Consider the following 141,412-nt stretch of genomic DNA (forward strand, 5'->3'; position numbering starts at 1 on the left):
CAATGTAAACCCAAAGCAAATGTCTTTGGACATATCCTTGTTGAAGGTTGTATGAAGTTCGTATTAAAAAAATTATTTTTTTTTTTAGGTAAAATTATTATTTTTTTGTCTTGCAACAGGTTTCCTTTTTGTGTTTTCGCATTAAAAATAAATAATAACACCGTAAACCAATTCATAAATGAAATACTTTTAGGTGTAGTTAAATGTATCCCTGCGTAGAGGCAAAAGCTTTTAATTTGAAGAGCTGATCTATAAACATCCGGTGCAATTGATTTCCATTGACGTTTGTGGACAGCACGTACCTTCGAAAACGTCGACTCAACCGCACTTGGTGCAGGCTTGTGGATTCACAGCCGCGATTGGCTCCAAGAGAGGAGCGACAAATTCGACAATGTTATTGGTCAGAGGCTTGTCAGTCAACGTCATTAACGTCTACATACCTGTTTATCTGTTCATGCGCAGTCAGCGGGCAGTGGATGTTAGAATTGGGGGGTACAGAACGTTAGATTGTGGGTGAAGAACAGGCTTGGGCACCATTTTTAACACGATGTAAACAGAGTGTGGTTCTTTTGAAACGAAAAACAAGGCCCTTACTGTTTTTGTTGTTTTTACTGCCCCCTAGCGAGGCAATATCTTAAAAATCTACAGTGGCCAGAGCAATGACTGTATTGGACCAGAGAGCAAACACCACAGCGGAGAACTGTTAGAACATTACCTTTTTAAAATAACCACATGTGAATAGTTAAAGTAGGCCAACATATCATACATTCATGCATACATATGTGCATTATATGCATTTAATAATACTCTATTTGGGCACCTATAGTTTTCCAAAAAACCCCAAAACAAAACAAAAAACAATCACCTTTTTTAAATTTAATGCTAATTCAACTTTTTAGAAAGACTTTAAAATTGGCCTGCTAGTTATTTCCAATTCTCTTTGTAACCCAGGGAGTCGGAGGATTGCAGGTACGCTGATGTTAAACTGTAAAATGTCAGCATGTAATGGACAAATTTTTTTTAATAATAAATGAATATTAAAATACAGTACTGCACAAACGTCTAAAGCCACTCCTCATTTCTTTGTATTTTGTTACTAAAGTGATTAATAGGTTCAACGTGTACACTGAAATATAAGCAAATGTACTGGAAGTACAGCTGTAACAAGCTTTACTGTTAGTGCTTGGTATGACCACCTATATTCTTCAATACAGCTTAAATTCCGTTAGCCAAGCTTTCTTGTCATTACTTTTGAAGCAGTCTTCAGTTCTCTCAAATAGCATTTAAAGCTCATTGTAAACTTGGTGCCAGTGGCAGAGTGTTTGGGATCATTGTCATGCTGAAAAAGAAAGTTATTGCCAATCATGGTACTCACGGTTGTGGTATAATGAATCAAAATATGACCTTTTATGCACGTGTAATCCATCCGTTTTGAGAAGATCCGCAACACCGCATCTCCAAATCATGACAGAGATAGCTGAAGACATTCAATGTTGACCATCTCGCCAGACTTCTTCCACATTTATTGACGACGATTCAAGAAAAAAATATTACATTTATTTACTGTCATAAAACCTGCCATCACTAATTTTAAGTCCATTTTTGATAATCTGAAATATTTAAGTACAGCTTTTTCAGAGCCAAACATCCACTGAGACCATTTCTGTCAACAGCAGATGGCTCAGAAGATGCACGTGTCAGGTCTTTGATTTTTTTCTTCCTGTTTCTTAAGAACACGACTTTTAAATACTGTTCATTTGCTGTACATAGTCGAAGACTTGGCGTATCTATGGGCAGTATGTCCTAAAAATAGAGAAAACTAGACAAGTGGAGGAAGAAAATACCGTTTTATGCCTGTCACACTTTAAGTTTAACATTTTTTATCGAATCACCTAAAGAAATGCAAACAAATGATATGTTTTGGGAACTGTCTGCTAGTAACAAAAGCCTCTTTTTAAGTTTGTTATGTGTAGATCGAATATTGCTTCATGTCTTGAGTTAGTGAGGCTAACTCAAGACTTTTGCACAGTACTTGATACTTCACTCATCTGAACTTTGGTGATTTTTTTAAAACATTTGCTTTGCTTTATTTTTCTGTAGTGTTGTCTTCTTGTAACTGAGCACCATTGCAATGACCTCAAGTAGATGAGAACCAGCATCCATCAGTGAGGATTTATGATGCTGTTCCAGCTTTTTTCCTTTATCTGTTTCGCAAGCGTAAGGAAATCATGCATTGAAATCTCCACAGACAAAGGCTTTCTTTCACTTGTGTACTTTACAAGCCATTACTCAAATGGTATCAAATTAGCCTACATATTTCTTTCAGCAACATCTCTGGTAAATTATGGGGAAATCCCATATTTGTAAAATAAAACATCTCCTAAAACAACCCCCCCGATACCACTTAATTAAGAACATGTTTTCTGGCAGTCAGATGTGGTTCTGTGTCTCAATGCAGATTATGTTTTGGAGGAAAACTAAAGGGTTCTTCTGGGGGGGGAAAGGGTGTATACAAGTGTTATTACACAAAAAATGACCTCGTAAATGTGAGAATGTGGTGTCAAATGTAGCACTAAGAGCTCTAGGACAAAACAAGTCCAATGTCGGAGTCTTTAGTAAAGCTGTATTTGAACTCTTCAAGCTATTGCCTGTACCTGTTTTTGTGTACAGTACAGTGAACTGTATTCACAGACAGTGATTTCTGGAAGTGTTCCTGAGCCTGTGCAGATATTTCCATGATAGAATGACACCTGTTTTTAATGCAGTGTCGTTTTACAACCTGAATATCGCATGCATCCATATCGATTTTTGGTCTTGTCACTTGTGCACGGAGATTTCTCCAGGTTCTCTGAATCGTTGGATGACATCAGGCACCGTAGATGCTGAGATAGTCAAAGTCTTTGCAATTTTACATTGAGGAACATCATTCTGATTTTTGATTTTTTTGCAGATTGGTGAACCTCTGCCAATTTTTTACTTCTGAGAAACTCTGCCTCTCTAAGATGCTCTTTTTATTTGCAGTAATTTTGCTGCTCTGTTGCCAGATAACCAGATACTCTGCAAAATGTTCTTTCAACTGTTTTGTTTTTTAGTCCCACTTACTGTGTATGAAAAAAAAATGCAGGTTTTCAAAGAGAGTCAGTCCATTTCCACGGGATGTTCTTATTAATTTCACATGCCTGTACATGACCTGAGTATCCTGTCAATCAACACTTTGTAGCGGACTCGCAGCCCGGTAACCTTAGTGAGTAGCTACACGACCCATTTACATATAATTCATATTTGTTATTTTGAATATATGCAATGTCTTAATCAAATACTAGAAAGAAAATATGAATCAAACACACACACACACACACACACACACACACACACACACACACACACACACACACACACACACACACACACACACACACACACACACATTAACACAATTTAGTTCTCATGGAGACTGTGTTAAGTCAGTCATCCTGGTGTTTTCATTGGCATCCTGCTCTTCAGGTAAAGGATCGTACTGTCGTCTATAGAGCAGCCGTGTCACCATCGTCATGATGAACATCTCCATGATCAGCAGCTGCTGGCTCATCACTGCGAAAGCAGAATAAGGGCACAACGAAGCTCAGCTGTCACAGGGTTACTGGTAAAAAATAAGGATACTGATGCATGCTAAATATGATACAGTTAGATTGGGACTGCTTTTTTTCTCTTATTTTGGTTCTGTAAATTACCCACAGTGACTTTAGATGAAACAACTCAGATGCAGTTGAGGTGCAGAATTTCAGCTTTAATTCAGTGGGGGAAAAAAAGATTGCCTAAAAATGTGAGGAACTAGAGTATTTTTTAACACAATACCTTCATACCAGGGGCTCTAAAGTAATTGTACAAATTAAATAAGTGAAAATAAAATGTTTATTTTTAATGGTTTTGCTGACAATGACAGCCTGAAGTCTTGAGCTCATGGACATCACCAGATGCTGGGTTTCCTCCTTTTTATGCTCTACTAGGCCTTTACTGCAGTGGCTTTCAGTTGCTGTGTGTTTGTGAGCCTTTCTGTCCAAAGTTTAGTCTTCGACAAGTGAAATGGATGCTCAACCGAGTTAAGATCAGCTGACTGACTTGGCCATTCAAGAATACTCTACTTATTTGCTTTAATAAAACTCCTGAGTTCCTTTGGCGAGTTTTGGGTTATTCTCCATCTGTATTTTGAAATGCCGCCCAATCAATTTTACTGCATTGAGCTGGATTTGAGCAGACAGTATGCCTCTGAACACTTCAGAACTTATGCTGCTTCTGTCCTGTGTCACGTCATCAATAAACACTAGTGTCTCAGTGCCACTGGCAGCCATGCACGACCAAGCCATCACACTTGCCTCCGCCGTGTGTTATAGATATTGTTTGCTTTGGATTCAGAGACATGAGGCGTTTTACGCTTCTCCTTGCTTTTTTCTTGCCATCATTCTGGTAGAGGTTGATTGTGGTTTCATCTGTCTAAAGAATGTTTTTCCAGAACTGTGCTGGCTTTTTGAGATGTTTTTTTTATTTTATTTTATTTTTTAGCAAAACCCAAATCTAGCCTTTCTATTCTTGAGGCTTATGAGTGGCTTGCAGCTCGCAGTGAACCCTCTGTATTTACTTTCATGCAGTCTTCTCTTTATAGTACACTTGGATATCGATGCGCCTACATCCTGGAGAGTGTTGTTCACTTGGTTGGCTGTTGTGAAGAGATTTCTCTTCACCATGGAAATGACTCTGATCATCCACCACTGTTGTCTTCTTTGGACATCCAGGTCCATTTTGCATTGTTGAGTTCACCAGTGCGTTCTTTCTTTCTCAGGATGCACCAAACTGTATGTACATTTTGCAACTCCAAATATTGCAGCAATTTCTCAGATGTTTTTTTTTCTTCTGTTTTTGCAGCTTAAGGATGGCTTATTTCACCTGCATGGAGAGCTCCTTTGACCACATTTTGTCTGTTCACAGCAAAATCTTTCAAATGCAAGAACCACACCTTAAATCAACTCAAGTTCTTTTATCTGCTTAACTGATAATGACATATTCAAGAATTGCCCACACCTGCCCCAATAAATAGCCTTTGAATTAATAGTCCAATTACATTTGGTCGCTTTAAAAAGAAGATGGCATATGCTAAGGAGCTGGAATACCTAAACCCTACCTCCAGTTTGAATGTGGATACCCGCAAATGAAAGGAGTTTACACATTATGTCCAAGTATATTATTTAACTATGATCGAAATGTGTTTCAGTAAACACATACAAAAATAAAACTTGTGTCAGTGTCCAAATATATATGGAACTGTAAATATGTGGATGATTGGTCTGACTGGATAGATGGATGTAAACTCACTGTATCCTCTGATAGATGAGGGGAAAGGTGGAGAGCAGGCGATGATGCCATTCATGCCCAAGATGTTGATAATAGCTGTCTGCAGCTGGGTAAGAATCAGGAGCAGCTAACGACACAAATGAAAACATATAAGGACTAATTGTAGTTGCAGCTTGTGTTATCCTGGTAAAACAGTCTTTCAAATCTGTTATTAGTCTTTATCCAAAAAGTGTGCACATGTGCTTGATCAGTGTCTTACCTGATACATGGCGTATTTCGGGACGATCTTTATTGTTCGCAGGGTGTTCTTCAGGTGTATAAACGTGATGCCAACAGGCCACAAACCTGTGATTGTCAAGACGCCTACAAAACAGTTGATCCATATTGCATCTCCTGTAGCACTTGCCTGCAACAACAACACACACACACACACACACACACACACACACACACACACACACACACACACACACACACACACACACACACACACATTTTATATAAAAATGGTCAAAACAGAGCTTGGCCATTGTCTTTAACATATGAATATGGTGATTTATCTTTTTCATACAAAATTGGAGTTATAATATTGGTTTAACAGTACTATAAGCAGAGCTTTGTCAGCTGACATGAGAAATGTCATGTAATTAATATATCCTTAGTATCCTTATTTTCTTATTATATTGTTTTATGTACTTTAATAATGAAAGTTTGTAGAGCAAGACCACTTTTGACTCATAAACTAAGTGCTCAGCCAGACTGAAAACAGGAAGTGTAGAGCTGTACAGTATATTAATAAAAACAGGAAACCAGACAGAAAAGAGGAACTTTGCCATATAAGCAATGGTTGTATTGAAACTGTGAAGTGTAAAGTACCATAATAATACCTATATGAGACACAGTTTATGATTCTAATGTGAGAGATCCTGCAACTGGCGTTTGGGCTGCGCAGGGGTCTCTCTCTTCCGGAAGATGATTGAATAAAAAGAAATATAAATGTTTTAACACACTATGAATCGGTTTTCTCTGTTCTATCATGGGGACAAAAGAATCAGGGTTTAATAGAAACTAACAACAAAAATACAGAAATGAAAACGGCTTTATCAGGATTTCAGGGTAGTTTCAATTACATTTTACTGTCACTGGGCACTTTATTAGGAATACCAGTTCAACTGGTTACGTTGGGAGAGTTTAAATCCATCTTAACGGAACGAGAGAATAATTCTTTTAGTTAGTGTGATTGTTTTTAATGTCGCTCTTACTTCATTTGTTATTGTATATTTTTCACATGTCTGTACAGGATATTATGGTAAATGGTCTGCATTTGTATAGCGCTTTACTCAGTCCCTAAGGACCCCAAAGCGCTTTACACTACATTCAGTCATTCACCCATTCACACAAACATTCACACACTGGTGATGGCAAGCTACGTTGTAGCCACAGCTGCCCTGGGGCGCACTGACCGGGCCCTCTGACCACCACCAGTAGGCAAACATGGGGTTAGTATCTTGCCCAAGGATATTTGGCATGCAGCGAGGAGGCAGCCTGGGATCGAACCACCGATCTTCTGATTAGTGGCTGACCTGCTCTGCCACCTGAGCTACAGCCATAATGAGCTATAATATACATATTATATTGTATAAGGACTAATAATAATTATGGGGATGTTCCTAAACACAAATGTTTAATTGGCCAATTACATCGCAGCAACTCAACTGCTATTGCACCTAGGCATGTAGACATGGACCAGATGACCTACTGAAGTTCGAGCATCAGAGTGAGGAAAAAAGACGATTTGCATAACTTTGAATGTGGCATGGTTGTTGGTGCCAGACGCCCTGATCTGAAACTGCTGATCTTCTGGGATTTTCTCACACTAGGGTTTATAAAGAATAATATCTTGTCTGTTCCCTGGGTTAAAATGCCTGGTTGATGCCTAGGTTTGGTAGTGAATTGCTTTGAATGGAAAGAAAGGCATCAGTAATTCAAAAGTGATACTTTTGTAATTCACACAGGCTCACCAAAATTGGACAATAGAAGATTGGAAATATGCTCTTTGGTCTGATAAGTCTCAATTCTGCTCTGAGATTTGGACAGTAGGGTCAGAATTTGGTATGAAAGACTGGATTCACCCAGTTCAGGCTGCTGGTGTAATGGTGTGGGAGATGTTTTCATGGCTGTCTTTGGGCCTCTTTGTACTAAATTCTACTAAATTGAGTATTGTTTAAACACCACAGCCTATCTGAGTATTGTTGCTGACTGTGTCCATCCCTTTATGACCAGTGTACCCATCCTGTAACGGCTGCTTTCAGCAAGATAACACACCATGCCACAAAGCTCAAATCATCTGAAACTGCTTTTTTGGACACAACAATGAGTTTGCTGTCCTCAAACACCCTCCACAATCACCAGATCTTAATGCAACAGAGCATCTTTGAGATGCAGTGGAACGGTAGATTGATATCATGGACATGCAGCCAACAAATCTGCAGATGCTAACTGTGATAGAATCATGTGGATATGGGCAAAAATCTCACAGGAATGTTTCCAGGAGCGTGTTGAGGGCTGTGCATGAGTATAAATGGACATGAGTAACTTGAGTTTACACACGGCTTAAAAGAATTAAATGAACTATTTTTAATCAGAGGATAGCATTAAGTCAGTTAAAATACTGGGACACTGATCTGATCGTTTATGTAGCAGTTTTGGCTGCTTTGGTGTTCATGAAATGACAGTAACAGCAGGTGCACAAGAGATGAAACAATGAGACAACCACCAAGACAGGACTGCTTTTACAGATGGCGACCACTGAAAGATTTTCACTAGATTTTGCATTTGGCTAGGGTCAGTATGAGGGTATACCTGGACACTGCATAGGTTGCACAGGTAGTCCAAGTCCTCCAGGAGAGCACATCAGCATGTAGCAGAAGGTTTGCTATGTTTCAACAGCGTGCTCCTGGAATTTACATGTACATCTCTCCTTAAGTAATTTTGCAGGGTCAAAGAAAGTCCTTAACCCATCAGCAGGACTGGTATGTGCTCCTTTCTGCAAAGAGGAGCAAGATGAGCACTGCCAGAGCCCTACAAGATGACCTCCGTCAGGCCATTGTCGTAATTGTCTATGACCAAAAAATCAGTAGCAGACTTCATGAGGGTGGCCCGTGGACAGGATGTCCTTTGGGCCCTGTGCTCACTGCCCAGCGCCATTGAGCCTGATTGAGTTTGCAATAGAATAAGAGAATTGGCAGGTCCATCTCTGTTGCCCTGTGCTTTTCACAGATGAGAGCAGGGTTACCCTGAGCACATGTGACAGATGTGAAAGAGTTTGGAGAAGTTATGGAGAACGTTATGGTGCCTGTAACATCGTTCAGCATGATCGGTTTGGCAGTGGGTCAGTGATGGTCTGCAAAAGCATATCCATGGAGGGACGCACAGATCTCTACAGGTTAGACAACGGCCCCCTAACGTCCATTATCGGAGTGAAATCCTTGGACCCACTGTCAGACCCTAAGCTGGTGCAGTGGGTCCTGGATTCCTCCTGGTGTACGACAATGCCTGGCCTTATGTAGCAATAGTACATTATGTTTCGGTCTAAACGACGCCTCCAGGTCCCAGCTGAAGCTGTGCAGGAGCTCAGTGATACTCTGGTCCAGATTTAGGAAGTAGATTCTCCAGAGCACCATCTTTCATCTCATTAGGAGCATGCCCCAATTAAAACAAAAATCCAAAAATCTAAACTAGATGTTCAGGCATGTATACAAACTCGTGGGGGCCATTCAGACAACGGAGTACCATATTAAGTTGTTGCTTTAAAATTTGTGGGAAATCTGATGCATAATTTTTTTAATGGTGTCTTTGAATTATGTCCCTGATGGGGTAATAATTTGATTGCTTCTATTTCTGTTTCAGAAGCCAAATTTTAATGAACCGTTAACGCAGCCCTGCTCTACACCATATAGGATTCTAGTTGCCCAACAGTCCTTCTTTCCTATTTTCTATTTCATGATGTGCTGTTACAGGAAAAATGTTTCTATGTTTCTTTACCTTCTTTTAAATGTACAAAGATGCCCTTTGCCTATGGTTAGATTAGTTTAGAATTATCTTTTTAGACTTTCTCAGCAAAGACATACTGTTTTGGGACATATTGTTTTAGATTGTTTTATCTCTCACAGCCTTCTCCCAGCTCTCTGCTGACGAGACTAGCGCCACATATGGAGTTGTTTATTTTATTTGTTTTGTATTTTCTTATCCTGTTCTCACTGTCTTTCCTATAAAAATTACCAAGCCACTGTGCATGGTGTGAGTTGTTCTTAGCAGCTCACCCGTGTACACGTTTGATAAAGAAAGTAACTTTGTCTCATTGTGTCTTTATTTCTCCTGGGTCTTTTACAGAGTTTTCCCCCAACATTTCTTGGTCCTTCGAGCCGGATCGCCTCCATCGTGTCCCATCTCCGTGACCAGTCCACGTTGTTCGTCTGTCGACAGCCCACACACTAGGTGTGTGGTCAAAGACCAAGGGCGTTAAATTCGAGTCTTGGCCAACGTTCTTAGAAAGCGACCCACGGTGGTGGGGCCCGATCGAGGTGGACCAGACCCGGCGACACCGACCAGGTAGATACAGACACACTGACACAATCTTGCGTAAAAGCGTATTTTAAATTCAGGGAATTTAAAATAGCGAAAGTAGCTCGTCGCGACTGGAAGCTCCCCACCTCTGTGGGTTTAAAGTAGCTCGTCGGCTGGTAGCTTGGAGCTCGTCGACTGGAAGCTCCCCACTTCTGTGGGTTAGGTTTGGAGCTCTGGGTAGCTCCCCCAGCTGGGTCTAGACAGGGTCTAGGGAATAAGTAGCTCGTCTACAGAAAGACTGGCAGCTCCCCTTATGATAAGGGTTCCGATCGCGCGAATAGGTGTGAATGTGAATGTGTGTGTGTATTGTTTTAATTAACGGAGCAAGCTGAATTTTCACGGTCCAATAAGAGACTGAGCTGCTCCTACTGTGTTTTTCTTTTACTGCTGTTCACTGACGTGCTGGTGAGTTGAGAGAACGGTCGAGTTCCGTCTCGTAAAGTTCACACCGCTTTTGGAAATAGTCTGAAAGTAGAAGGGCGTGTGAGCAACCACTCTCGTCTCTAATACCAGCGAAGGTGATAGCAGCTGTATCGTGTATATATTACTTAAACAAAAATAAGTAAATACATAAATAAGATGGGTAATCACGCAAGTGAAATTAAAACTCATTCCTGCTGACGAGCAGTGGTGAGAAAAGAAAAGTCCAGACGCCGGACAAAAACAGTGTCTGTAAACTGAGAGATTTAAGAAAACAAAATATAAACAGTCAGAAGAACAGAACTCAACTGCCAGTTTAGTAAAACCAGAAGACAAGACACTGTGCAGTTCCCACAATCTTTTTAGTAAACCATCACTCACTCCTGCAGCCGCATCTGCAGCAACACCCATATCAGGAAGAACTTAATAATCCCTTATTAAGTGAAAACTAGAGATCACAGTAGTTTTGTAGTAGTTTAAAAGGGTTGAAAACAGACCCCACTGAGTAGATATAAATATAAAAAGTACGAAATAAAGATGAACAAAGGGAAAGTTACAGTAGAAATTATCTTTAGAGTATTTGAAATTAATAATAGCAAGGATAACAACCTGTAAAGTGATATTAACAATGAAACACAGTTGGCATGATGACCATGCCCAGCATGTATAAAATGAATATAAAGCAAATAATTCACACGAAAATATTTTACTAAAATACATAAGGTATATTAAGGCTGTGTCACTGTTCAGCCAAGGACAGTGTGTGAAAAGGTAACTGTCTCCACCTTGGGAAAAGGATGATTCTGCAGGTCATCTGAAGCCCTTGATGGATACAAAATAAAATATAAATAATATATTATAATAGAACTGCCTGGTCCGCCATGCAACAGAGAGAACAAATGTGACCGCAGATTGGATGAATTCTAAATTATCTGTTTGCTGAATAAGATGATCCTAACTAACAAATTGGCTCAGGAGTAGTATAGTGGTACACACTGATAAAATATTATAATATGCTATTGCTGTTATATAAGACAAAGAGGATAATATTAACAATGACATAATATTAATATGAAGAGGCACCTTAATCGGTTATGATGTGAGGTGGATAATTGTTAAGCAGTAGTCTGCATCAAGCTTAAGGTTTGCTGAAACTCAGTGTAATGACATGTGAGATGAAGACAATACAGAGAATAACTAAACTAATGAAGTGCATAGAGGCACTTGACCAGCTTGAAACTTATCATCCTAGAATGACACATTGCTGAGATAGAGCACACCTATAATAACAACCAATAAGCAAAACCCTGTAGACAACAGCTAAAACTACAGGATTGAGAAGCTGAATTAAATATGTAGACACTGCTAAGCTGATGAACATGTTCCACATTTTCTTTTCTTTTTCTTTTTTGTTTCTTTTAGAGCAGAAGCTGCTGTAACACACCCAAAGAAAGACTCTAGGTCTGACCAACCGTCTCAGTCGTGGGAAAAAGATGTCAGTCAATAAAATTCTAAAAGATAATTTATTGACGAAAAATATATCAAGAGATAAAAGATAAAACAGTCCAGTGTCCCACTTATGAATTGTATAAAAACACACAGTCCCAAGGCCAGAGCCAGCTAGGCCACACGGCCAAGTTACACTCCACATGTTGCCTTTAACAGGGTTAGAAGTTGTCCTTGGAGACCCACCACCCTGCAAGCATATAGTCAGTGGTCACTCAAGCCTCTGGAACTCTGCTGCCTTTAGGCTGTGGCATATAATAGGCCCTGGACTGCACAGAGAGACAAAACAACACAGCAGTGTTTGTAGTGTGGGCTATATGTAGACCGGTGTATCAGTGCAATCAAGTACACCTGCCTCTAATTAGTCCAACCCCATTCCAGCCATTGGCTCACCAAAAATGTGACAACCACAAAACCACTCCCAACCCAGTGCAACTTCACACAATAATATGGAGCTGAATTAACACAGGCACATTAGTCTACCATGTTACAAGCTGCATGCTATTAAAAGCCAACATATGCAGACTTCTGCCTTGTTCGGGTGGCAGCATTTTTCTTTTTCTTTTGTGTCCTGACACGTTTATGTTTCTTGTTTTTGTTTGATTATTTTGTTGGTTTTGGAAACGAATTTAAACGAACTTGTGTCAATACTTGAGAGTCACAGTGACACATAGTGATTAGGCATATGATTGAAAAATGCCTAGGTTTAGAGCTGTGAGCTATGCAAAGTTAAATATATATATATACATATATATATATATGTATAAATGGGAAACAACCCTAACTTGAAAGTTTGAAATGTGTGAGATCCATGAATTGTTTGAAAAACTAGAAATTATTTAAAACTGCCTTAAGTGAAAATGTAGAGTTGCATCTATTCTCCCAAACCAAGGCAAACAAAAAAGAAGAAGCTTTCTGTAACTTCAAAATAAGGCTGACTGTTGACAATAGACTAAAACACTAATCCGCAGGTGGCTATCAGGAACAGAGAGGCGAGCAAAGTCATAAACACCAAGGCTGCAGACAGCCACGCAGAAACAGCAGATAACATAGAGACAACGCCTGCTAGAACCGTGGAGAGGAAGGTCACTTCCCACGAGATTGTAGGAGTAGAGGACAAATTAGTTGTAAAGTCAGCTTCAGGCCACACAACTGTACAACAATTAACTGCCCTTTTAGAACTAGTACACACAGCAAGTGGCCGCAGGTGCTTTATTAAATGCATATGACCCGTCGTGTCCAGTAAATTTGCTAGGTAGAGACGCTCTGACAAAACTTAAGATAGCAGTCATGCCATTCTTTTCTGGTATTAAACCTGAGTGCATGCTAAATGACACCCGCCACATCCACTTTCCAGAAACCGACCGAGTATCACAACATTCTGAGATTTAAACAAACTCCAGGCCCAGATCCACCTTATGATCAGCAAGTGTGGAAGCTAGGAGAACAGCATTTGACCTTACAGCACAGGCCGAAATTGTGTAGGTTACGCAGTAACCACAGATAGTAAAATAATAGAAGCAAAACCACTCTCTTCTTCATGTTCTGCACAGAGCGCTGAGCTGATAGCTGTGATACGCGAAAGTGAAATACACAAAGACAAACTAATAAATATACATACAGACAGCCAGTATGTTTTCTCTGCTGTACAATATTTTGCAAAAAATTTGGCATAACAGAGGAATGATTACACCAACTGGAAAACCGGTTCAGCATGCCAACCTCTTACAAAGCCTACTGACTCTTTCATTACTACAGGCAACAATTTTGCTGACAGAGCAGCAAAATAGGCGGCACAAAAGACAAACATCACATTGATGGCAGTAAACACACATCAGATTCCACTGGATGTGTTGAAAAATGAACAAAAGCAGCAAGCACAGCAGAGCAGGCAAAATGGCTAAAACACGGTGCAGTTCTGACAAACGACTTAATGATGTGTTATGGCAAGCCAGTGTTGCCAAAATTCCTCCACAAAATGGCGGCATTAGTGACTCATGGCTGTACGCATTTGTCAACGGGGGGACTGACCAGTATTGTCAACTCTCATTTCTACACTGTAAATTCTACACTGTAAATTTTGAAACCTCAGCAAAACAATTTGTCAGAACGTGCATGACGTGTCAAAAATATAATGCTCAGGGAAACCTGAGACCACACAATCCATATGGACTTTATTGAGCTAAATGAATGCCAAGGGTAAAAATACACCCTAGTGGTTATAGATGTATTCTCAAAGTGGCCAGAAATCTACCCAGTGAAAAAGGCAGATACAATTTCAGTAGCAAAATGTATGTCTAAGTTGTAGGAAAATAAAGAGATGATTGTAAATGACGAAGAATGTAATGATGTCTATCAAGTGTCTTGCAGATCACAGCCCGGTGACTGGGTTCTGATCAAAGTGCTCCAAAGGAAAAACTGGAGCTTGCAAAATAGCGGAACGACCATCTTGCATCCATCAGAGCCAGTAAGTGAAGCCATCTAAACACAGCTGACAGCAGGCTTGCCCACTTGTTGTGATCTCGCCCGGTGGAGGGGTCAGCTTTCCTGGCCGGGGGGTCTACTCGCGACAGGAGGGTGTGTCCCGTCGTCATGAGGTGGTGGCTCTTAATAACTGCAGTGGCCCTGACCATGGCCGGGCTCCTCATCTTTGCTTCCGTGAGGGACAATAAGTCACGCTATATGAAGAAAAGGCAGACACTGTATGACAAAGGAAAGTACACCAAGTTTCCCCATGGCTACGCCACTAACTTTTGGTGGCAGTTTATGAACACTACAGCTTACTTGAATAATAAAACTGACTGCTATGCAAATACATATACACTTTCTGCCCACCGAGGAACGAGAGGAAGTGTATGGACTGTTCACTCAACGAAACCTGTGCCAGTAACACGACGCTGATGAGCCTCAACTGTCGCTCAAACTACAGCTACCGAATGCCACTACAAACAAAGACTCAGTACCAGACAGGATGTGCACGGACGGCACCCAGCAGTAGAGGAACCAGAGTTTTGGCTGACTGGTACTTCCTATGTGGCAACAAGGCTTATCTGTCACTCCCTGAAGGTTGGGGAGGTCTGTGCGCCCTGGTGGAATTATCAGATCACGTTTTCTTCATGCAACGTGTTGCACATCACCCAAGCCGCCGACAGAGACGTGAAGTGGACTTCACCTCACCCAATTCTTTCGGCATTACTGTGGACACTGGAGTGCCGGGAGAGTTTCGCATCTGGGGAGGAGGAGTGAAATTCTTACAGAGCTTGGAGTTGCCGAGGTGCGGGATCATGTGGAAATCAACCGATATGCTCTGCTACGACACATCAACTTGACTAAGACCCTGGGAACCGCCTTAGCAGGAGAACAGCAGGCCATCAGAACGATGGTGCTGCAGAACAGACTGACACTAGACCTGCTAACAGCATCACAAGGAGGAGTTTGCAAGCTGATCGGGGAAACATGTTGCACTTTTATCCCTGATGGATACGAAACTGGAGGAGACATTTATGAAGCTTTGCAGAATTTGACCGCTCTGCAAAAATATGTCACTGACCACACATCTGGAGCAGCTACACCGCCATGTCTAAGAGTAATGATTTCAAAGATGATAACAACTACAATGACTGCTTATATTGCCGTGCCTGAAGAAGAACAACATCCCGTTGCAATTCTGTTAGAGGAGAACTTGTACTAGCTGCTAATAAATGATGTGGTGATTAAAAATGACTTGTCAAGTGATCATGCACTGATTAAAACATTAGTAGGTTATGCAAGTTTTCATGCTTTTATTTTTTTTGAAGTCTTGAGTTTTAAACATAAGTTTTTCATTTTAAATATAACGTTTTCATGCTTTTATTTTTTGAAGTTCTCATCCTTTATTTTTTTGATGTTTTCATTATGAAGTTTTCATTATTTTACATATAAAGTTTTCAATTTAAGGTTTGCATCATTTTAAATATAAGGTTTTCATCCTTGTATTTTTTGAAGTTTTCATTTTACATATTAGGTTTTCATCATTTTTAAATATAAAGTTTTCATTTTACTTTTCACCCTTTTATTTTTTGTAAGTTTTCGTTTTAAAATATAAGGTTTTTATCCTTTATTTTTTGTAGTTTTAGTTTTATTATTTTTTCTTGTTTATTCCACTTGTTATTTCATTTACTATGACTTTCATTTACTATGTTTTTCTTTGTATTATTTTCTTTTGTTTTATTCTTTAGACCAAATGACTTCCATTTCTGCTATGCTGACATTTTGAAAATTTAAAAATTGCTTAAGATACTTAATAAATAACCTTCACAGACAATTGTTGTATACGTTTAAAATAAGTTAAAACAGGAGGGAATGTTACAGGAAAAATGTTTCTATGTTTCTTTACCTTCTTTTAAATGTACAAAGATGCCCTTTTGTCTATGGTTAGATTAGTTTAGAATTATCCTTTTAGACTTTCTCAGCAAAGACATACTGTTTTGGGACATATTGTTTTAGATTGTTTTATCTCTCACAGCCTTCTCCCAGCTCTCTGCTGACGAGACTAGCGCCACATATGGAGTTGTTTATTTTATTTGTTTTGTATTTTCTTATCCTGTTCTCACTGTCTTTCCTATAAAAATTACCAAGCCACTGTGCATGGTGTGAGTTGTTCTTAGCAGCTCACCCGTGTACACGTTTGATAAAGAAAGTAACTTTGTCTCATTGTGTCTTTATTTCTCCTGGGTCTTTTACAGAGTTTTCCCCCAACATGTGCCAGATGTTTTCCGTTAGTGAAAGGTTTGGGCCTGCAGACAGGCCAGTTCAACACCTGGACTTTTTTATTATAAAGCCATCTGTTGTAATAGCTGCAGTATGCAGTATCTTGCTGAAATATTCAAAGCCTTCCCTGAAAAATACATCTGGATGAGAGTATATGTGTCTTAAAAACCTTTATATGTTTTTCAGCACTGCTGGCGCCTTACCAGATGTGCAAGTTGCCAATTCTACAGGCACTAATGTAACCCCATCCTATCAGAGATGAAGGAATTTGAACTGAACACTGATAACAAGCTGGATGGTTCCTCTCCTCTTTAGTCCAGAGAATGTGGCGTCTATATTCCCCCCCCCCCCCCCCCCCCAAAAAAAAAAAACACTTGAATTTTCCAGCCTTTTGTTGCCTCTGTCCCAAATTGTTGGAGACGTGTTGCTGCCACCACATTCAAAATGAGATGATTTTTTTTTTCTAAAATGGTACGGTTAAGAAATTTGATGTCTTTTAAAAATATTCTATTGTGAATATTAAATTTGTTTGTGAGATTTTAAAATCTTTACACAGCACCCCAACTGTTTCAGAATTGGGTTTGTATTTGGAGAGATAGTTGTTTACATTTCTGTGCTTTCAACTCACATCCTTCACATGGTAGTTGTCGTTGGTGTAGAGAACAATGGAAAAGATGGTGAAGGCAGTCTTCAGGACGGCAAACTGGATGGAGCCAAGTTTGAGCAGGAAGAGAGAGCGTCTGGAGACGAAACAGAGGAAACCATTTCATTATCTGCTGATGACCCGGAATAATCTAACCTCTGATTTACAGTAAAAAACACAAAAAGTTCATTGTGCAGTTCCACTGTACCTGCCCTCGAACATTACTTCAGGATGTCTGGAGCAATAAAGAGTGGATCTGGACACATCTCTGTGTGCTGCTGGCATGTCAAGATTTGACTGCGGTTACGCAACCAAAACAACATTGTGCTTCTGAGGTGCATTAGTGGGGGTTTTTTAAACATAAAAACGGGGCACAGTATAAGTAGCTGAGCATGCCCTGGCTTGATTGTCATCATCTTGCAATGCAGAATGAAGGCTTTAAAAGGATTTTTTGTTAACTTTGCACATTTGCCTGTCACTGCCTGGCAACAGTGTGGCCTCATTCCAAGAAACTACGTGGGAAGAAGATAATGCTTGTGTGGCCAAATATGTGGCATGTTCACCCTTTTTCTTATTTGTTTAGACCCCTTGGTCTTTTTGATCTTTGGCCTGGAATCTATCCTTTCTATACACTGAAACTACAATCAAGTTCATATTAGCAGAACTGGGAGCGAACATTTCTATCGCCATTAACTGTGAACTTTAATTGCAGCGGCTGTTCTGTCTGGTCATCATCTTTAGGCTTCAAAAGTAATGCGTTCATAGATCGGCACTTCTCTAAGGGATGAAACTGAACTGGGACGCCAGGTCAGCTCTGTTCAGATAATGCATTCTGCAGACAGACAGACAAACCAGTGTGCGACTCCTGTATCTGATTAAAATGGCCAGATCAGAAAGTCCATTGCAACACATGGTGCCACTTGGCTTTTTTCTGCAAAACAGGGGGGTGATATGTCTGTTCTGTAAATGCTGCCCCACCCCGAACAAGTTGAATGACCAGTAGTGCAACCTGGATTCTGAGAACCAGACTGAAGCTCTAGTGTGAATTCAATGCTCTATGCAAAGAGGCTCTGTGTTTGTGTAATGTTTGAACGGGGGTGCAAACTACTTCAAAGCCACCCGCCATGGTCTGTGCTTCATTAGCATTCCAGGTTGTTGCCATCTGCCTGTTTTCGAGCAATTGCCCAATATCAAAGCATCGGTGGAAACATATTTGGAAACTGACCACCCTTCGCTGGAACTATTAAATGTGGACAGTAAATAAATAGAAACTACGGCGCAGGTGAATGCGCCATTTCAAGGCTATTCTTCCTTATACGTAAAACTTCAATAAAATAAGCCTGGACTACAAGCAAACACGAGAGCTCATGCTTGATTGCACTGGCAAAATTGCTTTCAGATCTCTCTGACTGCTTTCAGAGAACTTTTGCGGATGTTGACATGCTCCTTTAAAAGCCAAACTTAGCCATGAGGTTTAATCTAGTTTATTTAATCTGGTGTTTATAGCCTTAAAGCCCCCTCCGCCCCTACCTACCAAGGAGGAAAAAAATCTACCAAAGAAAAAGGCTCTTTTGCCAAGAATAACAAAAAACCAAGATCGGAAGACGTCCATCATCATCATCATCAGCTTTAGTGACTATTCTGAAGATATGCATCTGCTGAGTGCTCTCCAGAAGTTAGTCATTTGCGTTTTAAAAAACAAGTAGATTTGCTTTCAGCTTACACGACAGAAAACTAAAGCAGAAAAGTGACGGTGTCACTTGTGGATTTACCGTGTGATGGCCACCTCTGGCAGGCAACAGCAGCAACAGCAACAAGGCCCCGTGCTGATCTTCAGTTTATATTTTCCTGCACGCTTCAGAAACGCCTCGTCGCCACCCAACTCTTCCACCATCAGGATCAGGAACTTGAACACCACGATGGCAAAGTAACTACGGTGAAAGAGAGGCAGGTAAATGGAAGAGTAGTAGAAAAGTAAATGACACGTCACACAGTACTTAACAGCACTCCTGTTTTCAGTTTTTCTGTAGGTTCTGAGGTTCAGGTTTCACTATTATCTTTCACAGCAGGACTCTGCTGGTCAGAGAGACACACAGCACAGTGGGAAACGGAGGGTGAGTAAAAGAGAAGGGACGAGTGGGGAAAAGAAATAAAAACCCACCAGCCAGAGAACATATCAGTAAACAGGGTAGCTCTGGGGAACCACATCCCCAGACATGACATGGTGCCAATCGCCTGAAAAAATGAGACAAGCGTCAATTAAAGATCCAGGTATACGTTTGTGTCATCTGTTTCTTTTCTGCAAACTGTTCTCACCGGTGCTGCTCCATTCACCCAGATGATGAGACTCTTCTTATTGGCAGGTACTTTCCTATAGATGTAGATACATTCCTCTAAGAAGACCAGCAAAGAAACTGTTGCCATGAAGGTCAAGATGCCATACAGGATGTAGTCAAAGACACCAAACCCTGAAATTAACAAAGGAAAAGGAAAATAAATTTGCTTTCATTAAATCTGAGATGGTCGATGTGATCTTCGTCAGCTGAACTATGGACACGCACACACTGATAAGCACTCACTTATATCCCCGTGTGATGTCTGTGTTGTGTGCGTAAGGTCGGGGGACGGGTTCGTTCCACTGCAGGGCAACCTGTCACTGCATGTGGCGAATAAAATGTAAACTTGATTCTCCTCATGGGTATTGTTGCTGATATATTTTTACCATTTGCTCAAAATACTACCTGCAGCTGAAAATGTTATGTCAAAGTGCAGAGCCAGCAAAGTGTTACCCTGATATGGCAACATGAGAAGCTAAGTGCTCGCATGCTGTTTAGAGGAAAAAGTCCAATTAGGTTTGATCCTGTAAACCACAAGAGCCCTCTGATGTCAAAGAGATCAGTCAAGTGTGACTGCTGCCCAAAGTCTCCTCCAGGATGTCCCGAAGGTTCTCAGTGGGCCGAAGAGAAACGTGATATTTCATGTTCCCTGAATCACTCTTGCACAATTTGAGCCCAGTGAACTCTGGCTTTGTCTGAATCTAAATATGCCTGTGCCTGTTTGATTCAGTATATTCATATTGTCAACTGAGCTCAGTTTTTTGGCCTTATTACACCGATGAACCAAGACCCGACCAGCTGACGCAGCCCCAGATCACAGCATCACCCACTGCACTGCTCAGGCTTGTTCGGTAGACACCAGGCATGACAGCTGAGTATTGCTTCATCAGCTCTCCTCTGACACTGATGCTCCCATCACTTTAATCTTTATCAGACTACATGATCTTCTCACATCACTCCAGATGCCAACCTTTATGCTCAGTAAGGCTTTTTTTTTCAAGCCTCACTGATAAGTACTTTTCTTAAGGCTCACAGCTGTTTAATCCCAGTTTGTTGAGTTTTCTTCATATTGTATATTGAAATGCTCTCATTTTCATAAATGTGAGCTCAAATGTGAGCTCTACAGTTGATTTCTAGATGTTTGGTCACCGCTATTTTTCCTAGTTTTAATAGTGTGTCAGAGAGTTAACCCAGTTTTAGTAGTTTCAGCAATCTTGGGCGTTTTCTTTGCTTGACACAGGCCAACATTTTGACTCTTCTGAAAATGATAAACATCTTTTACCGCGACCACAGGATATGCCTACTGACACAGATGTTGAAGAAATGAGAACTCAGTGCTGAATTCAGCTGTTGTGAGGTGAATCATTGCTGCAGTAACTGTCCAGTGGAAGGCTCTTATCTGTTTGCTTAGTTAAATCCTGGCAATGGGGGGTTTAATGGGGGAGTGTATTACTAGGTTAATATATTTGTGGGCTTCTGTTAAAATGATTCAACAACCATTCAAATAAACTAAAGCCAAATACTGCCAGACCAAACCAAGCTCCTGTGGCTTTGCCCACTGTTAGGCTGTTGATATTCATCTTTGTGCTAGCAGAACTTACTTTGTAGTCAATAAACATAAGTGCCATCACAGACGTAAAATGAAACAGCAGTAGGCAAGCTTCTTGTAAGTTGGTTAATGATTCTGAAACAAGGTGCCATGCATGTGGGCAGGATTACGCACAGTGGAAAGTAGCAATGCGGGGCAAAGTGTAAGTTGCAGAAACATCCACAGCAGCTGGAAACCAGCAGCTAGAAAGTGTAATTACGGCTGAATTGTTCAAACTGTTTTTTCACAGAAAGAACAGTGTGTGATAAGAAATCTGCAATCCGGTTTGTGTCTGAACAAGAATGGGAGGAAGGGCTGAGTAAAAGTTCCGGCATGCTGATATAATTAAGACGATTCTCGTAATATGTGTCATTTCTTCTCTGTTCATGGTTTTGAGCGCACAGGATAGACAAGAGACATTCGTTCGTTTATTTGTTTGCGATGAGGCAGACAGTGACTGAAATCTGGAGCCTATAAATCACAAATTCTAGCGGTATTTTAAGTGTTCTCTTTGACCACTCAAGCTACCATACGATGAGCCAGATATGCATGTGGCACCGTCTGGGTAATTCAGCAAAGTGGTGACGAGGCCACACGGTTTTACGCTCTCCTGCAGTGGATAATCAATCCTTGATTTTTGGGGCTGATTTTTGAGAATTAATTTAAACAACAACAACAACAACAACAACAACAACAACAACAACAACAACAACAACAACAACATTACCCACTGGCCAATCATCTGGTTTCATTTTCTAACGTAATATTACACATCTTTGTAGCACATTTGCTGACTGAGACATGCAGTCTGAAGGACATTTATCTCAGCGCTACAAAAAATAAAAATTTGAAGTTTCAACAAAAAGGATGCAGCAATAATTTAGCGTAGAATCGAAGGTTAATTCATAAAAATAATTAAGGAAAATGCGCTTAGTATAAACTGAATATATATCAGGTAAATTTAAATGTAACTAGATCCCATTAAATGTAATAGTTAACACTGTTCTTATGTAAGCAAACCACAAAGAAGATTTACACGTAAATATTTAGTTAAAGTCAGAAATTTGGGCAAAATATTGTTTATTTTAGTGTGTCTCGTTGCTGATCATGTGTAGCAGTGCGCATGATCCAAAACAGACATTAAACACATTAAAATAATAAACACGTTTTTCAAAAAAGAAATTTTTTTTTTAAAAATCAAGAAAAAGAAAAGAAAAGAAAAAAAACGCCCTCGGGCCAAATGGAAGCCATCCACAGAATAAAACTGAAAGTGTAAACATGGCTCACACTTTCACGCTCTTATTATTGGGATATTGTTATTACAATAACAATATTAACTCCACATCTGTAGAAAGTTTTAGGGGGAATACAGTTTACCTTTGCTGTGCGGTTTGTCTAATTGTTCGCAGATGGGTTACAGTAATGTAAAGCGAATGAGGGGGAGTCTGTAACTGAACTAAAAGATCTTGCTGTACACTTCAGTGGTAGGGAAAAAACCGAGCAGATGTTGGCACACGCCTGGCTCTGAGACAGCGTCAAACTGAGCTTAAATAGTTTGCTGGGAGGGGGGCACGAGCAAGATACCATAAAACACGTATATGTTATCGTCTGTGTATTCCAACACAGTATTAATATGTAATTCTCGCCAAATCTATATATTATATTATATTATATTATATTATATTATATTATATTATATTATATTATATTATATTATATTATATTATATTATATTATATTATATTATATTATATTTTGTTTTATTTCATATGTCTGAAAAATCCTCACTTCAAAGTAGTGACCATCGTGCTGCAAAGGGGCAGCAACATAGCACAACTTCAGTCTTTCGTTCCCCAGTGTGGTTCAAAGACTTCCAGGAATCCCATTAAGTCCTAATGAAGTACAACCAGCAGTTTAGTTTCTCTGCTCCGCCACCGTTGCCAGGGCACTGCGACCCAGTGGTGCACAAAAACCCTCCCACCAATTAAAATTCCCGTGGATCTACTCTTGCTGCTCGTAGGGAGCTCTTGGGGGGGAACCGTGAAAACGGGCAAATCTGCCGTGCGGAACCCGCTTTACTCACTGCGGATGACATCCATGGCGAAAGGAGCGTCCTCCGTTTGACATATCGGGTCAGAGATAGGGAAGGATCTATTGCTCATGTTGGCTCCTGTCGGTGCCTTCTCGGTCCCCTTTCCATCCATGGACGCTCGATGCGTAAAAGTCCGAAGTGGCTTCTCCTGAGAGTCTCCTCAAACTTTTTAAAAGGGCATATCTGCTTCTCAGATACCCTGCAACACTCAGTCAGTGCAACTGGACCCCGCCTCCTTTGAATAACCGACAAGGGTGAGCTGTCTGCATCTGACGGGGAACTTACGCACAAAGGATGACTTTAAAGTAGTCCCTCATTAAGAGACTCTTGCTTCCTTTGAATTGGTGCAATATTGATTTGCTCACCGTTTAGATAACACTGAGCTGATATGTGATTCCTGTTTGTGCCACTCGTTAGAATCAGGTGGCAATCTGGTTAACATATTCTGATTTGGATAGTGGTAGTTTGTGACCCCTTTTGTAAATGCTGCTCACTTTAAACTTGTCCTGCGTCGTTGAACGCAAAAGCAGCCGTTCTCCTCTCCTGTTCATTATGACACACTCACATATATAAGGTGGAATCTGATAGAGGGTTAGCTATACTCACTTCACTGTTACTGTCAACTCTTCACAGATGAGGATTTGAGCTAAGTGGGAACATCTTTTATAATTTACTACAAAACAGTACCAAGGCAGTGGAGTTTAGGACGGAGGAGGAGGGGCAGTTTGACAACATCAGGGCTGCATGTGTATGTGGTGTCGGTGGTGGATTTCTTTGGGATTTCTTTGGACTGAGGCGCCTACAAAGCACACACATCTTTCTGCTTTCACTTTTTTTGCAATACTTTTGAGCAGCACTCAAAAGGCTGTTAAATATTTGAGACCACCCAGGTGGGTTTACAGCATCTGAACAGCACCAAATACAACTACAATGATAGGACGCCTCACTGGATATCTGGTTTGTTTGTTTTTTGGTTCAGGTAAACCTTGTCTTTTCGCGAGGTTGGATCCTTTCTTTTTGTTTACACCAAGACTAAACCCCTTTATCCTTGAGTTTCATGTACAGACCCGTCACAGGAATGATTAACAGAGATGGCTGAGGGGCACAAAAACAGGGACACATCTCACATCAGATGATTTACACAAGTACACATCTTTCACTGTACAAAAAAAGGATGATATAACACATCATTTTCTGACCTCATATTAACTCATTCACTGCCATTGACGGCTATAGACGTCAATGGCAGTGAATGAGTTAATGGGTTTAACTCATTCACTGCCAATGGCTGGCAGTGAATGAGTTAACACTGAGTCATTTTAACCAAGCCTGTGCAACTCTCTTGGCTCTCAAGGCTCACCTTGTTTGCTACAGACTGACTCTTTAGAACTGATTTGCCCTGACTAGCCCACATTTGGGTAATTGATCGAAAACGTCAACACTCTACAGCCTTCAACCCTGACACAGTTTTACAGGTTTGAACAGATTTCTCTTCACACCTGCAATCTTGTTACAGCCAGTGATTCACAAAATAGGCGAAAAATCACTGATTTGAGCAATTTCGCATCTAGAAGCCAGAAATTTAGGTTAAAGTTCATTTGGGTTCAACCTTAAATTTAGCTGATAAATTTCAAATAAAACTGTCAATTGGTTGCATCTAATTTCCTGCTGGCTGGCTTTGTTTGTAGAGCCTGATGTCACCATCCAGTCAACACCATCACTGTTTAATGCCTTTCCCATGAATGGATAAGCCACACAGTGGTCTTTAGTGAAACTGTGGCTGCCTTTGCTTTTCATACTTTCCCCCCCCTCTTTTACAAGCAAATACTGTTTTCTTTCCCTGGAAAAGTGACTCAGACTTTACACTCACATTACAGATGAGAGTAGAAAACGGGCGAAAACCAAAAGTTCTTCTGTTTTTATTGTGTTGAAATTCTTTCTTTTCCTCTTTTTTGAACTGTTTGGATTTTGTTTACGTTTTTTTCTTTTTTACTACATTTTGCTCCAGTAGCTGCTTAAACTGACCCGTGAAATAGACACACACTCTTCTGTCTTCGTGTGCCAACGCTTTGATTTGCGGACAAGCGCAGCAAGCAATTTTACAGAGAAAGTGTCCGTGAAAGACACGAGAATGAGCAAACAACAACCTCATCACCAGAGGTGAAGGGCCTGGGTGTCACAGAGATAGCAAAGGTCAATGCTCAACAGGGTTTCTGAATCTAAGTCCACAACGAGTGTTTACTCTTTCTAATCACTTCTGACAGCACATGGCTAAACACAGATACCCATTCAATGTGCACACTGTAGCTTTGATAGAAAAACTTAGAACTTTTTTTGTCATTGTACAGTTGCTTGCACAGCGATATTAGCAAGACCACAAAAGTGCAAAAGTACAGAAATCAATATACACAGAGGAAAAGCAACATAAGTACAACACTATATAATGCATAGTGCATGTTTAATATATAAGCAGTATATTAAATGCCCGACCAGAGAGGAGAGGACATTAGACCACTGTTACAGCACGATCAGCGGGGCCTATCGTGCGGTGCTCCGCGCTTCACTCGGACTTTCTGACCACGTCATGATCCACCTAATCCCCGCGTACAGACAGAGGCTGAAGCTCTCCAAACCTGTCGTGAGGACTAAAAAACTGTGGAGCAACGAGGCTGTGGAGGAGCTTCGCACGTGTTTGGAGACCACAGACTGGGACACATTGACGGCTGCTTCTAACAGCTTGGACGAGTTTACGGACACTGTCACCTCCTATATCCACTTCTGTGAGGACAGCATTGTGCCATCACGCACCAGGGTGAGTTATAACAATGACAAACCCTGGTTTACTCCTAAACTCAAAAAGCTGTGGCTGGAAAAGAGAAAGGCGTTCAGAAGCGGAGACAGGGACTGCTACAGAGAGGCCAAGTACAGGTTCACTAAAGAAGTGGACATTGCTAAACATCAGCACTCTGAGAAGATGCAGCAGCAGATCTCAGAGAATGACTCGGCCTCTGTGTGGAAAGGTTTTAGGAATATCACAAACTACAAGCCTAAAACCCCCCACTCCACTGATGACTTGCTCTTAGCCAACACCCTTAACGACTTCTACTGCCGTTTTGACGAGCCATCAGGCAGCCTTCACACCTCCAACGGCCCCAACAATAGAGGCACTTTGGACACTAATTCCCCCACCTCTCCCCCCTCCATAGAGCCATCACCACCTTCAAACTGTTCACCTACAACACCCCCCTCCTCACCCCACACAAAAGAGGATTTCACACCACCTCCTCCCACCACAACTCTTCATATTCATGAAGCAGATGTGAGGAAGCAGTTTAAGAACCTGAATGCTCGGAAAGCTCCCGGCCCAGACGGCGTGTCTCCTGCCACCCTCAGACACTGTGCAAACGAGCTGGCCCCAGTGTTTTCTGGCATTTTCAACTCCTCACTGCAGGCATGTCATGTGCCTGCCTGCTTCAAGTCCTCCACCATAATCCCTGTCCCCAAGAAACCTAGGATCACTGGACTAAATGACTACAGACCCGTGGCTCTGACATCTGTGGTCATGAAGTCTTTTGAGCGCCTAGTTCTCTCCCATCTCAGGACCCTCACGGCCCCCCTCCTGGACCCCCTGCAGTTTGCATATAGAGCCAACAGGTCTGTAGACGACGCCATCAACATGGCCCTACACTTCATCCTGCAGCATCTGGACTCCCAAGGAACCTACGCCAGGATCCTGTTTGTGGACTTCAGCTCTGTCTTCAACACCATCCTTCCAGACCATCTCCGAGACAAGCTTTCCCAGATGAATGTGCCTGATCCCATCTGCCGGTGGATCACTGACTTCCTGACGGACAGGAAGCAGCATGTGAGGCTGGGAAAGAATGTCTCGGACTCCCGGACCATCAGCACCGGCTCCCCTCAGGGCTGTGTTCTTTCTCCTCTGCTCTTCTCCCTGTACACCAACTGCTGCACCTCCACCCACCAGTCTGTCAAGCTAATCAAGTTTGCAGATGACACCACCGTTATTGGACTCATCTCGGACGGGGACGAGTCTGCCTACAGGAGGGAGGTTGAACGTCTGGTGTCCTGGTGCAGCCACAACAACCTGGTGCTGAATGCCCAGAAGACAGTGGAGATTATTGTGGACTTCAGGAAGCACACAGCCCCACTCCCCCCCATCATCCTGACTGACACCCCCATCACCTCTGTGGACTCATTCCGCTTCCTGGGTACCACCATCACCCACGACCTGAAGTGGGAGCCCACCATCACCTCCGTCATCAAGAAAGCCCAGCAGAGGATGTACTTCCTGAGGCAGCTGAAGAAATTCAACCTGCCAACACGGACGATGATGCAGTTCTACACTGCAATCATCGAGTCCATCCTCACCTCCTCCATCACCGTGTGGTACGCTGGAGCCACTATCAGGGACAAACAGAGACTGCAGCGTGTTGTGCGCTCTGCTGAGAAGGTGATTGGCTGCAGACTCCCATCTCTGCAGGACCTGTACACCTCCAGGACACTGCGGCGTGCAGCTCGGATCTCAGCTGACCCTTCTCACCCTGGACACAGTCTGTTTGACCTGCTCCCCTCAGGCAGGAGGCTCCGGTCCATTCGCACCAGAACCTCTCGCCATAAGAACAGTTTCTTCCCCTCTGCTGTTGGACACATGAACAATAACCATATGACTGTTCCCACCACTAACACATGACCCTACGCTGTGTCACTGCATCATTCCATGTTTGGCACTGATCACCACCTGCACTCATGTATATATCTTTCAACGTAGCACTCTTAATTCTTATTCTCATGTATATATCTCATGTATATCTCATGCACATATCTTTCCACGTAGCACTTTTAATTCTTATCCCTACTTTTATTTTTTCCATGTCTATTTAAGTGCTATTTATGACACTATGTTTGCACTGAAGCACCGCAGCAATTTCCTAATGTTGTAAACCTGCTCAACATTTGGCAATAAACCCCATTCTGATTCTGATTCTGATTCTTTGCAGATGCTGGAGTGTGTTTCCAGAAAAGATGTTTTGCAAGCACTGCTTACCTGATGATCACAGCTGGTGCGACAAGACATTCGATTTCACAACTAATTTTCACCATCAAAGTGTCAAAACTACTATGAGGAGATGATACTGAGTATAGAAACTGTAACATCTATGTTTGCTTTATCGTCTATGTACTTTACGCCAGTCTGCCTGTGTTTGTATGTTGTACCTGAATACCTGTTTTGCTTTAGCTTCACTGGAGATCAGTTCCAGTGGTTCTAATGCAGCATTCTTTTGTAATCTAAAGCTAAAGCTGCTGTTTGGAATCCGGCCCATTTTGAGTAACACTGCAAATAAAAATGTCACGTTTAATAATCTCCTCATTTGAATTTGTTAAAGGGCAACTCTGCTGGGTTTTACACACTAGTGCATACACTTGCGGTCAGATGTTTACTAGGGGTACAACGATCAATATTGAACCGTTCGATACAGTGCTTTCGGTTCGGTACGCATATGTATGAACAATACAAAATTTTTAATTTATTTTATCAACTTTTCTTCTGACGATGCTGTCTGTGTTGAGTGCTCAGTGGATCTGCGTTCGACTACTCCGCCTAGGCTGCACTGTCGAGCGCAGATCCACTGAGCGCAGTTCAAGCTAGCAAGACAGAAGCTAAGCTCCTTGCAACATGGCAAATTGAACCTCCCCCACCCTCATTCAGATCTGGCATTTGGAACTACTTTGGTCTTCATGTGAAGTAGGACCCTGAAGGTAAGCGCGTCATGGACAAAAGTAAAACAGTATGTCGGATGTGCCACGCAATGCTCAATTACACGGGTGGGAACTAGTGCGTTAGCACAGTTTGCTTGTTAACGTGTTGGCTGTCCAGCCCCACGCACGGGCGATCCGCGGTAGCTCGTTAACGGAGATTTGCCGTGTTGTGGCGTTAACGTCATTTCAGATTAACGCTGACAGCACTAGTGGGAACAAAATGAATATGACTGCACATTTACGCCGACATCATCCTAGTGCAGAGACAAGTGGAAACAGACAAAAACAACAAGCATGCATGCTACAAACTTTAGCCGAGTCATTTAGACAGCCGTTAGCACATGATTCTCCTTATGGGGACCTGATATGTTTAACATGCTGCTGAGAATATAGCCCAGAAGAAGCGTATAGTATAGCCTGTGAAGGTTCTCAGTCATCCAGGTCATCGTAGTCAAAGGAGCTTGCAAAGAAAAGCGTCTGGACTTCTTTAAGTTACTTGAAGACGTTTCACCTCTCATCCGAGAAGCTTCTTCAGATAAGGTCAAATGGTGGAGAGTCCCAGATATAAACCTAGTGGGAGTAACCCCCCACAGAGGGACAGGCGATTAGAGGATCATCAGGGGGTCCGACGATCCTCTAATCGCCTGAGCCAAGGTGTGAAACTGGGTGTGGGTCCCAATCAGCCAGAGTTTCGGGTGAGTTCATTGTGAAACCTGGCCCCACCTTATCATGCGAATTCCTGAGATCAGATGGCCCAGGATGTGAGTGGGCATTAAGGCATCTGGGAAGGGATCTCAAAACTGGATTATAGATGGCAGAGAGTTGGTGTCGTAAACCCCCGCCTCTGTTCAAAGATGGTCGCTCACAGTGGACATAGATGGCTTCTTTCACTCCTCTTTCAAACCATCTGTCCTCTCTGTCCAAAATGTGAACATTGGCATCCTGGAAAGAGTGTCCTTTATCCTTAAGATGCAGATGGACTGCTGAGTCTTGTCCTGTGGAGGTGGCTCTTCTGTGTTGTGCCATGCGCTTGTGAAGTGGCTGTTTGGTCTCTCCAATGTAGAGGTCTGGGCATTCCTCGCTGCACTGTACAGCATACACCACATTGTTAAGTCTGTGTTTTGGCGTTTTGTCTTTGGGGTGAACCAGTTTTTGTCTGAGCGTGTTGCTGGGTCTGAAATACACTGGGATGTCATGCTTGGAGAAAACTCTCCTGAGTTTTTCTGATACACGTTTTGAGTGCTTCCTTTACATGTGTGTGTTCCTTCTTTTTTCCTTCAGGCTTAGAGGGAACATGTTCTGCCCGGTGGTGTAGGGTCCTAATTACTCCAAGTTTGTGTTCCAGAGGGTGATGGGAGTCGAACAGGAGGTACTGGTCCGTGTGTGTGGGCTTCCGGTAAACTTCGATGTTGAGGTTGCCGTTCTCTTCAATGTGCACAGCGCAGTCCAGGAAAGGCAAACAGTTGTCCTTTGTGTCTTCCCTGGTGAACTTGATGTTTTTATCCACAGAGTTAATGTGTGCAGTGAAGGATTCCACTTCTTGTGTCTTGATTTTGACAGTATAGCTTTTATTTTGGAAAGAGCCATTTCTCTGTAATAAACTCTCTTTTCCAAAGATGAGTGATTTCTCAATCAGATATTTATTTTTTTATTACTTTGTTGTTTCAGCAACATTCAATTTAAAAACTGTACTTTTGAGTTAAAATATATATTTATAATTTTAATAAATGACAAATTAAAAAAGCATGAACATTTTTTTGTATTGAAAAAATATCGAACCGTGACACCAAAGTATCGAACCGAACCGAACCGTGAATTTTGTGTATCGTTGCACCCCTAATGCATACATGCACTTGTTATGGGCATTGATGTCATGCTAATTTTGTGCTCTTAATGCTTTCTTTGAACTGACCTTTTTCCAGGGTGGGATGGTTTTACAGCACACATCTCTATAGACTGTGTGCAAGAGTTTGAATTTATTTTGGATTTTCTCCAACGGGGGTCAGTTGTATGCATACAGACTCATAACTTAACTTTTTCAACAGGGTTGAGGTCAGGGCATTGGGGAGACCATTCTAGGAGCTTAATGTTAGCCAGCATTACCCATTCCAGTTTTGATGAGTGTTTGGGATCATTGTCCTGCCCAACTCAAAGTTTCATCCGCGTAGCTGTTGATTTGAGTCAAAGCTAAGGAATTTAGAAGAATTTAGAAACTTTTGTCAAGAAGACATTCGGCTTGTCCATGTGGGCAGCTGCAAATTTCAGTCGAGCTTGAAGGAGTTGATTTTGGAGCAGGGGCATCTTTTTTGGTTAGCACCCTCTCACCCTCTCCAAGGTGATGTAAAAGTCTCGTCGCTATGAACTGTGACGCTGGCATTCCAGGAGTTTCCAGTTCATGGCAGGCTTGAGCCTTTGTGGTTTCTGAACATCCTTACCAATTTCCTCTCATCTGAGGGTAACAGTTTGGGTCTTCTTCCTGACCATGGCAAAGTGGTGACACATCAGAATAACTTGTAATTACATGGAATTGTTTGATAATATTGGAATCTGCAGTTTTTTGGAAAAGGCTCTAAGAGATCTTCCCAGCGTGTTTCTTCACTAAGATCTATTATTTTTGGACTATCGCATTGTTCAGAGTTTCTGTCAACCCAACAAATGCGAGGGAACAACAGTTAGTTGTGATCACTAATTTGGAAGTGCAGGTATGTCAATGACAACACAGTGAAATTTAAAACCTAAGAAGCACAGGGTTTCATCAAACACATCATCTCAGTGCACAGAAACATCTTGCTCTCCATGGAGTATACCTTTCCTGGCCTACACAGACACGCCTCTTCTTTGACTCCCCTACTTACTGAAACACAAATAACGTTATCAGGGCCTTACACCACTAGGCATAGAAGGTTCCCTCCTAAACGCGTGCGCACGCGCGCGCACACACACACACACACACACACACACACACACACACACACACACACACAATGAAAGCCTTTAAAATGTGGCTATCTACTATCCAAACTTCGTTAAGTCAGTGAATAAAATAGAATAGAAAGGAACCTATGACATTGAAGAGACTTTTCTCCAACCATAATATCCTGATGCACTTTAGACCCAGCAACAACATCAGAAAAATTGGATAATCTCAGGGACAAAAGACCCAAACATGAGCTAAGCAATGCTGCACAGTCCAGTGAGGAGTATCCAGTGGCCAGCTGAGGAGACGAGTGAAACACTTGAACAGCAACACCAAAGCAAGGCTGCAGGACCCGATCGCATTAGTCTTAGAGTCCTGCAGCATTGGTTGTCACTATTTCCAATGTCTCCTGGATTGCTGACTATCTGTCAGAGTGGCCTCAGTTTGTACAGCAGGGGGAGTGAGGAAGTTATTCAGGAAATGAATCATACCTGTCTCTATCAAACTGTACAATAACTCGCATGAGCACCCCTGTGAGGCATTAGATTCCACACGCACGGTCTGTTATTAAACCATCTTGCAGCTGGTTCCTAGATTGAATGCGCATTTAAAATGTATTAATCCGATTTGCACCCGTCTCTTGCACAATCTGTTTTGTTTTTACTCTTCTTTAACTTAATTTTTTTTTTTATCACTGTTGATTATATATTTATATCTTGCACAGTATAATGCCATCACTAAGAGCCTGTGGCATTTTTATTTCAACTATGATGATAGTGTAGTGTAACACAAATAATTTCCCTCGTAGGATCAATAAATTACCTACTTACCTCACAAATAAGCCAAGCTTGGGACCATGTGACCCTTGCAAGTCATGTGCTGATAGGGTGGGTCAACAACTCAGGACCCCCCAACAAGGTGACAACCCTACTAGATGTTTCACACCTGGGATTCCATTTTAGATCAGAGGCTGAACATCTTTAAGAATCAAATATAGAAGTCTATCTGCCTTCAACTCAAGCTCATAAGACGACCATGACCTGGATGACTGAGAACCTACATAAACATGCTCCATATGAAAAATGAAAAACAGATGCACAAAGTAATAAATTCTTTTCAAGTGATATCACTTGAGACCTTATGTTGGAAAACGAAACACAGGCTTAGTATGATGCGAATTCCCTGGAACTCTGCAGCTTTCCTTTTAACACCCAAGCAGACGTGAGGAGGTGACTTCCAGCATTCCTGATTATGCTGAACAGATTTCCAGGATTTTCAATCCTACATTGATGGGAAACTTCAACGTAGAACTTGTCATCTACCAATCGGAAGGTCTGTGGGCAAGCTACTGAGTCCAGAGTTGCTCCCAATGCATCCATCAGAGTGTGAGTGTGTGAACGAGTGTTAGATTGCAGTGATGTGGGCATGACTGGGTGAATGAACCACGTAGTAAAAAGTGCTTTAAGTTCTCAGAAAAAAAAAAGTATAATGCTTTGAGCTTTTTAGAAAAACATTTATTGTTATTTTCACGTTAATTGTGTAGAGGCATGTACTTCATTCACAAAATAGGAACAGTAAAATTAATCAGACAAGAAAAATATATGCTGTCTTCTGTTTTCTTACATTATCAATATATATATATATATACATACATTGTAAAATAGGACATTGTAACAAAAAAGAATCCAGAATGTAGCAAAAAGCAAGTTATGATGGCTACATCTGCACTGCACCATGAACACAGATGTAACGTGTTGTCAGTCTAAAAACAAAAAAGAAAAGAAAAGCTGATATTAGACTGAGGTTTTCAGATCCTTCTTTCATTGTCAAAGGAGTTTTTATGGCTTTATTTATAGAGTTGAAATGACACAGCTAGCTATAGTTAAAAAACAAACAAAAACAGTGACTTTTATAACACCATAAACCCCGTTATCATGGTAAAACATCTTTACAGAAGTTAGGCGCCATGCTTTTGAGCATTAATCAGGTATCATCTCATCGCTGCACAGAAGCTTCTGTCCGAGACCACAATATTACAAAAGAACACTCACTTAAGCATTACAAAACACACACACAGGCGCACTTTAGTCTCAAGGACAAACAGCCCAGAGAGAATACAGGCATTTTTAAAACAATAGGACAAGTCCACACTTTTAGAATCAGTGGCTGTAAATGATAAGTGGAATTAGCAGAGCTCCTTATACACGATACAAAAATGTCTTCTTATTTCTAAAGTTTAATTTCTTGAAATTTTTGAGTGCAATTTTTAGAAAAGATCTACATATAATCAGAACATAACCTTGGCTTGGATCATGATCTTAGAAATTAATTTAACCTGCTACCTTTTTTTGTTTGTTTTGATTCAACCACAGTGTCATTATACAATAGTGAATATTCTCCAATAACTGCTCTGCAAAAAGTTATTATAAATATACTTGGGCTCAAAAGGTCAAAGATGATTGGAGGATTCAAGAAGTAAACAAGAAGTTTAAAGATCAGGCTGTTTTGTTGTTTTTTTTAAAACACTCATACCTTTACTGTCCCGTCTGTGATACATTCAGCACATGTTACGATAACACTAACACGCTGTACATGATAGAAACAGCTGTAAACTTGTACACCACCAGTGTCTGGTTGGATATATTCAGCAGGAGGCTTTTCCAGCAACACTCCGGGATGTGATCAGAGGTGTGAGGAATGGCAGACATCAGGAATTTGCTGCATCGCCTTACAATGCTGCACTTAAACAATAACATTTCTTGGAAAAGGAACTCACTCCTGAACAATTGTTATTTGGTCATGCTGACAAATGTGAGCAACACTGTCTTCTGGGTATTAAATACACTTTCCTTACAGATTTCCGCAGACCCCGTGAGTAAATTCCCAGATGTTACACACTGACACGGCACAGGAATTAAACAAGCTCACGCTCAAGATCACAACAATGAGCCGATTCCAAAATACAGACATCCACACATGTCTACAGCAACAAGGTGAGCAGAGGCTGTAGCTCTATCAGAGGGGTTCAATTCACTTTCAAATTAAATCCAGATGAGTTATTACAGGAATTTAATGCATATTAAAGGATATTAAGAAAGCGATTTAACCTGAAAGTGAAGTGAGCCCCGAGGAAGTGATGTAGTGATATCAAAAAGACACACACACACACACACACAAAAGAAAAGACATTTAGCTGAATGAGTGGACAAACAGGACTCTTGTCTCCACCTGCTGGCCAGCACTGGTATTGCACGGACATCATGACCCTCAGCAGGTCGGAGCGACAAATGTACAAAATATTGCGCCACGACTACTGTTGAACTCAATTTGGTTATGAAGAGATTGACCAGTGAGGTTAGGATAAAGCTAATATGCTGTAAACACTTCAGGTTCGGAGGTCAGAGCTCCTGACAGGCCAGCCCTTATTTGGCAGAGTGTTGGTGTTCTTTGTAAAGGTTGAAGCACTGAGTTGTAGAAAAACAGGCTGTGCACATTGCGGGCTAAAAATCATGGATCAGCCTCTTAAAGAACAAATAGTGAGCAAGCTTCATCTCCAAAGTTAAACCGTCCAGTCGAAGCAGCAGGTTTTGTTTTTTTTCCTTTGACACAAGTGGGCCATAAAAAAACACATATAAAGCTGATTCTTTTAGTCTGTTAGTAGGAAAGAAGAAAACTTACTGCCACTTCAACTGTTACACACAATCTCTCTCTTTCTCACACGGACACACACACACACAATACATTATATAAAAAAAAAAGGAGAAAAAAAATCAAATGATCGAGCAACATCCATAACACCTTTTTTTTTAAACTTTTTTTTGTTTAAATTAAAAAATAAAAAATAAAAAAAAGCAGCACTTTTTTCTTTGATGGATAATCTACAAAGTGCAAATGCGCCATCTTGTGCTCTGATGGATTAAAAAAAAAACAAAAAAACCCAAAAAGTCTACCCAAAACCTGGTTAGAGTTTCCTTGTGCACGGATTCACCGTGTGGTGGAGTCTTCTGTAAGATAGTCCAGGTTTGTTGGGAAGCATCCATCTCAAGAGGTGTCGATCATTGTTACGCGTATACTCGTTAAAAAAATGAGACAACATGAGACTCAAGGGTAAATCGATGCATCTCCACATCGTGTACTGCCTCTCTAAAAAACCAAAAACAAACCAAAAAAAGCTGTTCCAGGCTCTCCTCACTGCAGCTTTGTATCTCCAAGTCTTGGTGGACCTGGGAGGCTTTCAGCAGTAGCACTGATTCACTTTAATGCGGTCCTCGTCAATAAATACTTCAATTGTGAGAGGTTAAAAAAAAAAAAAAAAAAGCAACAGAAATATGAATACAGTATACTGTTAGTATGTGTGTGTATGTTTATGCGCATAACTGCAAACAACCTTGTCTCATGTCTTACGAAGAGAGGTGTGAGATGCGTTCATGACACTGCATGTGGAAATGCTAATGCCACGGAATACATGACTGTGATAATGACTGCATTTCCATAGTTACTGTGAATGGATTTAAATGGGCATCTGCTGGCAGACTGCTGAGAAACTGAACTCTAGCTTTGCTTAAGGCATCGAAGTAGATGACTGAGGTGCTTCTCCTGTGGCAGGAAAGAACAAAAAGAAAAAGAATTATATATACATACATATATTTATTACTTACATAAAGCAGTTCTATCTGGAAAAGTCAGACTGACCATTAAGCCAGAGCTACAGACTCGCTGAGAGGTGGCTGACTGCAATTACCTGGTTAGGACTCGCTCTCCATTGAGATTGTAATGGTTTCGCTTTCAGCTGTGAAGACAAGCAGAACAGAATACGTGATAGAATTTACATCAACAGCTCAGCCTTTCTATGTAATAATAACACCCCTGCTGGGACTCACCTGATTTGAGGGTGTCATTTGCCAGATGGTCTCCGATGTTATTAGCATGCTGCTCGTTGCTCAGGAGGCGATTCTGAGACTCGCTGAGTGGACTCACGGTGATGTCAGCAGCGCTGGAAAAATTAGCTGCCATTAGCACCATTTTTCTCAAAATAAAAGCCCTATCAGAAGCTTCTACTATTGCACCGGGATTTAGCACCTTTTACTGGGCTCTGACTGCAGTGTCACTGTGGCCTGCTCCACGTCGGTGTTGACCAGTCGGGTGGGGAACGTCAGACCATCTCCCTGGCTGCAGTAAGCAAGCAGAGAATCTAAAGATTAAGAGCTGTCAACTGATTAGAAAAACCCCCAAAAACCGTGAAGCTGAACTTCCTCAGGAGCTGCTGCAGCCACAGACTGTATATAAAAGATGGACACACCATAATGTTACAAACTGTTCTGCAGACTGCTGTTTTAAAGGCTCGACTTTAGCATCTGGCACTTGTACTTTATAAACCCGATGCAACAAGTGATAGGTGGAGCCTGCTTTATTTTATTTTCGTACTCTAATGTGAAAGTATTTAATACAAAAAAGCATTATTTTATATTAAATATGGCTTGAAATTAGCACGTGTAGCCATAATTTAATCTGGAAAACACTTAGACATTTTGTTACAGACTTCTATTAAAAAACAAAAAAAAGTTGTTGCTGCCCCTTGCTGCCCATTACAAAGAATGCAGGTTTAAGACACTCTAGATTCACTTTTCGAATCCATATAGTCTATGCTGCAACAAAGTTAGGCTTATATTTAAAAGAATAACATCACAGCTTTAGCTTTTACTTCAGTATTTAAACAATTATACCAGATTCTTCAGGTTTTGTTTATTTAACACAGAAATCCTGGTCTTCCTGGTTCTGTTGTGCATCTTTTCCGTTAGTACCTACTCAGATCGACTCACCACGACTCAGACTGGCTTTTCCATTACAATCAAGTACCACTAAATGTGTGTGGTTGTTGTCATAGCAACGTGGCCAAGGGTCCTGTGACTTAATTAGTATGCAACAACTTTGCCAGGTTTCAAAAATGTCGGTTTCAGTTTTTGGTAACAATACACTCATGACTCATCTTTTGACGCCATTGACCAGCCAATCGGTGGCATCCAGTCTGACAACGTCACATTTTAGTACCTGCTCTTTTTGTTTAGAACCTCGGCTGAGCAGGTACTATTTTAGTACCTGGTACTATGACCTAATGGAAAACTCTGAAAATCGGGGCACACTGTGGTGAGTCGATCTGATTAAGTACTAATGGAAAAGGGGCTTTAGATCTCCTCTGTCTGAAAGGTACTCCTGGATATTTCCCTTATTTCTCAAGCGGTCGGCACGGCAGATGGAAGTACACATGATTTGGCACACACTTTACACTGGATACCCTTTCTGATGCAACTCATTTATCTGGGCTTGGGATCTGCGCTAGGAATCCACTAGCTTGTTACCTTCAGAGGCTTGGGTTTTGTCTCCTCCCGGGAATCTTTTCTGTGTACGGCAAACCACAACACTCCCTTTAATGTCTGTCTCTCTCTCTGTGAAAGTTTTTCTCTCTCTCTCTTTTTTTTTTTTACCTTGTGAAGACGGGCAGCAGCCAGTACTTCTTCTGGTCACCAAAGACCTGAGCAATATTCTTTCGGAAACCCAGAGAGAAACCATTTTTATCAGAGCCTGTCCTAAAGACTGGTGCTCTGAATGCCTCTGCAGGGTAAGAGGAAAATGAAAAGAGAAGAGGCAGACAGAAGGGAAAGAGAACTGTTAGACAAACACTAAAGGAGGGGAACAAAACTCCGTCCCTAGCAACAAAGTTATTCCAGTGATAATGATGACAAAAAAATGACATTCAACTTGACAAACTGTTAGAATATTTGAAATCACTGCTAGATATTAAATACAAGGAAAACGATACCTATTGTCGACCTGTTCTTCCCTACAAGCCAAAGGTGGTAGCTGAAGAGGGACAAAATACTGATGCAGAACATGGCGGCCACAAAAAAAAGAAACAAGACGTGGAATTTGGCAGGCGTGTCTGTCAGCTCATTCTAGGGGGAGAGACGGGAGAAGAGGAGAGTCAGGCAGCCATCAATAACAAATTCACATCGGAGATATTTCTGGAAATGCAAGAGCAATGACAGAGAGCTGATATAAACAAAAAGAAAAAAAAAGGCAGAGAAATGACTTTTAAAAAAGTCTCATGTGAGCCACTTCACTTGCATGCACATCACGAAAACAACAACGGTGAGGACGGTGGGGGAGGGGGGAGGCATCGGAGGATGGCTGTGTTACCTTTGGGCAGTTTTCTGCCGATTTCCTGCGGCAAAGCTTTAGTACAAACAGAAACAAGAGTGGTTAGCAACACCAGGAGAGAACAGACGGGAGGGGGGAGCACTTAGAAATCAGGAGGCAAATAGAAGTCAAGGCCAAGTTGGGTGGAAAAGTGGGGAGCTGCGGGGGAGGCGAATGAAAGAGAGTGGGTTGAAAGAAAACTGTGCCCGGACTGGCAAGAAACAAAGGGATAAAAGAGGAAGAGATGAGAGAAAATTGAAGTGAAACAGCTACGAGAGAGAGAGAAAGGAGGTGTTTGCGGGCACATGAGTGGTGTGACTGATGGCTCCAATAGTGGAAAGGGAGGCAGAAAAAGAGAAAAGATCCGAGAACAATGAGCCAGTGTGCGAGAACTGGGGATAAAAGAAAGGGGAAACAGAGGGGTAGGGCGGGGGCCGGTCAGAGGGTGAAGGGTGAGAGAGGACAGAGAAAACAGAGGAGCGGCACAGCGGAGCACAGGAGAGGTCAGCGCCATGCACAGCCAACTCAAGAGATGCTCATCCTGGCTACGACGTGCCACCCGATTCTGCATCTGTGTCACACATTCACTCCATGCTGTGGGGCGAGTGGGCATAGCGTGTCGGTGCGTCGTTACTCACTGTCCAGAATTTAATGAAATACTGCAGGACGGTGGCTGCAATGAACAAACAGTACACCAGCGAGTAGGCCAGGAAGAGGATGAAAAACTTGTAGTTGGAGAATCCCACACAGTTGTTCACCCTGCAGACACACAAACACCACATTTGGATGCAGTTTCTTTTCCAGTGCAGAAACCTTATCAAAGTTTGCAAAAGGTGGAGGCTACTGGTGAGGTAGCACCAAACAAATGGCATTATCAAGCAGTTTCTGAAAAGGTGTAGCAACGTGTCGTAATTTAAGGTATGTTAGTTATAAAGCGTGAGAACAAAGTAAAATGAACTTCTGTCTAGAAAGCACTTTATTCTTGGTTAACTAACTCAATGCACCAACAGGATGTGGCTCTTACATACCAGGGACAGTGATGATCCATCTTTAGCACACACCTGCCAAAAAATAATAATAAAAACAAAAGATTAACTTTAAAAAACTGAAGAGTAAGAGAAAAATTTTAAGGAAAGAAGAAAATTCCCTTACATGTCACATGCTGAGCAGTGATGACATCTGTCTGGCTTGATAACTTGACAGCGGTCACAGTAGCGGATCGCTGCAATAAATTAGCACAACAATCATCATGATAACTCAATTCCAAACAGAACAGATTCATTCTCATTTACATTCAGTGACACAGACGTACCGCCAGCGCCTGTGCGGGTGTACAGAGGGAGGCTGCTGGCAGCTCTCCACAGGATCTCTTGCTGGGACTCTGGCCTCTCCTCCTTCTCATAGCGTTCCTTTTCAGCCTTGGGGAGGCAAAACTGGAGGGAAGGGAGCAAAATACCTTTTTTAAGCTGCCATTTACTGCAGCAGGGGATTACACACAGGCAGACAGAGCAGGCTTGTTTTGTTTTGGAGGATTGGATTAGTGTTATACCTCTTTGGAAGGGTTAGCAGGCTTGGTGAAGATGGTCTTCCAGTAAGACCACACAAACATGACGAATGAGAGGTGGAAGAAGATCAGGTAGACAACTGGAGGGGGGAAACTGAGCATCAGGATCAAGGACATACGCACTGATATGTGGGTTATATAAGGAAATGCCACTGTAACGCAAAACATGGCCTAAGAGCAAAAAAAAAAAACCTACGCTGTTAATTAATTAGAGAGGAAAGCTAATAGTTTATGCTGGATGAGGAGGAGCTGCTGGGCTATAAGCAGGCCAACCTCAGCACTTTGAGAGGAAACACAATTTCTGTGCCAGCCTTTTCTTTAAAAAGCCAAGTCTACAGAGTACTTTTCCAGAAACTTAAGTAAGATTATGCCAATAAAAAACTCTTAGCTCAGTAAAATTCCATTTACGATTTATTAAACAAACATTGTTTGATGTCCTGGGACACTTACTCTGCTCTCCTATGCTGGGGATGGTGACTGCAAAGAGAAAACATAGACAATATATGTCAGATATTATATATACTGATAAACTTTTATACATTATGGTGGAAACAACCATATCATTTATCCACACTGTATTCACTTCTACAAAAATTTTCAAAATACTGATACTGTACATGAGTAACGAATTAATTAAAGGGTTGGCATGTTTTACAGTTATCCATATCAGAAATTAATTAACTACAGCCCCCTGCCCCCTTAATTAAGAAAAAAAGTTTTCCCCTATGCATGTAACCAGGTCCCATATTTACGCCAACATATCTGATAAAAACCAAAAGAAAACCAGTAGAAACTTTCACCTAGTGGTTTATCTAATAATAAATAAATAAAGCCTAAAAATGGGGCGGGAAGAAAAATAAATAAATACATAGTCACACCTCAGGAGCACAGCAGCCATGCAATCTTTTCTATTGCCCCATTAATCTCCTACACAATGTCAAGACAATTTAATTAGTCCACCTTGCTGTTGTTAAGTGTACATTTTTTCCACTTCCAAATAGTTAACAAAGATTAAGTATTAGGAGCTGACTAATAAAAATACACATGTTGAATTTTTCACAGCTGAATTACAGCACTTAGACATAACCTTACATGAATTTATGTATTTATTTATTTTTTTTTAGGGGGGGGGAGACAATCCGCAACTATTGCCTTAAGCCAGTTTAACTAAAAGAGACATGTTGTGTGGTATTTATATGTCAGCCAGTCAAATACCGTTTATTTCTCCATCCACACTCATTTAATTTCACATAAAACCACAGAGACGAGACGGGTAGCTTTAACATAAAAAAGACAGCACAGTGCTAGTTTTTCTTTGACTAAAACCGTCCTCTTTTGAATATATGGCAACCCAGGCGATGGCAACCAACAGAAAATTAGCTGGATCTAGATTTGGACGGGTTTGCCAACACCTTTGTTGGGCTGCAGTTCATTTACTTCCTGCTGGCCAGCAGCCGCCGCTGTGTTTGTGTGTGTTGTCAGGAAATATGGTTAGCACCGGCTTTTAAAGGCCTTGAAAGAAGCGACAGACGACGGCGAGGTCTCTACTTACATATACAAAGCTCCACCACGTAAGCGTAGTACGACCAGCAGACGACGAGCGCGATAAAAATCACAGGTATCCATGCTAAGCCCCGTTGACAGCATCTCAGTACGTGTGTGGGCGCCATCTTTCCCCCTCTACTGTGGAGAAGGGAGTGTCGACGGGTGACGTCACGATAATAAAAAATGTGAAACAGGGAGGTGAGCCGAGCGATGATATACGACCAGGAAACCAAGTATAGTGCTTCAGTATAAAACATAAAATACAACAAAGGCACCAAGCCCAGCTAGGTTATCACAGTTGTATAACATGTAGCACGGCAAACCCTAGTAATGTAGACTAAATTGATATATTTCCTGCTGTCTACGTGTCCAAATGTATCTCTGTATAAAGAATTATGGATTTTAAATAATATAGAAAAATAAACCTTAAGATGAATATGTTGGCAATAATAAATCGGTTTAATTGTAATTATACTATTTATTTACCCGTAATTCTTAAAAAAAAAAATACTAAATACTCGACATACTTTTTAAAAAACATTAAATCTTTTAATCGTTTAATCGCACTTTGCTTCATAACACTAACACATTTCTGATCCATTGGTGTGGGGTTTTTTTTCAAATGCATTTTGAAATAAAAAGCAGTGAGTTTTATTTAGGTTGGATTTTACTAAGTTTTTCGTAAGTTTTTTTTTTTTAAAGTAGGCATTGTACTTTGAACTTCCTTGAATACGCCATATTGCTCACAGCCGGACAGAAACACAAAGTGAAACACGGGAATAAACCTGCTTTAAGTATATAGAAACGCCATAACCAGAAGCGAAAATGACTTCCGTGGAAATGGACTTGGGGAAATATTTAGCTCGCATCGGGTTTACGGGCCCCGCGGAGCCCAGCCTGGAGGTGATGCGGACGTTGCACACCTGCCACCTCCTGTCGGTGCCGTTTGAGGACCTCACGGTGCACAGCGGGGGTCGAGTCCAGCTCGACCTCCCCCTTCTGTACGACAAGATCGTGAACCATCGCCGAGGAGGCTTCTGCTATGAGAACAACAGCCTCTTTCGCTGGCTGCTGACTGAACTGGGCTTCCAGGTGACTATACTCTCAGGCCAGGTGAAGAACAGGTTCACGGGTTGCTACGGGCCACCTTTCGACCATTTCATCCTACTGGTTGAACTTGAGGGCCGGCGATGGCTGTGTGACGTCGGGTTCGGGGTTCCCGGTTTCAGTGTCCCGCTGTCACTGGACACTGAAGACCCCCAGGAGCAGAGCCACCGAGTGTACCGGATCAGGAAGGACCTGGAGATGCACTTTGTGGAGTGGCAAGAGGAAGAAAACAGAGGAGTAGATGGAGACTGGAAGGAGATCTACAAGTTCACCCTTAAACGTCGGAGTAAGGAGGACTTCACTGAGATGTGCCAATACCACCAGACCTCCCCCAGCTCCATCTTCTTCTGCAAGTCCCTCTGCACTGTTCTGAGACCTGGCGGGAGGCTCACCTATATAGGCCACAGATTGATCACCACCACATTCCCAACAGAAGAGAACAGGCATGTGGTGGAAACCATCACAGAACTTAAAGATGAAGAGATTCCTGGTGTTCTAAAGGAAAAATTTGGAATTGCACTTAATTCCACGCTCATAGCAAAGGATGAGAAAATCACACCACCTCTAATCACATATTAAACATACGCACAGTTATATGGGATAAATTCATACCTCTTATGGCTCCATAACAACAAAATGTATGAATACTCTAAGATTAGGGCCAATGGCTTTTGTTTTTAAATCCATCTAATCACTGAGGTCTGAGCAAAGCAATTTATACATTATTTTAACCTTTAAGTTAGAAAAGTCTCTACCTCTGTTAAAACCCAGATGTACTTGTTAATCAATCGCAGACACTGATCTGCCGTGAGAAAAGATGCAACAGAAAATAAACTGTCATTCTGATTTAATAAATTATACATACACTTTTAAGATGTACAATGGTCATTGCATTAATCCACATCGGTCCTTTAAGACAAAGTCCCCTTCCAAAGTATTTACACATGTACATTTAAATCAGGCAGCACTTTATAAAGCAAGGCATGAATTTCAATACAGATGTTGGGCTTCAAATGAAAACTTTAATGCTCCTGCCTATTCTGTTTGTTTGAGGGGATTACTCAGCTGTCCAGTTATTACACTAAGTTTTCCCATCCTGACTTTGATGAAATGAATTTGAATAACACCCATAAAGTCCAGCAATAATCACAGGTGATTTCAAGGATTACAGTCTGAGGGTTGAGCTGAACCCCCCACCCCCCAAAAAAAAACAAAACAAAAAAAAAATAGACAGGCCATGGGCTGGACGAGATGTGCGCAGGGTCATGGGTTCAAAAAAACCAAACATGGCATCATGTGACACAAATATTTATTCTACGACAGGGTTGGAGGGTGGGATTGAGCTTCCTCTGCCAGCTTTGCGTTCGTAGTTGACAAGCCTCTGGCCGACCAGGTATCTGCAAAGACAGATTATTACAGCATTATTACTATTCATTTTTATGCACTTAACTGAAGGCTACACACACAATATGAAACAATAATCCAAAAATATCCAACTAGAGCAAAAGGTCTGAACAATGTGTTTAACCTTCTATATTAAAGCTGCAGTTTGTTTTTATAATGATGCACCGAATGATACATTTGAAAAAGAAAAAGGGGGGGAGGTTGTCATTATAAGACAAACTTAATTAAAAAAAAACAAACAAACAAAACAAAAAAAACATGCTGCTTTCTCCAGACTGATGAGTGCTGAAAGTTTCGTACTTGTCGTTCTTGATGTGTTCATAAAGACGTTTAAACTGTCGGATCTGAAAGGAGAGGATGCCGATAAGTGAGACGACCATCAAGAGGAAGGGGTAGATTCTCCTCTGCATTAGAATCTCCATCTCTGGGGTAACGCCTGCAAAAACAAAGCATAATTGTACTCAGTTATATGATTTTTCAAGAGTTCCCATTATTCCTATCATTAACTCCATCAAGATGAGAAGAAATGTGATATTTTGGGGACACCAGTTATGTTAAATTAGGTGATAACTATATTAGAATTATTACCTAGTGACGGTACATCTCCAATAACAAGTCCAAGTGGCAGATTTATCACCAGTTCAGTGCCCAAACAAATCAGAAGGTAGGTCACAATCTGCCACTTTTTTGGGGGAGGCTTTTATTACAAAAGCAGTGTATTTATTAGTTTCATTATCTAATTAATAGCATCCATGTGTAAAAATGTGTAAAGTGTTCCCTGATTGGATGATTGAATTCTACTTGATGAATGGGAGAGAACATATTATTGTGTGTGAGTGATTGTGTACAGTCGTGGCCATACGTTTTGAGAATGACACAAGTAATGGGTTTCACAAAGTTTGCTCCTTCCGTTTTTATGACAGAAGTTTCCATATACTCTGAATGTTATGAAAAGTTCTTCTTTGCCATGAAAACAAACTTAACCCCCAAAAACATTTCCACTGCATTTCATTGCTACCATAAAAGGCCCTGCAGAGATCATTTCAATCTTCTAGTTAACTCAGGTGAGAATGTTGATGAGCACAGAACTTGAGATCTTTATGTCTTGACTATTAAGTTAGAATAGCAGACTGGATGTGTTAAGAGGAGGGTGATGCTTGAAATCATTGTTCTTCCTGTTAACCTTGGTTACCTGCAAAAAAGAAAACAGAAACAAAACAAAAAACCCCATGCAGCCATCATTGTGTTGCATATAAAGGGCTTCACAGGCAAGGATGTTGTTGCTATTAAGGCTTCAGTCTGTCCCTAATGGGGGACAGACTGATATTCTGCAAAAAAGCCTGGAGAAGAAAAAAGTGAGGCTACCATGTCCTGAGACCATTCATCTGTGGGGCTGCTTCTCATTCAAGAGAGTGGGGTCACTCACAATTTCGCCAAACCAAAACATCCTCCGACAGCAATTTCTTCCAACTATCCAAGGACAGTTTGGTGAAGAACAAAGTGAGGCCAAAGTGATAACTAAATGGTGCTGGGAACAAAACACTGAAATTTTGGGTCCATTGCCAGGAAACTCCCCAGACCTTAATCCAATTGAGAATTTGTGGTCAATCCTCAAGAGGCGAGTGGACAAACGAACTCCAAGCATTGATTATGAAAGAATGGGTTTCCATCGTCGGCCTTGGCCCAGAAGTTGATTGACAACACGCCAGGACAAATTGCAGAGGTCTTGAAAAAGAAGGGCCAATACTACAAATATTGACTCTTTGCATAAACGTGATGTAATTGTCAATAAAAGCCTTTGAAACTTATGAAGTGCTTGCAATTATACTTCAATACGTCACAAAAACACTGAAGCAGCAAACTTTGCAAAAACTAATATTTGTGTCATTGACAAAACCTTTTGGCCACGACTGTACACATCGTTTTTTGTAACTGATGATGGTCGGTTGGACCGAAATATTGTGATTTTAGAAAATAATGGGAAGTGAGACAGAGTGTGGAGGTTATAATTTCATCCTTTAAAACATTTTTCCCCCTCTGGTTTATTGCTGAACTCACAAAAAGCTTAAATCTAGAGGAAACCGTTAGTAATTTCCATTTCTTTTGCCACTAAGACTGCAATGTGCTGTATATTGTCAATGAGAAAGTCCTACTTTGGTTAGGAAACTCTTCAAGTGACGCCTTAAGATCCATATGCAGAGAGATACTCACCTACAGCCGGTACCACCCCGGCAGCAATCACATATGGCACACATAAAGACAACAGCAGGACTGAAATGACAGGAGCTGCCAGTTTACGGATGATGAACTGGAGATCAATGTTGCGAATTCCATTTGCATAAACCTAGAGAAAGAGTTTACACTTTATAATGTACTAAACAGTTAATTTAATTCATCTCCAAGAAACAGACATGACAGAGATAGGGAAGACAGACTAGCAAACTACACACTGTGAGTCAACAGAATAAAACCCTTTCAAAGTTATGTAGTCAAGAGTCTGATAGTTTGTAAAAATGTTTACAGTGTATCAGTTGGATATTTGGTGTGTCCAGTACCAACCTGCTCAATAACAGTCTTCAGCCACCACTGAGGGCCCATGAGAGTGATGGCAGCAATAATTTTGGCATGAAGAACCCCGAGAGCCCAATCCTGCAGACAAGTTCAATGGATGAACATAAGTGTGAGAACTCCTTAAGCTCTATTTAGTAACCTCCAAGATCCCATTAGGGAAAAGAAACACAAATGCATACAATCCTTACCTGCCAGGGATAGAAAAGGGGTGTTTGGTCTAAGGGTACCCTGAGCGGAGCCACGATGACTAATTCAAACAGCAGGCCCAGTAGCAAAGGAATGACTCCAGCGACCAGCAGAGCCACAACAAGGGTCTTCAGGATCTACAGAAGCAAATTAGGGTATTGAAAAAAAAAATCATTAGGAGATGCCACTTGCAGATAAGGAAACATATACGGCACTATAAAGGTTAATCTGCTGGGAATGCTACTTCAATGAACAAGTTGGTAATTTAGGATAACAGCTAATGAGAGCTCATTCTCAGTTATATCCATTTAACAAAAACACAGTGTCAAAGCTGGAAAGGGAGCAACCAATTAGCACAACCCTCTGCTGCCCAACTTCGAAGTTTGCCAACAACCCAGTCAGCTCACTGATGCTCACCATGAGTGTCCACTCCTGGACTTTGTGTACAATAACAGTGCGTCCCTGTGGCATCCACGCCAGCAGAACAGTGACCCCGCGGATAGAAAGCCAGCAGACATACAGACCACATGCTGCTGTGTACAGCTCGTGGATTTTGGAATTTCCTGTCCAGAAAGACATCAGCCAGCGGCCAGTGAATACTGTAAAAAACAAACAAACAAAACAAAACAGTGAGGAAACAAAGTTGACCACAGCAACTCTATGTTTGCCCGTAAAAAGAACTGTACTTTTTAAATGATGTGTTTGTGTATATGAAAAGTACCACATCTCACCTGGTAGGGTTAAGCACACCAAACTAGCCACCAGCAGAGTGATGCACATGAAAGCTATAAGCAGCACAATCTGGGGGAAAAGGGGACACATTTCAGTTTAAAAGCTACAAGATGGGACATGCTGCAAAGTCAAAGCTCTATTTTACAGACTCCGGTTGCATAAGCTAAGGCTAGTATAAACAGGATCTCAGAGATTAGGGTGTTTAACATGAAAGATGAAGATCATAATGACAGAGTTGTGCAGGCTCAGATGGGCAGTAAATGGTTGCTAGGGCGTTGGCTGATTTCAAAATTTGACTCAGAAACCACAAATTACAGGAGACACATCTTTATTTTAAGACTTGTTTTATCTGTAAAAACAGCCTCTATCTTTGTTCTAAAGCGTGGAGGACTATGACCCTTAATTAAATAATATAAATCATATGTAAAACTACATCTTGCATGTTTAGGGGTTTGCTTTGTCAAATCTTACTTGTAATTTGAATAAAAACTAACAACCTCTCAGGGTTCCAGTGTTAAAGACAACCTTTTTTCTTTATTTCAAATGAACATGTCTGTGTGTGCGATACAAATAAGAGCAAGGGAAAAAAACACAGATGCTTTGGCAGCTGGCAATAGTTCTGCATTATTGTGGTCACTAAAACGGCGCAAACATCAGAAATCTGGGGGGGGGGGAACCCACTGGAAAGTCACAAAGAGCCCTTCAATTATTATATCACATTCATGCATGAGAAGAAACCTGGACGTCAGTCAACTTTGTCAGTGAAACTAAAAGACATGCTAGAGCACTACAGACTACACTCAAAGACATGGTCAAAGATGGCTGTCCATTCATATCTCTAAAAGCTGTTTAGTTTCAGAACCACAGTATCCTGGTCTTCCCTACACATCTATCTGTAAAGTGCACTCCTTAAAGACATATATGAAAAAAGCCTTTCTCACCCTTAAAGGGAAGCGAAGAGGTCGGTGGTAGGGCTGGAAACCCACTGGTCCCCCTTGCTGCAGGATGGCCTGATGGGCTGCATGTAACCCTTCACCAACAGCTGGTGCCGGGTTGTTATTGTTGTTGTGATGAACATGCGGAGGGTTGTTATTGTTGTTGTTGTTCACGGGCTGGTTGGCTTCATTGTCCTCTTGTTCGCCAAGGAGGTAGGAGTGGAGGTCTCTGGAGACAACACAAAGTGGTGACACAGTTACAGACGGTCAGGAAATATCATTGCCTTGGGTGTGTATTCAAACTTGGCTTACAGTAAATATCCTGCGCTGACTGTCCAGGCTCTGACCAGGCCTTTGAGCCACTGGCGAGTGTGTCCCTGCTCCAGTAGAGCTGGAAGCACAACCTGAAGCAGTAACAGCTCCAAAGACAGCTCACTGACAGGAGCGTCACTGAGAGGAAAGAAGTGACAAAGACACAGACATTTATCTAACAAACACCAGACTAAACATTTTCTATTACTTTAAGTGTCAAACAGCATAAACTCAAGTGGATTTGTAACTGCAAATCTTGCTTTTTCACATGTGGTGATACTTCCACTTTGGTATGAACAGGAAGTGGTTTCTCAGATCATTTCAGGCCAGCAGGTTTCACACAGTTTATTAATAAGTAAACTATATCTTTGTTATGTATGCTGCTTACCTATAGAGCATGACATTGTAGGGAAGGAAGGTGGGCAGCAATAGTTTAATGAGCTTGATGGGAAGCCACAGCATGAGCAAGACAATTGAGCCGAACACAACCACAGACAGGATGAACCTCCGCAGGTGTCTGTAGATGGGCAAGTGAATCATCTCCTGCACTGGGTTAAAATCTGGATCATTGAGGTTCCTCAGAAACCAGAGCACTCCAGGTCTCAGCACCTAATGGAGGCAGAAGGTGGAATGATTTAGAGCGCCGAAGACTTTTTTCCTCTTTACTATCATCTGAAAAATTAACCTGAAGCACTCACAGTCCTTGTTTCCCTAACTGAATGCATTTGAGAGTCTGTTTTTCTTACCTCTCTCAGCAGGAGGATGAAAGATGCAAAGTAGAAGACATAGACCATTCCCACCAGCCAGTGCAGGAACATGGTAGTACCAGGTGCTGATTTGAAGCTCATTTCTCTGTCTTTCAGCGAGGCATCAAACATCTCCTGCAGGATGAATCAAATAAAAGCAGGGTCTAAGATGATGCTTTGATCACCTGTTTTTGCTCAAAAGCTGCTCTAAACTTCATGTTTTTCTAAATGTAAATACTTTAAAGGATTCACCCTCTGCTATATAAAGCTAAGAAAGATTTTTTTGCATGTTTGCACTGAACCATAATGTTTACGTTTTAGGCTAACATAGGACAAATAGTTTAGATGTAGATATATACACTGCAGATAAACTGCATTGAAACGGAAACCAAATTCGCTTGTAAATACAAAATGTGAAACTTTCTGCTTTTGACTGCAAAGCGATAAGAGCTGCTTACACCACACTGGCCATTTTCAGGGTCAATTAATTTGTTTCACAGGCGAACAGCTGCAGAGCAGATGAGACACGGTTCCCTTCTGCTGTGTAAGCTGCACCACCTGTTGTGAGGAAGGTTGTTTGGCTTTGGAAAACAGGATCAGGAAAAAAAAAAAATATATATATATATTAACTGCCGTGTTATGATTTGGATAAGTACTATGCAAGCCAATGTTGTGGTAGAGAGAGACTTTGTTCTAGTAAGTGTTAGCACAAACAAACTCTCTGACAAACAAAGAGAGTGACAGCCACAGCATAGAGGCGTTTGGTACTCTCTCACTCCCCAGTCCTCCAAACCAGTCTGTTCTCTGTTTTTGTGTGCACTGATGAATGTATGAACTGGGTGAGCTAAAGCATCTGGCTTTGTCTGTGTGCTGAGCAGGCCTGCTGAAAGCCACTTTAAAGGTGTTGTGACAGAGCCTCTGCGGGGTATTAGCCATCCCTCTCATTTGGCAAAATGTATGAAAATGGAATAAAATAGGAGTATTCACTGAAATTTCACAGGGAACAAGAGATATTCAGTCACTGGTGCTCGGAAAACGCTTTTAGATAGAAGAAAACTTACGCATTTATCCCTATAAAACATCAGACTTAACGATCACATCTGCCAAGTACGTTAATTAGAGTATGGACCCCCAGGCTAAAATACTCAATCAGTTTAATTAAAACAAAAAGTCCAAGAGCAACAGAGATGTAGTGAAAACGTGATGAAAAGAATTTGTCTCTTACTAAAGAGCAGATGTCAAGCCACCATCCGCAGATCAATGGAAAAACACCTATCTCCACAACAACCAGCAGAGAGACCTGTGAGGATAGAAAAGGCTGCTGTCAGTATCAGTTAACATTAAATGTAAACACAAAAAAGACTAAAAACCTCTGTGACAAGTAGTGATACATGAAATACTTAACACAGAAGTTCTGTACTTGTATATTATAACAATCCAGGGACCTATTCAATGGCTAGAGCTATCTTTATTGTATGATTGCAAACAAAATCTTAGATACTAAGAGAGTGAAAACGCCAGTATCAACATGACTAACACAAAGAAAAAAAAAATGCAGTCAATGTTACCTTGACAACAATGTAGCAGACTCCAAGGAGACGCCGGGAGCGCTGGAAACTGACCAGAGCAGCCAGTCCCTAAAACGGCCATTAAGGATCAATACTGCACATATATTCTTATTTGCACAGACCTGAATTACCTCATGTTCCCTTTCTCATACTTTTATTTTTTTTTATTTTACAGCCTGCATGCACCAGACTGATAGATTAGGTTTGGATTAGGCATCATCAGGGCTTTTAATGAACTTCGATGGAAGGATACATGACACAGGATGAGAGTCATTGCTAGCAGTATGTAGCCAACGATTGTTGTGATTAAGCCCTCAAAATGAGAAGCCTGGACCTAAAAAAAAACCCCAAAACAAAGTTGTAATCAGAAAATTAAAGATATTATCAAGGGACATGCAATTGTATTATAAAGTGACTGAAGCATTTTCTCACATATTCTTCGAAGCCAAGACCAACAACAGAGAAGTGGCCGATGTGATACGGACAAAATGCTAAATGAAAGGGAAAAAAGAAGACATCTTTATTACTGTATTAGTTATACGGTGGATTCATTTTGATGTCAGAAAAAGGACTATTATGATCATGGTTATGCTGCATCATTGTTTCAGTTTACTCACCAAAGACCAGGATGAACAGTGTGTTGAGAGACACCACCCAAAACACGTGCTCCTACAAGACAAAGACACCGATCTTTACTTGAGTTTCAGAAGGTAAGATTTATTTAGAGAAATCTATTTAGATTAGGACTTACCAAAAATACCAGTGAACCATCCAGGCCAAGCATCTGTTTGGAAAATTGAAATAGTTTGTGTATAAATATGAAAAGAGAGAAGACAACAGCTACATACTAATAAATAGGTGCCTGGAGATTGTGAATGTTATGCAGCAGTTACCCTTTCCCAGGTGAGCTCCTCTGCTGCTCTGTCCCACTCCAAAGCATTCCAATTCATGTCATCTACACAGACAGATAAAGACAAAAAACGCCTTGTAGACTAATAAAAAACAGTCACCAACTTGAAACATAATCGATATAAAAACAATCAGTTTATCTCCCTACATGTCAGACATAGTCACAGAATAACAAAATCATGTGTTAACTCAGGCAAATCATTCTGCGGTGGTACATTTTTTCTTGTTGTCCTGCTTTTGTTGCAAATAGTAAACGAAAAGCAATGTTTTCCCCGCTCTGCTGAAACAGTTATTGTTACATTATTGATGTTGCTCTGGGAAAATCTGTTAGTTTGACATGAACATTGTGCAACTGTCAGGCTTTTTCTGTGCAATTTATTTAGCTGTAGTGACAGCCAACAGCTAGAGTAATGTATAATACAATAGCAATTTATTTTCAGCATTTCTTCTTAGCTTGATGCAAAAATCAGTCCATTAACAAAGCTGAACAAATGAGTGTGATTTCAAGGCTATGGGGCAAAAATTTGACATAGTGTTATATTGTTCCCAAATCAACTGTGATGCTTTGGCAAACCGGCAAACAAATGAGGCCACTTTGGGACCCATTTGTATGCTGTAATGGCAGTGCTCCTGCTCTTGGGTTTGTTTCGTGGCATTTCCATAAACCTGCTGTTTGAAAAATGCAAAAACCTCTTACTCCATTACTAAACATGCTTTTGGCTGTCGGGCTGTCGGAGAGGATTTCTATTTTCATTTTTGAAATTATTTGTATTTTGCATTCATGAAACTTTACAACTTAAGAACTGATGTATCTGACAGTGAAATCTACCTTAACAAAGAATCACTTTTTGCAATATATAATTTTAATTAGCTGAAAAAAATGCATACATCTTAAGTTAAGTAAAGAAATAATAAAGTCCCACCTTGTGCACCATTGTTGGGGTCTGCATCTTCAGCAGCTGCTGCCTCCTCTTCCAGCTCTGGATCATCGCCTTGCTCTTGGGGGACGTCAGGAGGCTCGGGCTCTGCCTCATTCTGGGCTAGAGGATCAGCAGGTGCTGGCTGGGCCGCAGGGGGATCACCAGCTGCTGCCTGACCTGCAGCTTGTGCCTGGGGGAGAGGGAACAAGGGGCATAACTTCAAAAAACAGAGTAACTTATCATGTAATGAAATCACGATATGTTGTCTAGTATATTAATTATCTATAACACAATCAACCACAATGTGTGTAACTGAAGGAAAATAAAAATACTAGCAGCTGCCAGTGCCACCCCTCCACCTACTAGTAAATGTACCCATCATATAAATTTGACAATTCTAGGTGATTCTCAACCTCTGACCTTGAGTTCAAGGTCACCGGACTTGAACTTTTTTTGAGATGTTGATATTTGCACCTATGGTTTGAATTTCAAAATCCTACGTCTCCTTGTTCTCAACCTGCTGCATTACCAGGATATTCAGATAACTTGACCTTGACACCTGGGCCCTATTTCAGGAAGCCGGTTTAGAAAACTCAGAGTGAAAAACGATACTCAGGGTTGAGTAACCCCGAACTGTCCAACTCGGAATATTCGGTTTCAGAAAGGCTGATAACAATTAGTTCAGTCAACGCGGAGTTGCTTTAACCCCAAGTTAAGCGTGCGCACGAGGATACATAAAGCCCTGATTAGTGGAGCACAGATTAAGCGAGTCACCATGGAGACGGAGGGAAAGAAGGCGCGGTCAATGTATTTTACAGCGCTTGAGGCCGAAATTCTGATGGCAGCATATGCCCATAACATGCAAATTCTGCGGGAAAAAAGTAACACAGCCTCAGCTGCAAAAGAAAGGGAGCATGCATGGCAAAACATAGCCGACAGAGTCAATGCGTGAGTGTTAATTTAAACATTGATCTAGGGATTTCCACCCATTTAACACGTTATTTTATTATATTTTATTTTATTTTGTATTTTATACATTTTATTTTGTGATGTGAGCGCAGGTGCAACCCAACAGGCCCCAAACGTTCCTGGCAGCAAGTAAAAATGAAATATAAAAATATAGTCCAAACAGGTAAGGTGTAATTGTATTATGAGCCATAGTGCTCGGTCTGTTTGTCCGATGTAAATCAATTGCAGTTAGAGGCTACATTAATTTTCTTTCTGTAAGCACTTATTGAAATTATCTGAGCACATTACAAGTACATATTTGCTTACTCTGTATGCTCAAATGTGACCCGTTATAGCCAACAGAAAAAAAAGCGGAGGCCTGAAAAACAGGTGGAGGTCCTCCACCACCACCACTCACAGAGCCTGGCCACTTGGCTTCCACATTTGTGATAATGTTGGCAGCATCACATATGATCTTCACAGTGCAGAGAACACAAATTAGCATCCATTACTATAATGAAATAATTTGTTAGTTTGAAATGCTACAGGGAACCATGTACCTGTACATTAATGCTGTGGAAAGACTTCCTGTTCACATAGTCTCCTTCATTTACTGAAGGAGCAATGATTGGAATGTGAGTGCCATCTATACAGCCAATCACGCCTGGGAACCGTGAAAATAAATGTAAAATTTAAGTAGTAGTTCAAGTATCACCACATCATGAATTAAGTTTCGTTCATCCTGATACCTGCAATTTTGTGGAATCCCTCTTTGATAAATCTTGTGGGTCTGTGACCGGGGAACACCACAAACGAGTACAGGAGACGTTTCAGTGCAACTGTAACATTCCTGACTGCCCGACAGACGGTAGCCTTGGAAACGTGCTCAGCGTCACCAATATTATACAGAAAGCTCCCGTTTGCAAAAAACCGAAGTGCAATACAAATAATATGTACAGAACTGAGAGGATGTCCGCGATGTGTCACATGAGCAATATTAGGCCTGAGGATGTTATTCAAATAAATTATAGATTGTGCTGAAAAACGGTAACGTTCACACAGAAAATCATCAGGAAATGATAAAATGTCCAAACGCGCTCTAATCACTCTCTCCCAGCGGAGAGCTCTGCGGAGAATTTGGGCTTCAACATCTACTGGCTCTTCAAGGAAGGGACACGCCATGTCTGACACTTCCTACAGTCAGGTTTCCGACAAAGAGGCGGAGAACGTCAGGGTTAGTTGAAGTAAACCTGCTAGGGGGCAGGTTAGCTTCACGGAGTGTGTCGTCATAGTAACTCACTCAGAATTAATCTAAACTCGCTTTGTGAAACCGAAAACCCAGAGTTTTCGTTAACTCAGGGTATACTTACTCAGAGTTTGCACTAAACCGGCTTCCTGAAATAGGGCCCAGGAGTCAAATTCATCCTGAGGTTTTTAGTGGATGCATCTAAGATAGGGTATTTGAAAATGCTAGTTCACTTTCTTGTCCAGTTATTGGATTCACAAATGTTTTTTAAAACTTGACCCCTGATGTTGAGGTTGAGATTTTTAGTAGCTGCACTTATGATATGAATTTCCAAATCCTATGTCATCTAGTACTCAACTTATTGTAATCACAAACTTGGGTTTCCAAAACACTCACCCACATGTGACAACAGGGTGACGACAATATCCCATCAACCTTTTACAGCTGGGGGTTTAAAAAAACCCATCCAAACACAGTAAAAACATTTACTCATTTGCTTCTATTTACTTTCAATGAACTGTCCCACCACTATAATTTAAGTTGATTATGAGTTGGATAATTAGCAGAAGATTCAGTTGCTACAGCAGGATGTGGTATGGTAATTACACACATTGTCATAAATGTGTAAGGTGCATGCAGCATGTTATTCTGGTTAGCATTTAAATAGCTCATGTTTTTAATTTGCAGTTAAGTGAATTACATAAATCAGATTTTTTTACTGTGTCATTTTAAACCTCAATGAAACACAATTATACCATCCAGTTAAGAATCTAATTTAGTAATCAGTCCAGCAAAGTACCTCATTGGCTTGTCCGGCAGCATTGGGCTGTGGTGGCTGGTGCTGTTCTAACCACTGGGGGGCTCCACCGTGGACTATCTGTTCTCTGAGCCATACCAGACTAATAAATGCACATAGGGTGCAGGTAACCACAAAGCAACCCTGTAGACAATCTGCAAGCAGGTTCTCCCTGTAGGAATAAAAACAATAGCACATATTCAATAAAAATGATCCTCTGTTACTCATCTGCTGTCCAGTAAAGAAAATAAACAAGCTAACAATCTTGATCTCTATCAGGTTTTGCATATTTTGTGCTACAGTTGATGATAAAAAAAAGCATTATCACTCACGTAGAGAGCATGTCCAGCGGCAGTGTCAAAAGAGAGCTCACAGAGCCGGTAAAAAGACACTTATAGATGCGACCTGGGGGAAAAAAACATATTTAAAATCTACCCGTTTCTATTGTATGAAAATTTGTATAGTTCAGGCTTACATTTTTACATTAAGTACTGAGAGGGATTTACATGTTTTGGAACAAAGAACACACTTTCTTGTTATGTATGTAGTGACACTAAACCTATAATGCTCTTTAACATTAGCTAACATGAACACCTTATATGTTACTTTGACTGTATTTAACACCCCAGAAAGGGGAAATTTGTAAATGCGTGTAAGTGCACAGACATTTCCACATACAGCAGATGAGGAAAAACATTTAGAGGGTCACCCTATAAAGAATATTTGCTCCCAAATCTATTAAATAAGTTGGTCATCAACACTAAAATAACAGTACTTCTAAAAGCTAAAACAAAAATATGATTTCATAAATAACTTATACATGTTAGACAATTTTTTTCTTTTTAAAGGGGTTTTAAAGATAATTTCTCCTTGTATTCATGTCTGTGGATACTTACATGCAGTGAGAGGAACAACACCAAGCCATGCAAAGGCCACCAGTGTGTAATGGAACCAGTAGCGAATGGCAGTGCCCACACTGGTAAGAAGGCCGGCACAAATGTCCTGGATGGGCAGACGTGAGGGCATGTCTGGGGAGTAGACTGAAGAGGACAGATGGGAAAGAGTGAACCAGAGTCAAATTATCTTTTGTGCTTGGTCATTTTCTTTTTTTCGCTGATAGCAGCTATTTAGATTATTCTGTAACACTAAATGAAAACAGCACCAACTAATGAATAATCACATGCAGAAAAACAAACAAACAATTTATATGGCCCCCTCCGTAAGGCTAAATTGGAGGCTTGCGGCTACAAAATGCATTTTAATGGATTATCTGTTAATGTCACAAGGACTTACTTGGTGTGAAAGCAAATCTGTGCTTGCATAATTCACAGTACTCCTTCCTGCTGTGCTTCAGCCACTGGACCAAACTGTAAAATGACATTTAAAGAATGAAGAAAACTGATGAAAACTATGTAATATTTGTGCTCTATTTTCACATTTTGAGCACATGAATAATGACTGGATTGAAAAACAGCTTCATACACATATTCATGTGTTACATCCAATGTATTATGTGTGTCCCAATATAAGACATTTTTCCCACTGTGAGAATGTGTATTATTTAACCTTCAGGGCCTGAAATGCCTAGTGTAAATCATGCCACTTTTTGGAACCAAAAATTGGCATGATTTTTTAGGAAGTCCTTTCAAATCCCATTTAAGACATTTTAAGCCTGAAATAATCCATTTAAAAAAATCATTTTTTTAATTGGTGTCTTCAGATTTGGTCAGTTTGAGATATTTGGATTAAGTTAGATAAATTCAATTGCCAATAGAAAGGATTGCAACGGTGCAGATTTAAAGAACAGTCCAAGTCCAGACACTTCCAAAGGTCTGAAGTGTTGACCCAACATAACCTTTTCATGATACCACTGCCATGGCTACAATAGTAGTAACACTGCCACCAATATGATGCAATGAAAATGTAAGCGCAGCTGGGACTACTGAATCCGTCACTGTGAGACTTGTTACCTCTCAGACTCCTTATAGACACACCTGGTATAAATTTCAAAACCCTACATTGCTTTGGTCTCAAGTTATGACATGCACAAGATTTTCAGAAAACTTACTCTCAGCTTGAGATCATGGTCAACTAGATTTAAACTCAACCAGGATTTTTAGTAGATGCAAATATAAAATCACTTTGAATGTCACTTTGTTCTTGAGTTATTGCATTCACAAGATTTTCAGAAAAATTTGACCTTAGACTTTAGGGCTGTTCGACATAATGATATATATGGGATGACGATATAAAACCATCTATCGTTTCATTTTACGCTATCGTTTGTTTCGTGGTGTCGTAAAATAAACTGTTTACGGCAATATTTTTTCATCGTTTTGATGGTCACTGTAGTGGCTATATTAATGTCTTAAAGCTCTCTCTTTCTCTTATATTTAATATAACCACACGATGGACGGACAAGCGACTGTTTTTATGCGTTGTCGTTAGCAACAACGACAGTAAAACATCAATGTGTCCGCTTGTTTATTTTCCATATAAACGTTTTACAATAAAGCTCAAGATCCCGTTGAGACTTTTCAAAATAAACTGAATCACGTGAAAGAGTATGCAGAGTATTTACGGATGAAAAGCAACAAAGAGCCGCCAGGTGCTAAAAAATAAACCTTAAGACTCAAACGTTAGAACAGGCTTTTCCCCGCAGCACGTCGTGTAATAAATACTCACAAAGAAAACGGCGACCGTTACAACTTATGTCTACAAATGTATAGTTTCATGCATCGGTTAAAACACTCGACTCCAGATACACGACGCCCAGCTGGAAACACTTCGAGCTGTGGAGCTCCCCGAAATTCACAGAATTTAGAGAAAATGGTAAATTTTTGTGATTTATATCGTTATCGGGGCGATAGATGTCTTATATCGGGATATGAGATTTTGGTCATTTCGCACAGCCCTATTAGACCTTGTGGCTGAAATCTTCCATTTTTTTTAGTAAATAAATCCAAGGTATCAATTTCAAGCGCTTTTACAGTAGCAATACCCAGTATTAATATACTTCAGTATCAGACTGACAATATCAGTCTTTTACAGCTGTGGGGTAATAAAAATATTTCATTGTAAAATCCACACTAATTAACAACAATCTGTGTTTGTATAGTATAGTATGTTGTCTATAATAACACCATTCCAGCTTACTGGGACACTGAAATGTAGCATTATTATTAATATGCATATGGGTCATGAAAGGGAGTTACCATCAGTCGATTCCTACAGTACAACAACATTAAGAATAACATTATCTAAGCAAACCTTTCAAAAAACGCAAAACAATCCAGGTCTGGTCTTTGCTTTGCTCTTCTACACACTCACAAACTTCAAAATACCTTCATCTTTAATTTTCACAATGCAAATTTCTCACCTAAGACCTGTAATATGGTATACTGCCATACAATATTGTTACCACTACAGAGAGGGCCTAACCTGTGCTTCAGGAAGTTCTCAAGAAACACAACCTAAACTAAGGAAGGAAATTTCATTTTCTAGATTACTTTGATTTTCAAATCAAGGGCAAATGTGCGCACCATATTGGAATGATCTGATTACAAAACTGCCTTTTGAAAACTATTTAATATTGACACAAGAACAAAATGATGAAAGAACAATGCTATATCATGTGCAATACATCGATTTAGCAACATGGGTTGAATGAAGCTTTCACAACCGCTTGTTTACGTTGTGAGTCAGCAGACTTCCTAGCTTAAAACCAAGATGTCAAAATCATTTTACACCATGGGCCACATACAGTGCACTTTAATCTTAAGTGGGCCAGACCAGCGAAACTCCCCTTTCTATTAATGTGAAATATTTAGGTACACGTTCAAACCCTGAGAAGTCTTTATATGAAGAAAAGAAGGGCAATCCAACAGTAATTCCTAGTTATGCACTCAATCACAGTTTCCAAAGCCTTTTAGTGGGCCGGATTAGAGTCTTTGCCAGGTCAATTCTGGGGCCCGGGCCTTATGTTTGACATCCTTGGCTAGGGAAGTTATGGGAAAAGTAAGAATAAATGACTGTCTTGCAGTAACTAAGGCAGCATCTGTGAACATTCTGAATCTAATTAGTTACACCATGGTTACCGTGCTGTTTGTATGATTTTTTTTTCTTTTAAATGTTTAACATAAAAAAAGAGAAAGTTTTCCTTGGGAGGATCTGAGAACTACTTCTTCACAAGGTCACAATGAAAGCTGACAGAAAGAGGAAGAGACAGCCTAACACACTTACCATTCCTGGTGGATGAACTTGATACTGCCAGTGCAGACACAAGGGTGGTACAGGGGTTTGTCTGGGGTCCCCTCAGAGCGGCACACGCGACAAATATCCGCTACACACAAACAAAAACACACAACAATTTCAATGAATGTCTGATCCTCTTCGCAAAGGGTTAGCAAAACAGACGCGAGAGCAAGTGTCACAGGGTGTGTATGTGGTGTCATATATACAAATATATGCACAGTAATAGAGGATATTTAGAAAAAGCAACATTTAGAAAAATATTTGCACCAGCAGCGTGGCTTATGTAAACAGAGCACACAGCAGGAAACTGATGACATCACTGGTAAATTCTGGTCCTTTCTACGCTCCCCGCTACTTATTGCACTATCCCCACATGCTAACATCGTGTGCTTTAAAACACCGTTTTCTCCCGTCTTAGCTGGCTACATCCAGCCAGCTAAGTTTAACCATTAGCAGGCCAGCTCAGCGGTCGGCGAGGCGATGCACTTGTGAAGCTAATGCTAGCTATTGATGAGAAAGAAGCTACTAGAGGCATTTTTTTAAATTTACCTTCTTCAGCAGTATCCATGTTGCTCGCTAAGCACCGGTCACCGTCTGTTATTCGACTAATTTGTACCGTGAACCCATCCACGACACGGACAGTATCGTTTAGCTAGCTCAGTTAAGCTAGCGAGACGACAATATCCTTATGGGTCAATTGCATTGACAATCATAAAATGGTTTCCCCACAGATTAAAACGTAAATCTTCGCTCCGCTGTGTTTTCTCGCGTCCAGTATATGTTCGCCAGTACACAAAGGTTTCTAATTCACTGTGTATGTCTAATGTAACACAAGAAACCAGGGGGGAACGCTACATCTCAGGGTGTTGATCATACGACAGTTTAAACCTGGGAGACAAATGGCTAGCTTAACCTGCTAACGCATGCGCCAACGACACTTCTGGCTCCTGTCATAACAGTTTTACTTCCCTACAGAGGTTCGAGTTTTACGGCAGGGAAACGACCATAACAACCGTCACGTGATTGTATTTCGTGTAATATTTTACTCAAATAAAACTAAATAATAAAAATGCAATGAAATAAAAAAAGATAGACGCAAAATTTAAAGTTACATACAATGAGAGAGAAAGAGCACCTGCAATATTTCGAAAATAAGAACTAAAAGTGTCAAGTAGACGTCACTATTAAATATTAAATTCTGCAGGAACAACAGGAACAAACATTTTTATTGGGAGGTTTTTCCGAACAGATAAGAGCTGTACTTAAGTATAAATATGTGGTCAAACTTGTCATCACAATACTTGTACACTGATACTTGTACACTCAAAAATGAGCTTCAGCATTTATCTTGGAACTTTATTTCGCTCTCTTTATATGTTTCTGTACTTATAAACCAATATTCTGTATTAGAAAAGTACACGTATCAAATAAAGAGCAAGAATAACAATAACAAAATTAAAATGTTAAGTCTCGACACCAGTCAATGAGCCACTACAGCAATACGCGCTCTGCCACGCACCGGCGCCGTGGCTTAGATGGTTAAAGCGCCTGTCTAGTAAACAGGAGATCCTGGGTTCGAATCCCAGCGGTGCCTTTTTGCAAAGGGTCGTCAAATTAATTTGACTTCTTGGTCCACTTTAATCTTAAACGGCCGAACTACTACACGTTTAATCTTATTAACATAAGATAAAGATCAATATGTCTATGTTTTTCAATGTGATGAGCACATCCTGCTGCTAAAAATAATGAAATGAAAGAAATTTTCCAGAATTAATAAATAAATCTGTAAAAATACAGACGTTAGAGTAGATCATTAACTCATATTACAAAAGTGAACATTTTCATCATTTTACATCAAAAAAATTCATTCGTTCATTTATTTTTGTGTTAATGTGGGTCTCTTGTTAAAAAACAACAACAAAAAAACCCCAAACAAAAAAACAAGGAAAAAAGTCCCAAATCTATGCAAAACCAGCCCGATTGGAGTCGTTTCCGGGGTTATTCTGGGCTCATGTTTCTATCCTATGCCATTCTATGCTATTCTTATGTTTGACACTCCCTGCATACATACGTTATCAATTAATAACACTAAACAACAAAACCCTATCCCATTTAAGCAAGCCAGAGATAGGAAAGAAAAAATATCAGCATGACTTGCAGTTACAGACACACAATATGAAAACAATACCAGGTTTGTCCTCAGATAGTCACTTCTCACCTGTTTAAAGATTAAATACAGTTTAAATTCAACTGATTTCATTCAAAAATAGGACGCGTACAGTTTGCAGCATAAAAATATTCCCTGTAACCATGCATGAAAGAAAGAAAGAAAGAAAGAAAGGATGGAGAAAGTCATAAAAGTGTTATCACTTTAATTTTGAAAGTGGGAGTGGAAAGGAATTTCAACTTTGTCCAACTGCTAGCTCTCTCCCCTCTTTATAAGCAGATCAAGATTTTGACTTTCAGCCAGGCAGCTACGCAGAAACTCGCAAACCAGCAAGGTATGTTTCTCACGTCGTCTTTGCAAACGGATTTTTCTGTCCAGTGTTGGATTTCATTAGTTTACATGGAAAAAATATAGAAGGGGTGGAATCGTTTAACTGAAAAGAGTTGTGCAGCAAAGCATGTCGAAGTATTTTGCTTTGTCATGCTTTGTTGCGCAAATGTCACAAGTGAGTCCAGGTGTGCACACGGGACATTATTCTTTTTTTTAAATTTTAATACATCCCAGTTTTGCTGTCTCCTTTTTTTACCAATACTTTCTGTGCTTCTGTTTTCATCTCTGCCAGCAGATGGCAAACGAAGCCAAGCCGTGTCCCTGCGATATTGGTGATCGCATGGAGTATGGAGCGCTCGGCCAGGAGGTCCAGATGGAGCACTTTAAAGCTTATGTAGTAAAACCATCCACTGCATCCGACAAGGCTATTGTTGTCATTCAAGACATATTCGGTTGGCAGCTTCCCAACACCAGATACATGGCTGACATGCTTGCTGCTAATGGATACATGTGCGTGTAACCGAGGACAAGGGATGAGTAAACGGGGCAAAGAAATAATTGATCATTTATTTATTACATAAGTTAAACATACAAATTCCCAGTCGTTTCCAGACAGGACTTACAACACATCCTGCCGATATCCCAGCTGCGCATGAGACTTACCACACAAACTGTGCGAAATAACACTACAACCCGTCACACCCCGCTTAGTGACACTGCAATCGTGGCACACACTGCAAACAATTCGGGTCTCAGCGCAGCTGGGAATCAGTGCTATGTATGGCCTGTGATCTGAGAGATAAAGGGAAGTGGCACAAACAATTAAAATAAAAAAAACAAAAGAGAGGTTAGTCCGCCCTTACAACACTTGCTCTCAATCAATAACCGCCTCTACGGCTGGACGGACTAACCAAAACAAAATTACAAATCAATCAAAAGAACAAAAAAAAGGACAGCAGAGACAGCACAGCTGAAAAACAAACAACATTATCAATTAAAATATTACCCAATAAAATAGCAATTTTATAAAACCATTCAAAATCATGAAACTAAAACAAACACTCAATATACCTACAATATTGATCAGTTTCCCTGCGCGCAGTCGATCTAGGGCTTGATCAATTCTTCTATTAAAATTCGTGGTCACACTAAAAAAGTCCAATGACACATTAAAAAATAGGCACATGCAATAGCAAAAGATCCAAACAAAAAATGGCAAAAGTCTCTTACCGACAGTATACCCACTCGCACCTGAGTGAATTAATTGCCTCTGGTTTTTTCCACAGAAGAGCGCTGACTTCACCCCACACACCCACTACCTTTTCACAGCTCTTCAGCCAATCACCTGGCAGCGAGCAACAAACTGCCAGGTGACACTTGTTACATGCGTTTATGTGACTGACTCATTGATAGACTGGATTGAGATTCCTGAGGCGAATGTAGGATTTCTAGAATCAGTGATTTTGTGAGATTTTGATTCCTCCTTTTTCTGTTGTTTTATTGTGAGCAGAGCCATTTGTCCAGACTTCTTTGTTGGAAAGGAACCTTGGAGTCCAACAAAAGACTGGTCCAACTTTCAAGAGTGGCTTCAGGACAAGAAGCCGACAGCTATTAACAAGTAAACAAACGCGTGAACTACGTAATGCAGCAGCTACTCATAGCTTTGATAGCTTTCTGACCTTGTGTGATAGCGCACACTCATTGAACTTTTCCTTCTCAGAGAGGTGGATGCAGTGCTGAAGTTCCTGAAGAATCAATGCGGAGCCAAACATATCGGAGTAGTAGGCTTTTGCTGGGGAGGGGTTGCCACACATTACCTGGCCTTACTGTATCCAGAGATTAAAGCTGGAGTGTCTGTTTATGGTATGGCATTGTTACAGCAGAACACGAGGCATGGTATACGGAAAATGTTTTTGTTATGGTTTTATGTGATCCTGTGCAGGAATAGTTAGAGAGAGAGAGGACAGGTATGAGCTGAAGAGTCCAACACTGTTCGTCTTTGCAGAGAATGACAGCGTTATCCCTTTGGACCAGGTTAGTGTGAGTTGTGGACCGATTAGTTTTAGCAGCAACTTTTGTATGCAGACAATGTTAACTTAAAAATCTCAGAATTTCTGCCATGACATGTGCGCTGACATCATTTTTGCCCATCAGGTGAGTGCTCTTGAAGCCAACTTGAAGGAGAAATGCAAAGTGGACTACCAGGTGAAGATATTTCCTGGTCAGACTCACGGATTTGTCCACCGCAAGCGAGAGGACATCAACCCCGCTGACAAACCCTACATCCAGGAGGCCAGAAAAGACCTGCTCAACTGGCTCAACACGTACATGTAAATATGAATGCCAGGAAACACCTTAAAACTCTGCTTTATATAATCATATCCACAATAATTAATCAGAACATTATAAGACGATCTGTAAGAGGTGCTCGTAATGAGTCTTTCTGTTGGTTTTGTCTGAATATTGATGCCTGTGTCTTATGGAAGCTTGTATCAGCAACTGTTTTTTGCCATCCGTAAATCAAAATTTCAGGTTATTGTATATCTGACTGCAAATTTGGTTTGAAACTTACTAACTCCATATTGACAATAAAGACCTTCAAAGGTATTAACTAAAAATGTTGATATATTGAACCAAAATTTTGACTTATATAGGCAAAAAGCCCCCCTCCCCCAAGCCATAGCAGAAAAAAGCTTCCATGTTATCTTAGGAGTTTAGGAAATTATGATATTATTGTTAGTGAAATAAGAATTTATATCAAAACTATATGTATACTGTTTTGTTAATCTCAGATCATAAACAATAAATATGAACTATTTCAAGAGTGCATGGATTCATTACATAATTATATCTTCTTGAATAAAAAAATAAAGAAAGAACTTGAAAGCAAAAGTGTGGAAATTTCAACAGACCAACATTTTAATGGTGACTCTAGTACTACAACAGCTTGAACATGTTGTATCCAACTATAAATAGCGATTCGTGTTGCAGCTTGGACACGATGCTCGGGGAAGTGCTGAAAACCTCTAGAACGGCATTTGTTTAAGAGGGCGCCCGAGCCTTTCTCGTGTTCAGGAGGGCTTCAGTCCTCGGTCTCCCCGGGGCTTCGGATGTCGTCTATCTTCAGGATCATCTTGACTACCTGAGTAGCGAGCAGGATCTGCTGCTTCTTGCCAATCAGGGTCTCGATCACATGCTGTTGCTTCATGTCTACAGGGGGAAAGAAGGGAGGGGAAAAAAAAAAAAAGAATTCAATAAATCATTGTGCTTTAACATTGAAGTGCAGTGATGTCATCTCCAAAGGTGGTAATCCAGACTGAAGCCATGTTTAGTTCAGTATCTACTGCAGTGTATTATGTGCAGAGCAGGTGGTTGCTTACCATTGGTGTTTTTGTGTAAACAGTCAATGCCCAGGAATGGGTTGTTCTCTCTGACTTGTTTGGCTCTGACCTCTGTCATGGTCTGGATGGGGTTCAGCCCGCTGTTCTCAGCCAGGGCCATTGGGATTACCTCTAAAGCATCAGCAAAAGCCCTCATGGCATACTGTTCCAATGACGGGCACTGAAAAGGAAATTGACAGATGTCAATGAGAGTCGAGCAGGAACACAATCATGTTTATCGTAAATGCTAAGGTCAGAAAGTCTCTGATGCAATTTCTCTTACTTTGTCTGCAGCCTGGTTGACAGCTAGGGCACATGCGATCTCTGAAGCACCACCTCCGTACACGACTCTGTTGTCCTTGACCAAATTGCGGATTACGCACAGAGCATCATGGAGAGCACGCTTAGCCTCCTCGATGATCTATCAAGAAAGATGACACTTAATCAAAACTGGAATAATAATTGGAAAAAAACAAAACAAAAAACATGTAATTATGAATTTGCTTTTGGGCTCACCATCTTGTTGCCTCCACGGATGAAAATGGTCACAGCTCTGGTGTTTTTGCACTCCATGATAACCAACATGTGATCCTTGGTAGTGCCGAAGGAGATCTCCTTCACCAAACCAGCTGTGCCGAGCTTCTCCGGTGTCAGCTCACAGAACCTCGGGACAATGCGGCCTCCTGTAGCTATTGCTATCAACTGCAGACAAACAATTGATATCGACACTTCAACATAAACTCCACTTTATATTTTGTACTTGATGTAACATATGGCAAAAAGTTGCAAATACCTGACTGATCAAAGTGACAAAGGACAAAAAAAGTGTTTGATTAAAGAGTAATTTTGCATCTCGTCTTACCTCAATCTCAGGCCCTCCAACCCAACGCACAGCAGGCAGGTCATTTTGCAGCAGAAGATGGTTGGCTTCATCATCAAAGCCCCACTGGCAGATGGCCAAGTTAGCCCCATTACTTTTGACCTAAAATAAACGTGTCCATAAGCATGTGTGCCGATATGTGTATACTTATTTGCGGCTGCGATTTCTATGTTAATCAGTCAATAAATGAAATGGTTAAACATCAGTTGTTAACAGACTCTGAGGGTACCAACCTGTTGGATCATCTCCTCAAATTTCTCTTTTTCATATTTCTGGAGAGCTTTGTAGTCTTCCACAGAAGTCACATCCAGCTTATGCTTGGTCTTGGGCTTAGGAGGCTCAAACGGGCAGGTAAGAATGGCAATTTTAACATCTTTCAGAACCTGTGAAATAACAAAGGACAAGCTGTTAATCAAATTTTACAGATGGAGGTCAGAACAGAAACATTTATTTTGCCCCAGAAACTTTCAACTGATTTGATTCTTTTTGATCAAACACCAGACAGCCAATGACATCGTGTTACAAATTCCCATCGATCATACCTTGGGCATCTGGGGGTGGCTGAACTCTTTGTCAACTATGACTCCCTTGATGAGCTGTGTGTCCTCCAGCTTTCCTCCGACCTTGCCTTCCATCTTGATGAGCTCGAAGTCGACATCCTTCCTCTCCATATCAGCCACAGTGAGGATGGCATTCACTGCAATCTCTGCCATCTGTCTGTGGCACCGGTTGATGCTGAAAGACAAACAGAACTTTAGATAAAGCGTGGTAACAATGCTATTGCAAAATCACTGAAAAAAGGTTTTGCATTTGTTGCATGATGATAAGTCTGTGTCAGTTCTGACAGAAACACAAGTGCAGGTTCATTTAAAATGAACAAAAATATTTCTGCATCCATGCTGGAAGAACTTTAGAGATTTTGTTAAACAAAATGTATTGAAACATCTTTTCCCTTCCTTAACTCAAAAACAGAATAATAATCAGGAAATTTCTCTACTGACAGTTGTTATTATCTGCTCTATGACAATGTAGAAAAAGACGTGCCAGCTAGGTCAAAAGAGCATTTGGAAATGTAGACAAGCAGAGGAAACTAGTCCAAAAATAATTACTGTTAATTGTATTACTTGTAACATAATAGTAAAAATAACACTAATAAACAAAAAGAAATAACCCAACAATATTTTGTATGGGGGACTTACACTTTGGATCCCAGTGTTGTCATGGCTGTTTGAACAAGAGGTTCTGTATTGTTGGGATCGTAGGGGAAGGTTTCAGCAATTTTGTCCAACTGCTCGGTGGCGATACGTGCGGCCTGGTCGTAACCGTCAGAGATCCTGATGGGATGGATTCCACGGTCCAGCAGCTGCTCAGCCTGTTCCAGCAGAGCTCCGGCCAGAACTGAGGGCAACAGAGAAGATGCAAATGCAAAAGCTAATTAATCTACAACCATAGTTTAGATAAAAGTTCCCTCATACGATGGAACAGTCTATATTGAGAGCATCAGAATTTCTCCCAAGTAGTCCCAAGTCTGTATTTCTTTTTTTATTTAAAAAAAACAAAAAAAACAAAAACATCCTCATCTTCCTTTTCCATACCTACAACTCCAGTGGTTCCATCACCAATCTCATCATCTTGGGACTTTGACAGCTCCACCATAAGCTTGGCAATCTGGTGGTCCACATCCATCATGCTGAGAATGGTGGCGCCATCGTTGGTGACAGTTACCTCTCCATCTCTGTCAACCATCATTTTATCAAGACCTGCATGGAAAAAGTAAAAAGAAAAAAAAAAGGCACAGGAGAAATAAGTGTTAAAAATCGGTATTCTAACGGCCAACTCTAATTCACGAAAAGCAATAATGACATATAGTTTCAAACACAAATGCTTCACTTTCAAAATAACAAACCGTTTGGACAGTTTGGTATGACAACACTACACTGGTTCAGACTTACCATTTGGTCCCAAAGACGTTTTAAGCGTTGACGCGACTGCCTTGGCTGCCATAATATGAGACTGCAAAATAGAAACATTTCCGAGTCATGCACACGTTTTTATTTTATTCCAAAGATAGGTATAACTTCCCTTTGCCTGAAAAACCCCAAACCTAAAATTCTGTGCATCACCGATGAGAGAAGTGGGCACAGCCCTGTCAGCAGCTCCTACCGGCTAAACGCATTACAGAAAGCACATGGGCCCCACCATTAGCATGACTGGCTAGTTATTTGGCTAATGCTATAGAGATGCTCTTGCACAAACAACTTAAGATTACATGATGAACCTGTGCTTAGTAATCGCAATCCACCTGTCATACGAGATCTGTGTACCCAACTCATTAAATTAACTGTAAAACAGCAGCTTTCTAACGAAAAGCTGTGTAGCGCTTGCTAGCCCATTGTACCTTCAATGCGTCAATTCCCGTTAACCGTGTCTTCTTATCCTGGTCTTTAATGATGATAAAAGGCCTTCCATACTCATCGAAAGCCAGTGTCCCCAAAGTGGACATGTTGACGGAGGGATTGGGTCACGTATTAAGTATATAAAGAATGAAATAATGAGTTTTAATAATAGAAATCTGGAGTGTGACTAAGCTGTGAGCCGCACGGGTCCGCCGGCGACTTCTGGAAGGCTCCGCGGGCGGAGAGGGCGGAACCAAGTACTGCTCAGTGTATCCTATAACATAGTTGTAATCTCTTTCTTTATAAGATAGCATTAAGAAATTTAAAAAGTTTATACATATTCTTAAAAAAAAATTATCGCCTCATCGCACTTAGAATATTGTAAGAATTAAAGTAAAAAGACACTTTTTTACAATATGGTTTCGCCCGATCTCGTTCAATCTCAGTCTGTGACCTGGTCTCGCGTGAATTGCAGTGACAATATTATAAAATTCCATGGGAAGGGCAGGACATATTACTGTATGATTTTCACCGCACTTTTGTAAAGGTAAACACCCACAGAGAACTGAATACACTAGATATATCTGATTTTAATTCCATATAAGCATATTTCACAAAGATTCGTGTTTTAAAGACGGGACTTATACTTTGACAACGTGACCTAAATGCGATGTGTCAGAATTAAGTTGTTAGCTGTCGCCTCTAACTAACTTTTAGCGAAACTTGTAACTTTGCTATCAATGTAAATCCGCTGCTTTTCACGGAAATGCATGAAACGTATGAAACAGCACGCTAATACCCACGTGCACTATTATGGTAACTTCTCTAAACGTCAAGAAATGACGTAACGTCCGGTTACTTGATGGTGGTGTCCAGGGCTGCGAAAGCTACGAAGGTTGTTCTGTGGCAGTCTGTCTGTCACCTGTCAAATGTTCACGGATGTTGGTAAGCCAAAACACCTGTAAAGACTACCTGTTTTTCTTTCCTTACCTTTAGAAAAAATAAAATATTACGGTCACTGTCATGTCCACTAAGTCCATCTATGTGTTGATGTATCTTTGAAATTACTGTATGCGCCTCTGTATGTTTACCACAGATTACAAGCACAAATGTTTGTGATCAGAACTACATTAATACGCTAGATATGCAGTTAGAGCCGGTCTACAAACACTTCCTTTGATTTCCTTTGTACGCTGTGGTAACATAGGTAAGCATAGGTAGCAAATCGACTTCTTAGTACTAGGTATGAGTAATGATATATTTGCATCTGTTGCTTGATCTTTGTTTTACATAATTTTGGCATCATGCTTGCGCTGACAACCCTTCACACCCGAGTGGACATAGCAAGTTTGTAAACATAAAAATGAATCAGCATTAGCCTCCTGGTTGTGTGCACTAAGTCCTTGCTGAGACACACGATCAGAGCAGCCATGGTCTACTGTGAAAATTGTTAATTATAAAATGTCATGTAGTTATAAACACACTGCACAAATGACCTCGTTTCTGTATGGATTTTCTAGCATGCCCTGTGAAGTGAAGCCTCGGTTTGTGGTCCTGTATGGGTCTCAGAAGGGCCAAGCCCAGTCCATAGCAGAAGGGATAGCCGAGGAGGCGGAGGAGCACGGGCTGGTTGCTGATCTCAGTTGCTTGAATGAGAACGAGAAGGTACATTCTAGTTTTCATTTATGTAGCGATCTTAGTCGTGTGTTGTGATGTACTTTTCCCAAATAATGAAGATATTGTCCCTTTCTTCTTTGCTTTATTAGCATCTGTATAAAGGGAATTTTTACCATAAAGGCACCAGTTTGGGAATGGTAGAAAAAGATTAACACATGAAGGCTCTAACACCATAAAAGCATAAATATCAACAACAATTAACAACATAAATATGTCAATAAAACAAATACAATCACTTTAGGTGAAGTACATATCTGTATAAAGTAAAATATTTACCAAGTCGCCCTCAGTTCAGCGATAGTTTAAAAAAGTTTAATATAAGAAAAATGATACCAAACAACACATCAACAACATTTTAATAAATATGATGCTGACTGATGGTTGTGTTTCTCTCGTCATTCACATAACTGGTTCCAGTACAATTTGGAGAAGGAGAGTGCCCCAGTGGTCTTTGTTGTTTCTACTACTGGAGATGGGGAACCGCCGGATAATGCCTTAAAATTTGTAAAGCGCATCAAGAGGAAGACCCTCTCCACTGACCACTATAAGCACCTTTCTTATGCACTTTTAGGTAAATTCTTTTATAAGGGTCTGTGGTAGCGCTCCTTGTAGCTCATCTGTCCGTATGGGAGTTTAATTTGAAAAACATGTTTGTATATATCATCACGATGCAGAGCATTGCACTGTTTACTTTCTGAACAGTTGCTGGAGAGTCTCAATCTGTTTCCCTCTGTCTGCTCCAGCTTTAGGAGACACAAATTATGCAAATTTCTGCAACTGTGGCAAGACCATTGAGCGCCGTCTACAAGAACTCGGAGCCAAGCAATTCTATGCTACGGGTTATGCAGATGATGGTATAGGGTAAGTTTTGCAGAGAAAGAGAATGTAAACATCCATCTTTAAGAGCACATGCAGACACATTAAACCCATATTTGTTTTCTTTTGTTTATGCTGCTGTCATTTGTGAACTTTGTTCTCTCTAGGCTGGAGTTGGTTGTGGATCCCTGGCTTGGGGGACTGTGGAAAGCTATCAAAGAATCCTTATCAAAAATGGCTTCTGTTGGGACAGCTCACTTGAAAGAGAGCCCAGAGGATTCAACCAAAGAAACTCCAGATTCATCAGTTCCAGATGTCCAACTGAACCTCTTAAGCATCGCTGACCAGCAGAACTGCGAGTCAGTCAGAGCATCTGTACCCGCGGACTCCAAATTTGCATCTGTTGCTTCATCTTCAGTTTCTGCCGCTTCTGATCTCAAGCCAGCTTCTCCTGCGGGGAGCCCTGGGTTGGCATCCCAGTCTGGTGACGCTGCCAGTGTTTCCACATCAGCATCAAAAACACACACAGAGGAAACTGGAGTTCCCCACGTTGCACTGGCACATTCACTGTCATGCTCCATGCCACCCCTGTCTGAGTCCTCGCTCAATGTTCCTGCTCTGCCTCCTACCTATCTAGATGTTTCTCTTCAGGAGGTGGACACTATGGAAGAGGTGATGGATGTTCTTGCTGCTAGAACTTGGATTTAGCCCATGTTTCCTCCTTCACTGGCCACTAATTTTTTATTTATATATATTTTTAGATTGTGGGGCCATTAAACAAAGAGGCTCTTCATCAGGTGCCTATATCCAAGGCAGTTCAACTGACCAGTGGAGATGCAGTCAAGACAGCACTTCTCCTGGAACTGGAGATCTCTGTAAGCATGAGAAAAGATGCTCATTTAAATGAAGCTTTAATTAATCCCCAGTAAAGATTTAGATTGCAAGTTCAGTGTTGTAAGTTTCTTTTTTTCCATTCTCAGGCTTACCCAGTGTTGGCTTATCAACCAGGGGATTCCTTTGATGTGTTCTGCCCAAACAGGGCCGCAGACGTGGACCACATGCTCCACAGGCTGGGCCTTCACAGCCAAAGGAACCACCATGTCAATATTTCTCTGCAAAAAGACACTAAGAAAAAAGGTAATACTACAACTGGTACATTCTTGAAAATAACACACAATATGGACCCCATTAAGCTCATCCTTTTAATTTTCCTTCTTCCCCTCTTAAAGGTGCCCAGGTGCCACCCTACATCCCACAGAATGTTTCTCTCCTGTTTTTGCTCACATGGTGTCTGGAGATCAGAAGTGTTCCTAAGAAGGTACCATTTTCCCTATATTGCTTTGCAGCTACTTGCTGCATAAACAAAGTCACTTTTTCATGTGACAATCTGCTTGTTATTTTACTGTCTTAGCATAATAAAGGGAATGTGTCTTTCTGACACCGCTACCTGCACGTTGTTTTTATTTGTTGTGTCAAAGCTGGGAGAAAAATGTGTCGAGTAGTGTGAGTCAGCAGCGGGTCTGGACCCAGAAGATTTGCAGGTGTTTGTATAGTTTGGTTTAATACGCTCAGGCAAGGCTGGATTTACTAAGTCCTGGTCCAAAGCTGAAATAATCATTTAACCTCCGTGATCCCTCTGTTGAAACGTTAAAATTAAGTTCACATTTGGTGCGTATTGTCACCTCACAGCAAGAAGGTCTTGGGTCTGAGTTTGCATGCTCGCTCTCCAGGTACTCCAGCTTCCTCCCACAGTCTAAAGGCATCTAAAGAGATTTTAGGTTATCTGATGATTCTAAACTGACTGTAGGTGTTATGTGTTAGCCCTGCAACAGACTGGCAACTAGCAGCCCCGCCTCTTCCTTTTGATATCTGGCATAGGCTCCACTGCTCCATCTTGCAACCCAGAATAGGATAAGTGGAAGAAAAAAGACGGATGGGTTCCTTTTTCTCGTTAAGCATTTCAAAATATCTGACACGCTTATAAAACCCTGTGCAATAAAAAGTTGCTTTGTCATAATCATGAATTAAGTTAGCGAGCCATTATATATTGAATTCTGCTTGGATTTTATTTAAAGACTCTTTTTGAACTGCACCCAAAAAATTGATAAAGTGTCAGAAAGATGTAGAACATTTAAACGTTAACGGCTTCACTCAGTTCAGTTCCCTCAGAAGTCTTTATAGACGTTTTGTTCACAGCTTCCTCTATTAAATTCCTGCACAGAAATAGATTTTTTTCCCCTGCCACTGTGTTGTTTAAAGACTTACAAGACAGTAAATGTTTTATTTTACAACACCTGCCTGTGTAATGCACTTCAGCTGTTTCACTAAAGCCAGCAATTTTTAAGCTTCACTTTTTTTTTTAGGATCAGGAAAGATAATAACCTCTGGTTCTTTGGCAATGAGACTTCCCAGTCTTATGTGTAGCAGCATCAAACACAGGGAGATATAGCTGTACATCCCGATTCTCCAATTCTGCTGAGAAAAATGTTACACTCGATCCAGTGCAGTGAAGAACGTGCCACAAATCTTTGCATACATGCAGTCAAAGCTGTAATGAATCACTGAGATTATACAGAGCACTTCTTGACAAATACTTAAAGTTCAGATTACAGCATCTGATTGATTCATGGTTGCAGACTAAATTTTAAGCAGAAGCGTTTTAATGTTTCTTTGTGATCCCTTTAATCTTTTTATTTTAATTGCTGCCTACAATAAAAATAACAAGCAGTTGCTAATGAAACGAATGAAATGCCGATTAAACCGCAGCATGGCCTCTGCAAATGTAACTGGGTAATTGATTGCATTAATCGATTTTTAGGACTTTGTTTGAGAATTAAAAGATTGCTTCTTCGCCTCTGCTAGTTTCTCAGTCGTCTTAAAGGCCTTTTTTTCTCTTTTTTATATAAAAAAGAAAATTATAATTTTGTAGTGGAAGAAATGGCTTTGTGCATATTAAAATAGCTGTACTACATAATGGGGTTGGAGTCAGGGTCTACCTGTTTAGATTTCAGACTTTGTGTACAGTGTGGCTGGCTCTCCTTTTTGTAAAAGTCACGACAATTGTGGCTGACGGAGGTGCAGAACAGCTTCGGGTGACAGCGCATCTGATTTCTGTGTCTCTGTCAGGCGTTTCTGCGAGCTCTGGTGGAGCATACAGGGGACAGCGTGCAGAGGAGGAGACTGCAGGAGCTCTGCAGTAAACAAGGTGCTGCAGACTACAACCTGTATGTGAGAGACCCGAGCCTCAGCGTTTTGGAGCTTCTTACAGCCTTCCCATCCTGCTCACCTCCTCTCAGCCTCCTTATAGGTCAGACTCCCACCTCTTAGCTCATTCAGACAGAAAATTTCTGTTTTTTTCCACCGACTAACAGAGCGTATAATCATCATTGATAAAGTGATCTTTTCCAGGTTTTAATGGGGATTCTGAAAGTCTCTCTAAAATACACAGTGTGATAAAAATCAGTTTTAGTCATAATTTTGACCTATTATCATAGATAAGTGTATTTTATGTTTTGGATTTTTCCAGTGTCTTCAAAAAAATCATTGCATTTTTTTTCAAACTTGCATGTTTAATTAAAACAAGTTTTCAATTTGCTTTAAAGAGAAGGAGAATTACAGTGATTGACGTGAGAGTGGGATTTTGACTGCACCCGCACTAAGTGTCAGTGGAATTATTTGTTTGAGAACTATTTATTTCACTTTTAATAACACCTCGTGTTATTGTCGCGCCTGCCTTCTGTCTTTTGTGATTCAGTTTGTCTGACTGGATCATTTTCATCCAGTAGGGGTCACTGTAGCCTTAGTAAAGCCCTGTTCTGTGAGCACAGGCTCATGGTTGATTTGGTCAGAGCATTTAATTATACCTAACAGTCAGAGAGAGGGCATCAAGAGGCTCCCCAAAGGGTCAACGCTCACTTCCTCGTCTCATTTTAAAATCTGCAGCTCCAATATTGTTTTGTTTCCAGTTTTTTGTAAATATAACGATATATATCAAGTCAAGATATATATTTTGAAGTTTATCCATGATCTCGCATTGTGCTAATAATATTGATGATTTTTTTCCCCCTGCTGTCTGCCACCTATCGTCTCCTTTTTTTTGACCCTTGGTGTGAACTGTTGGTAAGAAACTAACATTTTCCTTTCAGCTCATTAAGATAGTTGGCTGGTCATTCATTCAGTATAGATCTAATAAGCTTTGACTGAAACTTAGCAGACAGTGAAATTAGTTGGCTACAGCTTCATATACAAGTTGAGCTGTCCTCTAAAACAGCTGTGTCACAGCTCCTGGCCTACCCCAATGTCAGCTATTTTAGGCCTACTTGCCAACCACAGCACCTTTTACTCTGGTGAACTGATGCAGAAATTGGCAACGGGGACAACCGTGCCCTCGTGAAGAATGCGGCGTTGCAGACCCCTCAGGGCAGCAGCTGTTATTTGGTATACTGGTAAACCACTGAGCTTTGCAAGGACACGAATGCACAGGGTCAGTTTGGATCATAGGTTAATGGTAAACTCTGACTCAGGGTGTCGCTGTTAAAGTACACTGCTGTATTTTTGCAGTGTTCTTGGTTCATTACCTCAACTGAAGGGGAGGCATTTGCTGATTAGGGTTTAGGCTGATTTACACTAAGTGTAAATAATGAGGAGAGATGTCTCTGGACCCACATGTCTTTGGCCAAGTGCAGGCTGGTTACAAAAGTAGATGCTGGGTCTAAATTGAGAAAGATGCCCACTTTTCAGAGCCAGATGTCGTGTTGATAGTTCATTGATTCGTACAGAGTGTTAGATAAAAACTTTGGGGTCAAAGCCCCTGGGAACTGAATGCTGTCCATGAGCATCTTTTTCAATTACTTTACAGCAGACCTCAAATGAAATCGTACCAAGGTGCAGTTTTCTTTTCTATTCTTTTACTTTTTTGCTGGACTTAAACTTGCAGAACAAAATAATCCTCACTAAAGTAAAGTAAAGGGAATATGTCTGTATCCCAAGAGGTTATTGGCCCTTCTGTTTTGAGGAAAAGCATTAAATTTAAAATGAAATTTCTTGGCCACAGAGAACTGATTGCTTATCACTTCTATTCCCACTTTATTCACTTAAGTCGCAATAAAAACGCCACAGAAAATGTTTAAATGGTTTCGGAAAACCATGAGCTAGCAGGTCCTTCGTTCAGAAATAACTTGAAATTAGCATTTGCAGGCTATTAAAAGCTGCAAAAACCTTCCTGAGGAGAATTTCACTTAACGCCTTAATGCTAACAACTTCTCTAATTCCATGCACAGCCAAAGAAACTCTCCATAAATCTCGAGAAGTATATACTTTTATGTGCAACCACATTTCTATCTCATTTATTCTACTAAAATGGTACCTCTGCATATAAATTGCAGCACAGAGACTTTTGAGATGAAATAGATTATATTGTTGTGCACTATGATCGATGATACCGCTGAAAACATAGTGGGGATCTTGGGACTGTGCTTTTTTTTTTTTTTCTTTTCTTAAGCCTTTTTTGGATTACATATTTAAAAATGTATCTTCAAGCCACTGACTGCGACAAAAAAGCTTTGCATTCAGAGGGTTTTAAAAGTGATCCATCCTCTGTATCTACCACCAGTATCATTGCAGCGCAGTGATGCGAGATGATGGATTGATTGTCCTCTGATTCAGACATGTGCTGTCACTCTGTGATAGAAAGGCAGCAACTCAAGCTCTGCACAGCTGTGGAGGATAGCGCTAACATACACGATACACCCTCTGATGGAGAGGTGTACACTTGCACCGACTGAAAGGATCCTCAGATATTTTGTATGTGAGGATTTGTCCCATTAAGCAGCAACTCACTGTTGGTTTTTGAGAAACTTTAAAAACAGGAACGATTTATTTATCCATTCTGGTGCAGCGCTACGCTGAATAAAGAAATAAATAATAAATAATTAGAGCTACTCTAATTATCTCTAAAGATTTATTTACAGATGATTCACTGAGGGTTGTATCTCCAGTACATGCACATTGATTACAACTAAACAAGGCCGTCCTGTAATCTTGGCTCACCTTGTGATACGTTAATACATTTTAAGCCTCTAAGTCTGAAACATTTGGACTTCTTTCAGAATATAAGTCCTCTTTGCTCCGGCTAGTTTTAATATTATGAGTCGTGCTGGATATTGGAGGCATCTCAAAGAGAAATACAAGACACTGCTATTTCTCCGACTTCAAATATATAACAAGGAATCTCTTTATTGAGTATATTTATGCAGCTTTTCAAATACTGACATGCAAAACTGCCATTTCAGTTAAATTTACATCAAAGAAAAGAATATGTTTTCCCCATAAAATACTCTTTTTAACCTAATCTTCCAGGTTTTCTTTACACATCTGATTTTCTGTGATAGTGGAAATAATTCAATGCTTCACTAAGATGGCAGGTCATGAAACAGTTACAATACAGATGGGCTATAGCGGCAGAAGACCACACTGGCTGCCACTTCTGGGAGCTAAGAACAAGAAACTGAGGGTGCGGTTTTCAGGCTCCCCAAAATTGGAAAAAACATTGCCTGGTTTGATGAATCTTAATTTCTGCTGCAGCATTCGGATTTAATTTAGTGTAAACGACATGAAAGTATAGATCCATCTTGCCTTTGGGGTGCTGGTTACCCTACTGGAGGTGTTGTAGTGGTGTGGGGGATATTTTCTTGGCACACTTTGGACCCCTAAGCACCAACTGAGCATTGTTTGAACAGCACAGCCTACCTGAGTATTGTTGCTGAACATGTCTGTCCCTTTATGAACACAGTGTACCCATCTTCTTATTGTTGCTCCAGCAGGATAACACAATGTTACAAACTCAAATCATCCCAAACTGGGCTCCCAAACATGACAACGACTTCACTGTACTCACTGTACTTAAAGTGGTTAAAAACCCAATCGCAACCAAGTATTAAATATCTTTATTTTCTTAGGAAATGTATTAAAAAACATGTGCATTGCTTTTATTTAGTTTATTTTATTAGCCGACTGTTCTTTACTGTCTAAAACTGATGTTAGCCCCTGGCCCTGTTTTTATTTTTCAGTTTTGTTGGTCTTTTCAGTGTCTGAGGGTATGTGGATAAATTATTAGTAGCTAACTGCTGTTTCAGCAAAGCCTTTGCGTTTGTTTGAAATATCTCAGCGCAAAGAGATGAAATGGACGTCAAAGTGCGGAGCTGTCTCTCTGAAACCTCTGAGCTGTTTAGATGTCAGAGAAATCCAGAAAGAGAGGAGAGAGCAGATTTAGACCAGCTGTTTGTTTCTCTGGCAATTTAGCAGAAAAATGTGTTATTGTACAGCCTCAGCTGGTACATATGGTGGTGCTTTACTTGTCCGGCTTCATCTATCACCGAGATACAAATAAAATGTAGCGAGTGCACAGCAAGCACGTCGCACAACTCTCAATCTCTCTCTTTGCCAGCGTCTAATCAGTGGTGCTGGGCACTGGATAGAGAATGGCATATCTTGTTGCTGTCAGGTAAAAAAGTTATCTCAAACTCTTAAAAAAAAGTTTTCTCGATGTAACTGACACCTCCTCGCATATACAATGTGTGCGACATATTACCCAAAAGAGGGCACCTTCATGGCTGGCATTGAAATAAGGTCTGCATAAGCAATCTGTTTCCTACTGGCGCCACATCTGGACACTTGGGATTCTATAACCCTGAGTTTGTAATTTCATAAATATAGAAGTGTGTCCTAGAAACAAGACTGTAACCTGGGTGGGGGGTTACTGAGGATAGATTGGTAGGTAGGACGTTTCAATGGACCGAAATGACTTTCACATAATTCGTCTCCTCTCTGTGGTGATTGACTGCGTAACCAAATCTTAGCAAGACAGCGCAGTGATTGACATTTGTGCTTGCCTTTCAGAGCATTTGCCAAAACTGCAACCCCGGCCTTATTCAGCAGCCAGGTAAGGTGACAGAAAATTACACTGAAGAATACGCTTTGTACTGTAGAGCTGCACAAGTGTGCTTTATCACCCAAGTATGTCTGTTTTATTCTCAGTGGTCTTGGAAGACTAAATCTTTAAACGCTAGCTGGTGTTTTCTTTCTGCACAACAGAACTATCCTGTTTGGTTTGGGGCTGGATTAATGCTGAACAGTTTCGTTGGGGCGTGGGGTGTGTGTGGTGGTGGTGGTGCGTAAAGTAAATATGGTATCCTGATTTCATATACATTTTACATGGCTGTGCATGAATACTGCGTTACACAAGTATAATAGAAATCCATTTGTGTGTGTGTGTTGTTTGGTCTCATAGCTGCCTAACTTTGTTTTGAAAGTCTTGTTGCTGTTTTATTCCTACGCATGCATCATGATATATCACTGAATGCCCAGGTTTGTTTATTAGGCACCGCTGGACAAGAGAGTTTGGGTTTGCATGATAAAATATTGATTTTGCTCTGTTGGCAGCTGGGAAATGCAACAGCATCCACTGGAGATCTGCTATTTTGCCAATCCCTTCACGGGGTGGATTGAGCTTTCAAATTATCGGACATTAAGAGCGTTAAGGAGAGGGAGTGGGAGTTAATAACATGAGAGAGAAGCTCTGTTAACTTAATAAAATCTGGCATTAATATAAAATCTGATTTGTTGAGGTACTTAGAAAGAACTTTAAAAAGTAATAGTCATTTGAATTGTGTAGGGTGACAAATTAAAGGAAAAACCTGAACATTTATACCTACAGCAAGGGCGTCCAGGGGCGTGCTATGTTGTGTGCAGGGCATTGTGTTGGCTATGAGTGACCACCTCTAGTGAAGAAATATTTCTTACCTGGTATGGGTTGTTTCTTGCAGCATGACAGTCTCTCCTCCTTGGGGCACAAGGGGACATAGAGCATGAAAATTATATGAATCATATGGTGTGGCCTTTGTAGCTGCAATATTTCAAGCCAGATATACACCTTTTGGAAGATTTTGGGTTCAGCGTGTTAGATGCAGTCTCCATCACCAAATGTGGGAGTATCTTTGGAAGAAGTGTGTTTCATCTCTCCAGTAGAGTTTCAGAGAATTCGTGCCATGGCACAGCGAAGCTCTTCTGGTGGCAATTGGCAGCGTGACACTTTAGTAAGACACTTTATGTAAGTTTTTCGTATCTGTGTGAAGCTTGTTTTGGACTCCTTTTGCCAGACGTGCACATTATGTGGTATACATTCGTTTGAATGGCTGTTTGTAGATTTCATTGATAGGAAGAAATTGCATAAATGAACGGACTTTAAATATTGCATAGACTTTAGCTAGCTGTGCTTAGTTTAAATAGGCCAAGTGTTCCTTCTTTTTTCCTCACTTAGCTAGTCATTGATTTGCGCTCCCTTTTAAGCTATTGCCCATTAGGTTTGCTTTGAGACTCATGTTGAACAGCAACATCTAACGCAATGTCAAAACGTCTCCGCTCCTCTCATTAGTCTCTCCCTTAGCTGCTTGTGTGTGTGTGTGTGTGTGTGTGCACGCGCGAAGAGAGATGGGAAATGGACAGGAGAGAGTGGCTGTAGTTTATCAGATGGTGCAGAGACATTAGAGACCTGCATTATTGATGCTGTGGTCAATAGAGGTCTCCAGTGGCCCACAGGAACCGGAGAGCGAAGGATAAGAGTGTGCGAGAGTGCTCTAGCCGACAGTGAATAGAGAGGCATCTTTATCGAGGCAAATAAGACAGAAGCTTTTATTCTTTGAGAAGCAGAAATCACATTCTGGTTTGATTTTAAGAAAATATGTACACATACGTGTTTATTAGGAGGCTAATACACAGTATGATGTCAATCTCAAGCGTAGGATCCAAAAAAACACTACTAGATACAGTGGGTGAAAGCTCTGTGAGGCTTCCTCCAAACTGAGTCATTTTACCACTTGTTGTGCCTGAGATATCACTAAACAGCTGAAATTGTTCGAAATGGGTAGCTGTAAGTAACGGCCATGCTGAAGTAATTGGCCTAAAATAATCTTTCCCAATTTTCTGCTCTCCCTGTGCCTCTCTGTGTTTCACTCTGTTTTCACTTCCTCCCTGCTTGTCACTGTCTGTATACCTTGCACACACACTCTCACATGCTGATGTTTCCCCCCTGTCTCTGCCTTTTTCCATCTCAAACCATCTGTGGTGCCATCTCTGTAGCTCTCGTCTTAGACACCCAGGAAAGCTTCATTTTGTCTTCAACGTGGTAGAGATCCCAGCATGCTCCGGCCGGCCCGCGGGGAGGCGAGGCTTGTGTACTGGCTGGCTGTTTGACCTCATCAATCCTGGCCTGGTTTTCCCTGGGAAGGCTGATTCGTCCAGCAGCCCAGCACTGCCAAAGGTAATGAGTAGACTGGGGTAAAAAAAGCTGAAAGTAGATTGTGCACATTTGTGGTCTTGGCTGATAAATTTCTAAGTGCTCATATTTGCTGGTACAAGCGCTGTAGGAGTTGCAAGAAAACGCTCATAGGGTGAGAAAAAATAGATGTACCCTTCTGGCTAGGTTGAAATCTTGCTACACTTTACTGGGCCTTACTTTGTCTTTGTTTCGATTTTTCCAGTAAAATAGCAAAAGAGGTTGACTGCCCCATTCTCCTTCTAGTATTACAGTTCAAGAGGTACTAGAAGGGGTGGGAAGCAAGAGTTGAAACGGCTTGAAATTGTGCTGTGCTGGGCGTTAGGGATTCAGACAGCTTCCACTACGTGTTTTATGTTTCTCTGAAAACTCGGCTTTACTAGCTCAGACATGTAAAGAGAGTGAGCTTTGAGCCAGTTGTGTGTGGTTAATTAAAGTAAAGTAGTTTAACTTAGAGGAAGCAGTCTTCCCTACCACATACCCTATGGATTTCAATTGCAGCGCATGAGTTTTCTCATTAGTATATCTTAGAGTAAGAAGTACATCAATGAATCGATTGGCAAGCCCACAGCGGCTCCTTGGCATTGTTGTAATTACTCTAATTATTGTAAATGCGCTCTAATGTCCTTTGATGCTAGATCCATGTGAGTTTGAAACCCAACGCGTCTTTTCGGCTTCCCCCTGATCCATCAGTGCCCTTCATCATGGTTGGCCCAGGCACCGGAGTCGCTCCATTCATTGGCTTCCTCCAGCAAAGGTACGCTTATGTGTTTTTTTTTTTTAAGCGCACAATAGAATATCAGCTTGCAACACAAGTGACTTTTTTCCCCAAATAAGAGGCTCATTGCATATTTTGAGATCTCCCATTTTGGAAATGTTTCCGTCAAGAGGATTCAAGTACATGTAATAATGCACTTGAATCGGCGCCAAAAATCGCAGCTGAAGCGGGTCAGCGAAATGTCCGTGTCAAGCATCGGGTTATGTGCTGATTTGTGCGAAGTGTCGCACACACATTTCCAGCTGAAATTACGCAGCCTTTAATGAATATTCACAATGTTGAAGTGATGTTAAGTGCTCATCATCTGTGCATATTTTCTAGTAATCTGCAGAGACAATTAAATGAGACCCTTCTCAAAGCCGGTAAAAAGACCACGTCATGTACATCACATAAGCCATAATAAATCTCGCAGCGAGGGCTGCGATCACGTCAGGGATTATGTCAGGTGCTTTACTTATCTCTCCAGGAATAAATTACACTTTCTCTGATGCACAAATTTATGACTTCTGTAATAAAGGGCCAAGAGTTAAAGCAGCACGTGGAGTGATATTGATTTCAAAGTAAATTCTCCAGTAGGTGGTGGTCATGTTGGAGCAAATCATTGCTTGTAATTGCCAAAGAGGTGATTGGAGGATATTGACTGTTAGCTTAGTAGGCAGTAGTTCTCTCCAGCTAGTTAAACCATCGCTGCATTGTACGTCTGTGATTGAAGAGTGCTCTCAATTAGAGGAAGACGTGACATTTTGTTTAATTGTCTGAATTGATGGCTAAATCGAGATTGCGAGAAGATGACCTGTCAGAAGGATTTAATGTGATCCGGGCTGATGGCTGTGTGTTGAACCAGGCTTATAGCCACCATGAATTGTCAGAAAGCGCAGTAAGCCTTTTTAGTCAGACTGACATGTCTAACTCTTGGGTGGCTTTGTGTAAATGAGGTTGTGCCCCAGTCAACTCCAATTGTCTCTAAATCCCCCGGATGTCTGCTCTGTAGTGGCGGGTGGTGTCCGCGCGTGATTGCTCTGAGAGGTGACCGGCTGAAGTGATGGCAGCGGTGGATTGTCTGCCGCAAAGATTCGGGGAAAGATGAGTGGTCATCTCGGGTGATGCTTTGCTAGTGCCTGTGGGATGGAGCGATGAAGATAGCACATTTTCTGACTGACCTGGTCGCAGCACTCACAGGCAGGCTCTTCTTCTTAATGATAAAGGCTCAGCCAGAGGGACAGTGCTCTGATGTAAGGCACTGATATGAACATATTAGTCTTACTTTCATCCTTACAGCAGAGGCCAAATATTGCTCTCCAAAATGTAAATCTCTAAAAAAAGCACATTCGAGTGTTTTATTACAGCAGCGGACGAGGATTTTGATTGATTTTTACAAGGCTGCGTGTTCATAACGCTCAGCCTCCTAATCAAATATGTCCTTAAAGTTCAGTTTAAAGACTTGTTTGTTTGTTTTTTTGTTATTTTTCTTTTCTTTTTTTATATCACGCAGCTCTTGACTGTTCCAGCATAAGCCCACGTGAATCAATTCATCCCAGCTGTCTCGACAGTCGCTTCTCCTCGTCTGCGTCTCTCATCTTCTCCCCTGCCAGCTGCGTATTCTGCTCGAGGATTGTAAAAACCTGTCGCGGTGCGCGGCATTGTGCACAATCTATCTTGAGATTCCAAACAAAGCCTCGGCGGCTGACGCTGCACTCTGATAGGAGATAACAATCACCAGTTTGTCAACGGGACGCCGTATCTGCCTCGAGGCCCGAGAAGGGCCCTGTTAGCAACAAAACAACACGGGGACACTTCGATCTTCCTACCTCTCCCCTCGTTCGCCCCCACTGTTAATCGATGGCTGTTTTCAAAAGTACTTTGTACGGGTTTGTAGCACTGGTAACAAGTAGAAGAAGAGTCTCTAAAGGTCAGAGGCTCACTTGGTGGTACCAGGAGATTTTAATAAGGGCCTCCAGTAGTCTGGTATTGATTGCTGTTGTGTTCGTGGAAGGATTTTATGGAGAATGTGATTTTCAGCGTCTTTCAGTTTAGCTGGGAGCAGTGACAGTTAAACAAATATTGTATTTTAAGTGAGTGGTTTGCCTTAATCCTCTTAGAAGCCATAACATAACAAGTTTTTCTTTTGGAGTGGAAAAAAAAGAATCTTTTTTCCTCAGTTTTAGGTGCACCAGTAGGCATATTTGGTACATTCAATACAACAATTTGTATTAAAGTTTGTGTTTTTGTGTGAGCAAATATTTAGCTTCCATTTATCAGTTCAAACAGAAAGCTGACTACAATTAGGCAGCTTAAGCATCTTGCTTCCGTATTATGAAAACATTTTGAATTCATCACTTTGGATGTATATTGTAATTCTGCAATGCAATGTCAGTGATTAAGTCTCAAGCTGTTGTTGTTTTTTGGCTCTTTTGTATTTTTAGAATGTAAAAATGCACTCAATGCCACTCGCATTGAGCTGCAAAGATGAAAATGAAAGATATGAGATAATTGTGATGTTTACCAGGCCTTAACCTCAGCTTCCCTTGCAGTTTCCCCTCCTGCTGATCAACTGAATGGCGCTGAAAGGCAACCGCCTCTGATTTCGACCCCAAATGGAGTGCTCTGTAGATGCTGCATTCCCCTGGGATTTTATTGCAGGCTGTTATAGTGTGGGTATGTGGTGTGATGTGATTTGTATTCAAGGAAAGGCGCCGGTGTGGTCTACTCAGAATGGAATCCAGGTTTTTCATATTGGTATTGATCCCTTTAGGGCAGGCGGCGAGAGGAGAGACGAGCCCACTAAAATGAGTTTACTTGAGGCTGTTTGCAGATCAGAAGAATCTCGTCCAGGATGCTAATGGACGGGATCTGAGCGTTCAGATGAAGTCAGCCAGACAGCTCTGTTACCCAGTCTCAGTCGCAAAGTTCAAACAAATGTATTCCCTGAATCTTTCTTACTTACTGGTCAACTTTACATTTAATTAATGAGAGCTAAGCTTTGTTTTTAGTATTCGCAGTCACACTTGCGCATTGATTTGTTTTTGCCTATTGCTAATTACTGTAGCGCTACAACAAAACAGTTGATTACTCTCTTCATTATTTAAAAAAAAAAAAATGTAATGAATCTGGTAATCCAGTCAGAAAATGTCAGAAAATACAACCTCATTTCCAGAATAACCTGGGATGCTGTGTTAAATGTAAATAAAAACAGAAAGCAATGATTTGCAAGTCATTTAAACCTTTATTTGGTTCAGTGTACTGCAGAGACTGCACAGATGCCAGCAACATGCTTCAAAACATGAGATGGAGGAAATGAAATTCAGAGATGTGTTATCCTAAATAGACACTTCATAAACATTTCATTCCTCAATGAGAAACTGGCAACACTTTAGTTAAATGAGTGGCAATGAATAGAAACTCCTATGGAGATGTTTATTTATTGATTTTGCTTTTCCCAAAGTAAAGAGAAGGAGGGTATGACTGCTCTTTGGAAGACTTTGTGGGCAAATAATTCAGCAATTTCAGGATAAAAAAATGTATTGTTATGTAGAATCTGGGAACTCCATCATCTGTGGTACATCATATCAGTAAAATCACAGTATACAGGGAGCAATCAGTCATGATTTTTCTGTTCTTCAGGAACAGCTTTGAAGACACATCTCTGTTGTGAAAATCACCACGTGGGCCCAACAAGACTTTTTTCAGTGTCAGTTTATCACGGAATCCAGGATTGCAAGTTAGATCTGTGCCTTCCAAGGGAAATCCATACATAAACAAGATTTCGAAATTGACCCAAGTCAATTTAAGACAGACTGAGGGGAAGTGGAAAAGTGTCCTGTGGTCTCGCCAGTCAATATCTTAAATTGTTTTTGGTAATCGTGGACGCCACGTCCTTCAGGCTAAAGAGCAGACGAACCATCTGGCTTGTTATTGGCACTCAGTTCAATGCGAGCATCTTTGATTGTATGGGGGGAGGGCATTATTGCACATGGCTTTATAAACTTGCACATCTGTGAGCGCGCCATTAATGCTAAGTTAAGTTTTGGAGCAGCATATGCTGTCATCCAGACACTTTACTTTTTCGGGAATACTTTAATTATTTTAACAAAGCAAGTGCTGAACCATGGTTTTCATGTTTTTTCAGCAGCGTGCCTTCTTAGTAAAAAAAACAGTTGGAGAGTGTTAAATTTAGTTACTTTTCTGCAATGTGGTAAACATAACTAAATAGAGTTTTTAATGAGATTTATTACTGGCATCACATTCAAAATGAGCATGTTTTCTAAAAGGAAAAACAAAACGTCAGAGTTTCAGTGTTCACTATGTTGTCTTTATGCAATCTGTAATTAAATATGAGGGCTAATAGACCTGCAACTCATAGATTCTGACCTTTATGTACAGTTTACATAGTGTTGTTTGGAAACACTGTAATTAAGAGTTCTTTGTGGTCTACAGGCCAAAGTGACTTCTTTGTGTTGCCGAGTTCAAATTTATATTAAAACAGTACAAATCTTTTAAAAAACAGATACAAGTGTCCTCTACCTTTTTAAACCAATTCAGCGACCTGTCATCCAATAGCATAGTGACAATAAAATCCAGTCAGTCTTCTGCTAAATTTAGATTCTTCCTGGCTTTGACTTAAACCTTTGTTTTTGTGCAGTGGATATCGAATATTTCATCTCGCCTTTCCAATCAAAGATGTTTCCACCTTGTTTATGTCATCTGCATCGTGCTGTTTGAATCATGCTGTTTGAACCGTCTTGGTTACCTGAGTCTTATTAGCTGTTGTTGTGCAAAAGCAATCTAGATTATTTATTGTTCCCTCATGAAACATATCCAGTCCAGTCCAGTTCTAACCTGTGCCTTCAATGGAGGTCTTGCCCACAAAACTGCCTCCAACTCCATGCAAAAATATCTTTTGCCTGGAGATTTTCTTATCCACATCCTGAGTCTTCGTCTCTGCTCATCTTGCAGTTTTAGATGTAGATGTGAGATGACTCAGACTGTCTCCAGTAGGTGAAAATTTGCAAAACATTCAGATCATTTAAAAATATTTCAATAAATGTAGTTCATTTTGTCTTAATTTTGAGGTTAGTCATTTATTTTTTGTGCTGAAATACTTATTAGATTACTTATTAGCACAGATTTAAAAGTATTATCACCTCTTTAAGCACAATATCCCTCCATTAGTCTCAGGAGCTGGCTGCTATTTTCATTTTGTGATAGCTGGAAAACACAGCAGGATTCAGTCTGTCTGTGAACAGCAAAGGATGGGATTTAGGGAAACAGGCACCGTATCCTCGGAGCGCAGCGGTGCAGCACAAAGAGCCCAGTCTCAGTGTCTCTCTGTGGTATTTCTCAACCCCTTGTCATGGTTGGTCACTTCAGCTAGCCCCTCCCCAAATCACCCACCCACAGCTAGGGTAACAGATAATGCCGGTCTCTTTAGACAGTCAACTGACTGATGGCATCATGAAAGGTTGGAGGTCAACTGTTATCTGGGAGAGAGCTGTCACCTTTGCGGCAGGTGTGTGGCACAGATAACGGCATCCTCAGAGCCGCTTTGTGTTTCTGCATTGCTGTTGCCTGCAAAGGACTCTGGGAGATTTGCCAAACTCCAAAGCCACAAGAGAAATCACTTTTTCAGGAGCAGGTTTTTTTTTTATGTTGTTGCACCGAATAACAGACACACATAAATGTAGGAGTAAAACTTGTACACACTCACACACTGAGCCCTAGTTTCATTTTCAGCAGCTGCTTATTGTGATGGAACCTGTGCTCGGGTGGAATTTAATAATGCATATAATGTCCTTCCTTAAACACACAGGTCGTCTCTGTGCACGTGCCACTCCTGTCATTACAGACAGTGCTCAACAGCGTCACATCTCTTCTTTAGCCTTTTGCTGTGACTAAGGACTCTCCTCCATCGGGCCTGTGTCTGTTTGTATTGATTGACCACTAACATCTGTTGTTTGACTTTCAGAGAGGAGGAGAGACAGACAAACCCCGAGGCCATATTTGGAGAGACCTGGCTGTTCTTTGGATGCCGCCACAGAGACCGAGACTACCTGTTTCGGTAAAGTGTATTTTTCCTTTCAGTTCAGTCGTCATTCAGACCCACATACCTTTTGTGATTCAGATTTAGTCCTCTCCATAACCCTCTTTACCTTGCTGCTGCACTTCTCCATGTATTAAAATCTGTGACCTGCATAATGAAGACTGCAGTCTGAATGTACAATGTGTGAGTTTTATTATTCACTTCTATATATCTATATCTGTATATTAAATGCTCAGGGTATGTTCTAGGGTGTTTGGGAAGAAAACTAACATGCATAAGCAGCTACTTTACTTAATGTTGCAAGATCCTCTGACCTTTTAACATGGTTTGGTTTATATAGCTGTTATCTGGAAATTCCTAGAATATCCAAATAATATTTTAAAAATTAAAGCATTAAAATATGTAATATTAAAGCTCCACTAAAGGTATATTTTATAAAAACATGGGATCTATAGTGTGGTTAATGTTGGTTTTAGGGATAATTACCATTTAATTTATGAACGCAAATGGATTGTGAACACAGTCAGTCCCAGCAAGTCTACTCAGAACTCACTCAACTGGTTGTATTCTGGTTATAAATACAACCAATGTCATGTTACACTGAAATCCAACCTTTAGTGGAAGACTCCAGGTTATTGCCAATTTGCCCCCCTCCCCCTCCAATGCCATTTCAAAGGCAACATCCACTGTTTTCCCTCAGGGGGTCTGTAGCATTAGGATCACTTTTAGCTTCTCTTAATTCATTGTTTTAGCCTATAAATCTAATTCTGACTGTTTTGGTTCACTTTTATATTCAACAGCCTTAAAAGCTGTAAAAAGCTTTAAAAAGCATGTAGTTAGCAAGTTAGCATGTGGTGGTGGTAAAGCATTTAATAGCTTAATACTAAATATTTTCCACAACAAATACGGTGCAGGATTCACAGCTAAAAATAGATAAATAAAGTAAATGTATTAGACTTTAATTTGTCTGCTGCCCAGACCTCCAAATGCAACAGTTATGTTAGGCATAGCGGCTTTAAATGTCGACAGCCAAACCTAAACAGATTCAATATTTGCTAATGGATTTAGACTCAATGAATGGTTCTACTCAATCACAGCCCGGCTCTGTTTTTGTTTTTTTTAACTGAAGAAGGGGTTGTTTTTTGTGTCCCCCCCCTCCCCCCCTTCTCTCTCGCCCTTTATTTTCTTTAAAAAAAATTAAGATCTGAAGGACCGCCCCCCCCCCGCTCCCTGTAATGAGCTTTGTTCATCTCAAGTAACATTATCTTGGTTGTGTGAGGAGAGTTGGACTGGAGCAAACAATGAAATGGACACACACACGGTAACAGGGAGCAGAGGAGGCGAGTGTTACTAGCTCAACTGTAAATGACAGAACAGACTCTGACACAGTGCTGAAATCAAACAGTTTCACATAAAAAGCCTTCAGTTTCTTTTTACCTTCTTTTTCTTTTGGGTGGGAAGAGAGCAGTCCCTTGGAGGAGGGGAGGTCCCAGAAGGCACTGGTAGTAGAAACACTGAGAACATCTCAACACAGGCACTAGGTTGTATTTTAACGCCAATCTTAAGTTACCTTAAGTTTGATCCATTTAAACTGTACTAAATATTAAACCACCGCTCTTGATTTCTGAGCTGACATCAGCCTCAGAGGAGATCTTTGCTCTGATTAGTTTGTTTTGGCTTTTCTCTCTCCTGACTCCATACTAATTGATCAGCTCTTGGTAGTACCAGCAGTGAGCGTGTGCTCAACACCGGTGCGCTGATCGAGTTCTTTTGCAGGATTAAAAAGCATGAAAGGATTAGCATCCTTAATCAAACAAGGATAGATCACAGAGGATGTTGTTTGTTCGCTTTTGTTTCCTCTATCTCATAGTTAAATATGAACTCGCAGCCAGGTAGAAGGCAGTGTTTGCTCACAGTGTGGGCTTCTCTGATGAATACCCCCACAGTGTTGACCAATATGATTAGTCTGTGTTTTATGAGCCACCCATGAAGCGTTGTACTTAATTTAAATAGGTTAGCAGAATGAGAACAACATGCCTGCAGTTGAATTGACTGCCTGCATTCATCCCTGCTGGATTTCTCTTAAATTAAGTGCAATTTGATGTCTGGCATTGCCCTGGAATGCAAAAACCTTCTTAGCATAGTCTGTAATGTTTTTCCTTTTTTTGTATAATGTCCCAGATTTTAAAAGAAAAGTTCAGCTGCCTCTGTCAGAATCACAGGTCTAAATTTAAACTGAAGCATATACTGCTTTTAATGCTTATAAATATTAAGAAGAATGTAAAGGTAGGATGTGACCAACCCCTCCGGTCGTGCTCTGAATGCAGAAGACAAACGAGGCTCGTGACACGCCTCAATCAGCCGCAGCACTTAACATCCCTGCGAGAGATTCATGCTCATCTGCCTGCATGCCACATCAAACCTGTCCTCCCCTTTCGCCTCTGCCGCACTTATCCTCTCCCCCCGCCCTCCCTGCGACGCCTCAGCCTCTTTATGGCGTGTGATTTCACGCTGTAGGGAAAACACGACTGGAAGGCCCGCTGGGTTCACGTCAGGGTCCGGGAAATTGCCACAGGCTGTTACGTGTCGAAGCACACAGAGGAATCTGGCAGGTTTTGGCTCTCATAAAACCCCGGGTTGTTGTGTGTTTCTAAGAAGTCAACTGTCATTTATCATCTGCCGGTTTCTGCTCGCACGGTTATCAATCTGTGATGATTTATATTCAGACGTCAAACAAACAAACTCGGCAATCCTTCTCCTTGTTATTCATCTGGTCGCTCCTGTGTTCAAACAGACTTTGTAATCACATATCTTGGTCAAAAGATTTTTTCCTCGAAGGAATTTTTTTTTCTTTTTAATTTAATGATATCTCTAAATGAAGGTTAGATGGTAAACACGCTGCAGAAGAACTAACAATTCTGGACATTTCAAATAGAACAAAGGGCAACAGCGCTCGCCTCTCCCTTTAGTATTCACACCACAGCGTCTCTGTGTTATCAAAAAATGCCTTATTTTAGTCTAGGGGTTACTGCAAAACACAGACCCCCCCCCGAGGCAAAGACCTTCACCCCTGATCTCGGAGCTGGGGCTGTTATGACTGTGTGCGTGTGTCTGCGTGTGTGTTTCTGCTCATTCCGACTGCTTAACTTTAAACAAGATGCTCTGAGCCACAATAAACCTTACTCCCTCACCACCTTCCTCCTGCCTTCCCTTCCAATAGCACCCCAGGCCCTGTAAAAACACTGAGGCAGAAGAAGAAGTAGTTGGCAAGCAAAACACAGATAGAGAGCAAGGTTACACCCCACTGCCAGACTGGGAGGATTGATTGTAAAAAGATGCTTATAACAGTGACTCGACCTTGCTTATGAAATCCTTTTTTTTTTTTTCAAACTTCTCTTGTTAAAGAAGACAAAGTGGTTGTCTGGCACATTTTTGCTCAGACCTTTTGTCCATCAGTGTTCGGTGTTGAGCTTGACAGTATTTTATTTTTTATTTTTTTTGGTTCATAGGAAATGTTTGTAGTTCCGATCTTGTGAGATGGTGCGAACCATTGCTAAATATCCCACGGGAGTGTTGGATGTGAAAGAATAAACAGCCAATGAAAAAATGTTAAATTAAATTGGGGTTTTTTTCTTGTAAAAAGCACATAAAAGTGCTGTCTCTCACAGTTGCTCCCATTCACGTATCGCCTGATCTTCGCTCTGCACCAGCAGCTAAAACTGAGGCCTCCCGACTGCTTTTGACAAGTCTAATCATCACAAAATGAGGAACAGACTGTCCAAGATTACAGGAATAACTTTAATAACCTCTGCTTGCAATTTGTCTTGTCCCAGAGAGGAACTCGAGGGCTTTGTGTCCAGAGGTATCCTGAGCCACCTCATGGTGTGTTTCTCCAGGGACCACGGGGAGCACGAGGACGCCGCCACCTCAGCCGCACGTCCCAGATATGTCCAACACAATCTGCTGCTTAACAGCCAGCACATCACTGACGTCCTGCTCAAACAAAACGGTTACCTCTATGTCTGCGGGTAAGAGTGGCACACTGGATCTTATTTCACCCTTAATTCGTGTTGAGTGATGGTTGTTCTTTTCTTTTCTTTGTTTTTTGTTTTGTTTGACGTCCACCTTGTTCGGCTTTATCATGTTACGGCTGCGCTTCTATTAAGTTTATCACAGCCTGCATCTCACTCACAGCTCCTCTTTCTAACACTTAGGCCTGGTTTTGTCACATTGCTTTGCCTTGCAGTATAGATTCCTTTCAATGCTCACGTTTGATGTTCATAAATTTCACATTTCCAGTTTTGTATTTTTATTTTAGAGTAGCTTATTTCCAGTTCAAAATGTTTCTTAAATATTGTATTTTAGGCCTTTGTGCAGCCAGTGTCTGAAACAAGACATTTCTGCTCCTTTCCCATTAAGCTGGCTTTCTCCTGATAAGCTGACCCACACAAACAGAAGGTTGGTAAGAAGGTCACTGAGGCTGCTGTGCTCACAGCCGGAGGTGTGAATCCTGTGAAGCCAAACTTTTGGCTCACTGGATAATTGCACATATGAAACTTCAACTTTTTAATGTAAGAGAAAGCTCGATGAGAGCTAGACTGTTTGGGTGGTTCAGGAGAGAGCGAGGGTTCACAGTCTGCCAGTTCGGGGGTGTCCCGTCTACCTGCAGAGAACTGTTGTCAGATGGAGGCAGTGTTCAAGCATTGTACAAAATACAAGGCTTTTGCTGTTGTCAGTCCTTCAGCCAGTTATAACATACAGAGAGCTGAAGTGAAAAAGTGTAACAAAGAATGTGACGCCACACTCTGCGCTTTTCGTGCAGTGTTTTTGATCTTTGATGGTTTTTTTGTGGTTTGTGGTGCTGTCGATCCCTCACTTATTCCGGCCCACTTGTCGTCCAATCAGCAATCAGCAGATGTATATGTCATCCGCTTCCAGCGATGTGCAGCTGGGATATTTGGTGAGAAGCCCTCTCTGTCCAAAAGGAAATGTGTGCGCAGACCGACACATTTGTTAAACTATATGTTACATTTTAGTTGTAGTCGTGGTGAAATATATTCTGAATGTGGTTTATTGTGTATAAAGCCAGTGCTTCCAAATAAAGTTCCTGTAGTTACTGTGGCGTATAACACCATAATCAAGTTCATCATTTCTCGCAGAATGAATTTTTGCGTAACTTTGAAATATGGGCAACATTTGGGATCTAGGCTGTAACTCTGTTAGGCTGACTATGTGCCAGCGCACACAGAACACAAGGCAGAAGATTTGAGTCAGGCTTTCTGAGTTAGCGTGCAGGCTTCTCGTCAGTTTTGCCAAGGACTCCTGAGTCACTGAAGACAATCCAGCTCGATCTGGTGCTTTCAGAGTGGTCGATAGCAAGTGTGCAGCGAATGAGCATAAAATCCATAAAGCACATATGAATCGTCCTTTTTGTTTATCCACTCAGCATGCAGTGATCCAGAAAAATGTACACACTAAAAAGTAATGAAGCTTTGTATTTTATATGACCACCTTTTGGCTTGTAAACGGCAAACACTCGCAGGTGTTTGGCAGGTACGTTGTTTCACTCCTGCTGGAGAATTTGCCACGATTCTAATGTGGGTTTACAATCAGGAGCTCTTTTTAAACCAATTCTGCCTTAATGCGTTTAAGAAGACCCCTGTTTATGACACGTTGGCTTGTTTAGACTAAACCACACCACCCCGACGTGTGATTTCTACAAGGTATGGCAACGTTGTGGAATCAGAGAGGCGTTACATCTAACACGGCGGCGGCGGCTTCCCGCTACGGCGGCTCTGACTTTTACACAGGCTACGATTCGGCTCCATCACTTGCCTCTGCTGCTGGCTTGAAGGAGCAACAAGAAAGCCTTCCCATTCTGCCTTTGTACCTTTTATGCAGAAAGCTACAGGCAAAATAAAGGTGCAATATTCCCACTTTGAACATGCTCTGCGAAGAGGTTTCAGTTGTTTCATGTTGTCTCTTCGTGTAATCCCAAACTCGGTTGATGACGCTGAGATCAGGGCGCTGAGGGAGCAATACCATCTGTCGCAGGACTTCTTACTCCTCTTAACTTTGAAGATATTTCTTTTGAGTGCGACTGTAATGTTTGGGTGCTTCATCATGAGCTCACCGATGGATCAAATAAAGCACCCTACAAGAAAATCTAATAATTTAGTTTTGAATTGCTTTGACATGAAAGTACAACGAGGTTTTTTTCTGAGTGATAGACGTGGCTTGTTAATAAGAAAGATAACTGTCTGTCTTCTTTTTTCTTTTTGTTTAAACAGAACATAAAATCATTTTTCTGACATCTTTGCAACAGTTGCCTTCACTCAAATGGAGCATTATGTTATCATTTATATTGCATGCGCAAAACCAACATGCCAACTCATAAATGCATGATGTAGCTACATACCACATTCCTTTTCTCATGTTTCACCCTTCCCCACCTTGGAGTAGATGACTTTTGAAACGTCAGGCGTGTGGGAATTTTTTAGAGTCAGAAAATATCTCAGTTGGATGATGAATCTCCCCCAATACGACTGCTACAGCAAGATGGATATTTCAGTTATTTCCTTCCAGGATAGACTCCAGCATCGGCTGTGCTCAGTGGTTTTCTAAAAGATTGCTTGCCGCAGCGTATAGACGTATAAAAATCCTGCCGCTTGATTATATTGCTCTTTTGCCTAAAATGACTGTTGTTTTTTTTCTCCTTTCTGCAGGGATGCTAAAAACATGGCTAAAGACGTGAATGAGACCTTGGTGGAAATAATTAAAATGGAGCTGCAGGTGGACCAACTGGACGCCATGAAAAGACTGGCAGGGCTTAGAGAAGAGAAGCGCTACTTACAGGACATCTGGGGCTGACAGTTGATGATTAGATAAGGGCACTTTGCAGGATTCACGGGGCTTTCTTAAACCTTCTTTAAAAAAAAAAAAACAGCATCCTCAGCTGTGACCCAGAGAACCATAAAATTGTCGTGCTGAAGCCTGGAGATAGTTTACACAACTCAGTGCTGCCAAGAAGGAATGCACCACACTGACCCGGGGATATCGGTTCACTACACCATCTTTGGCTTTGCTTTTTGAACAGAAATGACCTTGGTCAGGGCAGTGGTGCTGCAGATTAGTCCTGCAGTGTGGAAATGCTTTTAGTGTAGACAAGCCTCCTCCGTTTGTCCTTGCCTGGGAAAAAAAAAGAGGCATTTACTTCCGTTGGCTGTGATGGAGTGATTTCGATGGGGTCGAGAGCGGGATATCGCTCCTGCGTAGATGGAAACAACTCAGCAATCTGTAGCTGTTAAACAAAACACACACGGGAAATGGTTTATGATCATTCAGGTATAAAAGTTCGGCTGCTCTTTGCAAAACTACTACGCCTTCTTCATTTTACCTTAAGTCTCAAATTTCAAATGCAGGTTTTAATGTATGCGATCCTAAAAAAGGGCTGATTGACAGCTGTATAATTTAACTCCATGGAGATGAGGGAGGATTTTCAGTCATTTATCATTACCGCGTGTCAAGACTCAAGCACAGAGGGCGTGATTCTCAATGATAATGCAAAGGCCCGACTAGAGCAATTTATCTAACTGACTTTGTTTGTGCCTGTCTGCCCCCACACACCCAGCAGAGTGCCAGCTTTGGAGGCAGCGAACTGCAAACTTTTCTAAGTCCCGAAAAACCGACTAAAACCTCTCAAACTGTGGGTAAAACAAACACATCTGTGCTTTGTGTGATCGGGAAATAAAAGACATTTCACAGTAAACCTTTGTTGTCTCGCGTTTCTCTCTGCTGCGCACCCACAGGTGTGTTTGTAGATGACCTTACACGCGTACGTTTGAAGTGCATGAAAAGGAGGGGCGTTTGAGAGGCAATGGGAATTATATGGCGCTAATGAACTCCGATTGATTGGGAGCGATTGTTTTATTTAAATTTAAAGATAATTTGATTGTTCAAGGTGACTTTGGTCAGAAGATGAAGGCTTGCTCTGCTAATTGAAGACTTTTCACAATAGGCTTCTTAGTGCAGCGCAGAACCCCAGAGAGAGGCTTCTCAGAATTAAATCTTCTAACAGCGGTCTTCTTTATTTATCCTCTTGTAGGAGGGGGGGGGAAGAAAAACATGTTTACAATCTTCACCACTGCCTGAGCTTTAGATGACAACTCATTCGCTACTTCTTTTTTTTTTAATTTTCTTTTTTTTTTTTCCAACCACAAAACACAACATTTACTTTGGCAGGAAACAATCCCTGATAGTGAATAATTGGTTTAATACAGTGTCATCAAAGGTGGAGCTGTCCTTGTGTTTGTCCAGGCGCAGCTGGCTGCACCTCCTCACTCTCATCTCTCACCGTCCCGCTGCTTCACCAAGTCACCGAAGCCGAGGAGGACGAAATCAAAATAATGATCCTGTGTTAAATCTAACGGCGTCACCAATCTCATCTCGCACTCATATGCATACACACACGCGCGTGGTGCGTGGCCTCTGTCGAGTTCAAAGCTGCAATCTGATGCTGCAGAGATTAAATGCCGGTACACAAATTGCAACAAGAAACAAAGTTTAATCAAAGTGACGTGACTGTAATCGCCCTGCCCTTATTTACCTGCTCTATTAACATGCCCTCGTCTCCATTTATAAAAAATGATCCCAGCGTAGAGCCTGACGGCTGCTTATGTCACCCTGTCCAGCGACCACCTACGACTGATTAAGTATTAAATTATGTGTTGATAATTAAAAAGGCTCACAGTGGCAGTTTTGTCCTGCAGCGCGAGTGAAAGACGGAGCCGAGGAGACGGTCAGGAATAAATCAGAGTGCTGGAGGTCAGCGCGACCGCAGAACAGTAGCACCTCCGTGATCGATGCTCCTTGTTAAGAATGGCTTAAATGAAGCAGAAAGATGTGTGCTGAAGATAATGACTCTTATTATGGAAGTGTTGAGTGAGCCAAGTGGGGAGATGCACTTTATGTCAATGAGCTCTGAGAATTTTTGAGAAGACCTGCTTAACATTCGACTCCTCGGTGCAGAAAGTACAAGTAGCGACGATGATGATGAGGGGGAGAGTCACTGGACCTCCCACACGCTCCCTCCCTGAGGTCTGCTAGGATGGCTCCTTAATTAGGCAAGTGACAGTATGTCCAATTCATTTGGCAAAGGTCCTCAGACAATATGACTAACGCTCAAACAACGGTGGGAGTTTTGAAAGTAAACCGCAAGTTTTGACCCTATGGAAGATTTCGTTTTCAGATGCAGTGTGTGTGTGTGTGTGTGCGTGTGCATGCAGGAAATGGGTAGTGTGTGTTTGCTTTAGCTAAAACTGATAGTTGCCCTGAATGGCTCAATTTTTTTAAAGTGCGTTTGGTCAATCCAAAATGTAAATTTAAGTCAAAGCTGACTATTTAATAACAGTAAAATTGAGGTTTAGGCTTTTGTAGGAGAACGTCTGTGTGTGCAAAATTAAGAGTGCAGAATTATGATGCGACTACATGACAAACAATTTCACTACCTGGATTATTTTCATTTGTTGAACTCTTTGCCCCATAAAGATGATCTCCTGCACCCGAAATGATGAGTTCTGATAACTCAGTAGGTATCAATAAAGACCTGGTTTTGCAACCTTTAGAATAGTTTTTGAGTTTTTCTGAGGGCAGGAATCTGTAAGCAGGCCTGAAATATGACACAAACTCAGTTCAGAAAAGAGCTTCAAGGGTTACTCCCAGTAGACTTTCAAGGGGTAAAAAATTAAGGTCTTTGCTGGCTAGTGGATGCGATGGAGCATTGTTATAACCTTCTTGCATCACTGCGTGAATAAAGTGTTTTCTAAAAGCAGGCGGTAGATTTCTGAGTTCATTTTGAGTTCATTTTCAACCTGAAAAGGTCCAACTAGCTCATCGTTAATAACACCAGGACCCCAACTCCACCTTGCTGGCATCATTAGAAGTGGAGCTCTATTTCCGTTACTGATCCAGATATTTCTTGGCGTAGTGTTGACATTTTGACTTATGTGTCTTGTTCAGTAGTGGTCATGTTCTTAAATATGACAGCATTGGAGCTGCAAGCTTTACACTTGATTCTTCTCAAACCTTCTGCAGTTAATTTGCATCTCCCCCCCCCCCCCCCTTTTTTTTTTAGAGTTTTTTTGGTGGGTCTGTGATTACAGCCCAACATCTTAGCAATTTCAAGAATATTGCATTCCATTTTCACTTTTCCTCAGTCAGTTAAACATCTTTTTTGGCCCATTTTACCTGGACAACAACAGCAGCAATTGCCTAATAATTATGCACTTATTCTTAAATCCAATAAGCTTTCAACTTTATAGAGTGGAGTTGGAAAATGTGCATAAAAATGAAAATATGGTCAAAAACACTCATGTGCATAATACTTGTGCACATGGTGTATTTTCTGTGAAGGTTGAGGCCTTGATTTAGGCTGAAAGCTAGTGAGAATCCTTCCACTGACACAAGCAGAGAAAATATGTCTCCTTAAAGCTCCAATAACTTGTCCTTAATTGTGTTTAGCCATCAGCTCTGTCTGCCATCAGTGACTCAGGAATGTAAAGTCATTCCTGTCACGTGGCATCGATGGCAGCCCTGTGAACACACACGCATGTATGAGTCAGCCTGCGCTTCAGCATCCCAGCTGCATCCCAGCTTGCGCACACACACTTTAACGTCAGCATCTGTCATTGCTGGAGAAAAATCTATGTTTTCCTGAAGAGGCTGCAGCGCTTCTATTGAGTTTCCTGTTTTCACTGTGAGATACCAGTGTTGTTCTGGTCTCTGTTTATTGATGCACCGCGAGAGATACCCCTGCTTCTGATTTGGCAGAACAAACATTTGCTGTAATTGATACTGGCAGGAGGAGGAAGTGCTCAATAAGAAAGTATTGTTCTCCCACTGGAATGGATTCAAATAGCTACAGCGAGCGCTCTGTGAGAAGCGTCAGAATAAATTTAAAACATATACTCGCGGACATTTACATGTGACCTGTGTGGGAAGCATTTTTCCATACCACTCAGGTACTGTGTGTCCAAATGAATTAAGCAGAAAGTGCTTGGCTCATCAAATGTATTAATGATGTTTCAGCGATGGATGTGCTTTCTGTCTCCATTAGTCAAAGAAATGTAAAAATTGGTTGGGCATTTTTAAACTTACAACGACGGATGAACACTTAGCAGAATTTATGGTCTCCTCTGTCCTGACAGCCATAATGACTTATGCAAATTGGAGGTTAAGTGCTGAGATGAGGCAGTTCAGCAAAAACATGCACGTACCACCCAGGATGGATGGAAAGGTGGAGGAAAATGCAGATGGAAGGGTAAGCTGTGACCGCTTGACATTTGCCCAACAGACGTCTTTATTTGTCAAGCGGGATACGGCGAACTTGTGTTGCTATGTAGCGCAATTAACGTCTGGAGATATCTAAAAATGCACTTGATTAAATGAATTGAAAAATCTAACAGATACCGTGGGTGAAAAGTGCCACCTCATGTTTAGCTTGATCTCACAGTGATATATTTGCTCTGTGACTAAAAGACGATAATAAAGTTTTAAGAGTTTAGACAGCCAGATGGTTGGGATCTGACCCCCACAACCCTGTCAGATAGACTCAAAACCCCTTCAGCAACACCGCCTCTTATTTAAACTCATTTCAAACTAGATATGGACCACTTTAGCAATTACATGGAGCCTGAAAGGAGTTGAGGTTCGATGTTCTGGGTATGTTATGCTGGGAGGAGGCCCCGGGCCAAACCCAGGAAAAGCTGGAGAGGTTACATCTTTTGACTGGCTTAGCCCAGAAGAGCTGAAGGGGGTGGCAGGGAGATGGAGGAGGTGAGGGACTGCTTAGACCTCTGCGACCCAGATGGATGAATGGCATTTTTCAGTTGTAGTGGAGACAGTTTAAAAGGGACTCACTGCACCCAAAAGAAGTCTGGTCATAAATCTATAGGAGAAATTCTGTCCCAAAGAGCCAATCAAAAGCTGAGCTGGGAATTACAGGAACCAGTTGTGCTGCTGTACACAGTAGAGCTTCACTACACTTTCAGCTGGAGCCTGGAGCCTGTGTATTGTTAGCCTTGGCTTACTGTACCTGTAGCATAAATTTACATGACATTTTGTTCACTGCTCTTAGTTAATAAAGCTCAGTGTTAACTTTGCACACATCTAGCAGAAGGATAACTTTCTGTAAATGTAAATGTCCGAAGTGAAGGCAAACTTTTTAAGCACTTCTTCTGGGACCACTGACTAGCTCTCTCCCCATTAATTTAGGTAAGTGTTTTTTAAATATTACAACAGAAAGCATGATAGCTGGACATCCTGGTCTGTAAAGTAAAGCAGACAGGGAAGATTCTTAATCCTGCATGGCTTCAAAAAACCTGGAAATGTAGCTGAAGCCCTGAAGTCATGTCCCTGGTCAAAACTGATCATGGCACAACTGCAAAAAAAAAAAAAAAAAGAATCATAAGATGCTGTCAGTGTTTCCATGTAGAATACAATTCTAACAAAGTGAGAAGTAAAGATGAGATTATTGCAGTGAGGCAATTAGATTCAGTGTCTCACATGTCAGCAGCTAATCTGATTAGCATGTGGCTATTAACACATTTTTACATTTCTTTTCTATAAATTACATTTTGACTAATTGGTTGCATGGTAAACTGAACATGTCTGACTATAACAACCACCAGCTCTCTGTCCTTGAGATAAACTTTTTGTGTTGAAGTCAGTTAGCCCAGTAGGAACTAAAGAGACAGCTGTGGCTCTGTCTCTGTAAACGCTGATTAGTTTATAATCTCAGTCACTGATTTCGGGTCATTCAAAATAAAATAATAAGACAATTTTCTAAATTTGGGGAATTCTATGTGTCACAAAGAGAGAGGCTTATCTGGTGAATGCTCATTAGATATTGCTCAACGAGCAAGAGGGACTAGAGGGACTTCACAAAAGAAAAGATGATGTCAAGGTAGCTACATCCATCTTTTATTGAGATTTGCAGACTAACTAACTATGATCACGTTAACTTCCAGGCCATTTTGGACGCGTCATGATGGCGATGCCGGATCAAGTGAATACGGCCCCAGTTAGACATGGTTTAAGAGCAGCAGCCACTGGTCAGAAGGGGAAAATGATCTATTCCCTGACTGGGTGCAAGTGTTTGCTGGAGGTTGATTGCAGTCACTGGGTAAATGATTGCTGAAGTCCCAGTCACACACATACTACAGACCAGTCAGCGACCCCCATTTTTCTCTAGCAACCCACCTGTTTCTTGTATATTTCCCAGCTGGTTGACAAAACCTGGCAGATTGCTGTGGTTGTCATTTGAATAGAAGTGACAGAAGTGGCTATGAACATTATCTTGCTACTCTCAGAGTTTTAGGGAAACTGTCAAAAGTGCAACAGGTGTGAGTTTTACTTCAAAGTAAAAGTTACACCTGTTGAAACATGTTGGCTGCAGCACAGAGGCACAACTTTTACTTTGAAGGTGAACCTTCTGCACTTTTGCTGCTGCTCGGCTAGTAGTTAGCAAGTACTTGCAGATAAAAAGAACAGGTAACACTGGCAATCTGCTTGCAACCAAAGCAGTCACTAGGAGGTTTTTGGTGCAACATCTTTGTAGACAGTTTTCCCTGACGAAAGCCAACAACCTCCACTGCCAACTAATTGGAGAATATACATTTCCCCAAAGCAAGCAGTGATTGAACAACATGCATACCTATACTCTCTAAGTTGTGAGACTTGTATCTAGCTTCAGGGATAATTGTTAGCTTACTATTTGTACCAATCGATCGCTACTTTTGCCATTAAAACCTCTGATAGCTATCCACTGTTTAGTTAGCGCGCTCAGTAGTTTATCCATAACTGTTAATCCATACTGTTAGCTAATAATTTCAGCGGCTGCCCTAGTTTTAGCTAACAATAACTACTTACCGGTATTTGGAATTTTAGCTAGCTACATTAACTGTCTTATAGGATAAAAAGGTAAATAATTAATTTACTTATGCATACTTTTCACTTTTTTGGCTCTTGCATGTTTTGCTTTCACCATTTTTGTCATTATTTCCTATCCATTTTTATTCTTTAACCACTTTTGATGCTCTTCCCCCTCAAACCTGTTCATGTCCTCTCAGCTCTCAAACAGGAAATTGTAATGTACTGCTGTTTTCAGACTAGTTTAGCTAACGTGTCCACTCTGAATTCAAAACGCTGTCATATCAGTTTTTGTGTGCAGTTTTAAAAAGCTTCTCTGCTGTGACAATGTTTTTATCCAAAGCCTTCGCCTTGTACTTTTGCTATTCTACTGTGGCACTGGCAACTGTCCTAATATCACCCAACGCCTGATAAGCAGGCATGAGCTGTCTGGTGAGTGGGGCTCATCAGTGGCAGATTAATGCCCAGCTGTACTCCCCGCACCGTGCTGTGAAAGGGATGAACAAAGTGAGGCTGAAAGTAGAATGACACAGTTAAGAGGGAAAGACTAACCATAAAAGCCTGGAAATTGGGCTAAACTATAGAAAGAGAGCGGAGACCGAGAGAGGCATTCAAAATCAATTTTCCTCTGAGAGGATAAGGATGGGCAGATAAAGATGGTGAAGATAAAATGGACAACAGGTAGAAGTGCGACGGGAAAATGTTAGAGGTGCCTGATCCTGAATCTATTAGTGTGCTTTCTGTGCAGTGGGAGGGGAAGCAGGTTGAGTTACAACAACACCTGAAGCTTTTTTTTGGGTTTGACTCCTGTAGAGATGGGCACAGAGTCATCCCACAGCACAAACACACACGCACACTTTAGCACATTAATAAATAATACACCACAAACTGGCTGTCCTCGTATCCAGGGTCCAAGAGCCACGTAAAAAGTTTATACCTTCATCAAAACTCATAATGTGGAAAAGAAGTGAAATATAGCCCCCGAGGCAAAAGAAAGCATTAAGGATGCATTTAAAAACGGGCAACTACTTGTGTGATTAATCATCGTCCCACAAAGTGACAGCCTGTGTGCATGTAATGGGACGTCTGGGATTTTGCTGCGTAATTACGGTTTTATTGAAAAATCTGTACATACGGAAGAGCAATTACGAAGGTTACAACATAAACTGTTTGTAGTGCAGTTTATCAGTGTTCAAGGCAAATCATGCATCAGTGCAGGAATTATGTTTTCTGCCCATTTGAGAGATTGGGCATTAAATGGATTTGATATGCGAAGATATGCACACGTATTAGGAATGGAGATTAAAAACAGGGTAAACAAACTACTGGAAGGAAAAAGTAATTTTCAAAAACAGACTTTAAGTGCATTTAAAGGATAAAAGTTTTTAACCATATGGCTAGTATGGGCAACTCCATTATTTTACCTTTTCTTTTTTAATAAAACAGCATGTAGTATTTTAGCAAAGAAACTTCTGGTGATACAAGCTTTCATTCTTCCAGCTTTAGGCTAATGTAGAGGTATAAAAGTATGTTTGTTTGTTTGTTTTTTAAATGGTTCTGCGGGAGGTTTCTTCCTATTAAAAGGGAGTTTTTTCTTCCCAAAGTCTCCAAATGCATTCTCGTAGGGCATTGTTTGATTGTTGAGATGACTGTTGTTGTGATTTGGCACTATGTAGATTAAATGGAATGGAAGTAAACACACTTGAATAACCACTTGTGGCCTTTGAACATAGTATTGGACACTTTTACCTCTGTTTGGGTCTCCACCAACCCTGGGGATAAATTACCAAATTCTTAGCTGCTAAATGTTCCACTGTGCTCAACACTAAGCTGCTGAATTTGTCTGATATTTGGAGCTTTTCACTGTGGGGAGAGCTTAACAGGGGCAGTGAGAGTAATTCAAAACAATAAATCCAGGGTTGTAAAACACAAGGATAGAATGAATATACTTAACATAAATGCACTGCTCTAAAAGAAGAAGGGAACACTTGACCATTATTGTATAACACAAAGTCAGTTAAACCTCAGGGATATCGGTCCAGCTAGGAAACAGAAACCTTTGTTTTTTTTTCACCTGCTTTGGTGCAAATGAAAGTATCAACAGGTGCACTGGAGAGGCAACAAGACAGCCCAGGAAAAGGAAATGGTTATGCAGGTGGTAACCACAGGCCATCGCTATTTCTCTTTATATCTCCTGGCTGATTTTTCTGCTACTTTTGTTCCCGTCACCGCTGATACCATGAGACAGCACCTGCACATTCAGGTTGCACAGGTAGTCCAGCTCCTTCAGGATGGCACATCCATAGGTGCCGTCACGAGAAGGTTTGCTGTGTCTCCCGGCACAGTTTCAACAGTGAGGAGGAGATACCGGGAGACAGGCTGTTATGTGAGGAGAGCTGGACAGGGCCACGGGAGGGCATCAACCCAGCAGCAGGACCAGTATCTGCTCCTTTGTACGAGGAAGAACAGGATGAGCACTGCCAGACCACGACAGAGTGACCTCCAGCGAATGAAAGTGCATGTGTTTGCTGCAAATTAAAGTGACAACAGGTGCACCGGTGACAAGACAACCCAGAAAAATATGTGCATGTTTTTTTACCAGACTGTCAGAAACAGACTACGTGAGGATGGCAACAAGGACGTTTAATGAGACTTCTTCTCACAGACCAGTGCTGTGCAGCTTGATTGGCTTTTTCCAGAGAACACCAGCACTGGCAGGTCCTCCGACAGGGCAACCTTTCACTGTGCTATACTGTGACAATCAGGTGATCCTCCACTGTGCTGCTCCTTTTCGTTGTGATAATAAAGGGCTGTTCTATTCTATTACACAAGACTGTTGTTAGTATGTGTTTTAAAGTGTTTGAGTTTTTACCCTGTGCTGACCTCAAGGTCAAAGTTAGAGTTCAAGTTTTCTGAAAATCTTGAGAATGTGATAACTTGCTTAATGTAATATCATAGGTGTGTCTACTTGGAGGCTCAGGGGGTAGCTGACAGTTGTTGTTAATATTTTATTCTTAAAATACAACAAGCTCTTGTGTTTCTATTGATTTCAATGCTTGTATTTGTAATTTCTCTACATGTTGGCAACTCTTTACTTCTCCTGTGTTGTTTGTGAGTCCATCTTTTTGCTTTCTTGTATGCATTACTAATGTTTTTCCCCATGTTCCTTGACTTTCTTCAGCTTTCTGATTAAGCACTACCTTTGCTGAAACTGCGTCCTTGGATTTTGTGTTTACTTAGACTCATGTAAGTTTTATTCAGCTTCTTGTTAAAGTGTATTTAATTTTTTTTCTTAACTGCCTCTGTCTTCTTTAGTTTGAAAGTTTCGAAATAACTCATTCCTTACTGAAATACTGATAAAAAACCATTATGTCAGTGCAGCTTTAATATAATCTTAACCCACCAAAATAGATAAGCTTCTTTAAACAATTAAGGCACAATGAAAGCTTCTTTGTTTGTTTTCTTTTGGGTTATTTTTTATTAACTTTTCCTTTCTCCGCCCTGTCTGTCGCCTCCCCATCTGCCTCCTTCATTGTGAATTTGTTATTTTAGTCATTTTTTAATGCAAGAAACTGTTTTTGGTGCAGTTTAAATGTAATCTTAATCCAATCTACTGGTTATCAGAAGGAGTTTAAGAACACAAAATATATAAAAGCGCACTAAATGTGCAGATGATGAAACTTAAACTGTTCATGCGAGCTTCTTATTGAAGCACTACTGGAGAAACTTTCATGCAGACATATTACAGAATGCATTATATCAAAGGGCTACAAACAATTGAGCTGAGACACACATTCAGCGAAGGGTCGAAGTTCTTCCAAAAACCATTAAACTGGAGTTTGATCCAGAGCCAGTGATTAAAAACAGCTTAAACGCGACACTTTTCTTTGGGAGCTGTGATGGTACTACAATGCACTGCCGCGGCTGTTGCTAAGTAACTGCTACAGCAACTGATCTTTTCATTTTTGCACTAATAATAGAGAAGGCTTTATTTCTGGCAGTCAACACATCTTCCTTTTAAAGTAGTGGCAACGACACAACTCTCACGTTGTTTCGATGACAGTAACGATGAAGGAGGACAGGAAGGGCCTTCCCCGCAAGCACTCCACATTAAGTTACGCTTGTAGCTCCGGAGTAAAGTTTTCATTACAGCAGATAAATAAAACAGATGAACTATAGGACAATACAGAAGACACGCTCATCCGGTTGCGGTGATGATCTAACGATTTGATCGCGTCCTTTTGCCAGCTTGCGAAAAGCTTTGATTCCTTTTTATGTGATGCGGTGAAAAACATTTGAACATAATTCATTTTCACTACATATTCAGCAATGTTTAATTGTTAAAAACAGCTGCTCCAAAATGTAACAGTCTGAAGTATAGAAAACGCACCACAAAATCAGAGCTAATAAATCTATTAACACCGCTCTGTTCGTGCCATTCAAACACTGGTATTAATGATGAAGTTGTTGATCAGAAAAAAAGCAAACAAACTAGTACAAATGCAGTTTTAACCGATGTAGCTACAAACTTTAGACCAATCAGAGATAAAACATACCTCTTTGCCATCTTTGGCCATCATTTTTCTGGTACTTTATTGACCATGTTCTTCTTTTTAGCTCCCCCCCACACACACTTTCTTTTCTTGTTTTTGATGGTGCCCCAGTAAGCCGTGAGCTGCAATCCGCAATACCAGGAATCCAAAATAAAGGCAGCTAAAAGGAGTCCGAGCATAATTTGTATTTCTGTGAAATGGAAAACGTCTTCCAAAGCTCCCCCTCTAAAAAAGGGGGGAGAAATCTTTATAACTAGAAAAAGACTTCATATTTAGCTCCGTGGATTCTGTTTTTTATATTTCATTTGTGTCTTCTTCGGGGAAATGAGGTTATCAGTAACTGTCGACAGGCGACAGATTAATGTGTTTGATCTGCAGCCACATGTAATCACTCTTTGTCTGCACTAGAATGGGTCTGGATTAAGCCTATTGTGTTTCACAGAGGTGATCAATAATGATACTGCCGAGATAGTTTTCACAAAAAGAATTTAACAGTTTGTTGCGCTCTTTTCAAATGAAGCAGTCTTTCCCCTTAATGATTTGAATGTTGAGTTTTAGTGAGAAACAAAGGATTTTTTTATGTGGAGGTGGTGGTTTGGTAAAAACATCCAATTAACGCAAGAACGTCGTGATGATAAAGTATTGATCCGATTAACTCGCACAAGCTTTGAACTGCTAATAAAGTTGCTTACATTGTCCAGATAATTAGACGAGTGTTGCACAGCAGATGTTTTGGCATTTCATAGCTACAAAATGTCTATTAGTTAGAATGGCTCCATTTAGATGAGCCAGGTCCTGGTATGGGGCATGCTGGCTTGTTGTTAGTACTGGAACACTTAATAGAACTGAACTGAATTTGTTTCACCTGCACTTTTCCTCTCATGTCAAGACAAAATGTGTGCCCTGAAAAAGGTTTGGTGCATGCTCACAGAGATTTTGGCTCATTTGCCCTCTGCTGAGGTTAAAGCTCCAAGGCAACTTTTGTCTTTCTTTTTTGTTGTTGTTTTTTTGTATGAGCTTTTCCACAGTGCGCACACACACACACAAAAGCAACAGAGTCCTTACTGTTGTTATTCTTGTTTAATTCAACGCCTTCTTGTTGAAATGAAGTTTCTAACCGGCTAAATTGCTTTCCCAGTTATGTTTAAGTGCAATTAAATTGTTGGCTTGATTATACCTTAATGTAATTTTTTTCTCATAGTGTCATAATAACAACAAATGTCCACAATCTTTCTTTAACCTTAACCGAGTGCTGTGAATAACGCTAGAAACTGTACTCCATTATCACCCAACATCTCAGAGACGCATTCAACATTAATGACTGAAATCCATCGTTATGTTTAAAGAAATTGTAATTTTTGTAGTTAGATTTGCTGTGGTGTAAAAACAGATCCAAATTGCAGTGGCTGTTTTTGGACACAGAGAGAACATTATTGTCAGATCAACTATTTGGACTTGTACCCTGCGTCACATGACCAACCCGTGGCTTCAAGCCAGTTGTTGCCCCAGAAAAGTCAAGTGCAGTGTCCAACACAGGATATGAGTCAGTGTTTGGTCCATAAACTGGAAATGTGAAATTAAGGGCAAGTTAAGATTGTACAAAAGTGGATTTTCCCTAAAATGTGTCTATTTTACTTGTCGTAGGTCATTAATGTGGTAATGTAGTATGTTTTTGTGCAAACTTATAATGATGACGTAAATACTGATATGCAAAATGTGGTTTCTTTAATATCAATGAAGGACAAAGTCTTGTCTGTGTGTGTCTGTGTGTGTGTTTTGTCTGCTAGTCTTTGAATTCAAGAATCAGTGGATCTACCATGTGGTCGTTGTTTAGGTCAAGTGCAAATAAAAGCTTGTAAAGAAAACTCAAGTGCAGAAATAGAGAAAGAAAATTATTTTATTCCTTTGGAGAACAATCAGCCTTTCAAATAATATCCACCAGTCCTTATTATGTTCCTTAGTTGTAGATATTTTGTAGATATTTTATACAAGTTGTTGATTAATTTCCTTGCCAAAAAGAAAGAATAATGTTGCAGTGACAGTCTCAAGTCCAAATACTGCTTTCTTTTCAGTTTTAGGTCATCTGGCTGAAGGGCCAGTGAGCTCATGCCATGGTGAGGTGTCAGCTGTCTCCCCTTCCTGTAGTAATGGTCAGATTTTAGTGATACTTGATACACACACCAATCACCTATGGGTCTTGTTCTAAGGCCACATTTGTTGTTTTACTGGCAATAAACTTAGATGAGTTATGTCAATAGCAAAGTGTGTTTTTAAGATTATTGAGCCTGTGTTACAAGATCAACACGTCTACAAGATGATTCTTTTGAATTCTTGGATGAGTAAAAAGGCTGGGGTTGATTTTTCATATTAAAAATAGGCTATTATTGTGTTCAAGATTAATCATTTATCAGCAAATTAGTACAGACAACTGTATTTACTTGTATACCTGAAATAACTAAGTAATTTTCCTCCTTAGCCATGGGATTTGGTCCATGGACTCTAGAGTTGATCTCTTTATCTCTTTGCCCAATTATGTGCATTTATCACTGAGCAAATGCTGGTCTGGGACACGAAAGGTGGATAGGAAGGTGGAAGTCCTGGGTGCAGGTTTCACTGCTTAAAACTATTTTCCTTTTTCTTGAAAAGTATGAAGTTGACCAAGTTGTACCAAAAACCTGTACTTTTAACTTATTTGTATAAAAGCGTAATGTTACGTTTCATTACATGGCTACTTTACATTTCTAAGAAACACTTCTTCGCTTCTCCTCCTACAAGAAGTCAAAAAGTCTGCTGTAAAAAGAATCATAGAGGTATAGGTTGTTCTGGCATAGCACAACAAGCAGCATAGTGATGATACATTTGGGTCAAACTTGAATGCATCCATGTGAGAGTTGCAATATCCACCCTATCAAAATGACTGATTTCACAAGTCGGTATGGCTGGAAGCGACTACTTCTTAGCAGCAACAATGTCTCCGCACAAACAGATCACTTGCTGTGGCTTTGCTCTCAGCCCACTTGTTTCTGTTGGGTTCTTGCACTTGCAACATGGTATCATCACACATTGCTGCTTCGGTTTATTGCAGTTATTACTTGTTCTGTCCAATCCACTGGTTTTAATTCATGGTCGCTCACCCAGAGCGCTGCTGATTTTCCCGTTCTGCCAGCTAGTTAATTGCAGTTAATTACAATCACCTGGGTTTGCAGGTGTAACTCGGTCCATAATCAGATAGCCTGAATAATGTGGGCTGTGAGGACTGCGAAGCCAAGGTCAATGCTCCAGTTTGTCTTCGCTGTGGAGTATTTCATCAAAACTAATAAATTGAAAAGGCTGGTCTTCCTACCGTCCTTAAAAAATGTAATCGCAATAATGAAAAGTCATCTGCTCTATGAGTCTGCAATATATTTCCCTCGAGAGCTAAGCCACATGCTTATGTATGCATGTTTGCATGCTATGAGCTCTCTCTCTTTCACACACACACACACACACACACACACACACACACACACACACACACACACACACACACACACACACACACACACACACACACACAAAACCTTCAGACAACTGCTGAAGCCTAAATTTTGCTGTTTATCTGCAGACCGGTGTTGGTTCTGTGATAAATCACCCTCTTTGACAGATATCTCTCGCTTGCATGCAAGCACATGAACCTTCTTCTAAGAAAGGGGCGAGTGAATTAGATGTTTGAGGGCTGGCAATATTTCCTGCAAACCTCAGAGGAAGCTGGATAGGAAAGCTGGAGTCAAAAAGCTGAATATGACACCAGTTGTGCAGTGAATTGTCGTGAAAAGGATGCAGTTAGATAGTAAAAGCATAATATCTTGCCACAATGAAATCTCAAAAGGTCAAAAAAAAGAAAAGAAAAGCTGCCAAAATTGTATGTTTTATTATTCAGACTGAATACCAGAGTTCTAGAGATGGCACAGCATCACTATGCATACTTTGCAAAGCAGTTTGGGAGATCTGCGAAACCTACCACCTTCAAGTCATCGTATAAAAATGCAAAGCGCTTCTTTTAAAACAATACGTTGTGAAGACAGTGACTGTCCTTATCAAGGCCTTTACGCTCTCTTTGTTTCTGATTTAATTGGAGTGAACATCGAGCCTGTCCTCCTCAGTGCTGACAGAGCGTCCCTCAGGTTGTCGTTTTGTCCCAGTGGGATCATATAATGCAATTGTTGTTGCGTCTAACAGTGCAAACTCTGAGGAGAGAGAGGAGGCTTGTGCTTTGTTGCATGCAGTGCAAGAGAAAAGCCCGTTTTCTTTTTCTTGGTTTTGCTGATATTTCGAGCACTCCGAACTGCGACAGTTTAGGGGCCCTCTGTGCACAGCTAAATAATCTATGATCCTCATATGGAGCCCAGATTTTGGCATCGTCTTTCCCTGCTTCACCTGCTTCTTTAAGCAGCAGAATCGTGTAAAAAGTTGCAGGCGCTCATCAATCACTTTAAGATCTATCTGTCAAAGCAAACTTTTGAAGATACTTGTTATAAAGGTATGTTAGTGGCAAGGCGGCAAGGAAAATTGCTCCACCTGACTCTGCGTGCCATGAACCAGCAGTATGTCTCATTTCTTCATGTGACTTGCTGCGCACCTGGAGGTTTGATCTGCTTTCCTGCTGCTGACAAACACCCCCCACGTCTCTGCCATGTTTATCATGAGAGATTTTCTTAGTTTCTACTAGCAGGGATGGAACACAGTTAAATAGCAACATGGAAATATAAAAAAAAGTGAAGCATACATTAAAGAGAGTGGGTATATGGGATATTTTTGCACTGACTTACCAGTTAAGTTACAGCCTAACAGGATAAGTGAAGAAGTGAAGCATCAGGAGGAGAAGTTGGGTAAAATACTACGCAGATTTTCCGGCTTGCCGTGTAGCACCGAGGGGCAGTTCTGTGGTATTAGTAGTTACCTTGGGGTCCGACCTGGCCTGAACTGATAGACCAAATCTCATCCTGTGTGAGTTGCTCTCGTATCATATAGCATGCAGATCAGAGGCAGCAAATTATGTACTCCTTTGAGCAATGAAGAAGATGAGATGGGAGGGCAGATACGCAGTGATAGCCAAATAAAAAACCTTTCACTCAAACACCTGAACCTTGGAACACCCCGGTGGCCTATTTAGTGATCTAATTTAAATTTCAGCCGGGCTTTGGTCATAGAGGGGGCAACGCAGCTGAACTTATAAATATCTATCTCCTGCCTCCGAACAAACAAAACGGGTGAAAGCTGACCTGTGGGTTTTAATGAAGAATCAATGATTTAAGACCCGCTATAAAGGCAATGAAATAATTCAGAGATTTTTATGCTTGCAATTAGTGCATAATGATCCTCTGTGCCCTGTTGCATAATGCAGAATAATACTTTGGCAATATTCCAGTACACGCACAAATATTATATCTGTGCCAGAAGAAGACTTTAAGGGTCGATCGCATATATGATGCTGGCTGTTCCCATAAACATGGCAAAAGTATCAAACACACAAAAGCACAGAAAAAACAGGAGAAAAAATGGCTTGCTTCTGTTCCGTTATTTGAGGTTATGGATGTTATTTGACTGGAGGCATAACTCACAGATACACGAGACGCGCCATTACTCCAATGAGTGTCCTTTATTATTTTTCATCCCCCCCCACAACAACCCAGCAGAAACGTTCCTACCGCTTAACATTTACCTGATACTACTTCCCCCCTACTAAATAGGATGTGATGCTGGGATATAACCAAGAAAACAGATTAGACCCGCACGCTTTAAAGTATACTATTTCCTTGTGCTTCATCTGGTAACATCTTGTTTACTGAACTCGTTTGGTTTCAAACCCAGACTACTCATAATGTCCAAAAATAAACTCTCAAAGTATACAACTCTGAACACTAAGCATAAGTGCACATTTCTGAACTATCTGATGCAGCTACAAACATGTTTAAACAGTGCAACCATTTACTTTATTTCTCATTGTCTCTATGAGGGATGGGGTAGACTACCCAACCCTCTACCTGAGTGTGGGGATTATTCTGCCCCATTGCTCACTCAGTTCCTAGTTCTATGAGCAAACATAGTCTTTCAGATATACTGGAGGCCTCCTAGGCTTGAGTGGGATTTGGCTCCCAGCTTCAGGAGTCTGCTGGCTGGCCTCCTGTGAGATGTGTCTGGAACCGACACACTCTGTGCAGCTGGAACAGAGTTCTCAGGTGAAGCCTCTGGTGGATCGCCAGAAATCTCCGGTGCCCCAGGTGTCCATGTAAGATGGTAACGGTTTCTTCTCTCTCAGCGTGCCCTTTGCTGTCTCGATGATGTAGGACCTCGGTGAGCCTGCCATGGACACGACCAGAGATGGGCAGTAACGCGTTACTGTAATCTGATTACTTTTTTCAAGTAACGAGTAAAGTAAGGGATTACTATTGCAAAAACGGTAATTAGATTACCGTTACTTTCCCGTAGTAACGCTGCGTTACTGCATTACTAAAACCGTGATTTTTTGCGAGACTGTCTCACGACAGTGACGTAAGCGAGTGCGCCGTTAGTGACAACAGCTGTGTGCAGATCAACAATGAATCACATATCAATTGTGGGAGAGAGTATGAGCGTGCAGCGTTTAAAGCGTGGAAGTACTGACCTTACTTTGAGTTTGATTCCATAAAAAGTGCCAAAAACATTAGTGTCCGTTGTGCGTGGGAAGAAAACTTCTTTTTAAATTTTCTGCTGTGTTTTTTTTTTTTTTTTTTAACTTTTTATTTTATTTATTTGAACAACTCACCCGTCCATTACGCATACAGTTTCTTCAGAATAACAGAATACAAAGAGAGTCACAAACTCAAGACAGTGAAATTAGAAAGAAAAAGAAACAAACAAATATATATATATGCATAAAAATATAGATACATATAGAATAATAATTAGAAAAATAAGATAAAGTAAAACAAAAGAAAAAAAAGGAAACATGCCTGTGGTGTCAAACATTTCCATCGTTCATTTCACTTTTTTTTTTTTTGTACGCTCATCTTCATTCAGTTCAGTCTTTTTTTCCCCTTCCGTTGTACGTCAACCATTTTCCCCAGTCCTTCAAAAAGCGTTCTTCCTTTAATTTCAGTTTATATGTAAGGTTCTCCATCTCCATAATGTCCTCCACAATTGCTACCCACTGCTGCTTTCCTGGTGTTTCTGTCTTAAGCCAGTTTTTGGTGATGGCCTTCTTTGCTGCCAAAAGGAGAATCTTAGCCAGGTAACGATCCTTTACATCTACAGTACCTTCCAAGTACCCTAGATACAAAACAAGGCAGGTTCTAGGAATAATATAACCTAATATATCACAGAGAGCCGAGTGAATTTTAACCCAGAAAGTGTGAATTTTTCTGCATTTCCAGAAAATGTGTGTATGGTCTGGTTCATCCCATCCACACAGCCTCCAACATTGTTGTTGTGTATTGGTTTGTTTATTTTTAATCTTAGGTGTAATAAAATAGCGAATTTGATTTTTCCAGATGAATTCTCTCCACCTCAATGAGTGAGTTGTATTCTTATGTTCTTTCCATGTTTCATACCACACCCTCTCAGTGATTTCTTCACTCAGCTCTCTTTCCCATTTTACTTTAACATATACAGTTGATTCCTGTCTTGATTCCATCAAACATTTGTATAGGGTAGACACTGTTTTTGGAATAACACTTTTATATGCCAGTATAATTATTTTTATAATAGGATCGATTTTGTCTTCCTCTATTTTTATATTTTTATTAAAGTAATCTCTCACCTGTAAGTATCTGAAAAAATCCTTGTTTTTTTTAAGTTGTATTCCTGTTTTAATTCTTCAAAACTTTTAATTTCTCCTTTTTTGATTAATAAAATTTTCTGCTGTGTTTTACTTGCATCTATTTGAAAGAGTGAGTGTAAACACACAAAAAAAATATTTTATGTGCTGGAATGTGCAGAAAATAGGTTTAAATGTTAAACAAATTTCTTCCAGTCAGAGAATGGTGCATATAATTAAATTTTTGCTTGATGCATAAAATTAAAAGATTAAAACTGATAAAACAAGTTAAAAAAAAGAGACTTTTCCATTTGATTACATTTTGTATGATGGATTATGCAGAAAAAGTAGAATTGGGCTGAAAGATCTATCGCTTTATCACCTCTTCAGGTTGTAAATCGTGTTTTTAAAAAGTAACTAAGTAACTAAGTAATTAATTACTTTTGAAAATAAGTAATCAGTAAAGTAATGGGATTACTTTTTTGGGGAAGTAATCAGTAATTAGTTACTGATTACTTTTTTTAAAGTAACTTGACCAACACTGGACACGACTGTCTCTCTAGTATCCATGTCTGAGACCCACACTTTGTCTCCAGGATTGAGCTGTAGCATATCATGTGCTCTGTGTCTGCGGTTGTAGTTTTGTCTTTGTTTTCGTTTGTACGATTGTTCTATAGCTTTGAGCTTGTCTGTGTCCGTACCTCTTGGATTTAGCTGTGATGGGATGACAGGAATAGTTGTCCTTATCCTCCTACCCATGAGAAGCTCAGTTGGGCTGTAGCCATTTTCCAATGGAGTGGCCCAGTATGCCATAAGGGCGAGATAGGGATCGCCAGACTTTTTAAGAAGACTTTTGATGGTCCTGACTGCCCTCTCGGCCTCCCCGTTGCTCTGAGGGAAGTGGGGACTGGATGTCTCATGGCTAAAACCCCATTCTTGTGCAAATCTTTTGAAGGAATCAGACGAAAACTGAGGTCCATTATCAGAGCGAACCTGCTCTGGTATGCCATGACGTGCAAAGATTGATTTACAGTGCTCAATCACTGCCTCTGATGTTGTAGATGTCAGTTTGGCAACTTCGAAGAATCTGGAAAAGTAATCCACAATGACCAGGTACTGTTTATTCTCCATCTGGAACAGATCAGTTCCAACCACGGCCCACGGTCTTTGTGGAACTCCGTAGGTAGCATGGTTTCTTTGTGGTTAGTCCGCTCACGGCAGCAAGTGTCACAGGTCTCAATCACTTTTATCAGCTCACTGCTCAGGCCTGGCCACCAAACAGATTGTTTAGCTCTCTCTCTACATTTTGTTATTCCTAGGTGTCCCTCATGTAGTTTAGACAGAATGTCTGCTCTGAGTGATGTGGGAATCACTATTCTGCTCCCATAAAGAAGCAAACCATTGTGGCTTATCTGGCCATCCGTCCACACAGAACTTCTTCAGTTGGCTTAGAATGCTGTCATTGTCCTGATGTGTCTGGATTTCTCTGAGTCGTGGCTCTGTGGCTGGCAGACTTGCTACGACGGACTCCAATTACAAGTTGATTTCTTCCTCCGGCAAACCCTCAGTTGTGTCACATACAGGAGCTCTGGACAGTACATCTGCTGTTGCAATGTCTCTACCAGGAACATGAGATATGGTATAAGAGAACCTCATCAATCGCATGCGTAGACGTTGTATACGAGGTGGAAGCTCATCCAGGCCCTTGGAGCCAAGCAACAAGACCAGAGGTTTGTGGTCTGTTTCAATGTGGAATGTTTTCCCAATTAGGAAACTGCAAACCTCTCACAGGCCCATGTTGAAGCAAGGGCCTCTTTCTCAATTTGAGCATATCGCTGCTCTGTAGCGCTGAGAGCTCTTGAAGCGTATGCAACTGGTTTCCACCCTAAATCGGCGTGCCGCTGGAGAAGCACTGCTCCCAAGCCATATGAAGATGAATCAGCTGATACGCATTTGGATCATACAGAGCAAGCCCTGGGGGTGTTGTCAGTTCTTTTTTGACTCTGTCGAAAGCCTGCTGTTGCAGTGGCCCCCATGACCATAGGTTGGACTTCTTCAGCAGATCTCTTAGGGGGCGCGTTTTTTCCGCCAGGTGAGGAGCAAACTTTCCTAGGTGATTCACCATGCCCAGGAAGCGTCTCACCTCACTTATGTTGAACTCACGGCATGCACCTTGTCAGGATCTGCGCTAACCCCCGATGCCTCAATGACCTGCCCCAGGAACTTTATCCTGTTCTTGGAGAACTCACACTTGTTGTTCAATGTTACTCCAGCCTCCTGCAGTCGAACCAGTGCTTGTCGCAGTCTCTCATCATGCTCTGCTTGTGACGTCCCCCACATGAGCACATCATCCATCTGGCAGAGGACTCCTTCTAAGCCCTCAAGAATGCGTGCCATCCGTTTCTGGAAGTGTTCTGGGGCTGATGAGATTCCAAAGCACAGACGATTATAACAATACCGACCAAAAGGTGTAATAAAGGTTGTGAGCAAAGAAGAGTCCCTGGATAAGGGAATCTGCCAAAATCCTGCATTGGCATCCAGCTTTGAAAACACTTTTGCTCCTGCAAGCTGTCCTAGTGTGTGTTCTACTGAAGGGAGTGGATGTTTCTCTCTCATGACATATTTGTTTAGTTCAGTGAGATTGCTGCATATTCTCACCTTGCCTGTGCGCTTAGGAACCACCATCATAGGCACGCACCAATCAGTGGGCTCCTCCACCTTGGAAATGACACCCTGCTGCTCCATCCTGTTCAGCTCTTCTTTAACCTTTGGTAAGAGTGGAAGAGAGATTCGCCTAGGGGTTGAGAGGGAAAACTGCTGTGCCTCGGGTTTCAGAACAAAATTGTACTCCCCTTCCATTTTGCCTAAGCCGCTGAAAAGCTTGGGGAATTCTTGTTTGACAGCGTCCATAGAGTCTAAGCTAATATGATTCACTCTAGCACTCTAGTGTTCCTCCTGGGCTCTGCAGAACCCTTTTGGGCTTATCCAATCTCCCCAACTGATGCTGTGTGTAGAAAGTCTCTGGGACTGCTGTGACATCCGCTCCGGTGTCGATTTTAAAGAGTGTGTTGCATTTGTCCACATGTATCTCTGTTACCCATGGACTCTCTTTGGTGTCCGCAGAGAGGGAACCCAAGAAAGCGACCTCATCCTCTGTATCGCTGTTCTCTGAAACTGTTGCAGCATTGACTTCACACAGTTTTTTGTTTCGTTTAGCATGGATGCGGTTCAGTTGTGAGTTGGTAATATCCATTTTAAAGTTAGTGCTTAGCATCTCTTGTTGCTTCTTTACAAGCTCACTTTGTCGGGCTCTGTTTAAGCGCTTTCTCTAGCCTTAATTCTGGATCCATTTGTAGCTGTTCTGACAATCGTTTGTCTTTCAGACCCACGACAAATCTGTCTCGCACCATTTCATCATGCAAAGTCCCGTATCCACAATGTTCTGCCAGACAATGCAGTGCAGTATGAAAGTTATCGACTGACTCACGCGTCTCTTGTTGGCGCTGGTTAAACTTCGCTCGCTCAAATATGATGTTTCTTCGGGCTACGAAGTGAGCATCCAACCTCCTTTTAACGGCCTCATAATCGCTCGCCTCTTCGGGAGTCAGGTGCAGGGATACCAATATGTCCTCTGCCTCCTCGCCCATAGTGTAGATAAGGGCGTTCACTTGATTTTCGTCCACTTGCGTCTGCAATCCAGACGCGATGCGAAATCTGTCAAAACGTTTTATCCATTTGGTCCAGTCGTCGGACCTAAAAGTGAACTTCTCCGGCGGTGTGACTTGAAATTGACTCATGACGTCACGTCTCTTTTCGCGCAGCTCCTCTGTGGCTGACCTTTAACCTGGCACCGACGCCGAAACCTTTCACTTATGCCCAACTAACGTTTCCAGTTGTCTTCTGACACCATGTTCCGTTATTTGAGGTTATGGATGTTATTTGACTGGAGGCATAACCCACAGACACACGAGACGCGCCATTACTCCTTTTTTTTTTCTTTTTGCCTGTCCCGTTTGGCTCTTTTGCCATCAGAATTATTGTCTAAAGGCGAAGAAAGATGCCCAACGGATTTACTTTACCAAATTGACCATCCCAGCCTTGCCGTGATGGCCTATTTGATTCACCTTTTATTGTTTATTTTATTTATTTTTTTATTTTCACTTGCTAGATACGGGACAGACTTGAATGAGGAAAAAAAAAGGGAGAAAGGAAGAGGGGGAAAAAACAGCGGAGAAGAGGGACGGGGATAAAGGGCAAAAAAACCAAAAACCAACTAAATAAGCAGACAAAAAAATTACATATATCAATCACCTGGATCACCTGTTGAAAAAGAAAAAAGAAAACAAGCAGAAGAAAACGAGAGCAATACAATAAACAACATCACGATGATGTATGGGAATATAACAGTAAATACTAAATGTTAAACATTATTGTGCAGCACGTAATATCGACAGCGCACAGTGTGCTTTGAGGTAGGAGCCAAAAAGGGTGTAGTTTGTGTGTGTGAGCACCCGTGTGTACACCTGTGAGCATGGACACCCCAGGCCGAGAGGCCGAGGGCACCCCACCCCCGAAGTGGCCCGAGCGAGTCCCAGGCTCCAGGCCCCAATAAGCAGCCACCAAGGAGTGAGCCGGTGTGTACCTGGACGCCCATCCCCGGACACAAAGAACCACCAATGCACCGATGTCTGAGGGCGTCTGCCACTGGCAGGGGAAGTGGTGGGGGGAGATAGGCCTCCATACCTTGGAGGACCTGAGATGTCCCCAGAGAGGTGGCGTCTGATACCCAACCTGACATATGGACACAGACAAACAGGCACACACAGATACAAACATCCATTCCCACCCTCATATGTAATTACTCAACACTCAACCAACGTGGAGACAGATATAGAGAGACACTGTACACACGATCACACTCCCCAAGCGTACTCTACGAACCGGGTCTAGGTACCCTTGCCCCTGGAGGGGGAAACTGCACCCAGACCCAGGTGGTGTTACCCTTTTCCCTGCGGTGGGGAGAAGCAGACCGCCCCGACTCCGCGCCATTACTCCAATGAGTGTCCTTTATTATTTTTCATCCCCCCTCCCCACAACAACCCAGCAGAAACGTTCCTACCGCTTAACATTTACCTGATACTACAGCTTCATACAAAAGATAAATTGTGGACCTACATTAAGAGCCAGTATACGAGTGAATCATACAAAGGTCCTCTGACGGTGTGTGCACACCGAACGCGATTGACGCGAACAAAAACGTGCCAGACGCCCCTAATTTGACGCGTGCACATTCGCACCTCGACGCGTGTCCAACACAAATCAATTGACGCGCGTGAACCGGAAATGTCGGAGGAATGTGGGAGGAAGTTGTGCCAGACGGTATCTTTGCAAGATGGCAGCTGTCGAGCTAGCGTTTGAAGAGAGTCTTCCTTCTCTATTTACTGTGGAGAGCAGAGCAGCGGCGTTAAGGACGTCCTCGCCGTACCTGGGTCCATAAGGTCCTCCAGAGGTGTGAGCAGTTTGGTGAGTTTCAGCATTTGCTCCAGGAGCTGCACCTGGATGACCGCAGCTTTCAGCGGTACCACCGTCTTTCCCTCGCCCAGTTTCAGGACCTGCTGACCCGCGTTGGTCCAAGCATCGCCCGCCTAGACACCAACTACAGGCGCTCAATCCCACCTGCAGAGCGCCTGTCCATCTGCATGCGGTTAGTAAAAGTGTTTAATACGGTAGTCCTTTATTGATACCTGTGCTAATATATGCTAAACTATCATTTATAGACTGCTAACATGGATGTGGTATGCTAACAGTGAATGCTGTCGGTGTTTACTGATAGCAAACTGTGGTATGGAGACGACTGTTTATAATATTTCTAGTGATACTCAGTGTATGCTCTCAGTGTTTGCTGATATCAAACTGTGGTATGAGGCCCACTGTGGGTTAATCTTTGTAGTGATACTCACTCCTTTTTTTTTAAATTTAGACCTGGTTTAATTCTGGGATAGTTGAATATTTGTATATAATTCTTGCAGCTGTCAGACTCTATAACAGGGGTCACCAGCCTTTCTTAAAACTGAGAGTTAGATAAAATTGTGAACAGTCTGGTTCATCTTTAGTTATATGGTTCTATCTAGCATATTCTATCTTGATAAGCTGTCTTATCACAGGTTAATTTTTCAAAAATATTAACAATGATTTAAGCAAGGAAAGGGCTACATGTCAACACACAACTCTTTATTTCTATTAATGTCTTACTTCATTCCTACCTGATTGACATGTTTAGGAATTATGAGTGATTGGCTCACTGTAGTGGCAAAAGTTGCTACCAATCAAATTATGATATGTTAAAGTTAAAACAAAACACAACTGACTGTTTTACATTATATCTAATATATTATGTAATTATCCTTATAATTACAAAATGTTTTATGTAAGAGTTTTGTGATTTAAATCTGACATCACAAAAGTATTTTGGAATTTGAATAATGTATTTTGTAACTGCAGTACACATAATACTGATTTTGAACAATTTTGTCCAGGCTCCTTGCCACCAGGGACTCCTTCAGGACCAAGCGTTCAGTTACAGAGTCGGTGTGTCCGCGGTGTGTCAGATCACCCCCTAGGTAGCGACGGCCATCTGGGACTGTCTAGTGGACGACTTCATGGCTGTGCCTTCACCTGGAGACTGGCGGTCCATCACAGAGGGATTCCAGGAGCGCTGGAACTTTCCTCTGTGCTGTGCAGCTCTGGATGGGAAGCACGTCCAGAAAAAGGCACCCCATATATCATATAGGAGACACACACATTGATATACACTAAATATCTATTCCATTTCTTTTTTTGTGGTGCCCAAATTTATGCACCTGCTTGATTTTGTTTAAACAATTATTGCACACTTTCTGTAAATCCAGTAAACTTCTTTTCACTTCTCAAATATCACTGTGTGTGTCTCCTGTATGATATTTAACTGACATTTTTTATTGTAACAACCAACGATTTATACAGGAAAATGATGGCTATTAACAAGGTTGCCCAAACTTTTGCATCCCACTGTATTAGTATATTTTGTCATTAGTATAATATGAAATAAATTCTACATGTGTCAAGTCGTGTGCCAACATTTGCTGTGTAGTAGAACTGAGACATTAGTCATTATAAAAATTTATTTGAAATAATATTAGAATTCTCAAACAGAAAAACATTAAACATAAATATATAAAATATAATTATTTACAGAGAGACAGGAATAAAAAGGACCAGCTGCTCTCCAGAGCAGGAACAAGGCTGAGGAGGAAATGCTCCATTGGAGACTGGTGTGGCCTCTTCAGGGACTCCAGGATGGCCAGCTCCACTGCCGATGGACCGTCCTGGGACCCGTCCCTCATCTGCCTCGGAGCTGTCCTCCCCTGTGGGCCTGTAAAACAGCACAAAACACAAAGAAATGAGAAGGCTGCTACTAGATTTTAATTTCAACATTGAGAAAAAAACAAAAACAGGATATAATCAGATTGGTTGTAGATATTTAGTAAAGGTGATCACAAGGGAATCTCACCGAGTACAAAGCTATCAGCGCTTGCTGTACATACCTGTGGGTGCAGCAGCAGGAGCTCAGGGACTGGGCAGCCAGGAGAAGCAACAGGGGATGCTCTGCTGCAGAATCAGTTGGCTCTATCAAGATAATATTAAATGTTAACAGGTTGAAAACAATAGTCATAGAGAAAGTATATACAGTGGTCCCTCTTTTATTGCAGCAGGGGATCTCTGAATAACTAGCCCCTGGCCACGCACTTTATACACTTTTTTCCCCACACATGAACATTAGTCACAGTTCTCACAAGTTGATTCTCAAAGTGCAAACCTTTGTAGATTGCAAAACGTAAAAGTATTATTATGCTGCGTTTTGTCTTCATCTGCCTGCCACTTTCGTGCGCCTTTTTCCCTCGCAGTGCAGGTGTCTATTTCCGAATGAGGCTCATAGTTATGGGTGTTTTTGTGCTGTTTTTTTCTATTGGACGTGATGGTTATCAAAACCAAACATGATAAATTTGGCAAGCGCAGGAGACACGACACGAAGGAGATTTGTCAATCAGGCTGCAGAATGCAATGCTGTACTGTAATAAAAAAATCAGCGAAAAAGCGAAGCAGTGACGGATGAGCGGGACCACTGTGTGCTGTTTATTAATAAACAAAATATATTCATATACGACAACATGAATAAAAGCAGAACGGTATTTGTACATCAGTGGGTAAATAGCGGTGGCTTGCTAGTTTTTGTGCGGCTTCCCCGGGTCAGTGAAAACTTTCAAAAGAGAAATGGATGAACCTACCAGATTGCCCGATCTCTTCACATATCTTCCTCCAAGTTCGGTCCTTTATATTCTTGTCTCAGTACAGAAAGCAGCTGGTGTCGTACAGCTCTGGGTTGTCGTTGATTAGCCTTTCCTCCATATTGAATGAAGTATGAAGGGCTTTGGCTGGATCTGCCCCTTTGACCTAGGTCAGAGCCACGTCACCAGGCTCCTGATTGGTTGTTGCAGTGCGAATTGACGCTGGAGTTCAGATTTTTCCAACTCGAGCGGTAGATGCGATACGCGCGTATGCACAAAATGCAACACAAACACTGACGCCTGGTTTTATTCGCGAGTCAAACGCACCAGACGCGCTACACTGACGCGTGTTTCATGCGTTTTCGCGATGCTAATCTACTTCCGAATTTTCGTGGGACCCGGAATCATGTGTCATCGCGCTTTTCATTGACTTTACATGTAAACCTGATGCTCTGTTCGCGTCTATCGCGTTGGGTGTGAACACACCGTCCCCCCTCCAAAAAAACCCCATGTTGCTGTAAAACAACATAATAGTTCCTGTTTCAAAGAAAAATACTTGAGCAGTTTATTCTATTGCTAAACTGAGTCATCTCAGCTTGCTTCCTTCTGCCCAATCAGACAGCAAAGAAATTGGTGCAATCCCGCCCTAAATTACTTTAATTTAAACATTTTTCAATCATTGTTTGAAAATACTTCCTAAATAAATAGCTGCAAATTTGCACTTATAGGAGCGGCATATACTTGCCAAAAGGCTTGAAGCTAGCTGTAGCAACAAAGCCAGTTTGTGTAATTGGAGCAATTAGTGAGGGCCACTCTTGGGTTAATTGAGTTAGATGCTTTCATCCCACAGGATCCAGACCTAAGATTCAAAATGTTATTAAGGTGTTTCAGTGTAGCTTTCGTCTGTGTACAGTCACCCAACTCCACTTCCTCAGAGCCGCTGGGAGGGTCAGATAGCCAAAAGTAAAGAGACTGAAGTTATTGTAAGCCACACAACTACAGGGCAAAACAAAGCTCTTCTGTGATTCTAATACACTTTAAAATACACGAAAACAAGAATCACAGAAGCCGACTCAAGTTTAGGTGGCCAGACTTCTGCAAAATTGTCTTCAATTTGCAAATAAATTGAGAAATCAAAAGAAAATCAGAAGAATATTAGAACACTGACATTCAACCTCCCTTCATACATTGCATTATTAAGTGGAGTGAGAAATGTAGAAGAGAAACATGGACAGAGAGACTCAACCTTGGTGTGGTCCTGTGAGGAGTAATAAGTGGGGCCAGAGACGGAGAGTAGACGACTATTGAGGCAAGTCACTAATTAGCCACTAGTGGCACTGGCCTTTTGTACTTTCACATGCTATGTATTTATGGATGTGTGTGAGTGTGAGACTCTCCCACTTTCACAGGTATATTATTCATGTCATTATTTCAAAAAAGTAATGCACAGAAATCCATAAAAACCTTATTACCTTAGGGAATTTTGCATTTATAAATAACATCTAATAATGCTGCTTGGAGTTTTCTAATAAAGCCTAGCATCTCCTCAGGCTACCAACATGTCTATAAAAAGTCAATGACTGCTTTTAGATTTCCTGCTGTAAATTTAAAATTAAATTATGTAATTTAAAAACTTTTAAGAACAAGCTCGATGCTTGTGTATCGACAACATGTGCAAGAGTTTTCAATAAGCGAACGCATCAAGAAAATAACATCGTCTCTTATATTTCACAATGAAGAAATGCTTTTTCTCTATTGTTGCTTCTATGATGATTCAACAAGAGTGCTCCTGGTGCTTGCTCCTATGTCATTTACATGTATGTATGTATGGTAACTTACCTTAGCACAACCAGTTTACAAAGCACTCAAAAAACCCCAAAGAGCTCCAAGCATTACAAATCTCCTCTTGTCTATAGGAAGTCTTCCTCTTCTGAAACTCACCTCAGGTTCACGTGGTTCGGATCAGTGACACATGCAGCCCCCACTCAGTATGAACCAACATGTGGACCTTGAGGAACTCTCTGGGGAGCCTTTAAGACCCATCCACTTCATCCCCCTTAAGCTGTTCTCCATTGAGACAGTGCTTTAGTGCAAACCACAGCATCAGCTGAGAAGCTGAGTGACTTTTATGCTCTATGTGCAGTACTGCACTTAAAGGGTGGACTGCTATCTTTTAGCCAACATACTGGAGAGAACTTCAGTAACAGTTCTCTTTGTTCTTTTTATAAATAAAAAGGTGGAGGCTTGTGTTCTGTCATAACCGCATAGCTACTAAACAATAGGATGTCTTTGATTCTAACTTGAGCCCACCTAAAGCATTACAGAATCAAACCAGCGTGACTTTGAGTCATCACTGGAGGTTTTGCTATTTTCTCCCCACCGTAGCTCTCGTTTAAAGGGTGGAGGGGGCTTCACTGAAATTGCGACGGAACAGCAAATTGGAGAGCTGCCAATCTAATTGCTTCCTGTGTCTGCATGCCCATCAGTCAATGCTTTGGAAAGGCTCAGTAGCCTTGGCTTGAATGACCACGATTCACCTTTGTTTGACTGCAGGTGTCGTCTATTACATTATTCATAATTACAAGAATTCCTGTTATACCCTGAGCTAAAGGGACAGATTTCTGTGCTACTTCTCACTATGATATAATGTCCAGCTGCATGTGTATGTAGCGGGTTTATTTTAGAAACTTCTTCAAAGAATTTCTTATGAATCTGAAGGGAAAAAAGAATCCTTGCATAGATGTGTTATTTTCACTTTCCTGGTACTACAACCTCTAATAAGCTACGCCTTGATGGAATTCACACCATTATGATCGTCTTATGGATTAAGCCACATAAAGACATGTGAAATAATGAGCTTGGCATTTTCTCTCTCGCCTCTCGCACCGAGGTGCTCTGAAATTTTTGTTGAGAGTGCTCTTGATCAAAATTACCTGCCGCTGTCCTTTCCACTTCAGCCGTGCAGAAACGGTCCTCGCTGTTACTTTTCACAGGGGCAGCACAGCTCCAGCTCATGCCACCACGACTTGTTGCATAAGCTTTAGCTTAACACGTGAAAACTTTCAAGACTGCCCCCTGGACTCCTCGGGCACTGATTGATTGCAAGAGATTTGCAGCAGTTTTTTTCTTTTTTTAACCAATGCTTCCTCTCACGCCGCTCAGTGTGGCTGTGAAATGAGTCTTTAGTGAGTGACACAGAATACTAAACACACTGAAAAGGTCAGTCAATATCTAATTGCTTTGTCAACTCAGTCTTTATTCATATCTTAAATATTTAATATTGCTATTAATAATTTAAAGGCAGGAGAGTCTGATTTCAGATCGCACGGTGGTATCAGGAAAGATCTCATTAGGCGTTTTTCATAATGAATGACATCTTTCCTGTCAGCAACAGGCTACTTAACATGGATACTCACACCTCCAGGAGGGAGATCACCTTTCCTCCAATGTGTGAAATGTAAAACAAAGGAAATGAGAAAATGTTTCATCTTATCACGAAGATAAAAGATAAGAAACCTTGCAGGTGCTGTAGGCATCGCAATTCCACCACATTCTGCTTCCAACAGGGAAATAGGCTAATGTATTTATTTGATGAGATTTGGGCATGTTTTTTTTGTTGCTTTTTTAAAAAAAGGTTCACTATACTCCTTATCTCACACACTAGCAGGAGAATCTGTCTCAACATCAGAAGGCTTTTTTGGGGTGTAGATGATAAAGTCCCTTCATTTTTTTATTTTATCTGTTTTTTAAAGAATGAATTGCTCTCTGTATTCCAATGAGCCTTAAAACAAAACGCAAAAGCGGCGTAGAAACCAAGGGCGCAGATAAAACGCCATGCTCCGAATCCCGCAATGAAAAACAAACTTTGTCAAGCTGGATTAACACTCACACAAGCTCCCGAGCAGGAAGGCAATTACTTGTGTTAACACTGTTATCCACTGTAACGTCCCTCGACAGCTGATTCTTCTTTGTGGGCGTCCGTGTGTGTTTATGTGTGTGAAGAGGAGAGAGCAAAAGATATAAAGAGCTTTCGTGCCTTCTTGTCTAACATGGTGTATATGTAAACTCCACAGAGGCTTGAATGCAGTAAAGACAGGCAGTAATGAGGTGCCGCAGTAGAAGTGTGTGAAAGAGACGCTAATTTGCACCTCTTGAGCACCCTATGACTTCATTTTAAACTCCAATGCATCTGAGCCATATACCATGAAAAGCTATGAACTGCCTTTCAAAACACAGTATGGGCAAAAACAATGGGCGCTGTTGCAAAGCAACCGCTAATTGAGGTTCGGAGGTTCTCTTCTATTTTATGCTCTTGCTTATGCTCAGGAAATCTTCAAACGCTGACTTTTTAGAGATATTTACTTCGATCATTGAGCAGAAGTGCTTTCAGAAGAATGGTGGAACTGCAGTGGAGGTTTTTGCGTGATGACAGGAATATGTTCATTTGTGGTAATTTTTGCACTGGGCGAGTGTATTTATAGTTCCCAGATGTAAAACTTTCCCCAAACTTTCCTGAAACAGCTGGGAGACTGTTTTTCTGATCTCTTTCTTTCTTTCTTTCTTTCTTTCTTTCTTCTTTCAAGCTAGACCCGTCCCAGACTTCTGTGCTCACTTTCTTTCCTCTCACAAGCTCTTTCACTTCAGAGCCACTCAGATGTTGCTGCTGGTGTGTAACAAGGTCACCCCTACTAGCATTTCGCACCTTTATTCATCTTTTTAGGCCTCGCACCGGTAGACCTCACCCGCACACACACCCATGTAACCCCCTCCCCGTTCAGGCACAGACTTATGCACACACACCTCATCACCCTCTCTAATCACTGCATGTATGCCGGGATGATTGGCAGCTGATCACTGTGACTGACCTTGGCTGGTTATATTCCTGACAAAGTATGACAGACACTAAGCTGCAGAGAAAAATAGAAAGAAAGAAAAAACTGTGTGTATGTGTATGAAAAGGCAGATTCATAAAACTAAATAAATAAAAGAAACAAGAGAATGACTGAGTAGACGAGTGAAACGAGCACAGAGTAAAAGTACGAGAGACAGAAAGTGAAACACGAAAGAAGAAGAGCAGATTTAAAACAACAAATGTCAGACAGAAAGGACTGTATGTGCATAGTAAAGACTAGGGATGGGTATTGAAAACCGGTTCTTGTTGAGAACTGGTTCCCACTGTTTCAATTCCTTGGAATTGTTTGCCATTTTTGCAAACGATTCCCTTATCGATTCCAGTCGCCCCGAATGACGTCACCACGCTGCAGAGCGTCATTTACCTGGCAGGAAACACGGCGCCTAAGCGGCCCAAACGCTCAAAAGTTTGGTTATACTTTACGAGAACGGATGACAACAGGGCAACTTGCAATACTTGCAAAGTAGAGATTTCATTTAAGGGAGGAAACACTACGAATATGCAAAAGCATTTGCTCACAAAACACGTGATGACCTTAAATGAATGTCGTGTTTTTAATTCCGCTCCGGACTCGTGAATCTCAACCCAGCAGCAGCGGTAACGTTTGCACGTCCTCTCCCGTTAATGCGGCAGGTAAATAATCAACTAACAGTGCATATTATGTTAGCGCGATCTGCCTTATTACAAAACCTGCCATTACTGTGCATTTAGGTGACCATGATGAGAGAGACAGACAGAGTCTGGCTCAGATGCTGGCAGTTCTCGCTGCAGTCTACCGGTAGCGTCTCCTTTCAGGCCAGGATAGACGAATGTCACCGAGCAGTGACTAAGTTTGTGGTAAAAGGCTTGCACCCATTTGCCACAGCAGATGCCCTCGATTTTCGGTAAGTGAACGTGTTTAATTGTAGGCAGGGACATTACTGGATATTCTTGTGTAATTGCTACAGAATAATTTATGTTATACTTTGTTATTGCTACAGAAGAATATTTATTTTATTATTTTACATTTACAATTTTTTTCCTGGGGACCCTGTGACACCCATTGAAGAGCCGTAGGCTGTGGATCTCTTAAGATCTCACTGTTGGGTTTGTAAGGCCATGTTACTCCTAAATTTCTATTTTTGTTCAAAGAGAAGATATAAAATAAAGTTCTAAGCTAATCGAACTTAGTGTTCTCCTTTAAAAAAAATAAGAATCGATAAGAGAATCGATAAAGAATCGAATCGTTAAACAGAATCGAAAATGGAATCGGAATCGTGAAAATCTTATCAATTCCCATCCCTAGTAAAGACTGCATCGGCTTGTATTTGTGATTTAAAGCTCTATGCTATAGCTGGTACAGACTCTTCACTGGTACTCCTGAGGATGTTCATGAGTGGGTCTCCTCTGAGAAGGCTGGGGGTGATCGGGGTCACGAGTTGAATAGACATTAAACACTACAAAGCCTCTTTATCAGTCTGTGTATCCTGAGAGGCAAAACATGCAACCTTGACCCTGAGGACTTTCAAAGGACCGTCGAAGATACACACTCTCGCGTGCGTGCACACACACACACACACACACACACACACACACACACACACACACACACACATGCAATAACTGAAAAGGCTCAGTCTGAAGTGAACCTAAAGCAAAGCCAACCGGTTCAATCATTTTTTCAGGGCTGTGGGACCAGGTGGTTGACATTTGCAAGATTCCACTTGAATGAATTAGTAAGACTTTTTTGAATAAATATGGTGAGCAGATTCATAGCATGGGAGTCGGTTAGGTTAAAAGTTTTTGTCCCTTTCATCAGATCAAATGCTGCTGACTCCTAATTTAACACAGATCGCATCATCCTCTGACTATCAGGTGTGAGTCCTATAAAGACACACAACCTCACTGACTTCCTGCCAAGCTGGACATAACTGGAGCTTTGAACTTTGCCTCACAGGACATTACCTTTAAGTTCTCTGATATGCACCAACTTTGTTAGGTCACCTGTTCAGCAGTTTGATAATGATATGTAATCAGCCAGTTATTTTGTTTCTTGCTCCATTTGTTTCTCTAATAATTCTTCTATCCTATCCTCTTTGTATTATTTGTTATGCTGCAAACCTATACAGTGGAACCCCAGCTTACGAAGACCCCATTTAACGAAAAATTCAAGTAACGAAGGCACTTAAAGGCAATATTTCTGCCCGTGGTACGGCAAAATGCCCGTGTAATGAAATAGATAATTTTAAAAAATTGCATTCAATTCCATAATGTTATGTACATGTACACATACATTACGTATGTATGCATGCATACGTATGCTTTCTTCAACCTCCGCCACCTCCTCCTCCACCAAGAACTTCGTCTTCAGCCAGCATCGCCTCACTCAAAAGGCGATGGAAAAAGGTGCTTCGGCTTACGAAAATTTTGACTTACAAAAGACCCTCTGGAACTAATTAATTTCGTAAGTCGGGGTTCCACTGTATTCTGTGACTAAGTGGGGTATTGTGTATATAATCCAATTTTTTTCATTTATTTTGTACAGACAGGCCTTTATATAAGCCCCTTGTATTATACTTCCGTCAATGCACATTGACAGCTGTAGGTAGATTCGAAAGATAAAAAAAAAGAAAAAAAGAATTATATTAAACGGAAAAAAAACCGTACTGTAAGTCAGTTTTCACAGTATCAATAAGCATCTAAAATTCAATAGAAGGTATAAATTCATTTATAAATTCAAGTTCTAAAAAAGAGTTCACAAACTATTCTTACAGGCAGCTGTGTCAAAATGTACATTGAATACATACAGTAACTGAAAGACTCACTATAATCTCCTAGACCCTATACTATATATCCTAGACAAGAAAAAAAATCCCTGCCTGCTCCTGAACACCAGATCCCATCTCTGTTCTCTTCAGCTATTTTCTGTGCTGTATTGATTGCTCACTGCAGGAAATATTCCTGCTTCTCCTCCTGTCTGTATTCATGTCTGAGCTTCAAGATCTTTCTTCATTATTGACATGTGCAGTTGAAGACAAGTAGCAATGGGGGACACGCCTCAGTTCCTGCTGCACGTAGAGATCAAGCAGATGCTCTGACTGATTTCTGAACACTGTTCTGGTAATTGAGATGTTTTCAGAAGCAATGCCTGCACATACAGCTACAAAACTTAATTTGTAAAACTTTCTGAGCAAAATAAAAAAATATATCATAACACAGATTTAGATTTTTCTTTTTGCTAGAAGAGTTTAAGAGACACACCAGCACCTTCTGTAACTGGAAATAGCCTTCATGTCTCACAGTTCTTGAGGAGATGAGGATGTGTTTCCTGTTCTGGTCCCATTATTTCCTAATGATGAATCTCTGCTAATGGTTAGTCTCTCCTGTGCTGCTCTGTGGTGCTCACAATGGGCTTCTTGTTAATTGGCCTTTTGACAGTGATGCCCACCCACCGGTGGCCAACTGGGGTTTGATAAATGAGGTGCTCACGTTACTTGCACTCCCTCCATGCTTCATGTTTTGAGAGTGGAGTGAAGTGGGCGTTTTTGTTTTCCATTGCACTTTCTGAGAGGTGAGTACACTTTGCTGCACACAACCACTCACAAGATCCACAAGTTGAACAATGCTTGTTTGTGTGCTCACGTCGGACTCTGTACTTAAAGGTAAATTCACCATAAAATGTTCAACACTTGATGCTCCTTGAACTTTTCTCTGAACCTTGTGTTTATTTGCTGTTTGCTGGTGTACTAATGAAAATAAAATTAAAAAAACATGGTCAGGTATAACGAGTGTATGATGATCAAATTAGGACGGTATTTTTTTCTTATACACCTGAACAGGCTAATTTCTAATAATATCAGTAAATATCTAAAAGTGTGCATTCAAAGTTCAAAATTTTAACTCAAAAAGGGAAAATCCACCACAAAAAGGAGAACATTAATGCTCTTCTGGAACAAGCCGTGTTTACCAACCTCAAAATGTTATAGGTGTCAGCCTACATATGGTATATCCTTTGAGCATGAAAAATCTACACAATAAACACACTTCAATGACATAAGATTTTGTAAAAGATTGACTAGCCACCCTGATGTCACCTATGTGGACTAAAAGCTCAAGTTTGACAATTTTTAATACCAGATTTTAGAGCTAGCACTAGCGCTGGCTAGCTTGAGCTGCTAGCAAGCTGCTTCCTTAATTCATTGTGACACTAAATAAGATTATTTACTTTGGCTGGTGCACTGGCTAGAGTTGTTCCCTAAGAACAAAAAATATCCTAGGTTTGAATCTAACAGCCAGCTGGAGTGTGGCTTCCTCTTATTAATACAAAATTCAGTTAAGTGATTACTCTCTGATGACCTCTCAAAGCAGAACAGGATCTCACAGTCTCAGCAGTCATAATAATTAGGACAGTACCACCCACCTGGAGTCTAGATGCTGCTGGGGGTGGGGGTCCTGTCCTAAATCCTGTAAAGAGCACACTAGCGATGGGTGAATGCGGTGGCTATGTCTCAGTCTCCAGTCTGCGCACCAAAGTATCTTTGGGTAAGATACTAAGCCCTGAGTTGCTCCCAATGTGTTCAATAGAAATGTTTAATAGATACTTAGATGTAGCAATAAATGCTTACACGGTTGTGTGTGTGTGAATGGGTGAAAAACAGTTGTTGTATAAAGTGCTTTGAGTGCTCAACTAGAGTAGAAAAGCACTGTATGAGAAACCCATGAGCTTTATCTTCAGTTGTCTGTCTCTTTGTGTCAGACCTGTGAAAACCCTTTTCCAGGTCCAGGGTCTGCCTCTTGCTCCATAACAGCTGAAATCCTGAACTAGACAGAAGAAGTCGATAAAGAAAACAGATAGACAGATGTAACATTAGCTAAGAGCAAGATGGCATGTACCTGTCAGTCAAAATAGCTATTTTCTTAGTTGTGCAAATTTCAGGTGAAATTTCAGGTAATTAGCTGTGGAGCTCAAAACCAGTTTTTTGCATCTGTAAGCATGTTTTTATTTTTGTTGTAATCTCTGGGGCTCGATTCTGGAGCTAGCTTCAAACAGCTAATCAACAAGTCGAAAAACATAGATTTTTTATATTTTGGCATTTGGCTACATTGTTTCGCTTCAGGGCTTTCTGCTTATTCTGTGCCTTTTAAATACTGTTTGCATTCAAGTTAAGGTTGTAGGAAGTAACCGGCAGTCTTTTACCTTAAGCAGCTGCTTAATGTGAGATGCAAGTTCTTCTATGTACACACCAGGTTTTAGCAGCTTTGATTATTTTCATACGTGTTCATCAGTTGCGTGGCACTAAGAAAACCTAATGTGTCATCTACTTCCACTGAAGATTTCAATCAAAATGCAGAGACAGCTGCTGCACCACCAGAACCAGCCCTTATCAAGTCAACTCCATGCTTTACTGATGAGTAGTTTTATGGTGACATTTTCAGGTGGAAACTAGGGTCTGACAGTGTCTTCTTTCCAAACTATAACTGTGATGTTGCACATTTAGTCATAAATATTCAATGGTCCGGATAAATATTTAACACTTGCACAAGGCTTCAGTGTACCTGGATATGTTGAGCAATACTGCAAAGTAAATATCTGACATTGTTGTGACATTTATATGTCAAAGTCTTCTAACAAAATGAGAAAAGTCATTCATACTGTAGAACCACGGTTGCAGAGCATGGATTATTAAACTGCTGAAATATGGTAGTAACCTCTAGGGGGCACTGAACTACCAAATTAACCTCAGGTCAATGTAATTTGTGAGACAGTGTCCACAGACACCAACAGATACTCTTGTCATTTTAGTGTGCCGCTCGCAACCGTCGCATTATTTCATATTTTCTCGTATAATTCCTGTCACAATAGAAGTGCCTCCTGTGTCCTCACTCCATGTCCTTGAGGAAATATTACTTCAAAAATGTGGTTGCTTAGGAAAATATTATAAGGAGTAGGTTAATTAACATGCCGGCATATTTATGCCGAATCTTGTGGTAGCTCTATTAAGCCCTGCTTCTTTTCTGTTTCGCCTTGTATTCTTCATTGCTTCCTCCTCCCCTCCTGTGTGTCTGTTTCAGTTTACTTTTAATTCCTTCTTGTACTCCACTTTCCTCTGTACACTGTGTTTATTTCCTCACCCGTGCTGCGTCTCAGGCTCTTAATGGATTGATCTAAGTGCTCTCCCGGTGCTTTGCAGCTGCTTGTTGTTCTTTATTGCAGCAGGATCTCGGCCTTAAGGTTGCATAGTTTCGTCTCTTGTCCCACAGTGGGGCAACAACTGATGCCCTTGATGAGGTGGCCCTGTTGCAGTCGGACTCATTAGCTAGCAGATGTGAGGTGTCACTACATATCACAACACCAGGCACCCGTAGATTCGGGGTTTTTTTTTTGCCAAGGTGTGAATAATATATCAGATTTTGTTTACAGGTCCCTCTCTCCTCAGACATTGTGCAGTCAGTATTAGTCCTCCTTTGCCTGGTGCTGTACGAACTCAAGAGCCACCAACTTGCTTCGGGACAAATAACGCAGCCAGTGTTCTCTGTCACCTTGGATTTAAGTTTACGTTGCTTAACTATACATGGTGACACCGCCCTCTGCAAGGCGCAGTGGGCGTGGCTGAGTAGGAGACATTACAGTACGTTCAAATAATCTCAAAGGACAGTCTGAACAAAAGAGGAGATACGTGTCCTCTGGCCTGTTTCCAAATCCTGTTTGATGGGGGGAAAACTGATTAGAGCATCCCTATGCGAAGAGACCAAATCAGATCATGTTTGCTGCTCTCACTTTGATTAGAGATTAATTGAAATAGGAACTGAGCCTCCTGGGAGGAGAGAGGAAATAACAAGGGTTACAGAGCTACACACACACACACACACACACACACACACACACACACACACACACACACACACACACACACACACACACACACACACACACGTACACTTCACCTTCCTTTATGTCTCAGTGTAGTGCTATCTTTGGATTGGCTAGCAAACCTGATACACTCTCATCAAAGGTGGAAGAACAAAACAGCTTGCATCCATAGTCATTCATCCTAATTGCTTAGACTACTAAAGGATGCTGCACACTGCTTGAAGTATTGTCTCAAAGCAAAATTTATTTGTTTATTTGAAATTTGTCCCTTTTAAAGTTGCTGAAAAAATTAAGGGAAATCAAACATATCTATTAAACTGTCTTGTAGCACTTACAGCGTAGGGTGTTGACGAAGCCACAATATGTATAACTCCCAGACCTTGGGTGTATATGTCTGTTTCCTCCTCTTGTTTCCTTTGTATTATTCATCCCCTCTTGTTTCCTGCTCCTTTTCCCCGTCTGTCATATCCAGTGTATCCTGATTTTTCTCTCTTGTTTATTTTGTACCTCTTCGCCTCCTCACTTCCCTGCCTTTCTGCTGCCTGCGACCTGGATCTTTATCTCAGTGGGCCATCTTCAACGATGACTCAATTCCTAGGATGCACCTGGAGGAGAGCAAAACGGGGAGAGAGGTAAGTTTAATTGCAGAGGTATGAGCAAGAATGAACAAGTGTGTCCATGCATCTGAGGTGCAAGGGACAAAGATGCCAGTAGACGAAAAGAACTGATTACGTACAAACTGAAAACTAAAAAGAAAGGTAAGCGTTTGTGCAATAATTTCTTCCTCTTTTTCTCTGTTCTCCCAACTCCAATCAAGAGCTGTCCATCTCCACTAAACGCACCTGTGGCTCATTAACTGCAGTATATCTACTCCAGCTCTGCAGATTATTAGACTATGCTGCTGAGTTTGATCTGGTTAGTTCTTCGTGTTTTGTTCTGTAACTAATCCAGCCCTATTGTGCATAGAGTCATCTTCTCATCATCCACCAGCTCAGTCAAAGTTTGAATCTTTTGCTTAGTGTCAGACTCCATTCTCTTGTGTGTTCCCACATCTACTACAACACCACACTTAGGGTGCACTCAAACTTGATGAGCTGTAATGTTCCTGAGCGTGTTTGACCCTCAAACTTGAGCTTGTTTTACTTGTTTGCGGTATACTGTTCAAGGTTCAAGGTTCTTTATTTGTCACATGCATAGTTATACAAGTATAACACACAGTGAAATGTAGCCTGACACGCTCCTCGACACATGTTCCTGGGCACAAATGAACTGTGCCCTTGCTTGAAGAAGCGAGCTCAGATGTTTTAGTTGGACTTGGGAATGACACACCCAGACTAAAGCATGATCAGTGATCATGCTCAAGCACAAAACTCCAAAGAGGATTGGTTTAAAAAATGTTACTAAATTTGCTAGTGCGCTTTGAAAAAATATTTATGTGCAGAGAAGAGGGTGAGGGGAACTGAGATGCTCAGTCAAACTGAAGCGTACTCCGGCTTAGACCACAGGGTGGACAGCGTGGAGACGGCAGTCGTGCCCAGGCATGTTACACAGCAACAATACCCAGCGTAAGTACACCACACAGCATAAAACACAGGCATAGCTTCCAGGTTGGAAAAATGAAGCCAGTGCAGAAGTGCCTTAAAGACATCCCGTCCTCGTGAAAGTATAAGGGAAAACAACCCAGTAAACAATTTGCTGCTAAGTTTATGAGCTCAGTGTTACGGTCGCTGACCTCTAGTGGCTCTCCCTCTGTCGAAGAGTTGTTTTTCTCCTTTTCTTGTGTTGCAGGTCTGCCTCATGAGCCGCAGCTGAGGTGTGTTCCAGCTCGTCAGCCACGGCATATAGTCTGCCATCCTAAACTGCCACACCCCCTGCCATTTTTCCCCATGTTTGCCAGAGCTGTGAGCTGTAGAGTTTTGGGCAGCGGGCCTTTGTGTGTATGTGTGTGAGAACTTACCCTCTGTGAACTTTGGTTTTTCTTTCTTTTATTGTGAGCGAAGGTGTGCCCTTATTGTGATAATTAGTTTGTCATTGTGGAAGCAGGTAGGGGTTCTCTGCCATTTTTGTTTCAACTGTTTTCTCCTGGTTTGGTTAGACAGGGAGCTCAGCCATTGTATTTTGTTTTCGGTTAGTGAGTACTTGGTTTTGATTTCTAGCTAAAGGGGGGTGTTTTGTTTTTTGTTTTGGCCTTGGAGACCCTGAAGAAAAGAGCTTCCCTGTGTTTTTGTACTGTAGTAGTTTTAGGCAATAAATCTTGTATCTAGTTCATGTGTTCCCTTTCACTTTGTGTTACCCCTCACTCCAGTCGACACTTCGTTCTTAAGTGGGGCGTAACACTCAGTCACTCATTTTAGCTCATACTATGTTTGACTATATATGCCTTTTAAATCAGAAGTCGTTGGCTAATGACTGCGTGATCTCACAGTCAGACCCAGCTCTTCACATCACATCCAGGTTTCTGTTAACAATATGCAAAAACAGGACTCCAGAAACCAATGCTCAATGTTTCGACCATCTTTTATAAGCTATGGAGAACATCCTGACTGTGCTCCACATTCAGCTCAAATTACCATGCTCCCTCCCCCCATTTCCAAGGAGGGAGTCCAATCCATCTCCAATACAACACCATTTTCAAACTGGAACCAATAAGTTTTTCTAATTCTTTGTTCATGTGCTCCTCAATACAATACTGTATGTATAAAAGCTACTTTTATGTAGACGATATATGTCAGCGGTCCCCAACCCCCGGGCCTCGGACCGGTACCGGTCCGTGAGTCGTTTGGTACCGGGCCGCGAGAGTTGAGGCTCAGGTGTGAAATATGTGGTTTTCAGGGTTTTTATCGGTTTTCAGCGTTATTTTGTTATCGTTTTTATCGTTAACTCTGTTTTCCTGGGTCTTTTCACGTGTGTTATGAATAAATCTTCTTTTTTTCGGTACCGGTACTAGTTTTATTTTGTTGTATTTATCCGCGACAGCTTAAAGGCCGGTCCGTGAAAATATTGTCGGGCATAAACCGGTCCGTGGCGCAAAAAAGGTTGGGGGACGCTGATATATCAAGGCATCAAAGGACAAGTCTGCTTATACTCTTAGTGCAGCTTCATACACACTACTTCAACATGTGGTCAGTAATAGGCAGCTTGTCCTGTTGCTTTTTACAAATATGTGAAAATGGAAGCATAAAGTGCCAGAGTGCTGGTTTTGTGTTCAGAAAATATATCTTCCATCCAGCCTTTAGTTTGTTTACAGCTGAGTGCACCATGTGCATCAAACCTTCTTTACAGAAAATTCGGCGCATTTATACAAATGTAAAATGTGACGTCTTTTCACATGAAATTCTGTGCTCAATGTTAGATGTGAAAAATTACAGTACATACTTTATGCTTTTGAGTTTAATGGTTCAAGTGTCCTCGTTGGTCTAAGCCGTTACCTGTGGTTCTGAGAGGTTTAGGTGAGAAGTTATTTAGGGGGCGGGAGGAAAGCAACTAGAGAGTTTGTGTTTAATTTTTATGGTGGAAGATGCATTATGAAATTATAAGTTAATGTGCAGTTGTTCAAGTGTAGCTTTGTAGTTACCACCTCACTGATTTGAACTGATGTAAGGCTTTGTGTGCGTCCATTAAAACTTGATATAAACAGCAGTTGGTATAAGTGCTTTAGAATAGTCAGTGAATAAGCTGAAACCTTGCTGACCTCTTTTCCCCTCAGCAGGGGTGATATGGGTATTGTATTACCCTGTGAGAACCGCCTGATGTTCAGCCATTGTAAAAGGCTTGATTGCTGTCGTGCCGTTTGATATGAGCCCACTACTGCCAGGGTTGCTCCATAAATCTCGCTCGTTCAGCTGCTTCTGCTCCTCTATTCTCCTTTTGATGGAAACCATTGACCAGAAACATTAATAATAAAAAGAGTTTTAGTCACGGCCCATAAAGTTACACTTTGCAGTCGTTAGGGAAGCCTGGGAGGAAATCATTTGTTGTGTTTTTGATGTGAATTGCTTGAAAGGCGACACAGAGTCAAGCAAACAATCTGCATGCTCGCGTGTGACGAGATGCCAAATGACTATTTAAAATTTCAAGATAAAAATTTATCACATTATCTTTTGCCATTCATCATGATTAGGTACAGTAATGGATGCAGATGAGTTGCAATCTGGAAATGAACAAAGCCCACTGATATTAGTAGTAAGACGTTTGCTGGGTTATGTGAATATCTCGTTCGAGCTTTTATTTTCTGCCTGATGACTTTAGATATACATCGTCAATCGAGAGTTTTATTCTGTTTGTGTACTCTCCAAGGACTGTAGTAATTTATCTCCTATCCATCTCCATTTCTTCCCATCTCTGTTCCACTGTATGCGGTGTATATTTGTGTGTTTGTGTAGATGACAGTGTCCTTGAAACCAATGTACACACGAGGGTGTGTATTAATGTGTTTCTTTTCTCTCTCTCACAAAGAGCACTCCCATCCGTCTTCTGCACTCAGTAATGGGGGCTCAGAGAGGCTTACGCTCGGCCCCCTGATCCGTCCTCATTTGCTTGGCATTTTGTTACAGGCCAGACACTCTTCCTGTGACATGGAAAGAAACCCAGACTACCTCCCTCCACCTGCCACCTTCGCCACTGCTTCACTTTTTCTTTTCCTTTCTCCTCGGAGCTCTTTCTCCCTCCGCCTGACACAAACAAACACACACAGAGATACACACACATCTTCTTTCCATGTCTGCATCTCAGCTTTCACACCGCTACCATAGGACGAGGCAAAATGAGGACAAATTGATATGAATCCCAAGGAAACAAGCCAAGGGGTAAGGGGAAAAAATAGAAAGGAAGAAGGTAGTGGCGCTTTGCCTGCGAGGCAACTGTAAGCATAAATCCACTGACATACTGCTGTGTTATTCGCTCTGTAAGTGCATCCATTCCTCACCATGACGCCCATAACGGTCATACAAGAAGAACCCTCAGGATAAGCCACTGCCACATCAGCATCAGACGCTGTTGATCGTGTGCTTTGATTTTGAATTTGCCACCAGTATAGATTATAGATTATTTTAATTTTGTCTCAGTTTCGTCCACTGATTGATCTCGCCACAGCGGTCATGCGGTACAAATAAAGGCAAAAAATAGTAAACCGGAGAGAACTGATCTACCTCAACTGGCCAGAGGCCAGAGATAACGCATAGAGGCGATGTGCTGCAATGCACTCTGAATACCCTGTGGTTTAAACCGAGGGCTGACAAGCTGAGACAAACCTCATCTTGTTTAAAGGCAATTCCCCTTCATAGTGGTTCTTTAGCCCCGAGCTGCAGGGCCCAAAACAAAGCCAGTCAATCTAATCATGAGAAAA

The 141,412-nt window shown here is 41.2% G+C and overlaps 7 protein-coding genes, 1 long non-coding RNA gene and 1 other non-coding gene across 14 annotated transcripts; 4 read left to right on the forward strand and 5 right to left on the reverse strand.

Annotated features, from left to right (window-relative positions):
• Window positions 1-3,384: 3,384 nt before the first annotated feature.
• slc51a (solute carrier family 51 member A) lies at window positions 3,385-23,631 on the reverse strand. Its single transcript, XM_026179441.1, has 8 exons — window positions 23,298-23,631; window positions 19,607-19,758; window positions 19,452-19,525; window positions 19,063-19,221; window positions 17,276-17,387; window positions 5,606-5,752; window positions 5,368-5,473; window positions 3,385-3,591 (listed from the first exon to the last, which is right to left on the reverse strand). The coding sequence occupies exons 1-8, from the start codon at window positions 23,416-23,418 to the stop codon at window positions 3,446-3,448; spliced, it is 1,017 nt and encodes a 338-aa protein (XP_026035226.1). The 5' UTR covers window positions 23,419-23,631; the 3' UTR covers window positions 3,385-3,445.
• A 12,181-nt stretch (window positions 23,632-35,812) lies between these two features.
• Window positions 35,813-42,469, reverse strand: zdhhc20b (zDHHC palmitoyltransferase 20b). 2 transcript variants are annotated; one of them, XM_026180173.1, is made up of 14 exons: window positions 42,312-42,469; window positions 41,210-41,236; window positions 40,745-40,839; window positions 40,508-40,628; window positions 40,348-40,417; window positions 40,224-40,256; window positions 39,834-39,954; window positions 39,196-39,231; window positions 38,819-38,951; window positions 38,484-38,610; window positions 37,081-37,170; window positions 36,882-36,994; window positions 36,743-36,790; window positions 35,813-36,597 (listed from the first exon to the last, which is right to left on the reverse strand). In XM_026180173.1, exons 1-13 carry the CDS (start codon window positions 42,427-42,429, stop codon window positions 36,747-36,749), a joined length of 1,128 nt encoding a protein of 375 aa, XP_026035958.1. In that variant the 5' UTR covers window positions 42,430-42,469; the 3' UTR covers window positions 35,813-36,597; window positions 36,743-36,746. The 2 variants fall into 2 exon arrangements, with proteins under 2 accessions (XP_026035958.1, XP_026035959.1); XM_026180174.1 differs by lacking the exon at window positions 39,196-39,231.
• Window positions 42,470-43,013: 544 nt separating this feature from the next.
• Window positions 43,014-44,284, forward strand: LOC113029067 (arylamine N-acetyltransferase, pineal gland isozyme NAT-10-like). Its single transcript, XM_026179675.1, has one exon. The coding sequence runs from the start codon at window positions 43,130-43,132 to the stop codon at window positions 43,988-43,990; it is 861 nt and encodes a 286-aa protein (XP_026035460.1). The 5' UTR covers window positions 43,014-43,129; the 3' UTR covers window positions 43,991-44,284.
• On the reverse strand, window positions 44,242-61,901 carry marchf6 (E3 ubiquitin-protein ligase MARCH6). Its single transcript, XM_026179674.1, has 25 exons — window positions 61,488-61,901; window positions 60,927-61,026; window positions 57,978-58,051; window positions 57,581-57,724; window positions 57,017-57,089; window positions 56,688-56,856; window positions 53,698-53,884; window positions 52,759-52,820; window positions 52,617-52,649; window positions 52,483-52,534; window positions 52,298-52,356; window positions 52,119-52,199; window positions 51,866-51,934; window positions 51,523-51,597; window positions 50,298-50,432; window positions 49,940-50,160; window positions 49,552-49,689; window positions 49,246-49,468; window positions 48,304-48,373; window positions 47,990-48,171; window positions 47,575-47,709; window positions 47,375-47,464; window positions 47,027-47,159; window positions 45,116-45,251; window positions 44,242-44,808 (listed from the first exon to the last, which is right to left on the reverse strand). The coding sequence occupies exons 1-25, from the start codon at window positions 61,504-61,506 to the stop codon at window positions 44,721-44,723; spliced, it is 2,748 nt and encodes a 915-aa protein (XP_026035459.1). The 5' UTR covers window positions 61,507-61,901; the 3' UTR covers window positions 44,242-44,720.
• Window positions 61,902-62,458: 557 nt separating this feature from the next.
• Window positions 62,459-62,532, forward strand: trnat-agu (transfer RNA threonine (anticodon AGU)). Its single transcript has one exon. It is a non-coding gene; the product is annotated as a tRNA-Thr (tRNA).
• An 827-nt stretch (window positions 62,533-63,359) lies between these two features.
• cmbl (carboxymethylenebutenolidase homolog (Pseudomonas)) lies at window positions 63,360-66,262 on the forward strand. 4 transcript variants are annotated; one of them, XM_026179425.1, is made up of 7 exons: window positions 63,360-63,439; window positions 63,731-63,945; window positions 64,722-64,805; window positions 64,946-65,053; window positions 65,156-65,298; window positions 65,378-65,469; window positions 65,590-66,262. In XM_026179425.1, exons 2-7 carry the CDS (start codon window positions 63,731-63,733, stop codon window positions 65,767-65,769), a joined length of 822 nt encoding a protein of 273 aa, XP_026035210.1. In that variant the 5' UTR covers window positions 63,360-63,439; the 3' UTR covers window positions 65,770-66,262. The 4 variants fall into 4 exon arrangements, with proteins under 4 accessions (XP_026035210.1, XP_026035212.1, XP_026035213.1 ...); XM_026179427.1 differs by having other exon boundaries at window positions 64,725-64,805; XM_026179426.1 differs by having other exon boundaries at window positions 63,363-63,439; window positions 63,728-63,945.
• LOC113028940 (uncharacterized) lies at window positions 63,952-64,770 on the reverse strand. The gene is made up of 3 exons (XR_003273309.1): window positions 64,666-64,770; window positions 64,511-64,583; window positions 63,952-64,405 (listed from the first exon to the last, which is right to left on the reverse strand). It is a non-coding gene; the product is annotated as an uncharacterized LOC113028940 (long non-coding RNA).
• A 70-nt stretch (window positions 66,263-66,332) lies between the features above and the next one.
• On the reverse strand, window positions 66,333-70,321 carry cct5 (chaperonin containing TCP1, subunit 5 (epsilon)). The gene is made up of 11 exons (XM_026179424.1): window positions 70,094-70,321; window positions 69,648-69,708; window positions 69,291-69,455; window positions 68,895-69,093; window positions 68,238-68,430; window positions 67,929-68,078; window positions 67,678-67,797; window positions 67,332-67,517; window positions 67,099-67,236; window positions 66,816-66,996; window positions 66,333-66,645 (listed from the first exon to the last, which is right to left on the reverse strand). Exons 1-11 carry the CDS (start codon window positions 70,196-70,198, stop codon window positions 66,518-66,520), a joined length of 1,626 nt encoding a protein of 541 aa, XP_026035209.1. The 5' UTR covers window positions 70,199-70,321; the 3' UTR covers window positions 66,333-66,517.
• Window positions 70,322-70,429: 108 nt separating this feature from the next.
• On the forward strand, window positions 70,430-97,497 carry mtrr (5-methyltetrahydrofolate-homocysteine methyltransferase reductase). 2 transcript variants are annotated; one of them, XM_026179423.1, is made up of 15 exons: window positions 70,430-70,638; window positions 71,612-71,756; window positions 72,186-72,339; window positions 72,512-72,629; window positions 72,752-73,256; window positions 73,346-73,459; window positions 73,565-73,721; window positions 73,814-73,902; window positions 75,711-75,891; window positions 80,481-80,523; window positions 82,719-82,899; window positions 83,553-83,671; window positions 89,655-89,747; window positions 93,563-93,757; window positions 96,455-97,497. In XM_026179423.1, the coding sequence occupies exons 2-15, from the start codon at window positions 71,613-71,615 to the stop codon at window positions 96,597-96,599; spliced, it is 2,238 nt and encodes a 745-aa protein (XP_026035208.1). In that variant the 5' UTR covers window positions 70,430-70,638; window position 71,612; the 3' UTR covers window positions 96,600-97,497. The 2 variants fall into 2 exon arrangements, with proteins under 2 accessions (XP_026035208.1, XP_026035207.1); XM_026179422.1 differs by lacking the exon at window positions 70,430-70,638 and adding an exon at window positions 70,649-71,036.
• The last annotated feature ends 43,915 nt before the right edge of the window (window positions 97,498-141,412 follow it).

Source organism: Astatotilapia calliptera, chromosome 9 (assembly GCF_900246225.1).
Source record: "Astatotilapia calliptera chromosome 9, fAstCal1.2, whole genome shotgun sequence".
Classification (NCBI taxonomy): domain Eukaryota; kingdom Metazoa; phylum Chordata; class Actinopteri; order Cichliformes; family Cichlidae; genus Astatotilapia; species Astatotilapia calliptera.

What these genes read in the sequence shown, in the direction of transcription:
- LOC113029067 (XM_026179675.1), top strand. Translation starts at nt 43,130, where the DNA reads ATGACTTCCGTGGAAATGGACTTGGGGAAATATTTAGCTCGCATCGGG.
- marchf6 (XM_026179674.1), bottom strand. An exon ending in AAGTTCATCCACCAGGAATG is followed by an intron (nt 58,052 to 60,926) that starts GTAAGTGTGTTA and finishes GTCATTTTACAG; the next exon opens with TTTGGTCCAGTGGCTGAAGC. An exon ending in TGACTCTCATCCTGTGTCAT is followed by an intron (nt 51,935 to 52,118) that starts GTATCCTTCCAT and finishes TGGCCGTTTTAG; the next exon opens with GGACTGGCTGCTCTGGTCAG.
- slc51a (XM_026179441.1), bottom strand. Translation starts at nt 23,418, where the DNA reads ATGGATGGAAAGGGGACCGAGAAGGCACCGACAGGAGCCAACATGAGC. An exon ending in ACAACTACCATGTGAAGGAT is followed by an intron (nt 5,753 to 17,275) that starts GTGAGTTGAAAG and finishes TTGTTGTTGCAG; the next exon opens with GCAAGTGCTACAGGAGATGC. An exon ending in CGAAATACGCCATGTATCAG is followed by an intron (nt 5,474 to 5,605) that starts GTAAGACACTGA and finishes TTGTGTCGTTAG; the next exon opens with CTGCTCCTGATTCTTACCCA.
- zdhhc20b (XM_026180173.1), bottom strand. Translation starts at nt 42,429, where the DNA reads ATGGCGCCCACACACGTACTGAGATGCTGTCAACGGGGCTTAGCATGG. An exon ending in CGGCAGAAAACTGCCCAAAG is followed by an intron (nt 38,952 to 39,195) that starts GTAACACAGCCA and finishes CTCTCCCCCTAG; the next exon opens with AATGAGCTGACAGACACGCC. An exon ending in CAGTCAGAGCCCAGTAAAAG is followed by an intron (nt 36,995 to 37,080) that starts GTGCTAAATCCC and finishes TAATTTTTCCAG; the next exon opens with CGCTGCTGACATCACCGTGA.
- cmbl (XM_026179425.1), top strand. Translation starts at nt 63,731, where the DNA reads ATGGCAAACGAAGCCAAGCCGTGTCCCTGCGATATTGGTGATCGCATG. An exon ending in CTTGCTGCTAATGGATACAT is followed by an intron (nt 63,946 to 64,721) that starts GTGCGTGTAACC and finishes TTTTTTCCACAG; the next exon opens with AAGAGCGCTGACTTCACCCC. An exon ending in GCGTTATCCCTTTGGACCAG is followed by an intron (nt 65,470 to 65,589) that starts GTTAGTGTGAGT and finishes TTTGCCCATCAG; the next exon opens with GTGAGTGCTCTTGAAGCCAA.
- mtrr (XM_026179422.1), top strand. Translation starts at nt 70,954, where the DNA reads ATGGTGGTGTCCAGGGCTGCGAAAGCTACGAAGGTTGTTCTGTGGCAG. An exon ending in TCCTGGAACTGGAGATCTCT is followed by an intron (nt 73,460 to 73,564) that starts GTAAGCATGAGA and finishes TTCCATTCTCAG; the next exon opens with GCTTACCCAGTGTTGGCTTA. An exon ending in GGTTACCTCTATGTCTGCGG is followed by an intron (nt 93,758 to 96,454) that starts GTAAGAGTGGCA and finishes TCCTTTCTGCAG; the next exon opens with GGATGCTAAAAACATGGCTA.
- cct5 (XM_026179424.1), bottom strand. Translation starts at nt 70,198, where the DNA reads ATGTCCACTTTGGGGACACTGGCTTTCGATGAGTATGGAAGGCCTTTT. An exon ending in ACAACACTGGGATCCAAAGT is followed by an intron (nt 68,431 to 68,894) that starts GTAAGTCCCCCA and finishes TTTGTCTTTCAG; the next exon opens with CATCAACCGGTGCCACAGAC. An exon ending in TCAACCAGGCTGCAGACAAA is followed by an intron (nt 66,997 to 67,098) that starts GTAAGAGAAATT and finishes TTTCCTTTTCAG; the next exon opens with TGCCCGTCATTGGAACAGTA.